At 37.8% G+C, this 144,179-nt stretch overlaps 2 protein-coding genes across 2 annotated transcripts; one reads left to right on the top strand and one right to left on the bottom strand.

Annotated features, from left to right (window-relative positions):
- Positions 1–60,662: 60,662 nt before the first annotated feature.
- Positions 60,663–125,649, bottom strand: LOC131067859 (uncharacterized). Its single transcript, XM_058003034.2, has 4 exons — positions 125,081–125,649; positions 91,624–91,802; positions 61,162–61,621; positions 60,663–61,021 (listed from the first exon to the last, which is right to left on the bottom strand). The coding sequence occupies exons 1-3, from the start codon at positions 125,483–125,485 to the stop codon at positions 61,165–61,167; spliced, it is 1,041 nt and encodes a 346-aa protein (XP_057859017.2). The 5' UTR covers positions 125,486–125,649; the 3' UTR covers positions 60,663–61,021; positions 61,162–61,164.
- LOC131857369 (uncharacterized) lies at positions 93,847–94,565 on the top strand. The gene is made up of 2 exons (XM_059209846.1): positions 93,847–93,987; positions 94,083–94,565. Exons 1-2 carry the CDS (start codon positions 93,899–93,901, stop codon positions 94,321–94,323), a joined length of 330 nt encoding a protein of 109 aa, XP_059065829.1. The 5' UTR covers positions 93,847–93,898; the 3' UTR covers positions 94,324–94,565.
- Positions 125,650–144,179: the final 18,530 nt, after the last annotated feature.

The following is a 144,179-nucleotide window of genomic DNA, read 5'->3' as shown; positions in this document are numbered from 1 at the left end:
ACTAATAAATGCATCATTTCATAACATAGTTTAGTTTCCTTTAATAAATCACTCCTTTATTCTTTTAAATCTTGCCTGCTTCGTTTTTGACTTATGCTTGACTTGACTCTTCTCTTTAATGATCTAATCGCTACATTACTAGATTTACAAGTCCTCGCTTTATCTCCTTCTTAATCTCCTTTTAATCGATGTCTTTTGCCTTTATTCAATTGCTCCAAATTATGATAATTAATATCTGTTGCTCCAATGTAATCGTTTCATTTGTGATGTCTCATTCCATCTGATATGGCAACCTGTGTAATGCTGTTTTCGTTTTCAATAAAGGAAACTCACCATTCTGAAACAACTTTCTTGGACTTGTCTCTGTCTTCTTGGGTCGCTGTTATAAGAATTTTATTTTGCTTAATGTTATGAAATTCACCAGATTTAACATATATCGTTGTTCACATTTGAGTTCCCATTTTTCATCGCTATTGTCTTTAAAATATTGTTGCTTTACCTGGCTAGTCAACATATTAATCATATTTTCTCTTTGACAAATCTGAAAATATTGGTTGGCCATCAGTTTGTTCTTCTAAGGGCCATCATTATTTTTTCATTTGTATCACCTTTGTTTGATCATTGCCATCCATCGTGCATTGCAACTCATATTACTATATAAGTTGACCTTTTTAAGATATGATGACATGTCATTCTCCTTTTCATAGATTGTTCCATATTAAGTATATGGCATTCTTCTTCTTATACATCGATGACACACAATTAAATAATTTTGTTCATTTTCTTTTACATCAATGGCAACACTTCTAATAATCTTTTACATCAATTTTGTTCATCTTCTTATACATCAATGATAATATTTTCAGCAAATATGTCTTTTATTTTTACTTTTTCTGTGTCTGATAGCACCTCATCGAGGTTTTCATTTGAGGACTTGTTTTTGTTTTTATTCTCTTTTTTGTGACTAAGAGAATCGATTTGGCTACCGAAGTATTCACTCTCATTTAGCTAGATCCTATAGAATAGTGTGGTCTTCAAGGTCATGTATTTCTAGGAGTGCTAGGACAACATTGTCATCTACACATATGGTTAAGGACAGGTGGTACTCATTGGTTCCAATTGATTAATTTGGAGTATACAAGTGGGAGGTTAGATGAGGTGGATGGAATGATGGTGCAAATATGGGTATCAGAGAAGAGATCATCAAGGTATTCAAAAGGCACTTCATAGAATTCCCCTTCATCAAATTCGTCAACATCGAACAAAGGAGCTTGAGGAACACCAACGAGGGTTAACTTAGGTTATGGGAAGTAACCCAAGCCTTTGTTATTCTTAAAAGATATAGGTGAAATAGGCTCCATACTGCCTTTTTCCTTAGGTCCTAAACCATGTCCTTGGTATCCCATTTTGTCCACTATAGGGTATAACTTAGGATATTTCTCTTTAGGGATATTGATTGGTTCATCATCTTCTTCTCTATAGAGCCAACAGGGGACATCCTCTTCAAGGTTTTCTTCATCCAATGGACCTTGTTGTTGAAATGTAGTCTTTTGACATTCTATGGTGGGCTTCTTCTGCATTTCTATCTCTTTATGCCATACCATAAGACTTAAAAGATGTAGGGAGCTAGCCCACCTAGAGTGCATTTTGAAGGCTATGCTCTCCACATCCATTATTAATGACCTTGACCTTGATCTTAGGTTGGGAAGAGTTGGAAGTCGAGGCAACATTGGAGGTATCGATGGAGGGTGTATAAGCAGGTGTATAGAGAGGGCAATGATGGATATGTTTCCCTCCCAAGAGTTTGCAATATTGAAAGGTGGGGATTCGTGGGGATAGTGATTTTCCCTACCATGTATGGAAATTTAAGGCATTGGTGATAGATGGATGGAACATCTTGAATGGATTAGATACAAGGGCGACCGAGAAGGATATTATACAAGAGATCAAGATCAAGAACTTGACAAGTTGTTTCCACTACTGCTGGTCCAAATTGAAGTGGTAGTGTAATTGTGCCTTTAGAAACTCTCTCTGCATCATCATAGGCTCTTATTGTGATCTTGTCATTGGAATCAATGATATTATCGGGATATCCCAACTGTTTTATTAGCTTCAATGTACAAAAATTGAGGCCCGATCCACCATTTATAAGGACCCTTTTTATTTTATGCTTATGAATAAGGTCTTCGATATGGGGATGTTTCTTATGTGATTCATCATTGGATGAAACATATTTCCTATTCAAATGGAGATGATGTTGTGCAACAAGGTTACCTATCAAGGCTTGGAATGTGAGGCATTGATGTTATTGGGTACGTAAGATTCAAGAAGAGCCTTCTCAAGGATTTCCTTGTGAACAAGAGAGGTCTTAAGCAAGTCAAGAATGGATATATGTGTAGGAGTTTATCCTAAGTGATCAAGGATGTTGTACTAAGATGTGAATAGGATGGAGGAAGATGGAGGAGGTGGAGAGGCTCCTTGGATAGTTACCCTTCTCCTAGATGTTATTAGGTTCCAATCGACAAGAGAAGATGGAGAAGGGGCTCCTTGAATAGTTACCTTTCCTCTTCGAGTATTTGGATCAAAATCGGCTCCTTTGATAGTGATGGTATTAACTTGGATGTCGCCCGTCTCTATTCGGCCAACAAGGGAGTTGAAGGATGAAATGGTGCTGGTGTAGTCATAGGATAAAGAGTGAAAATATGAATCTTTTTCCTTTCTGTGCTTAGGAAGAGGATCCTTATAGATCTTGAGATTATCATTGGATATATTGGATTTGGCACCTTCAACTTCAACCTCACCCATATTGATAGGGTCTTGGATGTAATTCTTAAGTTTCATGCATTTTTTACTCTCATGACCTTTGATACAGTGATATTCACAATATTTATTCTCATTATACCATGTGGCTTTCAGTCGATTTTCCTCATAAGGTCGGTTGATGGGGTATCAAATTAAACCATATTTACCTTCACTAGTTATTGAAAAACAACATCAATAGGTTGGACAAGAGGGGTATACTCATGCTTTGACTTGTTATTGGATCAGGGTGGCCCATGGAGAATGAAAATATTGGTGTTGTTTTTGGGTTCATTTTGTTGTGGGGTGGTGTTGCGGGGTTGATTGGTTTTTGTTAGGTGGATGAGATGGTATGTAAATTGTTTGAACATGCTAAGCGTCGATCACACCATCAATCACTTTATTTTTATTTTTGGCCCAAAACTTAGGCTTATCATTAGAGAAATAAACTTGGGAGTCCATTTGGTAATGATTTCAATAATACCTTATTCCAAGAGTTCCCTTTCTAAGGCTAAGCCTTTTTTAGTGACCTCTTTAAAAATCGTCAAAGCATTGGACATGTAATCAAAAGGACATTTCAGGTCCAAGGTTGAGAATGAACATTTCTACTTGGTGTGCTTCGGGAATATCCCAAAGAAATCTCCTAACAAAGGTGATGCCATCTTTGTAAAAATTTTGCAAAGGTTCCCCATTCCTTTGTTTAGTATTAAATAGATACATCATAGATACCTTTGTTGGCTTGATGATGATTTTTGTAATGGATCACCTCATGTGTTGTCATTGATGGCACATGTATACACACACATATGTTCACATTGTCATAGAAATCTTAGTTAAGACAAACCAGTATAATTTGTATAATGAAGTCCAATTGATTTGAAGGTGTCTAACCGGTATATGTAGACAACCGATACATGCAGGAATGACATTGGTCATGGTCAATTCTATTGACACCAACTTGGAGATTCAACGGAGATCAACAAGGAAGCAAATGGAGGACAATCGGTCTATGAGTTGGAAGAGGTTAACTCTTAACCAGTATTGGTGTTCCAACTAGTTTCACTGATTGTGTGATGATTTATCCCTAACCGACAAGATTTGGTGGCAATCTGTGATGTGCTATGTAAGATTGTCCAGATACATTGCACAGAGGAAATTGTGATGTGATTCCTGAGCCGACATGAAATCTAATGTCTATAAAATGACATTGTGATGAACTATTTCTATGATATGATATATAAATGATGTGTTGATGTGATTTATCAAAGGAATTGCAGAGTATGTTGGTGATGTGGTTTTAAGTGAACTGAAGAGGATCTATACAAGGAAGATGTGTTATTTTTAGATCTCACCGCCTGTTGTTTTCTAATCACTACAACAGTTAAATCCCCTAACCGGGTAAGCTCTAACAAGCTTCATTGTACAAATCCTCTAACCGGATGATCCATTAGTTTGGGTTTGAAATCCTCTATCGAGGTTACTCCTAAAAAGGTACTACCTTTAATAGGGTATAGCTCCTAACAAAGCTTTTGAGATCTTTAACAGGATTCGCTCCTAGTAGAGAACTTTATAGACCTTAATCGGTCAGTTACCTATTACTGCAAATAGTTAACTTGTGAGTCCCATCTCATCATGGCTTTTCTCAGTTTTGTTTTTCACATATAAACACTTGTGTTATGGTGGATGTTATACTTGTTGTGGATGCTTTAATATCATTTTGGATTGCATGCATAGTATTAAATAAACTAGTTAACTATCTTACCAGTCTGTATTTAAAGTGGTATTGTTTTTGTTGTCATTGATTCACCCCCCCCCCCCTCTCAGTACTTTATAAGTCTATCAATTGGTATCAGAGCCTAACTTCCTTAAGGCTTAATCACTCGGAAGGAAACCCTAAAGCCACCATGGGGGATATGAGTTATTTAGAGATTGCTAGAGTGCTTGATGCAACCAAGGAAGAACTTGAAACCCTAAGGGTCAGATTTAAAGCTTCACAAGTTAAAAGGAGAGAGTCGACTGAGAAACTATTGGAGATCTCTGACAATAGTTCTTCAGATGAGGTTAACATTGATGCATTGGTTGAAGAAGTGGAAAAACTGAATAGTGAAAAGCTAAATCTGAGGAGAGAGCTTGAAGCCCTAACAATCTGTATGAGATAAGAACTTGAAGCAAGGAGGGTAGCTGAAGACCTAATCAAAGAGAGAGATCATGAGATTGCTAAGATCAAATAGGAGAATGCAACTTTGCATGAGCATTGGCATGAGGAGAAGGAAGAGAAAGAAGCACTACAGCTAGATCTTGAGATGGCAATATCTCTAAGAGAGACTCTGACAAAACACAATGAAGATAATGGAAAGCTTGAAAAGTTCAATAAGATTTATTCTATGTTGGATGAGAAAATCCAATCTTAGAGGATGAAAGGTGACACATCTGGACTAGGTTTCAATACATTTGAGAAAGGAGAATCTTTCGGTACCAAGAGCAACATACACAAAGGTAAAAATGCTCTGAAGGCTAACAAGCCTACCAGTAAGAAAGCTTTCAAACCTGTTTGCTTTATCTATCAAAAACCTGGACATATTGCTAATGTGTGTAAAAGTAGACCTAATGAGAACACGGGTTATAATGCAAATGCAAGATATGTGTCTAGGAGATTTGAAGGTCATTGTTTTACATGCAACATGTATGGACATAGATCAATTGAATGTAGATATGGAGCAAACAATCCGACAGCTCACATGAATCCAAGACCTATCAGTGACTGGAGAAGGACCAATGACAACCGGGGAAACATGAACTCGCATAAACCCTATGTCAACTGGTTTAGTCCATATGAAATGGAAAAGGTAACAAATGTGATTTGCACCATTTGTAATAATTATGGACATGTGGCTATGAACTACAGAAGGAGAACTGGAAGAGGTAATGCAGGACCTTGGAGATCATTTGGGATGGCCTACTATCATTGTCACAAATAGGGACACATGGCAAAGTTATGCAAAAGCAAGAAGAACAAACCAGTTAACCACTCTGAAGATCAGAGAGGTAAGCAAAAGGTCAATGTCGAGGAAACTAGAGCGGAGATGAACAAAATCTGGAAGAAGAAGGGTGAGGACAAGCCAACAAAAGAATCTATCCCTTCACCTAGTATGGGAATCTTGCACCAGTGAACTGAGCCTTTTCAACAAGCCTAAGGGGAGCATAGTGTTAAATCTACTTATGGACCCCTTGAAGAGTGTGTGGTAAGAGAATTTTGCATTTTGAGTTGTTCTGACAGATAATGAGCCAATTGATGTTGAACCTATAGGAGCCAATTGATGTTGAACCTAAAATCAACCAAGAATGACAATAGTCAAAAGTTCAAGTATGGTCAACTGTTGATTGGTCTATTCTTCTATTTTCAGAATTTCCTATTAGGAATTGGTGATATTCAATGGTCGAAGGACATACCGGTTGTTGAAACTGGAGGAAATATTTTTGGCCTATACATCTAATGTTTCATTTTTTATTCTGATTTGAAGAAGAGGCAACAAGAGACAGAACAGGAACTGGAAAGGATATGTATTGTTTACATACCTTTACAGGATTCATCCTTAGCTTTTGGCAAATCAATTGATGATTTGCAACATCAGTTAGATATCTATGATTGTGAACAGGCTAAGAGACTCAGATCCTTGAAAGAATTAAAGAACCAATTGAGACCAAAAGTGAACATCTTACAACGGGCATACAAGGATGCAGAAGCGGTTTTGGTGACTCCAGAGATGAGCACAGTGGATGCAATGGAAGAATTCACTGCACAAATTATGACAACCATTGACATTACTGAAACATTATTGGAAACATGGGATAATGATTTTACTCAAATGAAGATTATTTTCAGTGACATTTTCTTAAAAAATTGCAGTGAACACTCCTTGAAAAACTCTTATATTTTTGTATATATAGTTTTTGATGCAAATTTTGATATAATATATATGTATTTTACTTTTCAATTTGGCATTGTTGTCAAAGGGGGAGCAGAAATATGTATGGGTTCTGAAAATTGTGTATGAATTGTTAAGGGGGAGTAGATATATATATGTACCATTATTTTGTATGTGTTGTCATCAATGCCAAAGGGGGAGATTGTTGGCTTGATGATGATTTTTGTAATGGATGACTTCATGTGTTGTCATTGATGGCACATGTATACACACACATATGTTCACATTGTCATAGTCATCTTAGTTAAGACAAACCGGTATCATTTGTATAATGAAGTCCAATCGGTTTGAAGGTGTCTAACCGGTATATGTAGACAACCGGTACATGTAGGAATGACATTGGTCACAATCAATTCTACTGACACCAGCTTGGAAATTCAGCGGAGATCAACAAGGAAGCAAATGGAGGACAATTGGTCTATGAGGTTGAAGAGGTTAACTCTTAACCAATATCGGTGTTCCAACCGGTTTTACTGATTGTGTGATGAATCGTTCACTAGTCGTGATGAGTTATCCCTAACCGAAAAGATTTGGCGGCAAACTGTGATGTGTTATATAAGATTGTCCAGATACACTGCACCTAGGAAATTGTGATGTGATTCCTAAGATGACATGAAATCTAATGTCTATAAAATGACATTATGATGAACTATTTTTATGATGCAAGATACAAGTGTGTTGATGCGATTTATCAAAGGAATTGCAGAGTATGTTGGTGATGCAGTTTTAAGGGAGCTGAAGAGGATCTATACAAGCAAGATGTGTTATTTTTAGATCTCACCACCTATTGTTTTCTAATCACTACAACAATTAAATCCCCTAACCGAGTAAGCTCTAACAAGCTTCATTGTACAAATCCTCTAACCAAGTGATCCATTAGTTTGGGTTTGAAATCCTCTATTGAGGTTACTCCTAACAGGGTACTATCTTTAACAGGGTATAGCTCCTAACAGAGCTTTTAAGATCTTTAACAGGATTCACTCCTACCAGAGCACTTTGTAGACCTTAACCGGTCAGTTACCTATTACTGCAGATAGTTAACTTGTGGGTCCCATCTCATCGTGGTTTTTCCCAGATGGGTTTTCCACGTATAAACACTTGTGTTATGGTGGATTTTTTACTTGTTGTGGATGCTTTAATATCATTTTGGATTTCATGCATAGTATTAAGTAAACTGGTTAACTGTCTTTACCGGTATGTATTTAAAGTGGTATTATTTTTGTTGTCACTGATTCACCCCTGCCCCCTCTCAGTGCTTTATAAGTCTATCAACCTAGCTCTCATTTTTATATCTAAAATGAGCCACAAATTTTTTGGCGAGATCTTGGAGTGAGGTAATAGGTCCATGATATAAGTTAGTAAACCATTTAATGGTAGGGCCTCCTATACTCTTTGGGAAAAGTCTTTTTAAGTAGATATCACTATAGGAGACTTCTTCACAAGCTATGAAGAACTCTTTAACATGCTCTTTAGGGTCTCCAATTCCTTTATACTTGTCAAACTTAGGAATATCAAAGTTGGGGGGATATAGAGTTATAGAGAATGATTTATTAGAAGGACAAGGACATATTTCTTCAAGGTATAATATTTCTTTTGATGTCCTTCATCTAGATTTTTAAGTAGATTATTCATGTCTTGGAGTTCTCTGGCCAAATCATTGAGTTGAGGGTTATTTCTTTGCTAGTGGTGAAGGGGACTATAATCATAATGCAAAGGATGTGTGTTAGATGTATATGGGTGATAACTACAGGTAGGGATGTCAAAATTTATGTATTGGTAGGCGGATGTGGTGGCATTATGATTATTGGTTAGTGGAATGGATGTTAGGAGGTTGTGATTCTTGTATGGTACTTGTGGGTGGAAGGCTAGTGTGAATGAAGTTAGCTGCATTATTCAAAGGTGCGGAGGAGACAATTTTATGAGAGGTTGGATGGTTGGCTAGATGTGTTGTGCTTGAAGGGACAGTACTATGTGGAGGTGCGTTGAGAACAAAATTGAGGATTTTGTGGGTGATTGGTTGGGAAGAGTTAGGAAAGTTGTCTATTGGTGGATTAGTAAATACAGAGACATCAAAGCTTGGCAAAAGTCTAGCTCCATGTTGGACAAGGTTCACTGAGAAGGTACTTGGATTAGCCTTCATTAATTTTTCTATCATCTCTTGGTTATACTCATGATTTAGAAAGGTTGTCAATCATAGGGGGATGTTATGGTTGATTAACAAGTATTTGTTCCCCTTGGTCTGGTTGGGCTTCATACATGGTATCGTGCATTCCATAAGGTAGGTATGGGTCGGAGAGCTCATTTGTATGAGAATCCACGAGTCGTTTCCTTTGAGCTCGTGTGTAGGCCTTACAAAGGAAAACACTAAAGTGTTGGGAATGTGGGTTGGTTGAATGAAAAAAATTGGAGGATGAGGAAGATGGATGGTTTGGTATTTGGACTAGGAAGAAATATCCTAGAGTTAGGACAATTGGTTTTGGACTTAGTATTGGATTAAGCTTGATTTGGATTTGATTTGGATTGGACTTGGGTTGTATAAAATTTGGATTAGGTCAATTTGCATTTATTTTTGGATTAAGATTTGATTTGGATTGATTGGATTAGGATTGAATTTCATTTGGATAGATCCTTAGTGAATGATCATGATTCGGGTTATATCTTTTCCTACTTGGGATAGGTTAAGTTCCCAAGAAACACTAGATAGGGATTATGGATTTAACCCAATTATTAGGGCCAATTAGGTGCAATACTTAAGATAGGAAACTTCTTAAGCACTACACCAATTAGGGATTACAAGGAATTAAGAATCTAGATAAATGTTTGTTAAGCTTTGACCTTAGACAAGGATTGAGGATTGGGGATAGTGGATTTGATCAAGGACTTGATGTTTGGTCGATTTACAACGTCCAAAAGGATAGTGGAATGTTGATTCTAGAGGAGGGTCGGAATGAAAGTGGATGACTAGGATGATGACGTGCAAGGTGACTATGTCAAAAAAAAAATTGGTTTATACATCTAAGAAGGTTCCCTAAGATCATGAATTGTACCAGATGTCAGGAACTGCATTTGTTAGGTAATATGTCAAACTGAGCTAGTCAACATATTATCAAGGCCTAGACAACGAAGGCAAGACAAAGACGTTGATTCTTAGGTCGAGTCATCAAAACGCGTTTATGAGGTTTGATAGGCGTGGATGTTTTTATTGGAAAAACCTTGAGGAGTGTTGGGAATTCTTGTCTTTGTGAGAGATGATAACTAAGGGGCCCTAAGATTGGAAGCATGACCCAATCACCCTCTCCAGAAAATTGTGTATCTTATGCTAAATTGGGGATTTTTGTCTCATCTCAAGGGAGCCTTATGGTAAGTAGCTTCAAGGTGTGATGCTACACCTTTGCACCAACATCAATGCAATGTTCGATCAATCTAAAAGGGTGTGCCTCTAAATACAAAGGTGTCTAGTCGTTGTTCGGGAGACTTGTGTGTCTAAACTTTCTAGTAAGCCACTTAAGGTTTTGGTCAACCCTGTGTGGTTCTAAGTCCATCTCCAAATTGACACTAATGACATACACTCCCAAGTTAGGCTCCAGTTTTCACCTTTGCCATTTATATAGTGGGCCAAAGGAAAAGCTACTTTGATTCATACCCCTTGGAGGAATGCGCCTCTCCAAAGGCAGACCCTCTACACACAAGAAAATAGTGTGATTTATCTTCATCCAAGTTCTACGAAGGTGAGGGGAGAGCATACTTTCACACTATTTTCAAGATACTATCATAGACAAAATAAGGTAGGTTTGATTTCTAATCACCCAAGTTTCCATAAGAGGAGAGCATACACCTACTACCTCTTCAAACATAGACAACAAGGTAGATTAATCCCCTACTTAGACTAGTGATATATATAAAAAATTTAATAAATGAACCTGCAAACAATAGGTTAAAATTTTGTCATAATAGTCTTCGATGGTTGTGACAAGCTACACAAGAGTCAATAGTTAGCTCAAAAATAATAAAAAATAAAACCCTAGGCACAAGCAAGGATGTCGATGTACAGGTGCAGACGATGAACAACATAGACGTTATTTCATAATCAGAGATGTCAAACTATAGAGAGCTAACAAAAAATAAAAATAAATAGTGGAAATAGAAAGCTAAAATGAGATATAAATTGTTTTTTTTTATTTTCTAGATTTTTTAGTTTTGGGGTGTTTTGGGTGAATTAGAATGAGAAAACAAAAAAAGTTTATACCCATTAAAAGTATTATTATTGAAGACAACAAATTTGTTGAGACCCATTCGATGTCTTTGGGCCATTTTAATTACCAGTGTCAAGGTTTCAATGTTTTAGCCATAAAGGTTTGTGATGATCACTCCTTAGATCCATTGCATTGCTCCTTTCTCAATCATCCAATACAACATTCTCAAGATGTTCTTGAGTCTGTTCAGGTTTTAAAAAAAAAAGGGGGGGGGGGGGGAATCTCAAGTTCACAACATGGTGATGGTTAAAAAACAGAGCAATAATAATGTTATAATTTCAAAAAATAATATATTTTCTATAGATGCGGGTTAGGAAGGAAAAAACTTCAACATTATCTTTTAGACTTTTGCAATCCGTAAGTCACCCAAAATCAGGAACCTTTAGTTATTGGAACCTCGTAAACACATGCAGTTAAAACAGATTATGAATGCATTCATACCTCTGACCTCTCATCTCAATGTGCTCCTTAATGACAAATTTTTTAACTATACCAATAAGCGATTGGAGAATAATATGAAGATATGTTCTTCAAAAAAAAAAATTAAGAATGTTTTAATTTATGCTAAAAGCTTTGATGACTTAGTTCACAATTTATTGCTTACTGTAGACACATATTTATGTCCACCTAATTAAATGAATTTTATATTTGTTTAATTATCATTCATCCAACTATTAATTAAATTCACATTTAATTAATCTATCATCCTTTTTCAACTATTAATTAAATTAATATTTAATTAATTCATCCCAACCCTCTTCTCCTATTAATTAAAGAAATTATTCAATTTATTTGATTTAATTCACTTAACCAAATTCAGAACATTAATTAAATAGATAAATCATATTTTTTTAATTAAATCTTCTCTCACATTTAAATAAATATTTATTTAAATCCCCCAAAATCTCATCTTTCATATTTAAATAAATTAACCTTTATCCTCCACCCACTTGCATTTTCCTACAAATGCAAGTTGCACCACTATTTTAAATAAATAATAAAATCCTATTTATCCTCACCCACTTGAAACCTTTAATGGCTTCCCTTAAAGTCTTCAATCCTTTAATGGCTTCCTCTAAGAGTCTTCTCAAGCCTTTAATTGTTTCCCTTAAAGTCTTCAAACTTAATGGCTTCCCTTTAAGTCTTCAAACCTTTAATGACTTATTTCTAGAGTCTTCTTAAGCCTTTAACAGTTTCCCTCAAAGTCTTCAAGCATTTAATGTTTTATCCCCCTTTTTCTCATTTAAATAAAATACAAAATTCACAATCACATTTAAATAAATTAATATTTATTTAAATATCTATCGAAATGCAAATTACACTAATTAATTGAAATAAATGATTTTATTTTAATTGAAAATACCAGAATTCCTCCCACTTGCATTCTCCTACAAAATCCACTTGCATGCCTAAACCCCTTCTAGATTCTTCTAATCGCTTCCAATTTAACCAAATCCTATCCTAATCATTGTCACATTACTAAATAAAAGGAAGTCACTTCTCAAAAACCTCCAAAGTCTTCAATAACCATTAAAGGCTTCATGTCTTCAAGTGGTTAACCTCTAAAGTCTTCCAAACCATTAAAGGCTCTTACATAACCATTTATGGTTAGCTCACCTTTGACCTTTGGTTAGAGACTTTCCTCTAGCTTAACCATCCTTTTAACTCATGGGTCTCTTCAAAGAATTTATTTCTTTGACTAAGGTAACCATTTAACCCTTGCACATTCATTTATCCCTTGGATAAAAGGAATATCCATTAACCTAACCCTAACCCAACCCCCTAGGGTAACCATCATGTCCCCTCAAGCATTTAATGTTCCTTATCTCTCCTCTCAATCATCCTCATGGTGACACTTGTCAACATGGGATTTGGTTGAAAGTGTCACATGGATTGAAGATCATTCAATCCTAACCCCCGTTAAGATTACTCAATCTTAACCATCCAACTCCCCATTTCTTCTATAAATAGATCTCATTTCCTTCATTATCATCATCCCAGGTTTTTGCATCCAAGTTATGCTATTTTCTTGTGTGCGGGTTATCAAGGAGTCTCATTTGCCTCTCTTTTCAAGCTTAAGCATTTAGGAGCACTCTAGTATTAGAATTATCATGTTAGCGTAGTATAATAGCATTATCATAGCATGTTAGTTTCTTTATCATAACTTAGTATTATCATAGCATTATCATATAAGGATAGCATATCATACTAGCATAATCTTCATTTTAATCTCATCATATTGTACCATATCATAGCTTGTCATATCCATATCATGCTAAGATCTTAGTTGCACTTGCATTTAGATCTTTTATCGTATATCCCTCATTCTTTAGGTAGTCATCATAGAGATCAAGTGCTCTTCCAAGCTAAGAGCCACCTTGATTTGAAGGATCCTTGGAGATAGAGAACAGTGAGATGTGCTTAGAGCTTTTATTTCATTTACTTATGTTTTATATTTCATTTATCTCTAACATAATGTTTCATTGGTGTGCTTGAGTTGTTTGTGTCTTGTTTTGCAGATTCCACACTTTTCAGCATACACTTACCAATCAGCATGTTGATATTATGATGGAAATATATTTTAATTCATATGTGCAGTCTCCAGCACGTCAGCTAATATCACTACATGGGTTTGAGAATAAAGAGATGAAACTAGAACAAATGACGAGGGATTTATTGAAAATGGTCAGTTCACAATTGTTCCATGAAATTGTCGATGATGTAATGAATGAGGATGAATTGGTGCCTAATCAAACTAATATGTTAATATCTTTCCACAATCATCAAGTACAGTTGGTTGGTTCCCAATTGTTTTATGAATTTGCAGATGAGGTAATGAATGAGGATGAATTGGTGCCCAATCAAATTGATATGTTAGTAGCTCCTCAAGATCAACAAGAACAAGCCGCCTCTCTATTTAGTTTGCAAGACAATCTTAATAGCACTCAGGAGATTTTTGGTAAAGAGAAATCAGTAGAATTCAACTTTTCACAACCCCTTTCAATTTCATAGTCTCCTAGTTTTCAACAGGGTACACTGAAATTGCCTAAAGCGAGAGGTAGGAAGCCAAAAATATGCAAAATCAAAGAGGAAATATATGCAGGTATTCAGACCACATTAGATGGTGTGATGCATAAAAATAGAACCAAGTAACTAAGACCTAATCCCACTCTCATGTACACATGGTGGAATACAAAAGACTCTAGGGAGATAGTTCCCTTTGACTACTTCTTACAGGGAAGAGAGAGTTAAGGAATATCTCTTAGGATTTATATTCCTTTGTTGTAAATGAGGAGTAGATGTGTAAAATGCAATGCAACAATCAACTAAACTAGGAGATGAGAAACAAAGCAAACTGAACTGAAAATGCAGATTTGACACAAACTGAAATTGAGAGATAGAAAGTAGAGCTGAGAAATAGACTCGAAGGTGCACCTACTGCTGAAATTGATGCAAAATTGGGAGATCCTAGGGCATTGGGCACCCCTGTCCCTTTGTTGATAGGAAGTTGGTCTTTTGAATCTGGGGTCCTGAGGGTCTGATATGCAAATTTGGCACCTGAAACTGCAAAACCCTAGGTACCAGGGCGCCATTCCCTAGTCCTATCCCAGGACGCCACGCCCCTATCTTTGAGATATGAGATTAGATTTTGGCCCTGAGATTGTCTCTGTGTCTTCTGTCGGTCCCAAAATTTGTGCATCCTCTGAATTCCTGTACTTGCACCTGCAACTTGAAAAAGGGTGTCTAGGTGGCTATATAGGGTTTTGCCTTAGTCAAACCCCTTGATTTGGTGATTTATACCTCCACAAATAGTTCATAGTATAATAAATATGTGTGTCCAAGAATCTTGTGTGTATGCAAGATCCTAAATGAACAAGAAAGTAGATCTAGAGTTCTACCCTACGCTTTGGAGAGCAAACCCTAAATGAGTGTAAATGTAAATGTGAATGTAAATGCTTCAAATCACAAATTCTATAATGGATCTAAAGCATGAATGTAAATCTGAAAATGAATGTTATGAAGCTCAGACAAAGACATGAAAATAACATGAAACCATACCAAACCCTAAGGGAGAGGTACAAGCCAATCATCATTCGTTGATCTCCTATTATTCTTCAGTGTCTTCAAAGCTATTAAGGTATGTTCAAAATGCTTGATGTAGACTTGATGGATGATTGATTTGCTATTGTAGACTTCATAAAACCTGCACTTTCACTGCATAAGAAGCTTCTTCAATCACTAGATCTTAGATCTTCAAATGAGGAAAGAAAGGGTTTATGTAGGAGACACTAACTTTGTTTTGAGTCATAGGCTAACTTAGATATGATTATTTTCGACAATCTCTTGGATTTAAATATTAAAATACCACCAAAACATGCTCCCGAAATTCGGGGAGAAAAAGTCGGGACCATGTTGGTACCAACATGGTCCGAACACATAGTCCAACCAACTTTTCGCCAAATTTTTGAGGAAGCAAGATATTGTGATTTTAAAGCAAATTCCAAGAGTTTGTGAAATTTGGCAATGTTTTGATATGCGAAATCAGGCCTTGAAGGTCAAAATAGGACATAATTAGGGTATTTGATGAAATGATTAATTGGGAGATAAAAAGGGGCACACTTAGGGTAAAGGGCCCAATTTTATGATGTGTAGGGTGATAAGAGAAAGACTTTAGATTTAATTAAATTAATTAATTAAATGCTTAAAGAGAATTTGAAATGCAAGATGCAAACACACTAAGGTGGGTGCTAACCTAAGCGTGGAATTGTACCACCCAATTGAGGGTGTACAATTTACGACACTACATATGGTACATTTTCTTCCACCAAGAGACCGGGGAGAGCAGGCTCTCCTCGTGTACAATGAGAATAATTTCATGGAATGTTAGAGGCATTCTGACCAAAAAAAAAGAGTCAACCAACAGCTTGACTCTTTAGCAGATGATATTATTCTGCTTCAAGAAACCAAAACTTCTCATAACACTTTTCAAGCAACAATTCAGAAATGGTCAACTTGGAAATTTGCACATGTGCCAGCATAGGGATCCTCTATGGGTATTATTTCATTATGGAACCCAAAGACATCAGTAGTAAAGATAATTAATCAAGGTAACAACTGGCAATTGATGAATGTTCATAGTTTTTATCTCTCTTTCAAATTAATTAATGTTTACGGACCTACCTCCACATGAAGAAAAGAGACTTTGGGATTCTCTAACCCCTATCATCCAGCAACATGCAGATAATAATATTATTCTAGGGGGAGACTTTCATGAACTTACATCGCTTTAAGAAAAGAAAGGAGGTATATGCCCTCCTCCAAAGGTTGTTGAAGACTTTACCTCATTCATAACTGATAATGCGTTAATAGATATATTACCCAACAATGGTTTTTTCACATGGACCAATAGAGGGAAAAAAAAAATTGCAAATCGTAGGAAGGTTGGATAGATTTCTCATCTCCCCCTATTGGAAACTTAAGAATTATAGCATCAAATCTGATTTCTTGCCATTGATATGCTCAGATCATTATGCTATTTTGCTTGAATTCACAAAGGGCGGCCTAGTACCATGACAAAAACCATCCTTTAAGTTTGAAAGAATGTGGTTTAGGCACCCTGAATTCCTCCCTCTCTTGCGCCAATGGTGGGTCAGTGCTCATGTTTGTCAAGGTACAAAAATGTTTCAATTCTTCAAGAAAATGCAGCATGTGAAATCCCAAATTAAAACGTGGAATGTGCAAGTCTTTAAGAATGTCTTCACTGAAAAAGAAGTGGTTGAAAAGGAGTTGAAAGAAACGCATGAACATATCATTCATCATGGATTAGACTCAATCACTTAAGAAAAGAAAAAACATTTACAAACAACTTGGGAAGAATTATGCAAGAGAGAAGAAATTTATTAGCGACAAAAGTCTACAAAGTTATGGTTGAAAGAAGGAGATAAGAATACCAAATTTTTCCATGCTTCTACCAAAGCTAAGAGAGTTGCAGCATCAATTTTTTCTATTAATGACATTGTTTTACGTAACAAAATTACAAATGCTAAGGAAATCTAGGAAGAAGGGGTCAATTTTAAAAATCTATTAGCTCCACCTCCTTCATCTTGTTCAGATTTGACTAGTGAGCAATAAATACTAGATGTTATTCCATTCATTATTTCTCAGCATGAAAATGAGGATCTCATGAAACCATTCACTTTAAAGGAAGCTCACAAAGTGGTATTCTCACTAGCTCTAGATAAAGCTCCGGGCTCTGATGGATTCACTGCTCTCTTCTTCCAAAAATGTTGGGATGCCATTAGTTTTGAGCTATTGGCAGGCTTGGAGGAATCAAGAAGAAGCACTTCGGTTTTGAAAAACTTTAATGTTACAAATATAGCAATCTTACCAAAAATTAAGGAGCCAAAAATGTTTGTAGATTTTTGGCCTATCTCTTTGTGCGACACTATTTATAAGATCTTTACAAAGGCTATTTACTTAAGATTGCAGCATTTGATCCCAAAAATTGTATCTCCAAAACAAGGTGGGTTTGTCCCAGGAAGAGAAATTGTAGAAGGGGCACTAGTCGCACATGAAGTTCTTCATTCAGTTCAATCATGTCAATTGCCATCATTCATAGTCAAGCTTGATATGATGAAAGCTTATGACAGGGTAGACTGGAACTTCTTATTAAAAGTACTACATAAGTTTGGTTTTTCTATTATATGGTGTAAATGGATTAAGTCATGTGTATCAAGAGCCTTTTTATCAATCATCATTAATGGGTCACTAATAGGATTTTGTGCAGCAACTCAAGGAGTACAACAAGGTGATCCACTTTCTCCTTTTCTATTCATTATCATAGCAGAAGCTTTCAGCGAGATGATTTCAGAAAACAATGAAAAGGGTACTTGGCAAGGTATCCAACTTCCAGCCACGCCTATCTCAGTCACACATACATTATTTACGGATGATACCAACCTGTATTGAAAGTCAACTGTCTTAAGGCTACTCAAATCAAGAAAACTCTCGAATTATATACTTCAATTTCCGGACAAAAGATAAATGCTCACAAATCAAAGGTATATATATTCAATACAAGGGTTGTGATTAGAAGGAAGATTATCAAAATTCTATGTTTTAAATTGGAAGAGCTTTCCTCTTCTTATTTAGGGATACCTTTCTTTATGGGAACAAACAAGACTTCTTATTGGAAGAATGTCAATGAGAGAATCAAAACCAAAGTATCAACATGGAAAGCTAGATGGCTTTCTTTGTCAAGGTGTATTCTCCTTATAAAGATTGTTCTTGCTGCTATACCCAATTACTATATATATATGCTTAGAGCTCCTAAATTTGTGGCACTTCAAATTGAAAAACTCGTTAGGAATTTCCTGTGGAAAGGAAATTTGTCAGAAGAAAAGAAGATTTTGCTGGTCTCTTTAAACAACATGTCCTTTGACAAAAAATTTGGAGGTGTCGGTCTTCAAAACTTGTCTAAGAGAAATAAAGCATTTGGAGGGAAGCTAATATGGAAAATGTACACCAAACCTAGTGCAAAATGGTGTCAAATCATGTAGTAAAAATACTTAGATTCTGCTAATCAACTTAGAATTCTTACTATTTCAAACCCTCCTAGTGGATCAGCTATGTGGAACTTCATGGTGTCTTCAAGGGAAGTTGATGCAGAGCATCGTGGAAGACTCTTCAGGAACCCCAAATCAACATGGAGTTACAATCTCAACACAACATCTTCACTTGTATTAGAGGCATAATCTGATCATAATCATCATTCTACGGTCCAAAACAATATTATTATCAAAGCATTACACATATATACAGTCAGCAACTTGCTTCATAGCACTATCTCATTCTCCTGATTCAAGGTCATGTTTGTAGATCAATGTTTAATACTAGAATTAGGCCTCAAATCTTGTTGACCTACAATAGCCATCATTTACCATGACCTTTACACACTTCAAGAGGTCACCATGTTGTCCATCAACAACTCTTTCGCAAACATCAAGAATCATTCAACAAACTATCCTTCATTAAGTTTAAACAATCAAATCTGTAACTTTTGACAGTACAGAACTCTGTTGCTAATAAATTTCATACCAAACATTATCTTTCCAATCGCTCCAATAATTTTGAAGAGAACTAGCTTTAACAAAACATATCCAAAATCTAGCCAAATCCAACGGTTCATTTGAGAGTTATGCCCCCATACTGAGACCCATTTTTACATGTCCATGAGGGTTTTATGACAGTTTTGAAAGAATCCATTCAAAATTTCTCCACAAATCATGTCAAATGCTCAAAATGGATTCAAAACAAATTTAATCCATCTTATTGTCATCGCAAATAGGTTTTAGACTTTAGTCAATTCATTTACATACAATAAAATGCCAAATAGCAACAAGAAACATACAATAAAATGCCAAATAGCAGCAAGAAACATACCTGCAACCAATAACTGTCAAATGAATTCAAAACAACAAACTCTTTATTCTTTTCCCAATAAAATACATTACAAAAATTGATCTGTTGGTGTTCTTCTATCTTCCTCAATCTCCCTTCTTAGTACTTGAGAGATCAACAATCAAAATGATATACTTGCTCTTTGTTGTCCACCAAATACCTACAGGATGGTGATAGTTAGAGGCTTATCGGTTTATCTCATTCAAACTCTTCCTCTAACTTCACACACACTTCCATTCAACCTTTTACAAGCTTTTATAATGTTTTCTTGGACATAACTGTACAACCACCTCTTAGGACCGAACACCCACTTGTTACATTGTTTTGCAACTTTTGGGTTTTGTACTCAAATGACATTAAGTCTTTGCATAGACATTCTTAACACATCACAACAGATTATTTTTGACCTTTTACAATCTTCTTACCCTTCCATGGGTTTATTTACATTATTTGACCTTATAGACCTAATCAAGACCTTATTAGGCAACTTTGACGACTTATTGCAATTGGCTCTTTTGGCCTTACATATGAACTCATAGTGACACATTATGACTTGAAACATCTTCTAATCACCTTAAAGACTCAAATCTAGATAAAATTGCTCATGATATCTCCTGGAACCTCTCGGTATGCCTTTGTGCTATGTGATCCTACACCAGAAGTAGTATCCACATATATTGCTTGGCAAGTGCACAATGGTGAGTCAACTCATTTTTGGAAAGAATTGTGGAATGGTTACCCCCCACTCAATCAAATTCAACCTTTACAAACAACAATCCCAATTTTTGTTGACATTTGGGGATCTAAACTGGTTGATTATGTTCAAGGTATTGAAATACACTCAAGGAAAGTCATCTGGAAGGACTTTATAGAGATTCCCACTGATAATAATCAAAAAATACTGCTTCAAAAAACCCTATCTCAAAGGATTGTTTTCCTATCAAACAAAGATGATAAAGTCATTTGGGCCCCCTCCAAAGATTGGAATTACTTGATCAAGAATGGATATAAGGAAATACAACATATGGACAATCAATATCAAATGTAAAGAGCATATTTTTCTATTGGAATAACACAGTGATGCCAAAAGAAGGTTGTTTCTCTTGATTGGCACTGGAAAATAAAATCTTGACAAGTGACAAGTTATTTAAGATGCAAATAACTCAACCTTTTCATTTTATTTTATGTGATCAGGAAAATGAGAATGTTGATCATTTATTTATTCAGTGCACATTTGCTCAACAATGTTAGCACTTCATTATGAACAGATTGAATCTATCTTTGCCATTGCCAAATACAATTTGGGATCTATTTCAATCATGGCCCTTGCTCTTCACTACATCATTATTTTCTTGCATTTGGAATATTATTCCAGTCACAATCCTATGGTCTATTTGGTGAGAGCGGAATAAAAGGATATTCGGGAAAATTATTTCTTCCATTCAGAATGTGCTTCTAGGACTAGAAAAATCAGTTTCTAAACTGGTAAATACACATGTGCAGAATCACTACAATGGTAACTCACACTTCACTTCTTGGGATGACAACATAATTAATAACTGGAAAAAAATTTCACTACCATCTCATGATTATCCATCAAAGCAAGGTAAAACAAAGGTCGATAGGTCTCTTATAAAATTGCAGCCTCCAATTTCAAACTTTGTAAAGATCAATTTTGACAGTTCTTCAAGGGGTAATCCAGGAGATTAAGGGATTGGTGTTTGTATAAGAGACCACTTGGGTATTTTGAAAGCCTTCAAATCATCCTCCATACCTCCAGAGACAAACACTATGGAAGAAGCTCAAGCACTATTGTCTGGTTTAATACTTGCCAAGAAATTGGGTTTTTCAAATATTCACATTGAAGGAGACTCTTCCTTTGTGATAAATGCTTGCAAAAATAGGATATCTTTTAATTGGCATGTTAATTATGTCTTAAATCAAATTTGGACCCTTTTAGATTCATTTGAAATGTACCAACTTTCTCATACATATAGAAAAGGGAATGCACTAGCAGATACACTAGCAAACATGGGATTTGACAAATCTGAGATGGACTCAATGGCAATGGGTTGTAACCTGGAAAAGTTTCCACTCCTATTCGATATTGTCAAAAAAGACATGGCATTAGAAATAGGTACAAAAAGTCTCTAAAGGATAATTATTATGGCACAATAACCATTAAAGGGCAATAAAATCTCATTAACCCACAGGCCAAGCAATTCATGTTTGGCAGGATTAGCATTATGCGAATCTAATTATGCCTTTTCATAATCTTACGGATGCATGTGTAAGAGATTAGTTGGACCCTAATCGACGACTAGGATGAAAGGTTTCCAACTAGTGTTCAGCTTCTTTCATGAGATGATAATTAATGTGTCCTTCGACATTCAAGACACGGGTGGCTAGCACGGATTTTAAATTTCAAGCATGCAACTTGACTTTCACATCATTTTAGTGTGAACAGCTTGATTAAAACTTCATACAATAGGCAGTGCTTTCTGGGTTTGTTCATTTCAAAATGTAGCAAGGTTCTTCAACGATAGAGGAAGGAGAAATATAGAGAAACCATCTTTGTCCAAATTGTCATTTGGTGAACATGGAGTATATGTCGTGTAATAACAAGGTGCTTATTTCAATTGAAGAATGGGAACAACCTTATTCTGAGCATATCACAGATGATTTCCTAGGGCAAGTCTTCAAAACTCATTGTTTTCAATTCAGGAAGAGTATCAAAAGGATCATAGGTGAAGAAATCATGTTCCCACAGGCAAGAAGGCTTATTTTCCCTTCTCAATTGGTTTCTATCTTCTTGTCTAATGCTCTAGACTTATTGCAATCGTTTACTCAGTTGGAATTAATTGCCACTAAGGTAATTAGAGAAGAATTTATGCCTGGTAATAAATTACTTCTTGCAGTCCAGCAATATGACCTTTGGAAAGGTCAAGCCCAAGTTGGGGAAATTTTCCTCACTAATTTCTACTCAATGGGCATGTGTTCATCTCAATTTACGACAATAAAAAGCATACATTGGAAATGAACAATTTTAGATTCATTCAGTAGGCATTAGGAAGGCATAACAGAGCACTAGGGCAAGAAATGGTTGAGAAAATCCAAAAGAAGGTAAATGCCTTGTTGGTTCTACTGGACCATGAGCATGTGTTACCAGTTGATGCTTTTGTTCAACCCCCAGTGGTGCAAGATAATCAAAATGAGGACAATGCTCAAGACCCACTTCTTGACCTCAAAATTCTGCTCACAATGGCAGTCATGCAAGCAATGGATGGTATATTCATCTCTTCACATGTCCCATCGGTGGTAGAAAATAGAGTCCTTCAAGAGCAACAAGACAAGAATGACATTGACTCACAAGCCATGGAGGAGCAAAATTTTGGTGTAAATTTCACATTTTTGGACGACCAATCTACGCTACATTTTGTACGCAGGTGGTCATTTTGTCAGCAGGCCATTATTTGATATTTGGCTTCATTTTTAAAAAGATGGCCAACTTATTTAGTAATTGTTTAAATCCAGTATGAGATTTAGTGGCCAATTTTGGCAATGTATGTAGCGAACAGTCAATTGATAGTTAGGTTAGGTGTTCGATATGTTTTAGGTTCTTTTGATAGAATTTGTAATTGAACTCGGGCTATAACCAGAGGTTTTCTTTTTGGTTCTTTCCTCCCGATATGCTCTTTGAACTAGATTTTGTAAATATTTATTATATTAATATATATTAGTGGCCTACCACTTCCCCCCCCCCCCCCCCCCAAAAAAATATATATATATCAAAAGAAAATAAGTTGTTTGTCAATTGGTTAACAGGAAGAATCCATAAATAAGAGGCTATTAAGAGTAATCAAAACAAACTATAAAACTACAAAATAAAATAGGTTGCAAATCTGCTAAATTGCAAAACATATTGTTTAATATACAAGAGGTAAAGATGGTGATGTAGAGGCACAGATGTCGAACCATAAACTGAGACACCAATCCACAGTCTGCAATACAAAGCTTCACAAAAAGTCAAAAAAATTGATTACTCTTAGTGTTCTGAATTGTTTACTCTTCTTAATGGTTAATGGTTGATTTCATGGGTGGTTTGATAAAAACCCCACCCTTGATCTACCTTAGGTGTAGGGCAATCCTGCATCATCCAAAAATAATGTTTATTCTTGATTAATTTAAGGTTAGGAAAATAAAATCAAATGCAAGCTACTATAGGTGTCCATGTACTTAGGAAGTGTCCAAGGGGACAATGGGAGTGGAAATTATTTAATATTTGTGGCCTATGTCTAAAGGCAAATGTAATATTCATTTATGAGTGCATATTTCTATCATTTATAATGCAAAAATCAAGAAAATCCCCATCTTGGCATGGATTTGGGAAAGGGAAGGAGTCATGCATTCACATATATTGGGTGGTTATAAAGAAAATGGGAAGAGACTCCTCTTTAAGCACCCACTTTAGAAAATTGAAAAGACACCTTTTAGGTGTCATCATGGGGAAGTTAAAGAGCCATTTATTGGATGTGTTGCATTTCTTGATTACCATGTGTTGCTCTCCAACAGGGGGAGTGGGATTTCCAATAGGCATAAGCATACTATAAAAGGGAGGCTTGGGCTAAAGGTAAATCATTCAAAGTTGAGACCTTTACAGAGCGTGAGAAGTAAAGCTTGTAGCTCCATCTTGCAGAGTTGTAAAAAATAAATGGCTAATATTTTTAATTGATGAAATTTATTTCATTTTCATAAGAAATAAAAGGCAAGTTATTTCTTCCAATTTTTTGAGTTGTTCTCTTTGTTATGCTAGGCATGAATATTAAGTGGAGTAACCTTTCATCTAGTGTAACAGAGAATGTGTTTTGGTGTGTATGGGGAGTCACCATCATCAGTAAGCAAGTGTAAGGTCTTCATCAGTCGATTGTTGAATCAATGAAGCAATTTCTTCATTTTTGTTTCATTTGCTTCTAGATTTCATCAACCTGAAGCATAAAAGAAAAAGTGATATTCTTGATTGATGAAATGTTGAAGAACAATAATTTATGTTTGTGTATATATATGAGCAAAAGCCTATTGGAGTTGAATCTAAGATTCCAAATATAGATAGAGGGAGGTGTTGAAATATGGCGACTGATCAGCAAAGTACTGTACACTTAGCACGTATCCTTGTGGCAGCCCTCGAGGAAAGCGGGGGTTCAGGGGCGGGAGCCCCCGAGAAAAAAAAAATTGTCGTCTTTTTTGTTGATGAAAATCGACATTGTAATAAAACCCTAAAAAGGCCGACTTTGTTTATTGCCCTAAAAATGCATGTTATAAGCAGCTGGGATGCTTAAGGCATTGTAAGGTTGATTTACTGTTTTTGCTGGATAATAAGAAAGATTGGACGGCTGTGTATGGTGGAAGTAACCCATTTTGGGTGAACCACATTAAATCTCTATGTTATTTGTGTCCTGTTTTATTTCTTTATCTTTTGTATTTAAATCTGCATATAATTGTTAGTTCATATTTTCTTCGGATCTGCTTGAAACCCTAACAATTGGTATCAGAGCGAGGTTTTCTGTAAATTGGCGGAACTCTCAGATTTGAGTGGGAGCAATGGAGGATTCCAAATTCAAGGTCAAAAATTTTAACGGCCAGAATTATCAGTTATGGAAAATGCAGATGGAGGATTACCTGTATCAAAAGGATTTGTGGTGGCCATTGGAAGGAAAGGCAAAGAAAGCGACCGCAATGTCAGATGAAGAGAGAGACATTTTAGATAGAAAGGCACTGGGATCCATTCGATTGTGCCTTGCACCGTCTGTAACATTCAATCTAACAGAAGCAAAAATGACTGTAGATTTGATGGCGACATTGGCTAAGTTGTATGAGAAACCCTTGGCTTCGAATAAGGTATTTCTTATGAAGCGTTTGTTTAATTTGAAAATGAGTGAGGGAGGATTTGTAGCGGAGCACTTAAATGAATTTAATACAATTATCAGTCAATTGTCTTCAATAAAAATTACCTTTGCAGAAGAGGTTAGGGCTCTCTTGATTTTATGTTATTTACCAGAAAGCTGGAATAGCTTGGTTATGGCTGTAAGTAACTCTGTCTCTGGTAAAAATACTTTGGTATTTGATGATATTGTTGGTGTTATCCTAAGCAAGGAAATGCGAAGGAAAAGCACAGGTGAGACTTCAACATCATCAAGTAGTGTTTTGAATATGGAGAACAAAGGAAGATCAAAGGAAAGAGGAAAAGGCCCTTAGAATGAGAAGTCACGAGGGAAGTCAAAGAAAGGATGCTCTCAATCTAGAGGAAAGAAAGAATGCTAGTACTATGGAAAGCATGGTCATCTAAAGAAAGACTGTTGATCTCGGAAAAACAAAGAAGGAGACAAAAATGAAAACAACAGTAACGAAGCTAATATTGCAAGTAATACTTTACAAGATGCCTTAATCTTATGTTTGGATAATGTTAATGATTCCTGGGTAATAGATTATGGGGCTGCATTTAATGCTACACCCCACAGAAAATATTTTCTAGATTATGTTCAAGGTGATTTTGGACAGGTATATTTGGGTGATGATGAGCCTTGTCAAATTATTGGAAAAGGAAAGATAAAGATCAAGTTGCAGAATGGAAATGACTGCTTTCTACAGGAGGTAAGACATGTTCCTAACTTAAGAAGAAATTTAATTTATGCAAGGCAACTAGCTAGTGAAGGTTGCATAGTTACCTTCTCAAACAATATCTAGAAGGTCACTAAAGGATCATTAGTAGTAGCTAAAGGTGTGAAAGTGGGCACATTATATCTGTGTACTGGTAACACTTACTCTACCCTAGCTGCTACAAATAAAGTTACTACAAGGACAATAACAATAGATGTTGCAAGAACAGATTCGATGATGTGGCACCATAGGCTTGGGCACATGAGTGAGAAAGGGATGAAAATCCTTCACTCCAAAAATCTATTGCCAAGACTAAAGAAGATTGATTTAGAGTTCTGTGAAAACTGTGTTTATGGTAAACAGAAAAGAGTCAGATTTCTCAAGGTTGGGAAAGAGAAGAAGAGTGAGAAGTTAGAGCTTGTGCATTCAAATGTATGGGGACCAGCTCACGTATCATCTCTTGGTGGCTCTTGTTATTATGTTATTTTTATTGATGACTCAACAAGAAAAACATGGGTATATTTCCTAAAACAAAAATCAGATGTTTTTGAAACTTTTAAGAAATGGAAAGCTTTGGTTGAGAATGAGACAGAAAAAAAGTTGAAGTGTCTCAGATCAGATAATGGAGGTGAGTATTGCAGCAAAGCATTTGAAGATTACTGCTCCTTAAATGGGATTTGAAAGCAGAAGACAGTTCCAGGAACTCCACAGGAAAATGGTGTGTCAGATAGAATGAATAGGACTATCATGGAATGCACGAGGGGCATGAGATTGCATGTTGGATTGCCCTTACATTTTTGGGCAGATGTTGTACATACTATTGTCTATTTGATAAATAGAGGACTTTCAACCCCTTTGGATGGTGGTATTCCAGAGGAGGCATGGACTGGTAAAAAAGTAAATTATTATTTTCTAAAAAAATTTGGTTGTGAAGCTTTTTTCCATGTTGATAAAGAAAACAGAACCAAGCTTGATGCTAAATCCCAAAAATGTACCTTCATTGGATACGGGATAGATGAATATGGCTATCAGTTATGGGATTTTGAAAATAAGAAAATAATTAGAAGTAGAGATGTTATATTCAATGAGAAGGTCATGTATAAAGAACAGATGCAGGAAAAGAAGCATGAACAGGACAAACAAGAATATGTTGTGTTGGATGAGATTCCTGAAAATGAATTGCCACAGGTACCCGATGCTTAGCAACAACAGAATATCCCACAAACTCCTGCAAGCGTTAGACGTTCTACAAGGTCAAGTAGACCCCCTGAAATATTTTCTCCTTCTTTTTATTCTATATTATTAACTGATTCTGGTGAACCAGAAGAATATGAAGAAGAAATGCAAGTGGATGCCAAACAATAGTGGGAGCTAGGCATGAAAGAGGAGATGGACTCCTTGATGAAAAATAAGACTTGGGACTTAGTCCCTTTACTTGCAAAAAAAAGAGCCTTGCCTAACAAATGGGTTTATCGGCTGGAGGAGGAGGAAGGAGGTCAGAAAAGATATAAGGTCAGACTTGTGGTAAAAGGTTTTGCACAGAAAAAGGGTATAGATTATGATGAAATATTTTCTCCAGTTGTAAAAATGACTTCAATTAGAACTGTACTTAGTCTTGTGGCTACAGATGATCTACATCTTGAACAATTAGATGTTAAAACAGCTTTTCTCCATGGAGATTTGGAGGAGGAAATTTACATGTTGCAACCACAGGGATATGAGATGAAAGGTAAGGAGAACTTGATGTACAAGTTGAAGAAAAGTTTGTATGGCCTAAAGCAAGCACCCCGACAATGGTATTTAAAATTTGATAGTTTCATGGCTAAACACGGTTATCATAGATGTAATTCTGATCATTGTGTATATTTTAAGAGATTGGATAATGGCAGATATATTATCCTATTGCTCTATGTTGATGACATGTTTGTTGCTGGGTCTAACATGCAACATATAAATGATCTTAAAAAGAAATTAGCCAAGTCATTTGCTATGAAGGATTTGGGTGCAGCTAAGCAAATTCTGGGTATGAGGATTTGGGTGCGGCTAACCTTGAATTTGTCCCAGAGTGAGTATATAAAGAAGGTGTTGAAAAGATTTAACATGCAGGATGCAAAAGCAGTTAGTACACCTTTGGCTAGTCATTTCAAATTGACTAAGGAGATGTGCCCAAAGGCACAGAATGAGGTAAATAAAATGTCTAACATCCCATATTCATCAACTATTGGCAGTCTGATGTATACAACAGTATGCACAAGGCCAGATATTGCACATGTAGTGGGAGTTGTGAGCAGGTTTATGAGTAATCCGGGTATGGAACATTGGAATGTTGTGAAATGGATTCTTCGGTATTTGAAAGAAACAACTACGAAGGCATTATGTTTCAAAGGATCTAATGATGCTCTGAGTGGATTTGTTGACTCTGATATGGCAGGCGATATTGATTCACGGAGGAGTACTACAGGGTATGTTTTTACTATAGGGGGAACTGCAGTTAGTTGGATTTCTAGGCTGCAAAAGGTTGTTGCACTTTCAACCACTGAAGCTAAGTATGTTGTTGCTATAGAAGCCAACAAGGAGATGATTTGGTTACAATGTTTTATGGAGGAATTGGGTCAGACACAGGAGGATAGCCCATTGTATACTAATAGCCAGAGTGCCATTCATCTTGCAAAAAACTCTATTTTTCATTCAAGGACAAAGCACATTCAGCTTAGGTACCACTTCATCCGGACTGTTTTGGAGGAGGGTCAGTTATGGCTTGAGAAGATTCACACAAGTGACAATCCTGTTGATATGTTCACAAAGGAAGTTCCATAGGAGAAGCTGATTTCTTCATCAGTTTTTGTTGGTCTTCTTGATTGATAATTGTGGAATTTATACCAGTCGAGTCCTAGTGTTTTATCCAGCGGATGTTGCATGTACAGTGGTGTCGTGTAGTATCAGTCTCCAAGTGGGAGATTGTTCGGTGTGGAGCATAATCAGTCTCCAAGTGGGAGATTGTTGAAATGTAGCGACTGATCAGCAAAGTATTGTACACTCAGCACGTATCCTTGCATAACGCCTATGCAATCTACATCTAATGTGGGCAAGGTACTCTCTCCTTTCCGTCTTTTTTGTTTATGAAAACTGACATTGTAATAAAACCCTAAAAAGGTTGACTTTGTTTATTGCCCTAAAAACGCATGTTATAAGCGGCTGGGATGCTTAAGGCATTGTAAGGTTCATGTACTATTTTTGTTGGATAATAAGAAAGATTGGACTTTTGTGTATGGTGGATGTAACCCATTCTGGGTGAACCACGTTAAATCTCTATGTTATTTGTGTCCTGTTTTATTTCTTTATCTTTTGTATTTAAATCTGCATATAATTGTTAGTTCATATTTGCTTCGGATCTGCTTGAAACCCTAGCAGGAGGAAGAGTGGGGATTGAGGCAACTATTTATATTGGTAGTGTTACTTTTAGATCCCCTTCCCAAGTTAGTCATGGTTCCTTCAATAAGAAGCCCCCTTTAAGGGAATTTGCAACCAAACTACATGTAAAACATGGATCAACATGGGGCACTAGGCTGTATAGATAGCTTTTTGTCAGCTTGAATTTGAATGAAGCATCAAAAGAGTTAATGTGCACCTCCTTCATATCTCACGCAAAGTTGTAGGAGTATGTAAATCATTGTCACTTGAAAAAAGAATTGAAATGCATACATTGTAGGGTTTAGGTGATGAATGAACATCAAAGGATCCTACTATTGTTATTAGGACTGCCGAAGATCCACAAGTTACGATTCATTCTACTTATACTTTTCCATCTAGCTTAGGGGCAATAGAGCCTAAGTGAAATGTAGAATAACAAACACTGATGCTACAAACACAATGGCAAGTTATTCAATGTTCAAAATAGGGATGAAGAAAATGATGTCATTGGAAAATTCTTCTTTACCAATGGCAATTCATTCCATGTGGTTCACACTTCTTTAAAGAAGGTTTTGGCAAAAATAATAAAATCATGACCCTCATATGTACCACTTGGGGAGAAAATTGATAACAACAATCTTGAATAAGAATTATTCCAATATCCCAATGGACAAATAAAGGGTTCCTTGGTCACTAATGGATGCAACATAATAATCGATGGGTAGATGGACATCAATTGGCCTCCACTCATCAACACCATGGTAACATGTACAAAGGGCCCTTACTTCCTTAGGGTTACTAATTATTCAAAAGACCAAAAAGATGCTAATTTTCAATTCCAAATTTTTCAAGATGTTATTGAGGAAGTTGATCCAAAGAGTGTAGTGCAAGTAATTGTTGACGTGTGTTTCATGCACTATCAAACACATAATAAAGTATTGAATATTGTATCCTCTCTTGAACAAAGACTTCTTAATTGTTGAACACACGGATCACTTGAGACGACTCCAAGGTTAATAATGCCAGGTCTTGACGTGTTGGATAGCTTAAATGGTTGATGTGTTTCTTGCTGCTCCAAATGGACTTACATAATTGTTCAAAAAGATGAAAATTCTTAATCACAAGGAATGTTATTCTTACAAATAATATTGCAATGAAGTTCTTTCCATTACTACTAATGATCTGTTGATAAAAAAATGTAAAAAAGGGAATGGAGGTTTAGAAATGCTAGACTAACACTAGGAATGCAAGAATGATGGACGACTTCAAGTGAGGCTCAACTAAACTTTGCAATAATATGATAAGAACATCTCCACAAAGTTAGTGTGATCTGCTAAGGGTAGTTGATGATATTTAAATCACCACTACGAACATAGACATCATCAAGACAATGCATATCAATGGGGAAGTAGAACTTGAAGTTAAGCTTGGCTAAAATGAGTTCAGTCGACTACACAAGATACTTCAAAATCAATGAAATACTAGTAGTGTAGTGTCGTAAATTGTACGCACTTGCTAGGGTGGTACAATTTCACACCTAGTTTAGCACCCACCTTAGTGCATTTTACATTTTGCATTGCATTTCTCCTTTAGCACTTAATTAATCAAATTAATTAGGTCTAAGGTCCTATTTCATCGTCCTCTGCATCATAAAGTTGGGCCCTTTTCGTTAAAGCGTGCCCTTTTCATTTTATTCCTCCAATACATCACTCAATCAAAAACCCTAATTAAGTCCTATTTTGAGCTTGGGGGCTTGGTTTCGGGGGTCAAAACATCTTGAAATCACCTGTAACTTCAGGATTCTCTCTAAAATCATCATATCCGACGGCCCTGAAAATTTGGTGAAAAGTTGTCCGGACCGTGGCGCCCGGAGTGCACATGGTCCCGGACATTTTTCCCGAAATTTTAGGAGCACAATCCAATCACAAAATAAAGCTTAACCCCAAGAAATTGGCAGGAAATTCAATCTCTAGGTCGGCCAAAAGACGAAATTACGATCTAGGGTTTCCTACATAAGAGCTCTCTTTCTTCATTTGAAGGGATCCGATTTTTGTTTTCAGGGAACCTCATATGCAGCGAAAGAGCAGATCTTTGAAGACTTCAACAACATTCAACATCTGTCTATCAAGCATTTATCAATTTCATTCATCCATTTGGGGCTTGGAAGACACTGAAGAACAATAGGAGATTACCGACTGAAGATTGGCTTGTACTCCTCCCTTGGGGGTTGGGTATGATTTCATGTTCTTTTCATGTCTTTGCATAAGCTTCAATATATCCTTTATTCATGCTTTAGATCACTTTGTATCTTGATTTAGAGCATTTACATCGTCATTTACAAGCAATTAGGGTTTACTTTCTAAGTTGCTCTAGTTTGCTTGCTTGCATTTTAGGACCTTGCACACACACTAGGTCTGCACACACAATACATTTTACAATACAACTTGGCTATTCGTGGAGGTGGAAATCACCGAAGTGGGGGTTTGACTAAGGCAAAACCCTATATAGCCGCCCATACCCTTTTCAGATATAAGTGCAGGTTTCGAGACTCGGACGACGCCGCAGGTGACAGATCCGGGAAAAGCAGGTCGAGACAACACTCCACACCAAATTGCAGAGTAAAAGACCTGGACAGGGGCATGGGGCACCCTGGTCCTGCCAGGACAGGGGCACTGGGTGCCCTGGTTCCTGGGACAGAGGCGTTGGGCGCCCTACTTCCTGGGACAGAGGTGTTTCTGACAGTTTCCAGAGTGCAAGATAGCAGTTTCAGGAGCAGTTTCCGGCACTGTATCAGGACAGTGGCACCTGCGCCCCCATCCCAAACATTTTCAATCTGATTTTGACTCCGGGTACGCATCTGCATTCTTATTTCATCCTTGTATTTACAGCTGTTCATTGTTTAATCTCAATTCTGCAATCTTGTTATTCGTTTGTACATGCATTTTGGGATTAGGACTTGAACTTGCATCATTTTATCTTTCAATTTCAACGAAGGAATAGAAATCCTAATAGGTAGCCCATGGCTCTTTCTTTCACAAGAAGAAGTAGCCAATTGTGTGATACCTCTAGGCTCTTTCGTATTCCGTAATGTGTGTCAAAAGGTAGGATTTGGGCATGTTAACCTAGTCTCGCTTTTTCCCCTACACATTTTGGTGAACCCGACGTGAATCTATCATTGCTTCCTCTTGCATTGCATTTGTTAGATCTAGATCTAGATTTAGTGTGTTTTCATTTTATTTTTCATTAAAAAGAAAAAAAAAAAGTGTGTTTCTTTGCATTGTGTGTTTAAATTTTATGCAACCTTTATTTCAAAATGTCAGATTTTTATTTGCAAAATGTTCATGCTTTTGATGATTATTATGAGTATAGCCAAGATGAATTAGATGAAGCTTTAGATGAGTTTTTGAACCCTAAATATGCCAAACCTTCATTTTACCAAAAACTCATAAACCTTGTTACTATGCCATTTAGATGTGATGAGAAAGATAAGTCGAATGGTTCCTCTCAAGGGTACATTCCTATCAACTCTTCCACTGAATCTAGTAACATGGTTGTGTTCAATAATCCCCTCTATGAGGAGATGTCTCCTTTTGAATCAAAAGATAAACCTTTTAATCGATATGATCATGCTTTGTCGGATGATGCTCTTGATGACTTTGTGGCTTTATCGAAATCTTTAAACAAGAACAAGACTTCTAAATTGGTTAACATGATAAACTTGAATGAGCTTAACAAGCCTCTCTTTGAAGTCCAAGGTGCTTATCCTTCTCCCACTTTTCAAGTTCCTAAATCACCTCTCCTTACTGTCCAAGGAAGGTATGATCATGATTCCTTTCGTACTCCGAATAAACCAATTATCACCGTGTAAGGAAGAAAACCTATAAGTCCTTATAGTTATGCCAAGAAAATAACTAGAGAGAGTTATCATGCGGTTGCCCATACTTATCACACCAGAAATAATAGGCAGCCTAATCCTCCTCCTGTTATTCCAGTTTCTCTTCCTAATCCTCAACCAATTCTTCCACAAGCTCCCCGTATTTCACAAGTTATGGGTAAGGAATATGATCGCATAGAACAACTTAAAGCTACCCCTGCTAAGATATCCCTTTGGGATTTGATTCAAACTTCTTCCGCTCATCATGGAATGTTACAAGATGCCTTGAAAGATTTGAATGTTCCTGCACTGAATACATCTAGTAATATAGCATCTTTAGTTAACTCTATGATGAATCCTAAGGCTCAAATTGTGTTTACCCAAGATGAGTTGCCTACTAGTGAAATTCAACAACAATATGATCCCTTGATGATTGTGGTTATCATGAAAGACACTGCTATAAGATGAACACTAGTAGATAATGGCTCTGGCCTTAATGTGTGTAGCATTAATCTATTGCATAAAATGAATGTGGATACATCTCTCATTGAGCCTAATTCTCGTCCCATTCGAGGCTTTGACAATGTGGCTAAGACTTCATTAGGTATTATCACCTTACCTCTCATAGTAGGACCTGTTACTTTGCCTACTCCTATCCATGTTATGTCGGGAAATTTAACATACAACTTGTTATTAGGGAGGCCTTGGATTCACAGTATGCAAGCTGTCCCCTCTACATTGCATAGACAAGTTAAATTTATCTATAACAATAAGACATATACCTTGATAGGTGATACTAATTTCCAAGCTTGTCTACAAACATCTACTTCCAAAGGGGGTTCTTCTAAGCCATCCTCGTCTAGTGATGACTCTTTAAACAGGATACCTATCGATGAATCTTTGCTCTCTGATGATCAAAATTCTTTGGATGAGTCTGGAGCTCCTGAAGAAGATTCTTCTCGACTTGAATCTACACATAAGAAGGATTTTGATCCTGAGAAGGTTCTCGAAGAAGACGATTGGGGATCTCTTGATTTCAATCCCACCTTTGTAGGTGAATATAAAGTTCCTTCTAAAGAGCTTAAAGTTGAAAAGAAAGAAGAAGCTAAAAATCAATCAATCTTACCTGAACCTATGAGTAATAATTTTGTGGCCGCTTCTCAAACTTCTTCTCCTCACACCTCTAGTTATGAAGAGTTTGATTCTTTGTCTTATGAAAAACCACCTTCTCTTCCTGAAATGGCTGATCGTTATGGTCGCGGTTTTCGCATTTTCGCTAAGCATGGGTATCATGGAAATGGATGTGGCGCTCATGAACAAGGGATAAAAGTTCCTCTAGAGACTAATTTTCACAATTATGCCTTCGGACTTGGCTATAATCCCTGCAAACGCACTAAAACTTCTAAAAGACCATGCATTAGTGTTAATGCTATTTCTACATCTCTATCAATGCAACACCCTGAGTATATTGATGGGGATCCTTCGGGTGACTGTGCTTTGGATGTCTTCCCTACCGACGATGCTTTAGCTGAATTCTTGGGAGCCTATGACACTCTTCCTCGTTATCATCACAATATGGGACTCCCTTATTGTTTGAACACTGAAGCCTATTTTGGAAAAGAGATCGATAATGATGAGATTGTGAAAGAATTCCCTCAGTTAAAGGATACTCCTCAACAAAGTAATCTTCTCATAAGTGACACCACTGATGTTAAGATGGATCCTTGCAATAAAGAGAAAGTTATTAAAATTGGAAAATGTTTGGATGAAGAGGAACAAAAACAATATGAAGATTTATTGCATGAATTCCCCGAGATCTTTGCTTGGACATACTCTGACATGCCTGGTATAGATCCTAAGATTGTTACTCATAACATTGTCTTAGTTCCCGATGCTAAGCCCGTGAAACAAAAGATTCGAAAAATGAATCCTAAGGTGGCTCTGCTTGTTAAGGCTGAGATTGAAAAGTTATTGGAGGCTGGATTTATCCGCCCTATTGACTATTCCCCATGGATTTCAAATATTGTCATTATGGCTAAACCAGATAACAAAATAAGAATGTGTACCAATTTTTGAGATTTAAATAAGGCTTCCTTGAAAGATGATTTCCCTCTTCCCAACATTGACATGATAGTGGATTCCACGGCAGGACATGCCTTGTTATCCTTCATGGATGGTTTTTCAAGATACAATCAAATTTTCATTAACCCTCAAGATCAATTTAAAACCGCTTTCACCACTCCTTAGGGTATGTTTTGTTGGATAATGATGCCTTTTGGACTTAAAAATGCCGGTGCAACTTATCAACGAGCGATGACCCTTATCTTCCATGATTATATGCATAAGATTTTAGAGGATTATGTTGATGATATTTTAGCCAAATCCATTCTTCACATAGATCATATTAAAATCCTTCGTCAAATCTTTGAAAGAGTTCGTAAATATCACATGCGCTTGAATCCCCGAAAATGTGTTTTCGGTGTGGATAGTGGAAAACTATTAGGATTCATATTTTCGCATCGTGGGATCGAGGTGGACACTAAGAAAATAGATGCTATTGTCAACATGCCACCTCCTAGAAATGTGTCTCAACTTAAAAGCTTACAAGGAAAGATTCAAGCTATTCGTAGGTTCGTATCTCAACTTACGGATCGTACCTTTCCTTTTACTCAACTTCTTAAAAAGGATATCACTTTTCAATGGAACGAAGATTGTCAGCACGCATTTGAAGATTTAAAAGTGTATTTGGCTAGTCCTCCTATTCTTCAACCTGCCGAACCTTCTAAACCCTTCCTTCTGTATATAGCTACTTCCTCTCATGCTCTCGTAGCATTGTTGGCACAACATGATAAAGATGGTAAGGAATGTCCGGTTTATTACATAAGTCGTACCTTAATCGATTATGAGACCCGATATTTTGCGATAGAAAGACAATGCTTGGCCTTGGTGTTTGCGACTCAGAAATTGAGACATTATCTTTTAAATTCAGAAGTCCACATCATGGTAAAGTTTGATCCTTTGAAGCATCTTTTCTCTAAAACTGATTTATCAGGACACCTAGCTAAGTGGGTTATGATGTTAACTGAATTTGACCTTAAATTTGTTTCAAAAAGAGAAATTAAAGGGCAAGCATTGACCGATCACTTAGTTGAGGCCCCTTCACCTTTCTCCTTCCCTAATTCTGAGTCTTTCCCCGATGACTTCATTCTTTCTATAGAGAAAGATGAAACTTGGGAATTATACTTTGATGGTTCTAAGTGTCGTATGGGATCGGGGGCAGGTGTTGTTCTGATTTCTCCTACAAGGAAATCTATTCCCTTATCCTATCGTCTAAATTTCTTGTGTACCAATAACATTGCTGAGTATGAGGCTCTTATAGCGGGAATAAAAGCAGCCTTAGCTCTGAATATAAAGCACATACATATTTATGGAGATTCTCAATTGATTATAAGACAAGTAACAGGACTGTATCAAGCAAAACAAGACAAATTATCACAATATAAAGACCTTGCTATCTCTTTATTACAAAAATTCGATTCTTATACCATGGAACCTATTCCTCAAAAAGATAATCGACATGCGGACGCAATGGCATGTGTGGCTTCTCTTGTATCTTTAGAGGACCCTGTGGTTGATCTTAAATTTGTTATTCACAACCTTATTTCTCTGGCTATTGTAGACGATTCTAGCTAGGTAACATGTTGTGACTTTGTAGATTCAGACGAATGGTATTCGCATATCGTAAGATATTTGACCGATGGTACCTTTCCTGATTCCGCCAATAGGAACACTAGGGCTAGAATCCGCAAGCTGTCTGCTAGATATATCATTCTTTCTAATGTCCTTTACCGAAGGGGTTATGACGGTCTTCTCCTTCGCTGTCTTAACAAATTGGAAATCCCCGTTGCTCTTGAAGAGGCACATTCGGGTGCCTATGGGGGGCATTTTGGAGGCAAATCCTTGGTTCAAAGATTGCTTCGTATGGGATACTATTGGCAAACTATGCAGAAGGATTCTTTTTCATTTGTTAAGAAATGTCATCAATGTCAACAACATAATAATCTGATTCATGCTCCTGCCCAAGAACTTCGTTCTCAAGTAGCTTCTTGGCCTTTCTCCGCATGGGGTTTGGATCTCATTGGTAAAATCTCTCCTCCTTCATCTCAAGGACACACCTTCATTATAACCGCAACAGATTATTTTACGAAGTGGGTAGAAGCTATTCCCCTTCGCTCTACTACTGCTGAAGTGATTTGTCAATTTCTTTTAGAAAACATCATTTCTCGATTCGGGATACCTTCCACTATAATCTCAGATAATGGGACATCCTTTAAGAAAAAGGACGTGAAGAAATTCCTCGAGAAGTATCATATCAAACATCGATTTTCTACACCATACTATCCTCAATCAAATGGTCAAGCCGAATCATCCAATAAGATAATTGAACAAATTCTTCACAAAACCGTGAATAAGCATGGTAAGGATTGGAGTAATCAGCTAATCTATGCTCTTTGGGCCTACCGAATGAGTGTACGAATTGCTACAAGAACTACTCCTTATAATCTTGTTTATGGTGCTGACGCTATTATGCCTTTAGAGTTAGAGATTCCATCACTTAGGGTTTCTCTCAAAGGTATAGTAGATGATGACTCTTATAGAGAACAACGACTTCAACAGCTTGAGATGCTTGATGAACAGGGTATAAACGCTCTTGAGCATATTCAAGTGTATCATAAAACTCTACAACGAAGCTATAATGATAAGGTTATTCAACGTTCCTTCTCAGTAGGTGACTTAGTCCTCTATGAGAATCAGCGCAATGTGAATGCCTTACCTGCAGAAAAGGGAAAATTTAGTCCTAATTGGCTTGGACCATACATCGTTATTGAAGATTATGGATCAGGTGCTTACAAAATAGCGGATGTAGATGGTACGCCTCTTAAAGAACCTATCAATGCTATGCACTTGCGTAGATATTATGCTTAATTCTTCATTCCTTATTTATCTTCTTTTCAGTTCTTCAACATTGGGTAATATGTTAGTATCTCCTAATTAGAGAAAAATAGAATTAAATGTTATGGTGTTTAATCTATATTCCTTCGTTCTTGACAAGCATGTCTCCTTACTTTATAGTTTGTCTTGAATTCATTTATGTAAATTGTAAAAGATTTACGTTTCCATTATGCAAGCATATTATACAATGTCTTATGCGTTAAGTAGAATCGTATCATGTTGTATTTAATTAAATCACACTAGTTATATGATTCTTAGACTTAATGCATATTTCTTCCCTATCATCAATGTAGTACTTGATTAAATATTTTAATTAAGTCACACATGTATCAATTTAATCATGGAGCATTGAGAAATCAATCACATGGCAATTAAATCCTGAACATACATGTACATCTACCAAATGTATTAGATTTAATCAAAACAAAATATACATTGTTTTAAGCATTAAAGATAACACATTTGAGACAAAAGACAAGCATGTATATATATATATATATATATATATATGTGTGTGTGTGTGTGTGTGGATCGTATACAAATATAGGTCACTGTACATCCAAAATATGACCCATCCAAAATCATCATAAAATTATCTCCTATCCCTAGGGCTGGTAGCTGGAGAGTGTCGACTAGATGCTCCCTCCTGATCCGGCCGTGCAGGTGGACCCATAGGTGTGTAGCGCAATATAGACCGCGAGTGACTCCGAGAGGAACTCCTACGATCCCTATCCATAAGGATTGCGCGATAGGAGGTAGCCTCGGCCTGAGCTGCTGCTAGATCTCGCTGTGCCCGCTGAAGGTTCTCTGATAGGACTCTCTCTCTCTCCCTCCATATGTCTACCTGTACTCAGAATGGGGAAAACAAGTCCTCATGCCGACCCGCGTTCCCCCGAGGCCTATAAGCAATCTGGGAGGAACTAGGGATCTGTGCCATCGTGGAAATGTCTGTCACTGCCTGCTGAATCAGGGAACGCCACTCCTGCACATTAGCTGTAGCAGTAGAACAGATTCTTGTATTAGTACCATTCTATATCATCAAAACATTAACCAATCAATATAAACCTACTATACCTGGATCTCCCTCACGCCAGTAGGGATCATGATATGGTAGCATCTGTGACTGGAAACTACTAGGCTCCCCTCGCTCGAATAATCTGTGCATGATGGGTGTAGGCTGGACGGTACTAGAAACAGGTCTCCGTATCACCTCGTGTTCCCCCTTTTGGGGAATAAGAGGAGGATCCAGAGCTATGGTATCATCTCGTGAATGGTGGGGAGCTGCATCTGACCCCTCCTCATCATCTCTATCCTCCTCCTCCTCCTCCTCCTCGTCATCCTCATCCTCGTCCTCGTCCGCATCCTCACCTGCATCCTCATCATCCTCATCTCTATCCGTGTCCTCCTCCTCCTCCTCCTCCTCGGCACTAGGCTGATCTCCTATGGGTGGATCAGGATCTCCTGCCTCCTCATGACCCTCTCCCTCCTCTGGCTCCTCTGACCTGGATCCCTGGTCCTCATCTCAGTCTCCATGTCTCCATGGGCCTCGATGGCCTGTCGGGTGATCTGGTGGAAAGATAGGTCCTGGGTATGATCTCATAAACCATGAGACATACCTGCGCTGTGCTCCAGGCTCTGCAAAGTAATCAGTAACTACATCCTGATCAGATCCCTCTATATCTGTAGTCTCGATGTCATCTATCGTCGGTCTCGCTACTGCTCTAAGCCTGGGAAGGACTCGTGAGTGTCGAGTATAGATGGGCACATCGGCTGGAACACACTGCTCTAGCCCAAACTGCCTCCGTACTCGGTCGAAGTAGAATGCGACTATGATATGTGAATATCGTCCCCGCAGTAGGCGGTTCCTCTGTAAGCATGCTAACTGTCTCTCCATCCCATCCCATCTATGCATCCGCAGATAGGGTCTCCACACGATCACCTCGGCTGTCAGTGTATCAAAGATCACTCTCCAATATAACAGATCTCCAAATCTCCACTCGCTGGTAAGTGGATAAGCAAACACCCTAGGTCGCTCGCTAGCCGTACTCATCGGAAAGCCGACAGGCCTGGTGCATGTGAAGTGCTCAAATATCCACACCTGCAGAAGTGTGCATGTCATCAAGCTGCAACCCTGCCCAAACACATACTCCTCAAGGTCGTGATAGAGATGTGCAAGCATACTCCGACCCCAAGCATACACTCTCCTGTGTCTCTCCATAGCTCTGATGCACCATGTGAGACCCCCATGCATATGCGTACCTCGCCCATTAGGGCAGACGGCTAGTGCTATGATGGCGATCATAAGGTGTCTCACAAGGGGCACCTCTCCTGTAGGATGTAAGAGCCAGCTGACCATGATGCGACTTCTCGTCTCGCTCGGCATGACTCTCCCTATGCAATATACCTGCTCTCTCTGATGGTCCTCCGCTGACCGATCGGTCGCGTATGTAACAATAGCTCCTCTGATAGGAAGACGAAGTATACGGTACACATCCTCAAGTGTAACCGTCAGCTCCCCTACTGGAAGATGAAAAGTGCCTGTGTCAGGATCCCATCGCTCCATCAGTGCCATCAGCATCGCAGGACGGAACCGAATGGCTGGCATGAGGATCGCATACCATAATCCCATGATCGACAATGTGTCTCTCTCTGCCTGAGTCAGCCGTGGAATCTGATCTCGCAAACAGCGAAGAATCTGTCCCGTCGTATGCTCTCTCATGTATGGGAGACCCTACAACACAAAAACATAACTGTAATCAGTACTCAATCATCAAAATCACTCATGCAAACTGTCGAACATCATATGCTAACCCTGAAATCCCTCGCCAAGTCCTGATAGGGACCATGGTGCCCTGATAGGGACCATGGTGCCCTGATTGGGACCATGGTGCCCTGATTGGGACCATGGTGCCCTGTCAGGGACCATGGCGCCCTGATTGGGACCATGGCGCCCTGTTAGGGACCATGGCGCCCTATCAGGGACCATGGTGCCCTGAAGGGACCAGGGCGCCCCATCAGGGACCATGGCGCCCTGAGGGGACCATGGCGCCCTGGGTGGGGCCCGAGTCAGACTTCAGGGCCCGCAAACGATCACAAAAAGTCAAAATGCAGAAAATCAAAAGTCAACATTCAGTCAACTCACCTAGTCCAGTGGCTCGTCGTCGATCACGGCCTGGCGCAGGATCTCAATCCTCGTGGGACGCTCCGGTCATCGTGAAGGCATGATGATGGCTATGTGGGCTCCGCTGCAATGAACAGTCTTCCGAAATCAACAAAGTGACAAATGCAAATGTCACTTTCAAAGTATATACTTTCATTCCTTTACTTTCAAAACCCTAATTTTCCTCTATCACTCATTTCATCATAACTTGAGTTTGGGAGATGCGATTTTTGAACCGTTTGTTGCGTAGGAATCGTATTTTCATTCCCTTACTCTCGGGATGTTCCAAAAAGTGCTCTGATGAAACCTATTCAGTGAACACCCCTCATCAATACTCTCTTACACAATTTGTCGTAAGTAAACATGCTACCCTGTTTCACCTCCCTAATAAGCAAGTCGAAACAGGGGGGGCATATAGCTACTCACAAATTTCATCACTTTCCTTAGTAAGCATTATGTGATTTTGTGATCTAACGTGTGTTTTGTAGGGTGCGGTTCCTAACTGTGTACTGCAGATACCGCTGGGGGCTTCGTCCGACAACTTATGGATATATCCTTTTTCAAATGATGTTTACTTTTCTGTACTTTAGCTTGCATATGCACGTAGTACTCATATGACCGCTAAAGTGGGGGCTAAATGTAGCGTCGTAAATTGTACGCACTTGCTAGGGTGGTACAATTTCACACCTAGTTTAGCACCCGCCTTAGTGTATTTTACATTTTGCATTGCATTTCTCCTTTAGCACTTAATTAATCAAATTAATTAGGTCTAAGGTCCTATTTCATCGTCCTCTGCATCATAAAGTTGGGCCCTTTTCGTTAAAGCGTGCCCTTTTCATTTTATTCCTCTAATACATCACTCAATCAAAAACCCTAATTAAGTCCTATTTTGAGCTTGGGGGCTTGGTTTCGGGGGTCAAAACATCTTGAAATCACCTGTAACTTCAGGATTCTCTCTAAAATCATCATATCCGACGGCCCTAAAAATTTGGTGAAAAGTTGTCCGGACTGTGGCGCCCGGAGTGCACATGGTCCCGGACATTTTTCCCAAAATTTTAGGAGCACAATCCAATCACAAAATAAAGCTTAACCCCAAGAAATTGGCGGGAAATTCAATCTCTAGGTCGACCAAAAGACGAAATTACGATCTAGGGTTTCCTACATAAGAGCTCTCTTTCTTCATTTGAAGGGATCCGATTTTTGTTTTCAGGGAACCTCATATGCAGTGAAAGAGAAGATCTTTGAAGACTTCAACAACATTCAACATCCTTCTATCAAGCATTTATCAATTTCATTCATCCATTTGGGGCTTGGAAGACATTGAAGAACAATAGGAGATTACCGACTGAAGATTGGCTTGTACTCCTCCCTTGGGGGTTGGGTATGATTTCATGTTCTTTTCATGTCTTTGCATAAGCTTCAATATATCCTTTATTCATGCTTTAGATCACTTTGTATCTTGATTTAGAGCATTTACATCGTCATTTACAAGCAATTAGGGTTTACTTTCTAGGTTGCTCTAGTTTGCTTGCTTGCATTTTAGGACCTTGCACACACACTAGGTCTGCACACACAATACATTTTACAATACAACTTGGCTATTCGTGGAGGTGGAAATCACCAAAGCGGGGGTTTGACTAAGGCAAAACCCTATATAGCCGCCCATACCCTTTTCAGATATAAGTGCAGGTTTCGGGACTCGGACAATGTCGCAGGTGACAGATCCGGGAAAAGCAGGTCGAGACAGTACTCCACACCAAATTGCAGAGTAAAAGACCTGGACAGGGGCGTGGGGCGCCCTGGTCCTGCCAGGACTGAGGCGTTGGGCGCCCTAGTCCCTGGGACAGAGGCGCTGGGCGCCCTGGTCCTCCTGACAGACAGCATTTCCAACAGTTTCTAGAGTGCAAGATAGCAGTTTCAGGAGCAGTTTCCGGCACTGTATCAGGACAGTGGCGCCCGCACCCCCGTCCCGAACATTTTCAATCTGATTTTGACTCCGGGTACGCATCTGCATTCTTATTTCATCCTTGTATTTACAGTTGTTCATTGTTTAATCTCAATTCTGCAATCTTGTTATTCGTTTGTACATGCATTTTGGGATTAGGACTTGAACTTGCATCATTTTATCTTTCAATTTCAACGAAGGAATAGAAATCCTAATAGGTAGCCCGTGGCTCTCTCTTTCACAAGAAGAAGTAGCCAATTGTGTGATACCTCTAGGCTCTTTCGTATTCCGTAATGTGTGTCAAAAGGTAGGATTAGGGCATGTTAACCTAGTCTCGCTTTTTCCCCTACACAAGTAGTACGAACAATAGGAGCTTCACCATCAGTCATGCAAGAGTCTTTCATTCATCTAATTACTTATGCAAATTTTACTATTTTTTTTTTTAAGTTTTAAGATCTCTCTTGAAAGGATGAAGAAACAAGCAAATGCTCCAAAACACAATAAGTCACCAACGCTTCAATGATTTTATTGTTCTTAGAAACATCAAAGAAATAATTCTTCAAAACTCTTCTAATCAATCCTTTAAAAATGAAATGAGTGAAGCTTATATAGTGCTCTCAAATACAATGAATGGTTGAGATTAAATCAAAATCAAGGGTCAAGATCTTGCCACCTAAACCCTATTTAAGGTTTGTTACAACTCAACCAGTGGGAATGTGACATCCATTTGGCACAAACTTCAAGGAAAAATCCTCCAATGAGAAAAAAGATACCACATGGGATCATAACAAACTTTCTTCTAGAAGTTTGTTCCCCTTATCCTTTTCTTTCGATGCAAATTCAATGAATCAAAACACTATACTTTCAACCTCATTCATGGGAGAAGTAGGCATGATTTTTAACTGATCTACCATGAAGCTCACCTCGTATAAGGCAGTAGAAAAGGTTTTCTCTCATCGTAACCCTAAATCCTTAGTCTTACTAGCAAGTACCATGAATAAATATATGTCTTCCAGCTGCTTCTCTGTAGGTTATTTGGCTGTCCCAAAGAATATGAATTTTACTCTCTCAACCAACTATTTAGCATCTATATGGATTCCTTCATTCATCTCTTTCTCAAGTATGACTTCATCTACTTCCATGATTTTATCATGTATTACATTTATTACATTTTCTACTTGAGTGCAACCATTGCTAATATCTTCAAACATGACCTTCCTCATTCAGAGCAAGTTATACCAATGTTGGAAATCATGGGATTGTCCTTCTTTCAACACTCCTTTGTTCACCAAAGTTTGCTTAGGAAAACTTTTCATTTCTTGCAATTTTGACAAGGTGTAATATTTGGTGAAAGTGAAAACATCATAAGTTGCCATGAGGACTTGAGTCCTATCAAGAACACTTGAAACTTTGTCAAATATCCTCACTAGCTCTTTCTTAAAAGCATTTGCCTTTTTGAAAGACTTATTTATTCAACTCTTCATCACATGAGTTGAAGTCCTCATTTCTTTTAAATTATCAACTGAATCTAGAGGAAGTAGTGGTGTAGAGGTGCGCTTCAAGGATCATGTTGCCTTATCGATTCTTTGAGCTACTCCAGGTAGTTCCTCAATGCATTCACTTCTCTCTCGAGCTTCTTGTTTTTCTCTACCTCAAGCCTCAGCATATTTCATGAACTATCTTCATTGTGTTATTCAAGTCTTTCATTGCCTACTCAGTGCTGGGAGAACCTAAGCCAATAGTCTTCAAGTCATACTCCTTTGTTGTGATCTCACCTTCGAGCTTGTCTACTCTTCGAGTGGCAATTTGTATAACTCAATATCTTGCATTATCCTTTTGTAATTTTAGACAACTTGGTGGCCTTATTTTCAGTTCTCTCTTGAGCTTTATTCAGTAAGTTGTCCAAATAATCTATAGGCTCCTCTTCTACTATTTTGACTTCCTTTGCTAATCTCTCCTTAAACCATGTTGGGATAGTGGATCTTTCTTCTCCCTTTTGCAACTCCTTAAACTATTGTTCTTCTCAAGGTGGAGAGGTTACTTCATCATCCTCTTTCTCAATTTCAACATATTCATCTTTGGTGTCCTTGTTGCTATCTTTCTCTTGTGGTGTTGAATTGTCTTGTACTTGGGATTGCTTCCCTTTATCTTCCTTCTCACATCTATTATCCTGAATTGTAGACTCCATAGATTCGTTCACACCATGATGTATGATTCCCTTAGGTGGATGACTCTCCTTGGCAGTTGTCTGATTCATTTCTACTTCATGAATGAATGAAGTACTAGTAGAAAGATGACCTGAATTTGATTTTTGCCTCTTATGTGATAGTCCTTCCTTATGACTTTATTTCCTCTTTAAGCCCCTAGAGTGAGTTGACTAGGAGGCACTTTCACTCATGCTCATACTTTCTATCTCTTCATCGGATGAATCTGAATCTCCCATCAATTCAAATGTCAATTGTGCATTTTGGCCTTTCAAATTTTAAGTTTCAAGTCTACCCATCATCGTGTGTATGCCAAGACTAGTTTCATCAAGTCTTTCAAATCAGTGATCTCAACATTAATCCAATTGACCTCTACCTTCTTGTCTTTCTCTCATACATACATGGGTTGGAGGTGTTTCCCACTATCTTGTGCTTGACATGGAATGTCCAAAACTTTACACATCCTGACGATATCAATTGGTAGCCTTCAATACATTTTCCTCCTTATCTCTAAATCATCTTGGACATTCATCCAATAATCTTCCAATTGCATCGTATGCTTGTACCTTCTTCTATTAGCTCTTCACATGTTGCCATAAGGATCAAACTTTCTCTAGAAGAATAGGGAATAAGGGAATAGGATCTCAATTCTTCTTCTGACTTCTCAACTACTTGAAGAGATGGACACACTTCTATTGATTGCCCAATTGAGAAGGGAAAAGCAATCCATGTCTTGTTTTTGTATTTCTAGACATTATCATAGGTTATCAAATGTCTCACTAACTCTAGCAGTATCATCTTATCAATAGGGTAGCGTGGTAGCATATATGGCAGACAAGAGCATCCCTGGACTCTTATATAGGTGAGCAAGGAAAATTGGATATACCAAGCATTGTATTATTTACTCTTTTGTTTGTACGGATAATCTTTGATGAATGATGCCTTGTAGTGTTCTTGTCAAGTGCATGGTAAAAGCATCATTCACCCTCCTGAAATGAGTCTTGCTAGGGTAATGCAATTGTGTGTAAGATTCACATGCTCTCGTCTCTCCAACTCCAGTTCCAATTGGACCTCTATACATCAATCCCACATATTCATGAGCTCTAGCAAGTGAATATATGATGTATGAACTCATGTAGAATGTGTTAGTACACCCAAGCCTCTTCAATTGTAGATCAAGGTTGTTGCTTATGATTCTTGCCCAATTGATCCTTTCTCCACTAGTTGACACTGCTTCCATTAAATAAAACATCCAATTCTCAAACTAAAATGCTTGGGAAATTCCCATAACTCGATTGAGCAAAGTGATCAAATCACCAAACTCTTCCTTAAAATCAATCCTATGAAGCTCGTTGGGTATCTTGGATATGTCGAGTCTACTCTTCAACAACCAATACTTGTTGGTTATGTCAAGGCATTTGTCTAGATCATCTTCATAAAATGTTTGTGCTCCTTTTCTCTTGTAGACCAAGCCTTAATGATCAGATATGTGGAAGGCTTCACTTATGGTTGTCTCATATAGGTAGGCAAGTACTTTTCCATTAGGTGCTACTATCGTTCCCGTGCTAGAATCATAGTGTTTGACGAACTCAACTATCAACTCATTGGATTGGATAGCCGGAAGGAAGTCTATTACTTGTACTATCTCTCTCTCGGCCATCTTCTTTGAAGATCTGGAAGGCTTGCTTGTGTATAGGGGGCCTTAGAACTTCTTCATATCAATTTGACCTATTTTGGTACCTCCTACATTGTTCCATAATGATGTGATCTTTGATTCGAACATCACTCCCTTCGAGTCCTCCTTGATAAGAGTTTGTCTTGTAACTATTGTTGCCTTTGGAGTTGCCATGCTCTACTTGCAAGAATTATCTTAGTTAGGGTTTTAATTATGATATCAATGCTTACAAGTTGAAATTAATCATTTAAGTTAGCAATTCCCTTCCCTAAGGGTTATAATTCATTAAAATCCTCAAATTGCTAAAACCCTAGGTCTTCATCCTCACCCTAGTTTGTAAAATCTGATTCTACTTGAACATAATCATCAAATCATCTTAAATTTTGCATTAAAACTTGTAAATAATCAATTCAAGGGTTCCAAAACATGATGCAAAAGGGATCTTATGACTGAAATTTCTTCAAAAACTTAACCCTATAGCTATGTCAGCGACAAATTTAGGTTTGATCTTAATAAAAATGATAAAAAAACAACTCAATTCAGACCTGCAAATGGATTTCTAGCTCTTTAATTATCTCAAATCAACCTTCAATTTGACAAAATTATCCTTTCTCTGTGAATTTATAAGGGTTTCTTAGTTGGATAACAAAATTTGTTGATTCTTGCTTGTATTGCTTGATCAAATCATTGTGATTCTGATTTGAATATCATTGTCTTCGAAGGTGAACTCTCTAATCTTGATCTTTGATAATGCTTGATCACCAACCTTAATGCTAAAGTATGTCATTGTCTTAGAGAGTGCAACTTGTTGTTTGTTTGATGAAGAGACGAATCGTTGCAACAATGGTAAGATGGTTGGGTGATGAATGTCAATCGATGTTGTTTGACGAAGTCACCTTATTCTTGAATAAGCTCGCTACCTAAAAAAGAATTTGTTGCTCTTCAAAAGGCACAATTGTTAAATTGGGACCAATCTTGCAAATGTTTACTGATCAAATGCAATGAACAATCTATCTTTATAGGCATTAAAGTGTGTGTCTTTCGATCCTTAGGCCGACTTGATATTTCATTAAATGATTACAATTTTCTTTTTCAAAAGGTCCACTTGTTTTATCCTTGAGGTTTGAAATGAAACGTCTATCCCTTAGGTGGGCCCCTCCACTAATATTGACGCTCAAACTCATGTTCCTTCACCTTGGTCGTGGATTCTAAGGTGAACTAGAAATGCTTCTCCTAAGTTGTGATTTTCACCCTTGATCGGAAGTTGACTAATTTTGGGAGGCATAGGAAGTGGTCGGGCTTTTGATGCCTAGGTAGAAGTTTGCATTTTTTACCCCTCACTTGAAGTTCATGGATTTAGGAGGGCACTTACTATCATCAAAAAGTAGTTGGGTTTTTTACCCTTCACTGGCAGTAACACTAGGAAGGTCGGACTTTTGAGCCTTCATTGGCAATAACACTAGGAAGCTCTGGCTTTTTGGGTAGGCGTTGGCAATGCCTTGTTCGTGGTTATAGCCCTTAGGTGGAAGTAAATGACTTCCAATCTTGCCTTATATATCATTTGATTATCACCCTTCAATCTTTCGTTCAATCAACTTTAAAAATTGCTCCCATCTTTCACCTTAGATCGAACTTATAAAAGCTAACTAGAAATGTAGTTAGCAAGGTTGAAGATTTGAGACCCTACTAGCAATGGTTGAACTTTTGAAGGTGCACTGGTAGTGCTTTGTGACAAGTCATGGACTCAAGCCCTCACTGACAGTAGTCACGGATTTGAGCCTTCACTAGAATTCATGCAATAAGGTCATGGATTTAGCATTGAATTAGAAGTCATGCAATTAGTTCGGACTTTGGATCACCCACTAACAAGATATAAGGCAAGTCGAAGATCTAGGGGTGAAGTGGAAGTGTCATCTTACTCACTTAGCATTTTAGCATGCTTCCAATTACCCTTATGCAACCTCATCTATTTCAAACATGATTAGCTTTAAAATTCTACGACATTGACTTCAAGGAACACTGATCTTACCAAATTCATGAACCTCTCAACCTGCTAAGATTTCGGTAGGCAACTAGAAATGATCTCAAGGCAGGTTGGAGATCTTACCACCAACTAGCAATGTTGGAAGAGGCGGGTCAGACTTTTTGGGGGTTATTGATAGTGACCTCACTTGCTTAGTTTCAATGATAAAGGCACTTGCTTCATCGATTCTAAGAACCCTTCATCATTAATAAAACCTCATCATGATTGCCTATACCCTAAATATCCTCTTCTCAAGCATTCCATTCTCTTTGACAGCCCTCCACACAGACACTCAATTTCTCATCTTTGGTTTTGGAGGCATATGTCGTTGATGATCAAATGAAATGATCATCCCAAATTGCTCATCTCCTAAGCCTGAGAGCTAACTGAGTCAACTCCACTCTAACTATGGGATTTGATTGCTACCAAACTAATCTAAGGCCTAAAACTCAAAGCAAAAGACGAGGTCTCCATTTGTGAAGGGGTGATGTGTGATTTGCTCACAACGGTAACAATAGATGCAATGTGTGTGAAAAGCTACAAGGAAATCGATTTGAGGTAGCCTATATGCATATTTAGTGGACTCCTTGTTCAATGCATGCCATGCATAATGCACTCAAGGACATGGATAAAATCAACTAGATTAAAAAGGTAGTTGTAATGTTGGAAAAAGGTGAATGATGGAGATATCGAGAGGAAAGCTTTTCTTCCCTCTGAGGAGAGATAAAAGTTTCACTTCAGATTTCTCTTCAAACACACTTTTCGCATTACATTGGAAGAGGGGGGAAGATACACTATATTCAACCTCTAGAGAAAGAAATTGAATTCTGAGTGATGATAAGTGAATCCCCTCTTCTGAGATTGAGATTTGAATTGATGGAATTGCGTACTTATGATCAAGTGTAAAAGTGACAAATATCTGATTATAACTCAAGATAGAACCATATGATGAAGTTGTGCACCTGGATCTGGCAATAATCTGTCGAATCGAAGTCGCCTTGTGAATTTGGGGAAAAGTTGTCCAAACCGTAGCGGGAATGTACATGGTCCTCCAAAAAATCCGCAAAACGAAAAGGGTTTTTCCACCTTTGCAAATGGAGCCCGAATCCGAAAGTACAGCTGCGCACTTGCAACCTACACAGAAAAGAGAGGGAAAGGTGTTGGGATTGGGGGTTTGCCTTCGGGTCAAACCCCAGTTTTGGAATTAACCAAATGATGAAATAAAGTACTTGCAAGTGAATGTAAATGAAAGACTAAAATATAAATCACCTCAAGGGAGGTTGTAGATAGAATCTAAATAGATTTGCTTGTGTGGAATTGAAGGTTGGAATGAATCTCCTCTTCAATGGTTGAATCCTTAACTTGAATGCAACACTTAGCCTTGAAATGAGACTTGAGAATGCTCAATGCTGGAAAAGAATGCTTGATATCATGTAAACTTCCCACTCATCTAGCTTATGCAAATGAGAGGAAAAATGTGACTTAAATACTTGTCAATTAGGACTAATTGACTGATTTTCCATCGCAGGCCGACACTGGGGGAGTCTTCCCGCTCAATGTGCACCCTCCAAAGCACATTTGAAAAGGTTCCTGCCACAAAATGGGGCAAGGGACACCACACCCCTATCTTGCCCTTTTTTGCAAGACAAGATGCAGTTCGGGCAATGCGAAGGGCAAGCAAGGTGCAGTTCTCAGGTGTCGAGTAAGTCTCCAGTCTTCAATCTAGCTTAGGGATTTGAATCGCATGCGTGAGGACCCTAATGTGGTCGCAATTGCAAGGGTCACAATTTCATGACATTACATTTAGCCCCCACTTTGGCGGGAGTATAAGTGTACGCCAATACTGTCGGTAAAGTACAAGGAAACAAGATTGAAAGACTTCTACCATGTCAAGGAGGCAAGATGCACCAAGCCCCCAGTGGACCTAGGATCTTACAACATCGATTGACAAAGTAAAAGGGAAGATCAAGAAGGGAAAACCATGACTGCAAGAAGCAAGGTTCCCCTCACTATGAGTCCTGAAAAAGATACCAAGATTATGAAGCAAAGCCAAGTTCACTAAATAATTCTAAGTATCGAAAAGGAGGATATGAGCGGAGTCTATGCCCCCACGTTAAAGCGATCGCGTGCGCCTTATCAGGAGCGATTGCTTTAAGGTAGGATACACCCAAGAGAGAGAGAAGAGGGAGCACGTTATCGCAAGGATTTAGCCCCCAAGTGAGCAATAAACCCAAGGATAATGAACACAAAACACCAAGCACGAGGTAGTTTCGCTTTCCTCGGGGTCAGTATGTTATATGATAACTCATGTATATCATATATGTATATGTGCATATAATAATCGTCATTCCCCAAAGAAAGGACACTACCTTAGAAGAAAGGGAAGAGAGGATGTCTTTCGAGTCAACATGAAAGAGACCAAAAGAGATCTCAAGGCTCTGCATCATCCTCAAGTAGACATGAAGGGAAAAATAAAAGAATAGGGATACACATAGAAGAATGGTCACAAAAGAGAGAGAGAGAGAGAGAGAGAGAGAGAGAGAGAGAGAGAGAGAGCTAATATTGTTAATCTAGCACGACATCCGCCTCCCGATCTTGCTGATCACTATGTCGACATGCTAGAGGAACAACATCAAGCACAACAGATGGAGCTATCTTAAGATCCAAAATAGGACTATGCTCATGTGGTAAGTCACTTTGTTTGATTCTAGGAGCTAGGAATAGGGTTTGTGAAAATTCAATCGATAAATGATTGTCCACATCAACATATTCATACTCACTATCAGAAGCATAAGAAGTTGTATTGCCATCATGAATAACATTTTCACCCATTTCTTCATCAAAGTTTAGAGAAAGAGGAGCAAGAACATGAATAGGAGTAAAACCATCACATATTTTATGCAAATTATGATTTGGAGATGTAGGTTGAACATCTTGCTTAGGAGAAAAGGGAATCATGTCAATTGTTGGAGTCTTGGGAGATTGAATATTTTGAGGGACAACTTCACGAGCTCAAACACGGCATCTTCGTCGGCATTCTCTCGCACAACAATTATGTCAAGTCTTAGTGGAAGCCTGAGGAGGAGGAGGAACATTTGAAAAAGTAGGGATGTTTCTCTCCTTGATAGTTGAAGGTTTAAGTTGAGGTCTTTTAGGTTGAACAAGAGGAGAAGGAGACCTCTTCTCTCGATAAGAGGAAGGAGGTGGAACTGCGCCATATAAAGGAGGAAGGTTAAGTGTAGGAAGAAGACCAGGTCCATCATGAGGAGGAGGTACAGGTCTAACCTTAGGAAAAATATTGTTGTTCTTCTTAGGAGAAGGTATAGTCACATCCATAGGAATAAGTTGAAGATCTTCCTTAGGAGGGAGATTAGTTCTATCCGTGAGGGGAAAATTTTCATCTTCAAGTATGATAGGAATGTCAATTGTTGGGGATCTATGTTGACTTAAGGATAAGATCATATCTTTCTTCCATTTTTGATAAGATTGAAAAAGAGCATCACTCCTTGATGGAAGAGATTGAAATTGTTTAGGCCAAAAAAAATCAATAGGAACACTAGGGCTTCTTTCGGATGGACAAAATAAGCTATGGTTCACGCTTATGATTTCACCATGGTGAGGAAATTTCAAACACTTATGGATTGGAGAAGCAATAGCCTTCATGGAAGATAACCAAGGATAACCCAACTTCTCACGAAATTGCTCAAAAGAGGGTATGATAACAAAGTCAACATCCATGGATTTAGTATGAACTTCAACATGAAGGGTGATAAAGCGAATGGTAGGACAAGAGAATCCATCAAATAACTTCACCACTACATTAGAGGCATCATATATTGGTTTAGACAGTCATAAAGTGAAAAGATATTCCTCAGTGATGGCATTAACCATGCAAGAAGGATCAACAAGAGCGCCACGGCAAGGGATATCCTTAACCTTTGCACACTATGTATAAAGGGCCATCGAGTGCTCTAATGGTTTCACTAGGGTCAAATATAATACAATGATCCTTAGGTGTATCTTGTTTTTCTACCATATTTACCAAGTTCAGAGCCATAGAAGTGAATTCCTCAGAGGAGAAAGAAGTATACTCGGTCTCAATCACGTTAGAGGTATGAGAAGGCAAAGGATCTGTAAAAAAATGAAGATTTTGATTAGGCGAAGCTACTGATTTATTCCCTTTATCATTCACACCTGCCACAGATATAGTATTGTTATCAATCAAATCTTGAATCTTATTTTTCAATGCAAAATATTTCTCAGTATCATGACCAGGCTGACGATGAAATTGACAAAATGAATTGTTATCAAAATAAGAGGATGCAATTTAGAAGGATAAATTTTTTTTAGAGGAAGTTTGATAACATTTCTTTGCAACAACTGAGACATAATACTATGTAAAGATTCATTCAAAGGAGTAAATTGTCTTTCTCTTTTGAAAAATTTAATAATAGAAGGCACACATGTTGTGGCATTCACATTGTTGTTGATTGTATCATTGAACTTAATGAAGTTTTTTGTTGGTTTGAACTTCGCAAACCGTTGTTGATCATTCTCCGCTTTATCACTAGGAGCCATAGGCGTAGATTGCTCCATTTGACTCACAGACAGTTGATAATTGTGGAGTGTTGCGCACAACTGCGGAAAGGAAGTAAACCCAGAGAAAAGAAGCTTTTCCCTGATATATTTTTGCAAATTAGAAATGAAAATTCGTTGAATATCATTATTAGGTACATGAAAAGAAATTTGAGCACACAAATGCTTATATCTACCAATGAAATCGGTCACTTTTTCTTTAACACCTTGTTTACAATGCATTAAATCAGTCAAAGTGATTTTATAGGGCCAATGTTGTTTTGAAATTGTTGGATGAAAGCATTTAATAGTTGTTAAAAAGTAGTGATGGAGTAAGAAGGCAAAGAGCAATACCATTGTAAAGCCTTATCTCTTAATGTTCTTGTAAACAGTTTCGCAAGCAATCTTTGATCATAAGCAAAATCAGTACACAAGGTTTGAAATGTTTTAACATGTGTAAGAGGATCACCTTTTCCATTATAGAGTTCCAATTGAGGGACCTCAACATGGTTAGGTGGTACGGCTTAAACAATATCAAGAGAAAGTGGGCTCACGACATCAAAGGTGGGCACACTAAACTTGGATTGACTCATGGAAGCAATTTGTTGTTGTAAGGAAGACAAGGTTTGAGCAAGATTGTTAATGGTTGCTTCGGTAGAAGAATTGATGTTAGACATGGTTGATTGAGAAGGTGGTGTGATGTTATTGAAGGAAGGCATGAATTGAGAATAAGGTGGTGGGACATTATGATAAGTACGCATAGGTGATGATTGCGTAGGAAACGGGACACTCAAAGGAGGAATAAAATTGGCCCCTTGTGTCACATTAATTGGTTGAGGGATAATAGGAATACTTATGGAAGACATAGGTAAAGATGGAGGATTAAATGAAGAAGAGGGATTACCCCCATGACCAATGGTTGTAGGAATGACATTTTGAGTTGATGTAGCCATGATGTTTGAAGTGAAAGTAGGAACACTAGCCATTGAAGTAGTCAAAAGAATAAAAGAATTGATTTGATTTAAAGGTTGTGAATAACCTAAGTTCTCAACACAACTCATGATAGACATGACATTAGAATCAACAATATGAGCAATATCACGCAATATATCAATTCCATTCTTATCACTTTGAATCATGTGTTTAAGGCCTTCAATTAATAGAAGAGCTTCACTATTAGGGTATTCTTGGGACATCCATTGTTGAAAGTTATCAAATTGATTGTCCAATTTTGAAAGTTGATCCATGGAAACTCTAGTCAAAGCTTCTTCGTGTTCATCATGGGTTTCATCAATTGGATAGATAGGAATATGATTAGGATGGGAAGAATCAACATTATCCTCATTAAAGAAGTCACCCAAATTATGCTCCATCTCCTCGGTAATTAAACCTTCTGAGGCCTTAATTCTAATGATTTGTCTAACGGGGATAGTGTAGGTAGGACTAATAGTGGTGAAACTCATGCACTAGAGGGAAAATTGAAATTTGAATTCTAAACAAAGTTTATAAAATTGAGTAATGCAAAATTATAGAAAATAATGATTAAACAATTTGAACTTTGTTGGAAGAAGAAAATGACACAATTTCCAAAGTAATGAATCAAAGGAAATTGGAATTTTAAAATTAGGGCCAAGGGGATACCACTTAATTTTAAAATCAAAATTTTTAAAATCGGGCCAGATTATAATTAACCTCTTAATTTTAAAAAATATCTTGAAATTGAAAATGCTGAATTTTGAAGGTATTTTTGATGTTAGAGGGATCAAAAATCGACAAAATTAGCCAATCTTCCGGATTTAGGCTATTAAATATAGTCATAACAGTCTCCCAAAATTTTGAGAAAAAATTTGAGGACTGTGGCAGGAACACACACGATCTGACCAACTTTTTTCGAAATTTTTCAGGATGTAATATTACAATGATTTTAAAGCTAACCCCAAAAATTGGCGAATTTTACAATTTCGAGATAGGCGAAATGTAGGTTCAAATGTGACAATAGGACCCTATTAGGATTTTGAAGAAAAAGAAAGATTGGACTACAAATTTGAAAAGGGTCACATCTAAAGGGGAGGGACACTTCAAAAAATGTTTAGAAATCTGAATTTGAAAGAAATTTATTGACATTTGCACAAAATTAAATGAAATTTGAAAATGAGGGTTTTATGACCTAACCACTTAATTTTTGAAATTTAAATTTTGGACAAAGGAGGGAAAGTAAAAATGTGAATTGTAGGATAGAAAATAAGTCTAAAAAACAGTTACTAATCTGAAAATTAAATGGAAATTCAACTTTTGCACAATTTCAAGATGATTTTTAAAAATTAGGGTTTTGACAATTAACCTCTTAATTTTATGAATTTGATTTGCAAATTGAACAAGGCAATGAAGAAATTGAATTTGACAAACAAAGTAATTTTTAGATCTAAGGCCATAACAAGCAATTTTTGGAAAACACAAATTCAATTTCAATTTTAAAAAACTAGGGTTTTAAATGAAATAACCACTAAGTTTGCAGAAAAATTAAACTTGCAAATGAAAAATATGCAATGATTTTCAAAATAAAGCATGTAAGATGTCGGGTTCACCAAAATGTAATGTTGGAAAAAGGTGAATGATGGAGATATTGAGCGGAAAGTTTTTCTTACCTCCGAGGAGAGATAAAAGTTTCACTTCGGATTTCTCTTCAAACACATTTTCCGCACTACATTGGAAGAGGGGGGAAGATACACTAGATTCAACCTCTAGAGAAAGAGATTGAATTATGAGTGATGATAAGTGAATGCCCTCTCCTGAGATTGAGATTTGAATTGATTGAATTGTGTACTTATGATCAAGTGTAAAAGTGACAAAGATCTGATTATAACTCAAGATAGAAGCATAGGATGAAGTTGTGCACCTGGATCTAGCAATAATTTGTCGAAACGAAGTCGCCCTGCGAATTTGGGGAAAAGTTGTCCGAACCGTGGCGGGAATGTACACAGTCCTCCAAAAAATCCGCGAAACAAAAAGGGTTTTTCCGCCTCTACAAATGGAGCCCGAATTCGAAAGTACAATTGCGCACCTACAACCTACACACAGAAAAGAGAGGGAAAGGTGTCAGGATTGGGGGTTTGCCTTCAAGTCAAACCCCAGTTTTGGAATTTAACCAAATGATGAAAGAAAGTACTAGCAAGTGAATATAAATGAAAGACTAAAATATAAATCACCTCAAGGGAGGTTGTAGATAGTTGTAGATTTGCTTGTGTGGAATTGAATGTTGGAATGAATCTTCTCTTCAATGGTTGAATCCTTGACTTGAATGCAACACCTAGCCTTGAAAGGAGACTTGAGAATGCTCAATGCTGGAAAAGTATGCTTGAATGCTCTTGAATGCTTGATCTCGTGTAAACTTCCCACTCATCCAACTTATGCAAATGAGAGGACAAATGTGACATAAATACTTGTCAATTAGGGCTAATTGATTGATTTTTTGTCGCAAGTTGACACTGGGGGAGTCTTCCTGCTCAATGTGCAACCTCCAAAGCACATTTGAAAAGGGTCCTGCCCCAAAACGGGGTAGGGGACAGGGGTGCCTGTCCTTCCCTTTTTTGCAAGACAAGATGTAGTTCGAACAGTGTGGAGGGCAAGCAAGGTGCAATTCTCAGGTGTCAAGCAAGTTTTTGGTCTTTGATCTGGCTTAGGGATTCAAATCACATGTGTGAGGACCCTAATGTGGTCGCAATTTCATGACACTACAGTAGTTAATGAAGCTAGAAACATGCATATGTTTATCTCATGCACTCTTTAAGATCACCTCTAAAGAGTTTTTGAAATTTGTAGAGACTAGACATGCATCATAATCCATTGTCTTAGAGAGGATGCTTGAGTTGTAAGAAACATTGCACCTATTGGTCATGATAGTAGGGAAAAAGAAAGAAATATTATTTTATAGTCCACAATGTTGGGCAATCTATATATGGGTCTACATATTGCTTATAGCAATATGGGACTACCTCGTACTCCTTATAAGAGGCACCTCATTGTGCTACAAACAAGGCATACACACCTTACAAATTCTCCACCATTAGGCCAACTCAAGTTTTTTTAGATATGGGGACATTAATCCACCTAGCCTTGAGGCACTTTATGAAAGAGGTGATGAAGAGTGACACTTTTAGGCTAATGTGAGATAGATTGTTGGCATCATTACTCAAATGTTCAAATTTATTAGATATGGGGGCATTAATGCACCTAGCCTTGGAGAGGTGCATGAATGCATTAACATGTTTAACCAAATGAAGGTCATTGAACAAGAGAAAGACCCCAAATTACAACTCTACATTGACATTTCAACTAATCATTCATTGTTGATAAGAGAAGTTCAACACTCCCTTGCACATGGTTGCCTATGCATTAAAGCCAAAGTGGTATATGCAAAGGCCTAGAAAAGTTATTAATATATAGAATGTTGAGGTGAAGGAAAAGTTCACAAAGGACACATAGAAGTATGATTGTTCGCATACTAACATCATTCATACTAAGTGGACACAGTTTGCCACTCTTCAAAGATATCTAAAAGAAGCAAAGGTGGATAGGGAGACCATGGCACAAGAAGATCCAATTTTGTGGTGGACCATGCAAGGGCCTAATTCTTTGACAAAAACACTAGCCATTTGTTTGTCATCTCAAATTTTTAATTCTTCCATTGTTGAGAAGAATTGATTTTCTTATAGTTTCATCCACTCTATTGAGAAGAATTGACTTACCTCTAAGAGGGCATAGAAGCTTGCATCTATACAAGAGTGGCATTCCATTGATCCAAACATACTTACATACAAAAAGGGACCAACCGTTTAATGGTATATACAACCAAGGGAGCCAACACATGATTAAGATACAACATAGAGAGGGTTGGTTGGTATTGATTTAGAGGAGCTTGACCTTGACAAGTCCAATAGTTTGAGAGATGATGTAATATCCCCTAATGGGACCCTCTTATATTATGGCCTTGAATCACAATTTTAGCGCATAGTGATTACAATAGAGGGACACTATCATCAACCAAGCTTGGTCTGGACCCTACACAACAGATTAGTCAACATTTCCATTATGCCTTTGATAGACTATATATTCAACATTCTTATATATTGCATAGTTATATGAAGGATTCAACCCTTTCTCTCCCTACACCAATTCCCATTATGGAGCTCAAGGAGAATCACCCAAGGCGCCTTGAGTCTATCCCTCTCCAACAAGCCCAAGAGCACCAAGGACTTCATAAACTTGGCCTCTTGGCCCACACTCGAGGTTCGCGTACCTACTAGAGCCTAGTGCTCTTGCTTCCTTGTATTCTCCCTCAATTGGATGGTGAGATTGAAAGGTATTACAAACTCCATATAATTTACTTAATTGTCATATGGACAGTTAGTGATAGAAAGGCATTATTAAATTATCATACATATAGTTGTCTATATTAATATTACTATAAAATTATGCAATAAGGACATTATCAGGCTTCATATGTTAAGCATACATATTCAACTCATCCCCGTACATACCACCAAGAACAAAGATGTTATTGTAACTTAATAACAGTTCTAATATGATTTGACCCATGGTGATGTCATTGGATGCTTTTGATTTCTTTCCTTTATCTCTCAATGTGAGGGAGAGATCATACCTCTTCATCATGTATGCCCTTTGGCAAGAGACATGCCCTTTCCACCATTACCACCCTTTGAAAGAGTGTAACTCTTCATTATATTTGCCCTTTGAAAGGGAGACAACCTTTCATGATCAAATCTGCACTTATTTAAATCACATCTGCACTTCTGATTTCACCATTATCCCCTTCTCAAATGAGATTCTCTTCTCCCTTTTATATCCCATGTTTGAGGGAGTCACAACTTTTCCTTCCATGTCTTTTGACAATTCATTAACTTAATTAAATTTTAATTATATTTAATTATATTATTTTATGTTGTAATTTAAATTTTATTTTTATTCTTTTGTGTTTTAATATTGTTATTAATTATTCAATTCTATTTCAAAGTGGGAACATTACAGATGAGGAGTCTTTGCAAACTTTGTGGATGAATGAAGATTAAATAGGTATTGGGCCATTGGCCAATTGTATTTGAATTGTGAAATTTGAATACTATAATGTTTTCAATATAATATAAATACGACAATATTTGACATTTTCATTGTTTATTGCAATATGATGTATTTCTCATTTGTCATTCTTTATACATTTTTTTATAACTATTCTTTTAAGTACCAAATATATTTGCACCACCATCCCCCATCCTCCCCAAATTTCGGCCTTTGGTCACCTTGTTCCCAATACCAATTTCAGCATCTCCCCATCAGCCAAGTGCATGAAACATAGGTTTATTTCAAGATTTCCCTAACTCTATTACATGTTGTATGATGTCATATGTTTAAATTAAATTTAACTTATTTCCATATTCATCGAAACCTAAGTTCAGTGAAGGAATCCTTTTCTCTTTACCATTGTAAATAGGTGTGCAGGACCAATTCAAAAGACAGCCCTTGGCTTAATGTTTCATGGGAGGCCCTTTAATGTAGGTTAAAACGAGGAAAATGTCCAAGGTAATGTAAAATGTAACCTCAACTAGGACATCTATCTGCTTGAATTCATCGTAAGATGCCTTTGCTCCTATTAAACACCTCCAAATAAAAATACATGGGGGTAATAAATTGTCGTGGTCAACAATTGATGGGTCTCTATAAGCTAAATCAGAAAATGCATAAATGCACAAGTATGATTAATATACAAAAGCCTACCCAAGGCAAACATATATATTTAGTGTCACACGATTTGGTTGAAATCTTTGTCATCTTGGAAGCATGAAGGGTGCATTAACCCAGTCAGTCTAACAAGCTTGACAGAGTCCATATCAACCGTCATACTCAAAGCTCATAGATCTTCGAATCCAGAGGTATTCCATCCCAAAAATCATAAGCATAGCTCCTTTCTGCAGGAACTGCAAAAACAACAAAAAGAGTGTAAACATGAAATATGTATTCTGGTTGTCTATCCTTTAAACATGAAATAAGTCAACATCTACTAGTTTGAAGCAAGTCACTAAAAGCCATTATTAGTGCTTGCAGAAAATAGACTAACCTTTCAAGTCTCCAAATCAAACTTTTTGACATGTCCAGAAGCAACCTTAGGTCGCTCAATGAGTTTATATTTCTTTTTACTGGGAAATTTGTCTCTCCCATTACTGCTTTTCTGCTTCCTTAGCAGCTTCAAATAAGTCTCGGTAAAAGCCTCCGAGACATTCTTTGAGTTAAGGTTGGCATCAGAAGAGCCAATTTGTATACCACTTCTATTAATCTTACTTAACTCCTTAGCTAAGTCTGTGCGAAAATTAGCATTCTTGGCAATGGAAAAATCTTTATGCGTAATAGCTTCAGTATGCTCCTGCCTGACCAAATTGTCTTTTTTTTTGTTCCTCTTTTCTTTTAGTAGTTCATCTTCAATTTCCTGGCTGCACTTCTCTTTTTCCTCATTAACTCTTTTAAGCATTTCTTCTATTTTAGCATTTGAAATTGGATTTGGTCTCATTATCCACCTCGTACTGGAAGCACACAAAATGATAAATTACAATTACCATTTAAGGCAGAAAAATGCAATACATAGTGATATCATTATCCACCTCGTACTGGAAGCACACAAAATGATCAATTACAATTACCATTTAAGGCAGAAAAATGCAATACATAGTGATATCAACTACCAGGGTGCTATACACACAAGTTGGAGTCTCATAAAGGGTAGCTAATTCTTATTATTTATCAGTTAAAGGATCTTACTGGTATATTAGATGTAACTAGAGCAAATTAGCTTCAGCTATGTTTTCCAATCTGGGATCTATAAATAAACAATAAATAGATCAATTAAAAACATTTGTTTATATTTTCAGAAGGTACTTTTGTCGAGGTAGATTAAACACAAAGCCTAACTTTTCTAAAAACAGTCTATATATGGATCATTTAAAATGTAAGAAGCATATCCAACATTTGGTAGATTGAGATAGGAGAAATTTATCATCAAGTAGAACGCACATTCTGTTTTTGATAAATACAAATGAAAGGAAAAGAATGCATGCTGCTTCTCCTATTGATAAAACCGCTCATAGAAGCTGTAACAGTAATGTGTGTAACAAAGAATATTTTGAGTACATGTGACTCTTACTAATGATTGTGCACACAAGACAATTAATTTGAAATTTGTAGTGCCTTTTTATTTTACCCACGATTATTTTAAAGTTCTTCTAGAAGTATAGCTTGTATCTAAAGTATTCAAACTGTGAAATCCATTAATGATATAGTTTGAAAGCTTTGGAGCATTCAAAAGACCAAAGGCCATTTCAAAAGTAAAATTGTATTTTCAGGTTAACGGCTCTTTCAACATAGATTTTGGACTGTCCTGAAGGCTTAAATTTGATGGCTGCACAGTGCACAGCCATATTTAGGCATTTTTCCTATAAAATACATCTAAAATTTTAGGAAAACTGTATCACATGAAAGGGGAGATTTTGGACAGACCATCAAATTTTCTTTAGGATTATTCTGATATATATATATATATATATGATTTTATATATGATTTTTTTTAAATAAGGTATCTCTTGATATTTTAAGGACAAATTTTAAGAAGTTATCATCACAAGAAAATGCTTGACATGCTGGTTCAACTGTCAAATTTAGACCCTGCCATCACACTATTGACCAATGCAAAGTTGTTTGTGTTTTATTCAGAGTTCAGTCCCTTTCTATAAAAAAAATCATCATCGTCCAACTTTACCATAATTTGCTATATCTAACATCTAGAAGATGTGAAGAGAAGCACAACATTATCCAAAACCCTGCCATCATTTCCCAATGAGAAACCAGTACTATCATCTCACACAGATTATTGCAATTCATCCTACACTGAGAGAACAAACACATTTGACATATCCCTGTATTTCATATTATGGACTCTGCCTAAGAAAAAAGCACATCCTTAATATGAGACCTAAAGATACTTGTATCATCACAGCCCAGGTCAACAAAGCATGCAAGGAAGAGGAAAAAAGAAATGACCCAAAGAGTGAAGGTTAAAAACAGGTTACTGCCAGAAGCACAACATAGCTTCTAAAGAATGTTTGACAACCTAAATTGGTGTTAAATGAAGCACATTCAAGAATATAAGGAGTAAAACATGAAGAAACTGCAGTTTCATATGCTGAACATTTTAGAGGAATATAATCAGCAAATAAGATAACTCACAGACATTAAGTGCCCAACTGCAAAAGATATACTCCAAAAATGAATGGATGCATATTGATGTGGGTATTTGCATCTTGTGTGTGACTGAGAATGAACTCAGTTGCACACTATCCACCACCCTATACTGCTCCTGCACATTAGGAGCCACCTTTAAATCATCTGCAATCATTTTTGGGCCTCTATTGGCCAAATCGAGGATGTGCATATGGATTAGACTTCAAAATATGGCTATGCATACTCCATTAAGTTCATACTTTATTATTTGCACAGCAGTGCTAATTATTTAGGGTATTTCTGAAGTTTAACAGAGTTGACATCTTTGTGAGGTTTGAAGGCACATTGGCATTGAACACTATTAATATAAAATATATTAAGTACCACAATCAACTTTTCAGTTTGTAAGCTTGGTTTGGCATCTTCAGTGCAAAAAGAATTCTTGAAGAAGGATGTTGATGTTAGGCTGAACGGAAAAACTTTGAAGAGCAGATTGGATAAGATATTTAGAAGATTTGCCTGATCTTGTGAAAGAAGCTTTCCATCTTTTCATCTTCTCAAAACTACCACAAATAGGATACAATAACTTATTTTATGCTGATTATACAACATTGCCATATCATTGTTATTGGTAGAATCATAACTTACAATTATTGAAAAATGATGTATTGTTAAGTCTCGGTAAGTAATGGAGGTACTATCTGCAAGAAAAATACGCATAAATTACTAATGTCAGACTGGGGATACCAGAAACTCAAAGAAAGATGGGCTTAAGGATTTTCTTGGGTGGTATGGTTCGGCTGATTGGCTGTACTTATTGTTGTAAGATTTGTTATCATGAGCGCTTTGTTCCTAGAATTTCTCAGCTGCCTCGTAGTTTGGGGAACTAAAAGGTAAGGATAGGATGTGGACCAAATGACAAGTTCACAAAATTGTTGGTCAACACTACTATGGTTGGAAGCTGCAAGGCCCAGTTGCATAAAACATGGGATTCACCATGCTCTAGGAGGTCAACCCTAACTGTCAATGATCATTGCAAGGAACAGAAGGAAGAAAGAAGAAAAACGCTTGACCATCCAGCTAGATCCTACCAAGAAATGGGTTGGGAAGGATGGTCTACAAGAAAGTAAGATAAATGGGAAGAGGAGCTCATGCTCAAAGTAAGGTGTATCTCCAAATTTTAATCTAAGGTGTATCTCCAAATCTAATTAAGTGCTCAAGAATAGAGTTCTAATCTAATCCAAACAATGAACAAGTCACTCAAGATCCCTCCATAAAATGATTGAGCAAGAATGCAAGAAAATATGAAAACAACAAACAATATCTCTACCTACTAGAACAAACAATAAAATGAAAAGGAAACAAAGTGTGTGGTCAAAGTTTCAAACTACCCTAGGTATGTTCATACAAAATATAAGCAAGACAACAAAAGGAGGGTGAAACAATGACAAGGAATGAATCCAATTGTTTCTGTTTTCGTTTTATATTGTATATTAATCCAAAGAAAAACTAGAGCTGCAAGTTTCCACAAAGACTCCAAACATGCAATCTAATCTCTAGATACAAAATAAAACTTGTCTGCTATTATACTAGAGACAATGCATCTAACATTAACAACTATATCTACCATGTCTACTAGTAAAAATCACAAAGGAAAGACAAGAAATGCATCTAATTGTTTCTCTTTTGATTTTACATTGTATAGTAATCCAAAGCCAAAAAGCTGCACGTTTCCACTAGACTCCGTGTACCCACAATCTAATCTCCAGATACAAAAATAAACTTGTCAACTATAATACTAGAGATAATAACATTGAAATATAGAGCAATTAAAGTAAAAGAGAGCTAGTATACTAAGGTTGACTATATATGCTATAGTATATGCAAACCAACAATGTGAAATAAAATGATGGTGCAAATGAAGCAAGTATACTAAGAATGACTATATATGCTAAAATCCTAAAACATATGCAAGCCAACAATGTCATTTTACTTCACATTGTTGACTTGCGTATCTTGTTCTGATAATGATACTCATATAGATGCAAGAATGGCAAGTAAATGATGTGAAGCAGGCAAAAAATTTATCAAAATCTGCATGAATGTAAGCTAGATGCTGCACTAGTGTAAGAACCAACTAGTACAAACCAAAATCAGCAAAAACACAGACGATGACCTAGTGTGAGGCTAGAATGAAGCTAATGGTGCATAAGCAATGCATGTTTATGATTCAAATACAATGAAGGTGCTGAAATAAATTGTGATCAATCCTCAACGGACATTAAATGCAAAATGGGCACAGCTGAAACCACAAAAAATTAGCAAGATCAAAAGTTGCAAAGGTTGTCAATATTGCAACTGTGAGTTTTTCATGTCCCAAAAGTGCCAACAGAGAACTGCAATCTGCAAGAAATACACCAATATATTTGGTAGAATGAAAATGCACAGCTCAAGGTGATAGAGGATTACAAACAGAAAAAGTTACCAAAGTTGTCAATACTGCAATTATGCAAAACTGCAAACGCTGCAAATGACATTGAAACTGTCACAGATGATGTCAAAATTGTAAGAAAAGGCTAAAACTGTTAATAAATAATTCAAAAAATGGAGAATGAATGAGAATAGCAATCCAACGAATGCAACTTGAAAAGACTTGAAATGATATGAACCAAGGAGAACGAGTATGCTCAAAAAATGTGCATGAAAAGATGAGATTAGCAGCATATATACCACTGAGATAAAACAAGTGTAGGGCAGAGCTGTTCAAAATCTTTTAGATATGACATGCACAAGTGAAAAATCAAATGAAGAGTGTTTGTGTGAGTCTGAAAATGCAAGAGAGATGTGGAAACAAGCTGGAAAGTTGTCAGAAATGCTCACAGGACCATGGAAAAGGATAAGGTGTCAGGATAGAAACTAAATTAAAGGAAGCAATATCAACGTGAAAAGAAGTTTGAAAAGACTAAAAATCCAAGAGAATGAGCAAGAAATGGTGATCCATAAAATGCTGGAGATATTCTCCCAGCAATCGCCACTAAAAAAATCCTGTCAACCCTATAAAACACCTTTACACAACTGATCTCCTAATCCTAGCGGTTGATTTATGAGGATAACATGTTCATAATAGTTGAAACAGTATAAAGAAACACATATCAGAACTCAGAAGCATACAGTGCAAAACAAACACACAACAAGACTGAGACACATGATTACACCTGGAGGAACCCTCATGAGAGCAGAAAACTCCAGAAGGGTGGAAGGGTGAGCTCTTGCTCTTCAAGCCACTGCCTTCCAATCATTCACAAGTGTTTTTACAATGCCTGTAGGGCAAATCTGAGCTTTGAAAACTTTACAATAGTTCTGAACACCTGCTACAGGTCTTTGCACCATCGAAACCCTACTTCTCCACTTACAACAGTCAAAAATTGAACAAGACTCCTCTCTATGATGTTTTACAAGTCTTTTATGCCTTTCCCATCTCCTTCCTCGGTGCCAAAAGGAAGCTCAAATGTCAAGAATGCAAATTGAGGACTCAAAACCCTTCATATTTCACTGTCTGCAACAATGCAAAACTGTAGCTTGTCACAATTTCAATTATGAAACTACTGCTTGTACCAATTGCAAAAGTGCTGCTACTCTGGCAAAACTGCCACCTGTCACAGCTGATCAACCCTCTGACATTAGACCGAACTTCAATGCAACAGATCACGATGAAACAGAACAACGCATCCTCCCATGATCTTAGACAACTCCATGAATGAAAATGGGAACTTCTGATCCATTTTTCCCAATCAAAGGGCCATATAAACAACAATCTAGCTTGCAAAGAAGGTGCAATCAATAAAAGGAACTATGACAATTTGGGGCAAACACTTGGCAAGCAACCAAAAAACATTCCAAGACAAACAAATGCAAAGTCAGCCCTATGAAACCAGATACCAAGATGTGATACATCACCATGAGATACAAACTTTTCAAATCCTCTTACGACTTGATATACCAAATGCACAAGATGCAAATACGAGTGGAAAAACTATCCAAAGCATGCTCTATATGACCTGCTAATGCAAAATATATGAATGTTTGACAAGTAAAAGGCATGTGCTATGTATTTGTGAATCCTGAACCTTGCAAGTCCTAAAACAATGATCACACAAAATGCAAAGCAGCTGGTTATGCAAGCTGATGTCAGTGCAAATAAAATTGAATCTTACTGTAAATATTACTACACTAATCTAAATCTACTCTATGAACTAAAACCAAAAGTTTCCTAACCTACCCAGCACTCCACCCGGGAGAGATAGGTAGGGGACCTTTCTGATAGTAGGGGTTAGGAGCCTTTCATATAGTAGATCCCTTTCTATAATGCGATGATAGTTCCAGGGGTGCTACTCTATAATGGTAATGGGCTGTTCAGAATAGGAATGAATAGTTTCATTTCTATACGCAAGACAACTGATGACTGAAAAATAGGATGTAAAAACTGTTGCAAAAAAGATGACAACAAAAGGGTGCTACTCTATAATGGTAATGGGCTGTTCAGAATAGGAATGAATAGTTTCATTTCTATACGCGAGACAACTGATGACTGAAAAATAGGATGTGAAAACTGTTGCAAAAAAGATGACAACAAAAGATAGATTAATTGGGGAGGTAGGAAAGGAAGTTTTAAAACCAGTGCCCCAGCAACTCCTAAGCATCTATCTATCTTATTCCACCAGCTTAATACAATCGATCGGCTCATTTAGTTACCCAATAATCACATGGAAAACCAGGATGAACACAAAGAGTTTCAAGTGCAGTGTCCTCAAAAATGTGACCTCCAAGAGGTTGCTGTGCATCCACCATGAGAGAACCATAATACCAATGATCAACACTTGAAGTGAACTTCTAATCCAAAGCAAAAACTATAATTAAGTCTCTCATGGCATGAATACAGCAGCAAATGATCATAGATTGTGAGAAAGATAAGTAAATGTTACTAATCATGGTCATTTGATACCTCATGACTTCCAGCACTTCTGTATTTGTAGACCAGGGAACAATTGTGTTTGCTGGGAAATTTTAGAAGGTTTTTTTAGGGCTCGGAACAGGATCTAGAGATAGCTATGACCTTTCACTTTCCCTTCTAGGTCCTCTATTTTACTTGGTACAAATAGTGGTAAAACATTAATTTGTAGGTCGAAACCACCAGCACTACAAATGCAAACAGCATGGTAGTTTTGTCCTACAGATTGGCAGCTTGACAGCCCTTCATTAAAAAAAAATTGTTATACCCTTAGCTCACCTAAGTAATCATTGACTTGGTCATTTGGTAGTTTCTAGATTTTTGAAATTGTAGTGGTAATCAGCCTACTTCAAATTATCGGATCATCATAGCCTGATTGAATTATGTATAGAAGGTAGCCATTAGATGTTGATTATTTATTACAAATTTTGTTCTTGTTGCAAGACTTTTGGAGGTTGCCCCCTCAAAATTGGATCCCTCTAATAATCAAGTGTTCTAATCTTATTGTGTGGATCCACTCTATTCTGCCCTTTTTTGCCATTTGATTTGTTATTCTGTCCTTGTTTGCAAAAAAAAGGAATTTCATTACAAGCTAATTGTCAGTTGAGCACCAAGTTCGGTAGGGATTCAAGGTTTGGGTTTATCAGTATGAAAAAAAAATCCAGGTTTGATACACCTAGATATAATTGTACAATATAATAATTAATATAGATATATAACTAGGTATTATACTACTTATACATTAAAGTTTTAAACTAATATATTATAATATAATATTACAAGTAAATAATTACTAATTAATTATATTAAGACTAATTGTATTATATGCAAAAATTATATAGATATTAATATACAATATTATTATATAATATAATACAATACAATACAATACAATACAACATAAGTGATGTGATGTGATGAATGATATGATGTGATGTGATATGATATATGATATGATATGATATGATATGATATGATATAATATAATAGAATATAATATAATATAATATCTATTACATTATATTATATTATATATTTTTTTGCTTGGTAAAGGGCATATAGCCGAATTAGATTAATATAAACAAGGTTTTTACATCTTACAAATGATCCATCTCAGATCTTCTTAAACAGATTAGAACTGATCTATCTCAGAAAAGACACTTGAGCTATGAGAATCCCTGTATGTCAAAATAGGGATGAAATACATTGCAAAACGACTATCTTTGCTAATAACAAAACTAGAGATACTATACTACCTTACCCCGATCACACATCATATCCCATTACATTTTTCCTTCTATGTAATTACAAAACCATGAGAGGACTATGGATCAACATAGGGATCATTACATGCCTAGTACTGGACCTTCCTCTTTGCCTTCGTTGCTGCTGCTACTCTCGCTCAAAGAGAACAGATCGTCCTCATCTCGCCTTCCCATCAAACGTTTGAACTCGCGAACCCATTGCAAATTAACATCAATATCATCCCCCATTGGGGAAACAAGCACTCCATCATCTGAGAAGCCCATAACCTTTTTGAGAAAATCTATACATCATCACTTTGTAGGTATGCCAACTTCCCAGCTTGCATGATCCCAAATGAAAAGTATTGGGAATTGTTGTGACCTATTTCACACATCGCCCCATCGTAGGTGGGAACCCCCTGTTTTTACTTTTTAGGGTTTTGTCCTAGCTCTGCAACTTCATAAATCCATTTTCTTCAGGAGTTTTGAGTTAGAGTTTTGAAGTCATACTATCATCCTGAGCCAAATAGAGAAATCATGCTCAGATTTGCGTTTCAACGTTGTTAAAGTGCTTATAAGGTCTGAAGGATGAAGATCACAATTGCTTTGAGTCATTTCTGACAACTTTCTATTTTCAGGAATTTCTGCGTTTTTTGCTTTTTGTTTTTTTCTAAAAATAGAAAGTTTTGTTTTTGACACTTTGGGCACATTCCGGGAAACAGTGTTTTTTGGCTTGCTTTTGCTTTTTTCACTTTTTGCTTTTTTCTGCTTTTTTGAAAGTAGAACCTGGGTTTTGTTACTCATGTCATTTGATCACTGCACATGTCTTCAGATTCGAAAAATTTTGCCTCTAAGTACAAAAAGCAAGGTTATGTTTTTTCTGTTTTTTTTCAAGATTAGGGCTTTGATCCTTAGGCCATATCATTACTACCCATGTTGTCAGAATTGAAAAATTTGGTCTCTAAGGGTAAAAAGCAAGATGGAAACCCTAATTAGGGCTTTGTTCCAAAAGATTAGCCATATGATCAGTGCCCATGTCCTCAGATTTGAAAAGTTATGTCTTTAAGTGCAAAAAGCAAGGTGGTAACCCTAATTACGGTTTTGTTCCAGATAGTCCAGGTATGGACATGGCAAGTTATAGCATCAACATGGAAGATCAAAATTCATGGTATAAAGGACAAATTCACCCAAGGAGAGGAATGGCGGACAAAGGTTGAAATCCGCCTTGTCTAGAAGCATGGAAGATGGCACACCAACTTGGATGTCCAAGTTCTCTTCAACTTCGCCCATGTGCAAACACAAGTTTGCAGACACGTGCTAAACTCCTACCATCAGTTAAGAAACCTATGGCAAAGGTTAGTCAAATTCCTACCTATGGTTAAGGTCAAGCAAATGAAGATGGCAAAGGGAGGATGAAGTCCACCCTATGAAGGATAGCACACAAGGGAACATGGCATGACTTCTTCAAAGTCCGCCCAAGCCAAGACAACATGTCCAAGCACCTTCAAACCCCGCCCAAGAGATAGAATGTCACAAGACCTTCCAAGTCCGCCTTAGGCAAAGCATGTCTAAAGTCCGCCCATGGCCAAGAACACTCAAAGTCTGCCTAGGTTGGGTAATAAAAGCGTGGCACAACTCCCTCAAAGTCCACCCATGTCTAACATACTTCAAAGTCTGCCCAAGGCATAGAATAACATGTCTAAGACCCTCCCAAGTTCGCCCAAGCTTGGAAAAGCACATTAAAGTTGGAATAAAACTCCTCAAGTCCGCCTTGACTAATGAAGCTCAAAGTCCGCCCTTGTCCAAGGAGCCTCCAAGTCCGCCTAGGAAGGGAAGAAGATATGCCAAAAGATGTTGAACTTTGCCCTATCAAGTGTGTGGCACAAGCAACACAAACCCTGCCATGCTAAAGAGAAGATGGCAAAAGATTGCCTAAGTCCGCCTTGGCAAATAAAGCACTTCAAGTCCGCCATGGTGAAGACAAAACAAAGTCAACAAGGATAGAAAAACATGTCCAAGAGCACATAAAGTCCGCCCAACTTAAGGAGAAAGCATGGAAAAGATGAAAGTATTGAAGCATGACAAAGATAACATGGCAAACAAACCTTGAAGTCCGCCTAGGCTAAGGAGAAGATAAAAGATGTTTGCCAAGACATGGCAAAGACCAAAGAAACTATCGAAGTTCATTGTCCAAACAACTTGGACGACATAACAAGAAGCAAGACATTGGCTAAGCACACTTCAAAGAGGAAATTAAAATTTACCAAGACAAACACACAAATTGGCAAGACTTAGACATTCCAAATTTGCCTAGGCATAAATGGAATATGTGAAGATGCTTGAGCCAGACATGAAAATTCGCCCAAGATTTGAAGTTCAACTCGCCATGGTGAAAGACAAAATTGACCAGAGGAAAAATAATTTTGACAGAGAGATTGCACATGAAATCAAGGGTCAACCAACAAACGAGTTGAAAAATAAAATTTGACACATGAATATTTTATTTTATTATTTTCCAACACTTAGAATTATTTTCAAAGGGAAAATAATTTCAACACTTAAAAATATTTTCAAAAATTCAAGAAAATTCAATTTGAAATAAAGTTTTAGAAGATTCCTTAGCTAAGGATGGAATTTTGAGAGAGAAATAAAACTTTCCCTTTTGGAAAGATTTAAAACATAAAAACATAAAAAAAATAATTAAAAATTAAAAATAAACAAAAAAACACAAGGAAGAAGCTTCTAAGTTTAAAATCCTTAAACTCTATATATTTTGAACCAGACACTTTCAGAATTCACTATTCAGGTTGGAAATTTGGAGAGCAATTGAGAAGAAGTTTTCTCCCTCAAATTTTGTGAAAATTGATTTCTTGAAGAGAAATTTTGAAGAAGTAAAATTCTTCTAAGTGTTGAAAGTCAAGAAATTAAGTGTTTTTTTCTGATTTTAAGACAGATTTTCAGAATTAAAGGCGAATTTTAGTCACAAAGATCAATTTATAAGACAAAATCTAGAATCGACTAAATTTTTCCATTATCCTATCTTATTTCTCTCAAATTTTATCAATTTCTTGACTAAATTCTTCACTTTCAGTCTGCTTTTTTGCAGAAATTTAACCTTTCAACAGGCTGAAAGTGAAAATTCCAAGAAAAAGGATAAAAAATCAGAATTAAAACCTTAGAAATAATATTGAATTTTCATGTGTTTTGTAGGTTGATGACCACCAAAGAAACACCTTCCAGAAAAGTACGAATGAAGTTCGCCAGTAAGGGAGTGCAGCCAAAATCCAAGATCAAATCTAAATGGAAGAACATCACAAACACTGACCTTGGACATGTAGATATGGAAGAATTCAAAAAGAGAATGTACGGGTATGATGAACACCTCTCGATGCCCATTGCTTGCCGGATGATGGGAAATGGCATCGTCCAAGCAACTGGGTTTCCTCCGGCTAAGGAGTGTGCTGAACTGATAGTCGAATGTGCTATTCACTACAATGCACCATCAAGAGAGATCATTGCGCCTGAAGGAAGGGTTTTAGCTAATCTTTCAGAGTTAGCCATTCAAGAGACATTTGGAATTCCAAACTACAATAAAACCTCCTACAAGACCAAAGAAGATACCCAGAGGATCTATGATAACCAGTTTGAACTATGTGCGGTAAATATTAACAAGTCATGGTTGGAAAAGAAAAGACCCCAGGGAAAAGTACTATTGTGTCCATACTTCAAAAAAGACTATGGTGATATCATCCTACTACTGAATAGGGTAATGGGCAGCCCTCAAGGAGCGCAAGCCAAAGTACTATTGTGTCCATACTTCAAAAAAGAATATGGTGATATCATCCTACTACTGAATAGGGTAATGGGCAGCCTTCAAGGAGCGCCATTTGAGACATGGATGTACGACTTCATAGATGAAATTACCTCAAGAGTTGGGATGTTCAATTCGTCCCACATAATCAGCAACAATCTTCATGAACAATTGATGAATTTGGAGAAGACAAAGTCAATCTATATGAGCTCCTACATCATCTACTCATTGGCTAGAAATTTTAAATATTTCGGACTAATCTGCAAAGGCATAGTTGGCAATGGAGAAAATGAATTTAAGTCTTATAATTGTTATCCTCAACTACAACTCAAGGAGAAAAGTCATTTCAAGCGAGTCAATGATGCATTCCTAATGTACATCGCAAGGACACTACAAGGAGGAGCTCACCAAAGGCTATCTCATGAAGCCAAAAGTTTAATCAGCAAGTATGGATCCTAGTTTATCCAGTTTCCGAAATTTACCTACATAAGAATTCAAGGTTTTGACAGCCGTCCCTACCGACTTCCAATCTATCCAACCAACAGGATGGTCTTGCGTGAAGTTCTCAAACAACTTGAAACATATCAGAGCTTCAAAAGAATAAGACTGAAGGCAGCAATTACCTTTCCATTCTTTATTGGAAATATAGAGGAGTCTTGTCCGACAGCACAATCAGCTGAAAGTGTCAGGCTAGAGATGCAGTGGTACCTGTTGTCATTTTATGACACCCTTGGTCCATCAGTAAGAACCGATCAAACATACGATCCATGGACCAGCACTGCCCTAGTTGATCAAGGAGAAGGCAAAAGAATCATGAAGTGTGAGGTGTTGCCTTGCCCAGAGGAAGTTCCTCCCTCTTCCTTTTCTTCCTTCCCCGGAACTTCGAAACCCCGAGGTTCCAAAGTTCCTTCTCTTTGCCTTCTCTCGTTTTCCTTCTTCAGAACTCCGGAACCCTGAGGTTCTGAAGTTCCCTCTTCTTTTTCTTCTTTCCCAGAACTTCGGAACCCCGAGTTTCCAAAATTCCTCCCTTTCTTTCCCCTTCTCTTTTGTTCCCCAAAACCTTGTAACCCCGAGGTTCCGAAGTTCCTTTCTCTTCTTCTTCCCTTCCCCGAAAGTTTGGAACCCCGAGGTTCCGAAGTTCCTTTTCCTTGCCTTCTCCAGAACTCCAGAACCCCGAGGTTCCAAAGTTCCCTCCTAGCCTTTCTTCCTTCCTTTCTCTGGAACTCCGAAACCCCGAGGTTCCGAAGTTCTCTTCCTTTGCTCCCATTCTTTCCCGAAACTCCAGAACCCTAAGGTTCCGAAGATCCTTCCTTAGCCCTTTTTTCAATTCCCCGAAACTCTGGAACCTTGAGGTTCTGAAGTTCCCTATTGCTCTCCTTTCTCATTCCCAAAACCCCGAGGTTCTGAAGTTCTTTCCTTGTCTTCCCCACTTCGGGAACTCGAGTTTCCGAAATCCCTAGACTTCTTTCCGACTGGCAACACTTCCGAATGGCATGATCAACACTTAAAGCTTTAAATCCTCCGACAACTTTTGTGACTTGTGCACCTTCTTTTGTGGAACCACAGGGGTGCATTTAATGTTTTTGGCAGGATTTCTATCAAGAGAGGTACGGGGCCATGCTTGTTGTGGTGACTTATGTCATGTCTACATACTCTGACTTTGGAAGGTCAGTCAATCCACCCTTCTCAGGGTATGGCTAGTTTGCTTGCATGTACAGAAGTCAAGTGCATGCACTTCCCTGCACTCCCAGACTGACATACAGGGGTCATGATCACTCTTGTAACCATTTTTCTATATAAAGGTTTTTGAGCCTCATTGTAAAAGGTTCTCTCCCTGCTGGCTTGAGCTATTCTATGCTCTCCCACTTCTCTTGTATTTATCTTGCATTTATGCAGCTGTAAATTTGGCCATTGGCCTTATAATTAATTGAAGTCACCATTCTTACCTTCTTTTAACTTATGTATGTTGTGTATGTTTCCTTACCTTCATCATATGTGTATGTTTTGTGGTTCTTCTCTCATATATGTTGTGCTAAATTTATTTCTGAGTGTGACTTGTGGGAAACCTTCTCCCCTCTTGGCATTTAGTGAATTCTAACCTTCATACATGCATTGGGGTCACTCATACAACTGAAATTTGTGCATTCCTGGGTATTTCAGTTGATTCTTTGTGTCATTTCGGGTAGGGAGAGAAACAATCTCTTCTTGGTGCATCACCTCCCTTTGTTTTAAGCATTTCTCTCTTCCCTTTACCTCTGCAATTTGTTAGGATAGGCTTAGGAGTAAGTTTTGAAGTGTTGAGTTGGTTCAACACCTACACCTGGATTAAGAAGGAAGTCGGCCTTCTCCGGAGATTCAACCCCCTTGCGCAAGGTCCCACACTTCGAGGTTGTTTCCATGTTTCACAAGGTTGCTGAGTTGATAGCTCAGCAAGGGTGCGAGTTTTTGTGATAACAGTTTTTGGCATGCCCGGTGGAACTTAGTTCGACATACATGCTAAGGATTCAGTACTAATTCTTAGTGTTTCAGCCTTTAGAGGCAATCACCTTTCAAGCACTTGGCGACTTTGCTCAAGGTCCAGTTCTTGTTCATAACGTACACCAACAGGAACCTAGGCACTGGAATCCGTTCCTGCTTTCTATTCCGTAAAAGGAAGATGGAGGGATAGTGAGATTGTGATCTATCTCACGGAGGTCTCTGTCAATATCCCCCAAAAAACCTGCCTTAAAAATCCTCACACATAATTCTTCCGCAATCACTTTGGGTTCCCCCAATTTCAAGATTGTAGCAAATAAATGTGTCGGGATGTCAGATTTGACTCTATATCTGTAGTTGGCTATAAGAAACGGAATTCCCAAAATATCACAAATTACATCCAAGAGGAGAGGATGTGATAATTTGGCCACTTGTTGAAGCCTTTAGTTTGTGATATGGCCCAAGAATTCCATTTGCCTCTTCTCCGCTACTAACCTGATATTAGAATCCATTAAAGCTCACTGATTTGCTCTGCTAAACACAAGGAGGAAATGAATGAAGAATAGTTAAAACAAATTATAATTTAAAAAAGACAGTGAAGCTTCTCTAGCAAGCTTTACTTCCCAATAATGAATGCCTGGAGAAACTCAAAACAAATCCATTGCAATCTCTGTATTTTGCACCACTCGTGTGACCACCGCAAAAACTCGGCTAGGTAGTTGGCAAGGAAGTACTTCCATCAGCTTATCTAACAAGCTTCTCTTATCGCCTAATGAATTATGTCTTTTGATGATGCTATAACCATAGGATATCCTAATCATAGTTACAAGCCTCAGAATCGGCAAACTGATTTTTGACTCGGAACTCGACGCCCAAACTCGACCAAGACTTGGCCGAGACTCGGCAAATTGAAAAACCCAATAGATTCAAAGATTTTTAACGATTTTAAACTTCTTTCATGCATTTTTTTAATTATAAACATTAAAGATACAATAATCTCATCAAATAGAACCACATACACAAGTTTACATTGATCACATAAGCATAAATGCAAATTTTAGGCTTGCGCTGAAGGAAATAAGATAAACTAAATAACACATTAGAAATATAGATAGTGTTAAATGTCTACAAAATTCATGGAATATGAATCCATGTCATCAAAAGTTCAAAACATATATCAAGTTCAACATAAAAGCTAGAGCCTAGAGGTCTAAGGCTCAGAGGAGCCATTATTAGTCAACCCCGCAACTGTCCTACGTGTGCGCCTAAGGTAGGTCTTGGAATGTTTTGTAGCCACGATCTCTGCCTGTGTCTGAGGCTCAGGCTCACGCTCAATGACATCCATATCCTCATCCACATCATCCTCGAGGTCCTCCAATGGGTCTCCTCATGCTCTAGCCTCCTCCTCTGCCATTGCCACTGCCACTGCCTCTGCCATCGCCACTAATGTCATTTTATTTTTTTTAACTTATTATTTTTTTCCTGCGCGACAGAGTCTGACCCACAGGACTCGATGGGACAAATATAATAATTAGTTAAGACGGGACAAGGCAGCCACATCGCACCACTTCCTACTTCTTTAATGAAAATCTGCCTGTTCTTGCTAGTGATGATGTGTCCAGCCAACGCATCATGATATGGGCCCATCACTTAACTTTTCAAATTTCAAATTTCGATATGCTCTCCCGCCTAAGAGTGCTATAAGTCCTTCAATACCATATACTTGCAATTTCTAACAAACTAGCATGACAAATACTTTATTTCCAAATTGATTAATCTAAATCCTCAGAGTCTAACCGAATACCATCTGCAGCTTTATTAGCTAGATCATCTGCTAAAAGATTACCTTCCCTGTAAATATGGTTGAATACCACTGCTTCAAAAGAGTTAATAATACTCATAGCCCTTTCTAATAAGGCATTCAATCTCCAATTTGGCGTAGTCTCTTTTCTCAATGCATTGATTACTATGGCGGAATCCACCTGAATCTCTAGAAGTTGTATACCCAACGCTCTGCACTTTTTAAGCCCTATCACCAAGGCTTGGAATTCTACTTGATTGCTAGTGCCCTGTTCTAATGGTTATGCAATTTTAACTATGATCCTTCCATCTCACTTGGAAATAATACAACCAACTCCTGATATGCCTGGATTTCCTCTAGCAGCTCCGTCAAAATTCAATTTATCCCACCCCTCCCTTGGCAGTTCCCATTTGCAATCCAATCCGGCCCGTTTACTAGCCATCCCCCCCTTACCACAAAATTGAGGGGATTTAAGGCCCACTCCATCTCCCTCTAGCTTCCCCATCCCAATGAGTGAATGAAGAAAGCTTATGAGATTTGTGCTCATTCCTATTGTTCACCACCTCTACAATGGCCCCTTCAATTTTGTTGGTTAAAAGTTCTATCTTCATCTTTGATTCTTTAAAAATTCTTCTATTCCTTTCTTTCCAAATTTCCCAAGTCAAAATGGATGGGCTTGCAATCCACAGGCCACTAAATAACCCTGAACTATTTATCTTTGGTCAGCTCTTGAATAGACTTAAGATGTCTTGCGGTAATGCAAAGGCCGACCCCAATTTAGCACACAGCCAGTGCCAACATTGTTGAGAGAAGGGACACTGGAGGAACAAATGATTAATGGTTTCCTCCTCCGGTTCACATAGTGCGCATCTTGAGGGTCCATTAAAACCAATTTTCCGAAACCATTCTACTATGAGAACTCTCCCTTTAAGCATAGCCCAAGAAAAAATCCCTGCTTTTGGAAGGCATCCTCTGTTCCAGCATAAATGCAAAGGGAGCTCTAATTTATTCCAATTTTGCTGAATAGTGAGATCCCTATAACCCTCCTTTGCCAAGTAGACCCCTGTCTTAGAACCATCCCACTTCAGTCTGTCTCTAGTATCCTTGAAAGCCATCCACCTGCTCTAAAGAATCTCTTGAAGCTAGAGAACCTCTATCCTAGGAACATCTAGATTGTCAAAGGATTTCCACTCCCATGTTCCATCTTTGTCTTCATTTTGAAATCTTACAAAGTCCTGCACTAGGGGGCCCCAAACTTCCCATGTCCTAATTTTTAATCTTTTTGTGTTCATTAGCGAATTGATAGCAGGGTACCCCCCCCAAGAATCATCCCAGAATAGTGTCTTCGAGCCATCCACTACATCCCAAGTCAATCTTCTCATAATCAAATCTTTGCAAGACAGAATAAAATTCAACACTCTCGAAACTTTAGGGGGATTGTTGGTTCTAAAAATAGACTCCGCTTCACTTCCAACCAAATATTTGCTTTGTAGAATCCTAGCCCATTTAAGATTTGGCTGCTCATACATTTTCCATACTAATTGCCCAAGAGCTCGATTTTGCCACCCTTGTTTCCTTAGACCCACTCCTCCAAATTCTTTAGGCTTGCAAATTGAATCCCAAGCTATTAGAGCCTTTTTTTTTTCTGCCAACCCTTGCCAAAAAAAACTTCTCATTTGCTTATTCATCTTCTCAGTAGCTCCTATAGGAAGTGCTAGGCAGGACATAAGATATATGGGCAATGCTGACAATACTACTCTGAGCATCACAACCCTGCCCAAGTTAACCATCTACCTTTCCAAGAGGTTAATTTCTTTTCAATCTTTTCCTTGAGTGGTTCCCAAAGTTTTGAAGATCTAATCCCACTTTCAAGAGGAAGTCCTAAATATTTACAGGGTAACACTCCCTTATTGAACTCCAAGATTCTCAAAATGTCTCCTTTTGTCCATGATTGAACGTAGAAAAGAAAGACTTCATATTTTTCCATATTGATCTGTTGGCCTGAGACCTTGGTATATTTCTTTAGAATGGTTTTAAAGTTTGTGGCCTCTTGTGCAGAACTTGCTCCCAGAAGCATTGTATCATCCGCAAATTGTTGATGAGTTACATTCGAGATCGCATTGGTAATGCTAATGCCTTCAATATTCCCCATCGATTGAGCCTTTTCTAAGTTTCTTCCCAATGCCTCAGACATAAATATGAATAGAAATGGAGAGATCGGTCCCCTTGTCTTAGCCCTCTGGAAGCTTCAAAGAATCCCTCTAGGGTCCCATTGATTATCACTGAATATCTTGGGGTTGCAATACAGTAGTAAATCAGATCTATCCATTGCTTACAAAATCTGAAAGGTTCTAAACACTTGTATAGGAATCTCCAATCCACTTTATCATAAGCCTTCTTTATATCAAGTTTAATTAGCATGCTGGGAAGCTTTTTTGATTGTAAGGAATGTATTGCTTCTTGAGCTATAATAATGCCATCTAAGATTGATCTTCTGAGCACAAAGCCTGATTGCTCCTCTGATATAATTTGACGCAAAACTATCTTTAACCTGTTTGTCAAGGCTTTTATCATTACCTTGTACAAGGTATTGCATAATGATATTGGTCTATAATCCTCAAAGCTTCTAGCACTCTCTTTTTTGGGGATCAATATCAAAAAGGTGTTGTTTACTTCTTGTAAAAATCTGCCTCCATTTCTACCAGCTTCTAGTGCTACTGTCATCTCCTTGCCAACATTTCTAATAAAAGCTTGTTGGGAAACCATCTGGGCCAGGAGCTTTGTCCGAATGAAGTTGAAACAAAAAGAATGGATCTCAGATTCAGAGAATTTTTCTGTCAAAATGGAGTTTTGTTTCTCAGATATTATATGTGGTAAGCAAGCTAATATCTCCAATTGATCACTTATCCCAGTTATTGAAAATTTCTCTGAAATAATTAACACCTTCCTTCACTACCTCCTCTGGAGTATCCATTGTTGATCCATCCTCTTTGACAACCCTCAGGATCCTATCAGTTCCTCTTCTAATTTTAGCACTGGCATGGAAGAATTTTGAGTTGTTGTCCCCTGCCTCCAACCAAGTTTCTTTGGATTTTTGCCTCCAAAACACCTCTTCTTTCGCTAATACTTCATGATAATCTCCTAGCAGTATTTTTTCTTGTTCATAAATTTGGGTATCCATCACCCTACTTATGACTTCTTCTGAGACTGATTTCATCTCCTTTTCCAATTCCTTTTTTCTTGTGAAAATATTTTGAAATTTCTCTTTGTTCCACTTTAATAATTTATGCTTTATAGCTTTCATCTTAGAGACAAAGCAAAACGGTTTTGACCCTACGAAGACTTCCTCCAGCCACCACTTTTCAATGATATCAAAAAATTTCTCATCCTTAAACCACATATTTTCAAATTTAAATGGACTTTCCCTGGGTTTTTGTTCCTCCCCAATATCCAGAATCACCGGGTAGTGATTTGATCCTGCCTGAGCTATTATATTCGCAGCCATCTCCCCTTTGAATGATAGCATATCTCCTTTGAAGAAGAATCAATCTAGCTTTTCTATATTGCTGAATCCTTTGCATATGTTATTCCATTTCCACACTTTATGTCTATTAGGTTATTCCTTTCAACCCAATCACTAAAGTTTGTTTGAGCTTGTAAAATCTCCCCCAATAATAGTATGTGGGAAGTCATTATTGCTACAGAATGTATCAATTTCCCTCCAGAGCTCTCTTTTTTTGTCCGTTGTTGTTGGACCATATACATTGATCACTGTTTATACTTTTTGCTAAGCCTGCCATCCAGTTTTCTTTTTCTACTACTGAATCCACTACAACCCTATTAGGATTCCATAATATTGCTAGACCTCCTGTAGCCCCAACCGCTTGAACTGTCTAGAATTCCCATACCCCAGAGACCTCTTGAATCCTTCCATTTCCTCCTTATTCAATTTTGTTTCTTGAATAAACACTACCTCAGGTTGATACATTTTGATCCCGCGCTTGATTAAGCGCCTCTTGTTAGGGGCATTTAAACCCCTAACATTCCACGTGAGGAGCTTCATGTTTCTTTGGCAAGGATCTTCCCCTTCCCTGCATTCAGCATGGTTGTTATTTTGGTCTGATCTACCGCATATCCATCTATTAGCCTAAGTTCTGCCAGTGATTTTCTACCTCTTATTTTCCCTCCTCCTTTGCCACAATCTGGTTTGTCTTTCTGGGGGCAACAATGCATAATCCCAAACATTTCCCTACTTCAAGTTCTTCCTCCATGTTATCTATATTTTCATCCTCTCCCAAATCCTCCTGTTCCATCTCGTCTAAACCCTCATTTTCCAGGACTCTTTGCATTATTTCAAAGTTGGTTTGTCTAAGAGCCCCTGAAACCATGTTTGCAGATGCAGAGAGGCCCATAAACTCACATACTGCCTCTAGCCTGGAAGACCCTGTCCCCTGATCTTTAGAGTTCATTACTGTTTTTGAAACCCTCTCTACCTCTATAGTATTCAATGTCTCCGGAACTCCTTGACCACTAAGATTCAATTGGTCAAAATCTCTTTATTTAGGACCTCACTATCATTTTTTAGATTCTCCAGTTCATTTAGAGATTTTTTTGCATAGCTAAGTGAATCTAACTCATGAGATTCTACTGCCTCCAAGCTCACACTCTTAATTGTGTTTGTCTCTTCATTTGCTTTAATTCTGCCCGAATTCCCTATAGGAGCATTTCCATTTCTCATGACTACGGTTGCTTCTATTTGGGGCTCCTTATTGTGGTCTTGCTTTGAGGCTATCTGGCCATCTAGGATTACTCCCGCAATCTTGATTTTTGAGTTCTCTCTATCCAAACCACCTAATGCTATGTTTGGGCTCATAGCCTCTAACCACAAACTTCCATCCTTATTTGGTTCTGGATGCTCTTCCAGAACCATTTCCTTGAGGTTTTATCTTTCAATATCTCTATTCTTTGTTTCCGCCTGCCAAATTCTGAGAGGATTTCCAGTTCTTTATAGATTCCAGAGTTAGAATCTACCTTTACAAGCAGATTGGCTATATCTCCTGCTTGCCCATTCAAGAAATCCTCCTCTGCGCCTAAACAAGTTCCTAAAGCGTCACCAATTCTGACCAACGCTTCTATCGGCCAAAACTTAGCTTGCAGCCCTACCAAACTAATCCACATTTGTTTCCTAAAAATAGTATGTTTGTGAGGGTCAAACCCTAAGTTCCAGTTTCTCCTATAGAAACTAGATCCTTTGAAATAAATAGGAATACCATGCAGTAAATCCATTTTCAAGTTGGCATCATTGCATACGATTAGGAAAAACATATTCTGAAGGGGTCTAATACTTAACTTACCGAGAAACAACTCTCCACCAGGTCAGAATTTCCTCAAGCGATCCCTCCGATCCATACCATTTGACAAAGAGCTCCTTCTCCTTCAAATTCTCTAAGGATGCTTTAACAAGATTGGGAGGAAGAACGATCATTTTGCTTCCATATCTCTTGATGAAGTTCGAAAAGAATTTTTTGATGATATGAATGGGCTCAGATAGGTCAAAGGAGTAAAATCGCAAATTCTCAGGGCCAATTCTGACAACTTCCTATTTTTAGGAATTTTTCTTTTCTAGGTTTTTCCTAAATTTAGAAAGTTTTGTTTTTGGCATTTTGGGGCCAATCCGGGAACCTGCTTTTTCAGCTTGCTTTTTTTCTAAAAATAGAAAGTTCTTTTTCCTAAAAGTTGTTTTTTCCTTTTTTGATCATGGATGGTTTCACATTTGGGAGAAGTGTCAAGTCAAAAGAATTCATCCAGAATGTACCAGGTGTGAAATATTTTTTGAATCAAGAAGGTGAATTCCTAAAAAGCTAAGTTGAGAATCCGGAAGAAATGGCTAAATCTAAAACCAGAATCAAGAAATTCCTTGTTCAAATTGTGGAGGTCGCCTGGAAGGAGGAAAATTTTCAATTGAAGATCATGGCATATGAAACATTGCATGGCACTATACAAAGTCCGCTCATGGAAAGTGAAATCATATGTGTGCACATAGCAAGTCCACCCTCTCTAGGTGGACAATCATACATGAACACATGCAAAGTCTGCCCTAGCATGATTAAAACCTACATGGCTATGTGCAAAGTCCACCCAAGAAGGGGTAATAAAGGTGATTAAGTATAGGCGCTTGAAAGAAGAAAGGTTGAAAATGAAAAATTCCTAATCCAACCTCAAGTCCGCCCCAGCGAGCATGGTAAAGTTCCTCATCAACACATGAACTCCGCCCTGAGGCAAGATAGAATTTTCAAACTAATTGTGAAGTCAGCCCAAGGAGCAAGCATGAAGAGTAATTGACTGTTAGGAAAGGGATAAGAATTTTTGGTTAAGTGTGACAAACATTGAATATTCCCTAGGTGCTTGCAAAGTCTACCCTCTCTAGGTTGGCCACTATACGTGCACACTTGCAAAGTTTGCCAAGCACTTGGTAAATCTTCCTTGCACACTTGCAAATTCCGCCAAGCACATAGTGAATCATACATCCACACTTGAAAAGTCCGCCCTAGGGGGAAAATGTATTAGCAATAAGAAGCAAAAAGTCAATAAAGCAAAAGGCTCAAGTCCAAGAAAGAATTCGCCCAACTTGAGAGGAATTTGAAAATTTTGAACTTGGCAAAGTCAAAGTAAAGCAAGAAAAGCAATTCGACTAGCATGAGAAGTTTGGCAAAGAGTTAAGATAACTTAAAACATAAAAGCAAGGTACATGAAGGAATTCACTTAACCCATGAGGAGTAAAGTTTTGAAAAAAAAATAAGGAAATAAAGGAAATTGCCAATAAGTTTTAGAATACAAAAACAAAAAAACAAGGGAAGGTTCGACTTGAAGAGCAAATTATGACTACATTCATTACCATTAAAGCTCATTAAAACAGAAAAACAAGGCAAGAGCATGTTCGAACTTACCTTCTATTTAAGTGGTATCAGAGAAGGTTACCTTCTATTAAAGCTTAAAAGCACAAAAGTGTGTGGCTCACAGAGTACATTTCGGACTTACAAGTCCGATTTACACTAAGAAAGATATCACATATCAAAATGGTGTAGATCAGATTTGTAAACCCGAACTACACCTAGGAGTTACATGCAAAATGTGGTGTAGTTCGGGTTTAAAAACCCGATCTACACCATAATAGGAATGATAACAATTTGGGTGTGATTTGGGTTTATACCCCCGAACCACACCATCGTCAAGAGAGTTTGGTGTTGTTCGGGGGTATAAACCCGAATCACACCAAACAAAGGAAGATTGTATAGGATGTGTTGCGTGCGATGTAAGTCGGGGTTGCAACCCCAACTTAGACTACAATGAGTAATGGTGTCGTTCGGGCTCATGAGTCCGAACAACACTATTTGAAAAATGTTGTTCAGGCACACGAACTCGGGCGACACTTAATCCGAAAAGATGAGCAATGAGAAGGAAATAAATTGAAGAATTCGGTGTTGGTCACGGTTATGAATCCGTTCAACACCGAAACAAAATAGACATTGAACGGGTTCACAACCACGATCAACATCGAAAACAAAAAGAAACAAACCCTTAAACAAAACGAAAAAGCCAAATGACTACCAAAATAAAGACAGAGAAAAGAAAACTTACCAAACAAGTTGAAAGGAGTGGCAAGCAATAAAAACTCGACTCTTAAATCTTTCCAACGAGCTCAGATGGAGGCTGGAAATTACGAGGCTAGGGCACGAAGGAGACAAGCACGGTGAGGAACGACAATGAAAACAAAAAAAGAAGAATTTAAAAACAAAGGAAACCTAAGCGGTATCAAACACTTAGCATTAAATTTGAAATCGTGCAAAATAAATAATGCATTTCAAAGTTGTAAACCCGAAATGCACTAGGATGCGTATTTCGGATTTACAACTCTAAAATGCACATCTCGTGCTAACTCCCAAACAAGTGCAATTCAGACTTGTAAGCCCAATTTGCACCTAGAACTAAAAAGAGGTGTAATTTGGGGTTATAAGTCCGAATTGCACCTAGAAACAAAAAGCAAGTTTAGAATCGGACTAAAACTCCAATTTTACACTAGTTTTGAAAAAACTCTTGAATCCTAATAAGACTAAGAAAAAATTCACCTCAAAAAACGAACTTAGGTAGATTATGAAATTGGACAAAAATTTGTAGGGGTTATCCTGTTTTTGTGACAACCAAAAACGAGGACAACAAGTGTACATAGAACAGCCTGATGGTTTTATCTTATCAGAAAACTAGGACTATGTTTGTAAGCTGAAAAATGCTCTTTATGGCCTTAAGCAAGCCCCATGTGCTTGGTATAACAGACTTGACAGCTATCTTCAGCAGCAAGGTTTCAAAAGAGGGATAGCTAACAGCAACCTATATGTTAAAAAAGAAGGTAAACACATGTTGGTTGTAGTGGTTTATGTTGATGATCTGATTTTTGGTACTGATTGTATAGATATGTGCAAAGTTTTTTCTGCTAATAGGAAGCAAAAATTTGAAATGTCCGTGTTGGGTGAGTTGTCCTTCTTTCTTGGGTTACAAATTCATCAATCGGATAAAATTTCTTGGGTTACAAAATCAACAATTGGATAAAAGTATCTTTGTCTCTCAAACCAAATATATTAGGGAGATGCAACCCTGTAAGTACGCCTATGGTAACCAGATGCAAGCTTAGCAAAGATGATGAGTCTCCAAATGAAAATCAAACATATTACAGGTCTATGGTAGGAAGTTTGTTATATGTTACAGCTACTAGACCTGACATTGTGCAATCAATTGGTTATGTTGCCAGATTTCAAGCCATGCACTCATATTTAAGCTGTAAAGAGGATCTTCAAGTATCTTAAGGGTACTATGGATTTTGATTTATGGTATTCTACAGGTAATGATTTTACACTTACCGCTTATACTGATGCAAATTGGGTAGGTTCAGTTGGTGATAAAAAAAGCACCAGTGGTGGTGCTTTCTTTCTTGGTAGCTGTCTTGTTTCATGGTTACATAAAAAACAAGCTTCTATTTCATTGTCTACAGTTGATGGAGTATATTGCATTTGTATCTTGTTGTACACAAGTGATTTGGATGAAACAAAGTTTGAAGGACATAAAGGTAAAGTATGATCATCCTATTTCTATCCTTTGTGACAATACGAGTGCCATTACTATTTCTAAGAATCCAGTCATGCACTCTAGAACTAAGCATATTCCCATTAAGTATCATTTTTTGAGAGAACAAGTTACTAATCAGCAAGTTAAGTTGGAATATGTGTCCTCTAAAGAACAGATTGCAGATGTATTTACAAAGCCTCTACCAAAGGAGACATTTGAATACTTGAGACAGTAGTTGGGAGTGATTTCACTCTATCGTTGAAGAGTTGTTCCATCTCAAGAGTATTTATTGTCACATTATACTCCCCAGTTCAATTTTACAATTAGAAATCAGTCATTGATGTCAAAGGGGGAGTAGTAAGACAAGTGGAGCATCTTGGTTCAGATTGTTTCAGAGCTGGTTTTTTGGTTCATATTTGTTCAATTTGGGTTGCCATCAATGACAAAGGGGGAGATCGTTGAGTATGTTGTCATGGATGTCAAAGGCTCATGATCAAGCTCATATAAATGTCAGAGAATTACTCGAAGTATTGGAAAATTGGATTGACGTGCTTGAGGTGCTTGAGGTGCTTGCGGTGCTTGACGTGATTGAACTGCTTGAGGTGCTTGATGTGCTTGAGTTGTTTGAGGTGCTTGACCTGCTTTAGTTGCTTGCTTGGCTGCTTGAGCTGTGTGTGTCTACTTCTATTGCCTATGTGTCTACTTGTCTACCTAAGCTGAGTGTTTGCTTACTTGTTTGCCAAATCAGATTATTGTGACACATTCTCAGTTATAATATTCAAAGGATCAACTTCTTTATTTATAAGCTGTGATAGTTTTTAAATGAGACAAATAAATTAAAGTTTAATGAGATGGGCAGCTTCAGAATTAAACATTCAGCGTATGAATGGGCAGCTGTTTGTAACATATTGCTTTTATTATGATGAGTTCGAATGGCTTGGTGATTGATTGGAATTGTGTTTTTGAGCAGATACGTGGGATTGTGTAACAAGCTTGTTATGCAGTGATGTTTTTTTTCGGAAAAGAGGATACTTTCCAAGAAGAGTAACTATTGTCTGTGTACATGCCAGGTGTTTATTTTTGTTCAAACAACTACTAAGAAAACGATTTTAATTTTACACGACTTCTAAAAGTTGAGACTTTTTTTAAACCAGTTATGTGTCATCTTCTTTTTACTTTTCACTGCGTTAATATTCCCATTGAGTCGATTACGTGGAAGGGGGAGTTAGACGTTTTTTGTTCTGTTGTTGAAAGACCTGTGGAGATGTCTAAGCCTTTACAGATAGAGAGTACAATTTTCTCTTTTAACCGTTTTTTGTGAATCAGTTCTAAAGTATTTAATAGGTGGTTTTTTTTTAAATGTTTATACATTAAAAAGGTGTTAAGAAACTACAAAGAAGATATCATTGTGAAGACGTTTTTTTTTTTTTGGTGTGTGAATTTAAAAAGAGTATCTGAAAATAGAAGATGTTGTTCATTTGGTGTTCAAAAAGAACTGGGAAGCTTACTTGTGGAACGTATGTTTTTTCTTTGTGATGCTACTCTGTTCATGATGTATTTACATAGGGATTTCTTGGGTTTTAAAAAAACCAAAAATATAACATTTTACTTATGGTAGAGCATAGTTATAGGGGATGAGGAAATCAGACAGAAATACATCATGTGTGTGTAGCATGTATGGAATTTAAGATGCTATTGTTGGGTCAAAAAGGATGCTGCTATGTGTGGTTAAAACAGTACTAAAATTATTTCTACAAAGTATTGTAGTTGGTGGCTGGGTAAACTTCTTTAGGAGGTCATCAATTTGTCTTTCCAAAAAAAGAGGAAGTGGTCTGTATTGGAGATATTTGCAATCCTCAAGACAGTAGGGAGTCAAGTAAAGAATGCTGACATAGTTGGATCAATCTGTGTGGTTGAACATATTATTTCTGTGAAACTGATTGGATTGAAGAAAGCAGTACTTGTGTTTCTTGGGTTTGTGAAATCAAAGGAGATATGTGTCACTAATATAAATTGTTAAGTGTATTCAGAAACTTTGTATTAAGTTCTTCATTTTCTTGAGTTTGTGCTTAATTTGGAGTTGGTGCTTCAGCAAAACAAAGGGTTGGTGCCCTTTGAGATTCGGTGCTCTCTATGGGTTGGTGCTCACATTTGTAATTGGGTTGGTGCCCTTTTTTGTTAATAAAAGTCTTGTATGACCGTGGTTTTTTACCCGTAAGGATTTCCACGAGAAATCTGATGTTGGTGTCTTAATGATAGTTCTCTTTAAGTTTATGTGGTTTCTTGCATTTAAAAGTGTATAAATCTGCAATACTCATTCACCCTGCCCCTCCTCTCAATATTACCTATGTGACCTTTATGATCAGGGTATATCAGATTTGAAAGGAAGACTATAACAGTTTGAAGAGGAAAGTTATAGCTCTTGTGAAGACAAATTGAATGAAGGGTTGGTGCCTCTAATGAGTGAGAGGTTGGGGCCTCTAACAGAATGAGGGGTTGGTGCCTCTAATGAGTGAGAGGTTGGTGCCTCTAGCGGGAAAGTTCTGAGTTCTCATGAATTGAATGAGGTGTTACATGATAGTTAGATCTCATGTAAATGTTTTTTATGCAATGAATATGTTTATGATTAAGTTGTGCTAATGATATTAAGTTGAAAAAGTAAAATTTTGTTGTTATACTGATTCCCCCCTTTTTTAGTATAACTGTGTGCTTAACATGATGCTTGTGTTAAGTGCCATTTTTGGAGATTGTGACAGACATTAAGATTTTGTTCACAATGCAAGAAATCTGATAATGTTGTAAGGGCCAATATCTGAAGATATTGTTTACTGATTTGATTTAATAATCTGAGATTTAGTTTATTGTTGAGATGTGCAAATATTTCTGCCTGCTGTATCTCAGTCTGTAAATCGGTATATTGCTTAGACTTGAAGTTTTTCAGTTTGGTGTATTTCAGATAATGTCAAAAAAATCAGCAATACATGTTGGAAACATGTGCTTATTATAGATGGAGAATCTATTCTTTTGATTCAAAATCATGTCTCTCTTTTCATGAGTGCACACTAACATAAACACATGCACAAACTTCAAACCAAAATCCAGTTGGCCTTTGTATACATGCACCCTTCAGAATAACAATGCAATTATTGCTTATGAAAACCTATCACTCTATAATATGGTTCACCTTCACTAGGGCATGCACCTCTTCATTAAAACACACATTTTGTTTTAAAATTTTTGTTTATCCCTTACCAGTGCGCACTTGTCTAAATAACTGCAATTTCTGTTCTTGAAAATCTCATTCGCTTTCAGAAAGCTGTGCGCATGATAGTATCATTACATTTTTCTTTTGCTTTCAGAAAACTTATTCAATTGCTATGCGGCATGTGCTCCTCTTCAAGCTAGCATTTTTTCCTTCCACAAAGGCATGCACTGTTCTATGGAGGCTGTCTTTCTACTTTGACACTCGCTACTGATATGTAGATATTTACAGTGATGTGGCGAGCACACCTTATAATTGGGTGGCATTTTTCTCTTTTGGGATTTCATGTATCCCTTTGCACAGGTGCACACCCTCTACCTAGGCAACAAAATTTCAATGCATCAGTGAATTTCACTCTCTTCATCATCCAAACTCAATCTTTGCCTTGCTAGATGCATTGGAAAGCTCATTGCATTGACTTTGCAAAGATACTGACAAGAAACAAAGAAACAACACAGATGACCACATTAAGGGCTGAAATGCAACTCACAATAAAGAATGACAAGATTTTGGTTTCAAAACCTAACACAGAATGAAAATTTTTAACTAAGTACAACAATGGAGAAACTTCTCCAAAACTAAAAGTAGAAGAACAATAAAGTCTGTGGTAGAGAAACACACAGCACAAAGACAAGGTTGCATCCCACCTGAACTGAGAGAGGAAGACAAAAGGATGGGAGAGATTTCATCTTTGATTCATAATTGAGCAGATGTTTGGACCTCCCTACAAAATGAGATGATATTTACATACAAGATTAGTAAGGCTTGACTTTTTGTGTAGGCATTCACTATATGTATGCAATTTGTTACCATAATAGGATTTTGATTTGTGAATTGCCTTACAAGTTGCAAGAAGCAATCAAGTGCATACAAAGGAACTTCTCCAGTTTTATATAGTATATTCCCTTAGTCTGGTTTTGATATTTGGTTAAATATTTAATCCAGTGCAAGGATGCTTAGTTTTTAAGTTTGTACACTAGATTATACAAACTCAATAGCAGCATATGTCAACTGTTGGAAAGTTAAAGTTGTTTTAACACAACATTTAAGATGAACTGTAAAAGATTATTCTAACTTCAAGGATATGTGTTACGCCCCACACCAAAATGCATCAAATATTAGGAAATTCTTTCCTTTTGAATGCAAAGTTAAAATTCATACTATAACAGTTCCTCTAAATATTTATCTTAACAGGAGGTGTTTTCAACAGAAGCCCCAGAGTTAATATGTTAACAGTTTTCAGCCTGACAACTTCCAAGATGAAACTCTGGGATATAAAAAACCAAATGTCAACCCAGTAGCAAGAAATTGCTGAGTATAATTCACAAGCTGCTAAAATGTCTTATACTTTTTGTAGTTTATAAATCTATTAATGAAGGGATCTGTACATTGAAGCAATTTATTATATACAATGCTGAATTACTTTCCTAAAGGAAATCTCAATATATGTCTTTAACTTTTAACAATAAAACCTACGATTATGCTGCATGCTATTTTGTAGTAATAAAATATCCAAATTCATCAGACAGAATTGGCATCTATTAAATTTGAGCAAAAATATTTCAGGTGGATTAGCACAAGAATTTATGTTTACCTATTGCCAACTTTGGTTCCAGAAAATCCACGTATGCTTGGAGAATATCTTATGAGGTCATGTATCTCCTTGTTCAAAAGGCATTTTATGAAAATGTAGCCAGGAAACAATATCTTCATACGTTTGGAATAAGATCCATCTTTCATTTCCTTTCTGAAGGGCACCTCTGGTACAAAAATCTGCAAAAAGCAACCTAGCAGTGTTGATGTGTGTTTTAGGCACAATCAAACACAGAATAAATACCAAAGTATTTTACCCTCTTGAACAAAATCACATCAGATGCTAAATTTCTGATCAACTAGAATGATTCCAAGGTTTCTACGGTCAGTTCTTGACACGTGGGTAACTCAATGGCTGATGTGATTTGCTGTTTTCACTTGGGGACTTACACAATTGTTCGGAATTGTCAAGCTTATCATGAATGAGGATAGGTTGCCAATGACTTCGAATGCTTTTGCAATTGCAACACTTGATCTAATCTAACAAAGGACTTTTTAAATAAAATGCAAAAGGAATAAGGGTTTAGGAGTTCTAATCTAAAAGCCAGAATGCAAGATGTAGTGAATGATTCAATGAAATTAAACTAGGCAAGGTTTCACCATCAAAGAACAATTCAACACATGCTTAGTGCAATCATCTAAGGTAATGTTAGAGATATTCAAATTATCACCATCAACATCAATACCATCAAGATAATGCATACCAATGGACGTGCAATAATTGAAATTAAGTTCAATTCAATTCTTGTTGACCACACAAGGTGAACTTACAATTAGCAAGAAGCTAGTGGTATGGATTAAACAAATCTCATTCAAATACATTCAACACTTCTTTCATCCAATCTAAAATACTTGAAACAAATTCTAATCTAAATTTGGAGGCAATGAGAACCACAAATGCATACAAAATCTAAACAAAACCATCAAACTCCAATGATTTGTATTCAAACTTGCAGCATATAGACGACAATTCTCAAAAATCTCTCTTACAAATGAGAGGCAAATGGGTTTATATCAGAGTTCCCAGACTCGCCGCGAGTCAGGCGAGTTCGCCGAGTTGGCAAGTCGAGCCAACCTCGGCGAGTTTTGCTGACTCGCCGCTCGGACTCGGCGAGTTTTGGGCAAAACTCGCCTAACTCGCGAGTCAGGCGAGTTTTGCCAAAACTCGCCGAGTCCAAGCTCCAGGACTCGGCCGCGCGATAGGGACAATTCGGATTTAAAAAAACAAAAAAAATAAGAGCTTTTTCATTTGTTTTTTTTTCCCTTTCTCTTTGGTATAACCCTAAAAGGTCTTCTAATTGTTAGTTGTGAGAAGAAGAGAGGAAAAGTGAGAGAGAGGAAGGAAAACAAGAGGCCATAGGTTTGCAACCAGCAAGGAAGAAGAGCATCAAGGAGACCACAAATCACATTGGGGAGGCCATAGGCTTGCATTGAGAGCATCAAGGAGTCCAAAGCAAGACTTCTCAACTCATTTGAAAGAGGTAAGGTAGATTTTGCTTGTTTTTTTAAGTATGTTAATGGATTTTTTTCATTTGTTTGTTAATTTTTTTTTAGTTTAACAGTTAACTTTCCAAATCTTGAATGTTTTTATTTTTTTAGCTTAATTACAATGAGAGAAGTAGAATAATGGCAAAGTGCAAACCCTACATTTTTTTAAAAAAAATTGTAAACATGTATTTACAATTTTATTTTTTTTTAAAGTAGGGTTTGCTGATTTTTTCTATTAGTTTATAACTTTATTAAATTTTCTTATTGCAGCAGCCTTCACGTTTAAAAAACATTCATTTTTCACAATGCCTAAAAAGGATGAGGCTTGGAAATATACTGAAGACTTTATTGGCAGACAAAAAAATCAAACAAAATGTTTTTTTTGTAAAGAAATTAATTTTGGTGGCATCAATAGATTTAAATACCATATTGCCAGCATACCTGGCCATGATATTGAGGTATGCAAATTACAAACTCCTGAGGCAAAACGTTTCTGTTATGTCCAATTAGAAACACATGAACAAGAAAAGTTAACTAAGAAGAGGCAATTGGAAGAGTTAAGTGCTATTGGCTCCCATGCACCCACATCCGCATCCACATCCGTAGGCTGTGTTGGAGAGGGTTCTTCCATGCCTCCCTTTCACCCTAGTGCTTCTACTAGTGCTAGTGCTTCTACTTCTACTCCTCCTGGTGGCACTATTACCTTTGGTCCTAGAGTTCGGAAATCCAAGTTGGATAGTTATTTTGTGCCGCGTAGTACTCCTGGGGCACAACCCTCGCTTGAGGGCATGGGTTGGAACAAGGAGGTTCATGATGCTGCAAGAAAACAAATTTGCAAGTTTTGGTACTTTTGCAACATTCCATTTATTGCAGCCAGGTAATTCTTTTTGATTTGATTGCTTTAAGTTTAGAAGTAAATTTATAGTTTGAAGTTGAACTCTACTTTGTCTAATCATAATCTATTTGTGACAGGTCTCCTTATTGGCAAGGCATGGTAGATTCCATAACCACTTGTGGTGCGGGGTTTAAAGCCCCTACCGATGCTGAGTTAAGTGGCCCCCTCTTGTTACAAATGGTTGAGGATATGAAAGTTGAGCTAGAGGACCACCAACAGTCTTGGAGCCAAAAGGGTTGCACCATCATGACAGATGGTTGGACGGATAGGAGGAATAGAACACTCCTAAATTTTCTTGTTTCCTGTGGAGGTGATTGATCATGATTCATTCTAATTTGTACTTCCCTAAATGCATTGAATAAATTAAATTTTGATTTGTTGAAAGTTTGAAACTCTATTTTCAGGATCCACCATGTTCTTGAAATCTATTGATGCTTCCTCACATGTGAAAAATGCCACATACTTATGTGAGGCTATTGAGGAAGTCATACAAGAGGTGGGGGAAGAAAATGTGGTGCAGGTGGTGACAGATAATGCAGCAAGTTATGTTGCTGCAAGTAAATTTTGAACTTTTCAAGTCTTGATGGAGAGGCATCCATGATTATTTAAAATTTTCTTACACATCAAAATTTCTATTTAACTTAAAATTGCTGCAGGTAAACTTTTGATGGAGAGGCACTCGAAAATTTTTTGGTCTCCTTGTGCGGCCCATTGCCTTGACCTCATGTTGGAGGATATTGGTAAGCTTGAATGGGTGAAATCAATAGTTGAAAGGGCCAAAAATATCAGCAAGTTTATCTACAATCATGCATTGGTCCTTAGCATTATGAGGCAATACACGGGGCAAAAGGAGTTGGCTCGTCCTGGTATCACGAGGTTTGCCTCAAACTTCCTCACACTGAAATCCTTGATAAAATCAAAGGCGGCTTTGAGGCGTATGTTTGTTGGTGAGGAGTGGACTTCCTCATCCTATGCTACGACCACTGCAGGGATAGATGTGGTAAATTGCATTTTTGATGAGCCAGGTTTTTGGACCCCCTATGGAGAAACCGTGCAAGTAAATTTATTACAATTTAACATTTAGTATCTACTATTTAGTAATTTAATTTTAATTTATTAACAATTTAACTTTGCAATTTTTCTTTTTTTTTTATTTAATTTGTGACTTAATTGTTTTTGTTTAACATTATGTGTAGGTCACTGAGCCCCTCGTAGTTCTCCTACGAGTTGTTGATGGGGAGAAGCCCTCTATGGGCTATATATATGAGGGTATGGATAGGGCCAAGGAGGCCATTAGGTCCATATATGCAAGAGATGAGGATAAGTATGGCCCCATTTGGGAGATTATTGATAGGAGATGGCAGAACCAGCTTCACAGGCCCATCCATGCAGCAGCCTATTACCTCAATCCGGCATTTCGATTCCGTGATGACTTCAAGGCAAATGAGGAGGTTCTTAGTGGCCTGTATACAGTGGTTCAAAAGTTGTGTACTGATGGCACAGCCTCAAGTACAATGCTCCAGCTGGATAAATATAATAATCGAGAAGGGGCAATCTTCTCAAGCAGCATGTGCATAGAGGCTCGAACACAATTGCAGCCAGGTAGAAATATATGTAAACTTAAGATTCTTAAGTTTATGGCTTATGCATTTTAATTTTTTATTTTATAATCTAGCTTTAAAGTTGGAAATGAGTTTGATTTTTTTTTCTTTTTCATTATTTCAGATAGATGGTGGCAAATGTTTGGGCCCTCAACCCCAAACCTTCAAAAAATTGCCATCCGTATTTTGAGCCAGCCATGCAGCGCTTCTGGATGTGAGCGCAATTGGTCCATGTTCGAGCACATCCACTCGAAGAGGCATAATAGATTGTCTGTGGAGAGGTTGAATGATCTTGTTTTTGTTCATTACAACCTCCGTCTTAGGACCAGACAGATTTTGGACACTGACTCCTCTCCGATCACTTTAGCGGAGATCGATCCAGAGTCTGAGTGGATCACTGAGTCTACCGATCCCGTCTTCACTGAGGAGGACCATGAGTGGGTTGACCAGGCAGACAGAGAGGCTGAGGCTGTGGCTATGGCAGAGGAGGAGGATAGAGCACGATCCGGCACAGGCACCTCACGGGCAGAGACTATGGCTTCTCAGTCATCCAAGACCTACCTTAGACGCATTTGTAGGAGGCAGACAGGCTACTCTGAGGCTGAGGATGAGCTAGAGCCTGAGCCATAGACTTGTTTTTGTTTACAGTTATATATATTGTTGGGAACATTTGATGTCATGGATTTTATATACATTTGACAACATTTATAACTCTATATATCTATGTTTTCTATTTCCTTCAGCTACAATTTACATTTCTACGCATGTGATGGATGTATGTTTATGTATGTGATCAAATTAGCTTCTATTTGATGATGTTATAGTGTCTTTAAGCTTTATTCAATAATGGGTGCATGAAACAAGTTTTAAATTGTTAAAAATCTCTAAATTTCAAGGGTTTTTTATTTTGCCGAGTCATAGCCGAGTCGTCGCCGAGCTATAGCCGAGTCACGAGTCGAGTCGGCCTTGCCGAGTTCAAGCCGAGTCTGAGTCTGGGAACTTTGGTTTATATAGAGTCTCAAATGAAATGAAGGGCCAAGATTCATTTAGAATTAAGGGCCAAGATCTTGCCAACACTACCCTAAAATAACCCTAATTAGGGTTTGCAACAAAAAAAAAGAGGTCCAATAGAATGATGCCTAGTCATCAAGCAAGGAGTCTTCTAGAAGATCTCATCCTGCATCCCTCTCTCTAGCTGCATACTCCACGAATCTGGCTAAGACTAAGTTGAGTTCCTCCATGGTGGCGTTGGGTAAAGCTTCCTGTTGCACATCAATCACACCCAAGGCATCTGAGAAAGTATCAAAGACACTTTCGCAATCCGACATAAGCTTTTGTAAATTGTGGATGTGAACCACGAGAGAAACCAAATCATCTATCCAACTCTTCTTCAAAGATTCTAACTGATTGAAGTAAACAAACTTCATCTTTTCTTTCAATTCTTCTGAGTGTAAACTGTTGGAAGCATGAACGCCCATTCCCAATAATTCATCAATAGATGTAAGGATCTTGGATTGAATCTCTTTTATCGATCCTTCCATCTTTGTGCAATCCTGTCTTGCATGATCATAAGCAAACTTCCTAGCCAAAGAACAATACCATCCTTGGAAATCATAAATGTCACCCACATGCACAACTCCATCCTAGATCAACATAGGCATCTGGATTCCCTTCAACACTTTGAGGTGAGGAATTGTCTTCTACTGCACTAGTTGGAAATCATCCCAAACTACCTCCAAGTACTATATCCTGAATATGAGCATTGACGTCTTGTCAAATGCTTGGACAAACTAAGCTAGGAAATCATCCACTTGCTTCAAAACATCCTCAATCCACTTTCCAACCTCTTGATGTGTATTCCATGTCGCCTCATGATCAAAGGGGAATCCATGATCAATAGCAATAGGTGAGACAAAAGTAGGATCCTCACGCCTTTGGGAGTTCATCCCTTCAATGTATTATTTGAGTCTCTTATTCTCATTTTCAAGCATCTCCTTCTTTTCAATAGTCCTATTCAATTGTGCCTCAATTGCCTTGGCAATATCATTCAACTCTTGGAACTCTTGCTTCTGTGTAGTCCATCCAAGGTCAATTGTGGTAACCTAATAATCCATAGGAGTAACAGTGTCTCTGGTCTTATCACCCATCAGGATAGCCACTTGTGCAATACGCATACCTGCCTTGTCTCTAGTATTCTTAGAGAGCACCTTAGCCTTCTTTTGTTCCTTTTCTTTGCTAGTCCTAGCTAAGAAATCATCAATATCTTCTATGGGTTGTACCTCTACCAGTTTCTTCTTCTACATACTCTACAGCAACCAATCGGGAATAGTAGAAATTTCCATCCCGTCCTCGAGGCTCATGTCCTGATCAAGTCCTCTCAAGGCTGAAATGACATCATCATTTGTATCATTGTCCTTAGTTAAATCCACCACATTGTTGCCCAAGTTGACCTCCACTTGGATTGTAGGAGATCCCAATTGTTCTCCATCATCATCATGTGATCCTGAATGTGTTGTAGCATGTAACTCCTGATTATTCTCTGGTAGGACTTCCATATCGGAATCCTATCTGGACTCATCATCCTTCTTTGTCCTATCATTTTCCATCACAAATGAGGAGCTCATCATGGATAAAGGAGTGTTAGACTTGTTCTTTTTCTGCCTTGACTCTTGGCTAATAATTTCCTTGCCTTTCGCTTGCGATTCTCCAAGCATACCTTTCCTTCTCTTAGGAGCTTGACTCTCCTCATCATCATGTGGTCTTACATCACTGATTGTCCTTTTGTCATCATAGAGGGAGGACTCCTCATTTCTCATCTTCTCATAGGTAAAGGTGACCTTCAACTTCCTTAACTCATTGGCGTACTTGTCCACCCATTCCCTAGAGTAATCATTCAATTCTCTCATTAACACATTCAAATCCACCAACTCAAGTTGCATCCAATTGGGTAACAAGATAGGCTTGTCCTTTTCATTTATATACTGCAAATTGACATGATCATCATTATCCTAAACCTAATCTAGGATAGAGAAGAGATTGCACCTCCTCATGAAGTCCACTGACATACGAGACCACATCCTCTTCCTAACTATGAGCTCATCCATAAGATTAGCCCAATAGTCCTTGATGTCGATTTTGTGTGTAAATCTTCATCCCTTGATCTTTACAATATTCTAAAATGGATCAAATCGATCCATGCTCTTGTAGATTCCAAGGCTATAGAGCTCCAATTCTCTGATAACTGAATTTGTTGCGGCCGTAGTGTGGCATACCTCCAATGTCTTCCCAAGTGCAATTGGGAGAGTTATCCCCGTTCTATGCTTTTCCTTTTGGAGGAAATCATACTCTAAAAGTTGTCTCACTACCTCAAGTAAAATCATCTTATCTGTCGGATACCTAGGAAGCTTGTATGGTTCAGAACAGAATCCTTGAATCCGTAGGTATGTGAAGGTAGGAAATTGTATATACCACGATCAATACTTCTCAATAAGCTTTGTCACCTCGGACAACCATTTGTGGATCCCGCCTTGCAGCAGTCTTGTGATGTACATGGTGAAAGCATCATTCACCCTTCTATAATGTTCAATCTTGTGCATATGGAGTTGCGGATAGCACTCATAAACTTTGTATTGTCCTGGCCCATTCTTGACTTTGCCCTTTCATATCAGTCCTTTGTACACAACAAATCTAGCTAGTGTGTGCACAAGGTAGGAGGTCATACTGAACGTCTATGTTTTCTCCAAACCTCTCCACTGGAAGTCAAGGTTATCACTTATTATTTTGGCCCAGTTGATCAATGTTCCCTTTGATATATCTTCAATAAAATAGTACATCCAGTTCTCAAATAGAGCCCCTTGAGGTGCTCCCATCACTCGATTGAGTAAAAATATCAAATCACTATATTCATCTTTGAAATCTGAACATAGGAGCCTCTTGGTTACCCTAGAGTGGTGACGCCTTGGCTCAATGACCCACTCGTTGACAATTGTCATACATGCATTTGCTCTCTTCACAAATTTTGCTAAGGCTTCATTCTTAGTCATCTCTAGCATGTCCGCACATCTAGGGATCGCAAATACTTCTCCAATTGATTCTTCAGCTAGGTATGCAAGTACTGCTCCCTCAGGTGAACTGATCATTCTCGTATGAGGATCATAATGCTTTGCACATTCAATTATCTTCACGATATTAGCCAATAGGGTTGAAGGAAGATGATTCTTCAATCCGAACATTCTCCACATCATCTGCTTCATGTCCAGGTACTCCATGTTCGTATCTGTGACCTTCTTCTGTCGAGATGATATCAAAAACTCCGGATAGAATCCCTCTGGGACAACCTTCAGTTGATGCTTCCTCGCTGCTATCCCGGCCTTAGACATGGCACCTGTACGAAGCTCGAAGTCAATATCATGACAAAATTATCTCTTAAAGTTCATTTTCAGAATTTCCTAAGTTCTGATTTCTAGTAATTTTGTTACATTTAAAGGCTAAAGATCAGAAATTTCAATGGTATAGGACATAAATTGTGAAAACAACATGTTCAATAGAAATGGGGCACAAAACCCTTCTATAAACCTAATTTTCAGACCTATATGAGGTCTGATCACAAAAGATAAGTCTGAAGACACCCTGGTACACTCAGAAAATGAAGTATTTGAAGCTCAAAAGACGTATATCAGGTCTGAAATCACTCAGAAAATGGTGTATTAAAGTCTGATTTTCCAATATTCAAGTCTGAATACACCCTCCGAAGGTCTGAAAATGTCTTCCGAAAGTCTGAAACACTCAGAGTAAACTTCACATTAATGGCTGGAAGTGAGCACAGCTCCACACTTGAGTTGTTTCGTTCTTCAATACTCCAAAATGGCCATGCCTGGGCAAAAACAAGTGGCTGGGAAAGATATATCAGTCTGAGAACAATGCTGGTAATGGTGGTCCAGTAATGGGGTCTTCACAAAAATGTCTTCAATTCCCTCAACAATGGTGCCCAAAACAAAGTCACCTCCCAAATGATGGTTGGAAATGGACTGTGAACCAACCAATGTGGTGCCAAAGGGAGCTGGAAATTATACTTCAATGTCTCAGGTATAGACCAGCAATGGCGTCCTTCAAACAATGTCAAAACTCTCTAACCATGGCACCAAACGATCAGCTGAGCAAAATCACAGTCCTCACCAGCAACAGTGCCACACACAAACACTTCAATTCACTCCAAAAGGTGGCGCAATCAGCCACAAAATGAAAGCGCTGCCCTCAGCAATGGTGGCGCCACACTCATAAATCGCCCAAATCATCAATGGCATCCCTCCATCAGCAATGCAACTCCTCCAAACATGGCGCACTTCCACACTTGGACAAAAATCGTCTTCAATCTCCTGTAGTATACCTTCAATCATCTCTTGGACTGTCACATCTAGGCAACATAATAATATTTCAATTCTGGGCTGGGTGTTTTTATTCTTGTTTTTGCCTTGAGAGCACATCACACAAACAATATGGGATAAAAAAATTGCCTTATATCAGCCTGGTGGAAAATCGATTTGTATTGGGATAATATACTTGACATTAAATGAAATTCACTTGACATTAAATGAAATTCACTTGTGTTGTGACGTAGTCACACATCGCCCCATTGCAAATGGGGACCCCACTCTTTTTTTTCCTTTTTTTTTCCTTGGTAAGTTTAGTAGCTATTAGCTCTTGCCTATGAGGAGTGAATATGTCTTGTGAAGTCAGGATTGAGGTTGTGTTGTCAACCTTGTCAAGGTGGTTAATGTTGTTGAAGGTTGTCAATTTGCAAGTTAGAAGGCAATTAGGGGTTTGAGATGGCATGAACTAGGGTTTTGATGTGAAACCTGTCAAAGGCATGAGTTTACTCAAAAGATCGATCTTGATAAATGTTGAGCTTAACAATTTCAAGTTTGTATTGTAAAGCTATCTAATTTGGTCGATCAAGTCTCAAATTGTAAAGCGAGTCAGTTTCACCACTCAAGCTTTGCACTGCAAAGGTCTTCAATTGCAAAGGTCTTCAACTGCAAAGCTCTTCGACTACAAAGGTGTCTCCAAAATCTGCCTTGATGACAAGTTGCAAAATTCACCTGATTGGTAGACTAAAGAAGTGAATTGCAAAGCTATTTAAGATGGGTTGATCAAGTGATTGACTTGTAGAGGTGCCTCTGGAATCCAACTAGATGTTCAACTTGCAATGCCCTTCTAAAAGTTGCTAAGGTGTCAGATTGCAATGGGGTCCTGAAAAGCCGCCTAGGTGAAGAGTTGCAATACTCACTTAATGGGCCGCCTAAGAACAAAACTTGCAATGCTACTCCAATTTGCCATCCAAGAGATGTAATGCAAAGGTAAATCATAAACTTGACTACGTATTGGAGTTGCAAAGGTGTTAGTAAAACATCGCTAAGGTCAACACTTGCAAAGGGGAGTCAAACTTCCAACTTGATGGCAAACTTGCAATGAACCCCTAAAATCCGATTTGATGGTCTCCCAATAAGTCGCCACAAGCATTACATGCAATGGTGGTCTAAAAGTCCGACTTGAAGATCAAGTTGCGATGACCCTCTCAAAAGTCGCCAAGACCATTGTTTGTAATGGTGCTTTGAAAAGCCACCTTAGGTAGGGAGATGGAATGCCCTTTCAAATTTCCACCAAGACCTTGGCGTGCAATGCCCCTTCAAATTGCCGCTATGATCTTAACATGCAATGCTACTCAAAATTTCCGCCATGGTGAATAACTTGCAATGCCTCCTTTATTTTCTGCCTTGACCATTGCATGTAATGATGACTTGAAATGCCACCTTAGGTAGGGAGTTGCAATGGTACCCAAAATTTCCGCCATGATCTTTGCATGTAATGACCCCTTGAAATGCCGCCTTGACCATTGCATGCAATGGTGCCTTGAAATGCCGCCTCAAGTATAAAGTTGCAATGACCATCCAGATTTCCGCCTTGAGCAAAGCATGCAATGACCCCTTGAATTTCCGACTTGGTTGCAATGATTGATTAAAAATCCGATTTGTGAATATGTTGCAATGAAATCTTAGAAAGCCACCAAAGTTGAAAGATCAAAAAAATTAAAGTTTTTAGTAATGCAAAGTTGGCCTTCAAAGAGCAATAAAAAATTTCTTTTTGACAAGATGAAAAGTCGATCTAGGAAGGTTTGAAATGAAGAGACACATAACCTTTAGCCTCTAGCACCTATATAAGAAGACATTCATCTTCATTCTAAGGCATAAATTAAAGACAGCTCCGCAAATCAAGGGGATCTTTAAGGCGAATTTTCTGATTTGTATTATCTCCAAATAGCATCAAGAAAGGCAAACTATCTTTACAGCAGTGATTGTGATAAGGAAGGAGATATCAATTTGAAAATCAACATTCAAGTTTCCATTTTTGAAGGAAAATTTATCCATAATCAGCGATTTTGATAGCAGCTTTGATCATTACATTGATCAAAACAGATTTGTAAGAGTGGCGAATTCACCTATATTGGTGATTTTGGAAGAAAGGTTTGATCATTTCATTGATCAAACACACAGTGACAAGGAGAATGGAATCAATTTGAAGATCATTATTCTGATTTTAAAGGCATTTTCAGATCAGAATCTCTGTGTAATAAACCCTACATTTGCAAATAAAAGGTGGAACGAGATCTCCAAACATGTGACCCAGACCTTGGAGCACTTCAAAATCAGATATGGAAATGAAAGATATAATCACCATCTCATCATTGTTTTGAGGGTATACCAAATTGTAGGTTTGTGAAACCTATCATGTGTGTTTAATACTATTTTTGTTTATTTTGCAGGTAACAAAGGATGAAGATATGAACTGCAAGCAACATCAAGAACAATTCAAGAGCATGGAGGAAGATTCAGGACATCGCAAAAATGAAAGACTTGGATTCAATAAGAAGACAATATCAAAACAAGGTTCGCGCTATAAAGAGGTGATTAAGGAATCAAAGACAGTTCAACATCAAGATCAAGTTCGAGACTTGCAATGCAAAGATCAGAGTCAAGGTTCTGGAGCATGAAAAGGATAACTTACATGATAAAACAATGTTTTAAAATCTTGAATTTCCTTCGGGGATCCAAGAATCAAAGCCAGTACATTGAGGAGTCTAATCCCACCAAGTGTATCATGAGCAAGGAAGATCAATTAAAGTAGAGCATGAAAAGGATAACTTACATGATGAAGCAATGTTTTACAATCTTGAATTCCCTTCGGGAATCCAAGAATCAAAGCCAGTACATTGAGGAGTCTAATCCCACCAAGTGTATCATGAGCGAGGAAGATCAATCAAAGTCAACACATTGTCTACATCAAACATCATCAAGGAAGCAGATAGTTTTAGAAGAGTTAATCAAAGTTCATTTCTCATCATCATCACATTGAACAAACCGGATAATGTTGAGTATCAAAAGATATTGCTCAGCATTCCTTCATGATGATCTACCAAGTCTACAAGTGCAAGATGAGATGGCGTCCTAGTCATCATCCCAATCACTACTCCACCAATCAGAAGAGACCTACATCAGCATATCCAGATTCAATGAACCGGGCTTATTCATGGAGGCACAAACTCTAATGTACCTACCCTCACTATTTATTGGTCAACTATTCTAAAGAGGACATGTCCAAATGTTGTAATTATTTCATTGGCCAAAATGGAGTTTGATGTAACAAACCCTAATTAGGGTTTCATTGTAAAATCTTGGCCATTGATGGAGATTCAATCCTGGTTGTTCATTGTAAAATGAGCTCTATATATAAAGCTCAAGCTCTTCATTTGTAAAGGGTTAATAAGGAATAAGAGAATAGTAATAGAAGAGTTAGTAGCTCAAGGATAGTCTAGTAGAAGTTAGAAGTTAGATTGGATTAGGAGAAGGCAAAGATTGTTGCCAAAACCCTGTTGTAAAGAACATATGATTTCATTGAAGTTGTGGTGGAATACTGTGTCATTTCAACAAGTTGCATGGTCTCTACTTCTCAATTCATTTGCCTTCATGTCGATTAGATTGAATGGAGGAATTTGTTGAATGCATTTGTGTGGAATCTGTTTAGTCCATACCACTAGCCTCTTGCTGATTGTAAGTGTGCCTTGTGTGGTCAACTGCATTATATGAGCTTAACTTCAAATCATTATACATCCATTGTTTATGCATTAACTTGAATGGTAATCAATGTTTGATGGTAATGATTGGAACATATTTGAATTATCCTTAGAAGATTGCACTGAGCTTGTGTCAAATCCTTCGATTTGATGGTGAGACCTTGCCCAGTACGATTCCATCTAATCATTCACCCATATTCTTACATTCTAGGTCTTAGAATAGACTCTCTCAACCCTTTCCTTTTGCCCTTTTTTTCAAACTCAAGCTAGTTTAAGATAAAAAGCATCACAAGATTGCAACATCAGATGATCAAGTTCCAGCGATTCAAGCATTCAACAATTCAACGTAAGTCCGCTAGTGATTCTAGCATAATCACATCAAACCATTGAGCTTGTCCACAAGTCAAGACCTAACATACCAGAACCTTAGAGTTATCTCAAGTGATCCTTAAGCTAATCTTCAGCATTAGAGTAACTTTGTTCAAGAGAGGATAAGATACTTTTGGGTATTTTATTATGTGTTCGCATGTGCCTAAAAAACACATCAACAACTTGTTCATTAAATGATTGTGACAACGCAAAAATTAAATTATTTGGAGCACACTTGTCATCTAAAATCTTTCATTGCATTAAATTCCAACCACCTAGGGGAAAATCAATCCCTATTGGGACAAGTAATTTGCATTAAATTCATTTCTTCTTGCATATTGTGGCCTTGAGGGGAAAATCGACCCTCATCTGGACAATTAAATTTCATCATTTCATGCACAGGCATCCCAAGTGGAAAATCGTCCTTCATCTAGACTCAAAACCTCATTAAAACTTGTCGAAACTCATCAAAATAGCCTCCAGGGGAAATTCAAACTCCACCTTGACAATTAAATTTCATCAAGACTCATCAATTCTTCCCAGTGAAAAAATGCACCTCATCAAAACAACGTAATCTTGTCCACACTAAACTTCGTCTTGCTCATTTTCTTCCTCTGGTGGAAATTCGAACCTCATCTAGACAAATCATAGCACTTAACTTAGTCATTTTACACCTGGTGGAAAAACATGGACCATCAAGACAAATGTAATGGAGAATCCAGATGCATCGGGATTTTCCCCAAAAACACTTGCAACTTGGTAGAAAAACGCCCTCCATTAGGACAGAGTCCAATTTACCTTCAAAACTTGCTAGAAAAACGTCTCCCTTCTAGACAACTTGATTTTACGCCTTATTTTCATGGGGTAGAAACATTTCCCATCAAAACTATGGTGTTTTTCACACTGAAAAAGTCAAAACTTAACAAATTTTATCATTCTACATCAGGACTTTAATCATTTTAACTAAATTTGAGCAGGGGAAAACAAGAGTCCATCGAGACTTTGTGCAAATTTGACCTAGCTTAACCTCCTAGGAGCGGAAAAAACGACTCCTATAGGAACACTTGACGATCTAGCACAAAATAACACCAATTTGCAACACTTAAACATGTTTACAGTCAATTGAATATTTGTTGCAATCTCAGACTTAGGCAAAATTTAGGATCACGAAAACATTTGGGCATTTAAAACATATGATCCTATTGACTTCAAAACTCAAAACCCTCTAGGCAAGATCATTTCAAAAATGAGACTCGAGCACCTGAAAGCTCAAAAATTACCACGTAACTGCCAACACCCTAAACTAACAAAGCACAGAAAGCAGGAAAGAGAGGGTCCCCATTTGAAATGGGGCGACGTGTGAAAAGGTCATGACAAGAAGTAAGTTATCTCAACGTAGATATATATCATGTGTATATAGTTTTTGACCTTAATGCTCAGATATCAAGATGGACACATCCCCATCATTGTGCAAGGTATAGTTCACCATAAAAATCAATTAACTCTAAAAAATCTTCTAGGCAAGAGGATACCGTTGATGTGTCTTTTGTGACACTTGCCAACACAGAATAAAATGCCAAGTATTCTATCCTCTCTTGAAAAAGGAAACCTCAAATGATAAAGATATGATCAAATAAGGTTTCCCAAGGTTTCTATTGTTAGGTCTTGACGATGCAAAAGATAGACTCGGTGAAATGATGTGATTTGTTGTTCTCACAAAGGGACTATGCTTTTCACTTCTACAAAGCAACTACAACTTGAATACTAAACTGACTTGAACTTCAAATAAAAGACAAAAGGGATAAGGTTAGAGAATCTAAGCTAAACACCTAAGGACAATGATTGTAAAACCCCTTCCCTATTCAGACTCTTTTGACCTAGTTGACCATGGTTGACTTTTTCAATGGCTTACGTGGATGGTTGATACATTATGATTGTGATGTGTTTATCCAGTTATTATGCTTTGGAGTGTGGTTTAGTGAATGTGATTATGCGTTATTGCTTATTAAGGGGTAGATATTGATTATGCACTATTTCTTTGAATGAGTAGATGTTAATTCTGCTTATGCATTGTATTTTATAAATGATGAAATGTTAATTTTATTCATGTGTTACTGACGATGGACTAACACATTTACTTCATGTGTGAGTTGCACTATGTTTCTGTCCTCCTGATTGTGTGGAGTTTGTATGGGGGGCGAGGAGATGATTTCCCGTCACTCACTTCAATGAGACACGGAAAGTCGTGATTCTCCTTCACCGATGTGGTTATCGTGTTTGTAGATATATATGTGTACGTGTGGTTCGGTGATGCAGGAATTGCAGGTACAAGGTACCGACTCCACCTGGCTCCACAAGTCTGAGCATACATAATTAACCCGATGGAAGTGGAGGAGATAGTCTTAAGGCCCTAATGTCATCCCTAGCCTTCCTCGATTGTGAGCGTTGCCAATCATTTGTCAACCCTGTCAGATCGCCAAGTAGGCCACTTTTCCGACATTGGTATGTGGGTCATGTCTTTATTTTGTTTAGTTGAGTTTTGCGTGTTACGCATTTTGTGACTTTATTAATTCTCTTCTAGTGTTAGTTAATGTGAAATTAATTATTAAAACCTTATGGTTAATCATTATTAATGTGTATTGCTTTTATTATTAAATTAAGAATAGAGTATTATAGGCACTTTTTTATGGTTAAATAAATAATCAATCATTCTTAGTTGTTTAGTTAAATTGATTGTTTTATTTATTTTATTAGTGGAATTTTTATTGTGCTTGGTCCATTTGAGAAAAAAATATTTTTTAACTTTTAAAAAAAAAAATATCGTAATGGCTTTTTATGTGAGAAAATTAATTTTTAAATTAAAAATTTGAATGTTTTAAATTTGAGAAAGAAAGTTAATTTGAATTTTATGAAAAGTAAAAACTTTTCATAAATAAAGTATTGTGCCCTAAAAGATATTTTTGGGTGAAAATTCCTTTATATTTTGGAAAATTTTCCAAAAAAGGGGTTCTTTTTCATTCTAGAAAATTTTTCCTCTCTGGAGAAAGGGGTTTTTTTTTTGCTAGACAATCTGGTATTTTGGGAGGATTGGGTGCTCTCCTCCAATTCTTCTTCCAGGGAAGCATTTGAAGGTTGGATTTCTAAAACCATTGTTTGTTTATTTTTGTCCTGAGCATGTGTAACTAAAGTTGTTTTCTCCTTTCCCTCTCTGTTTGAGAAGAAATAATTGATGGAGAAATCTGGTTATCAGTTTCATTTTAGTGAGCATATATGCAACTCATTCTTTCTTTTGTGAATTTGGAAATGGAGGTTTCAGTTTTCCCAATATTGGGAGTAGAGGAAATTGGGGTTTGTTGTTTATATCCTGCTTTGTGTTGTGAGTTTATTCTACGAATTGGTTTAAAATGCCCAGATAGGAAATAAGATTTTAAATATTTTATTCAATTGTTTTTGGACTGTTTCTTTTTGTGTCTCTGTTTGAATTTACAGAGAAAAGATTTTTTTTTTTTAAATTAAAAAAAAAATCGTTCGAGTTTTTTTTTTGGGGGGGGGTGGCGTGTGGAGCCAAATCCCACGCTGTGGGGAGAGGCAACCCACAGCCGTGGGCGCCTCTCTTCCCACAGCTGTGGGGAGAGGCTACCCATGCTGTGGGCACCCCTCCTCCCACGGCCGTGGGGGAGGCAACCTACATCGTGGGCTCCTCCAACCCCACGCACAGGGAGTGGAAGTTAAGCCCCAGCAGTGGGTAAAATATACACCAGCGCCTAAAATAAATTCGCTGTTTTTTTTAATATGCAGTTTCAAAATTATTTCCTCGCTCAGCCAATTCGGTTTTGGGTATATATATACATATTTTTAAATTGAATTTGTGAATTAGTGGGATTTTGATCTTTTTAAAATGATTATCAGTTTTAAACAGAAAAATAGATATATACGTATTTTTAAATTGAATTTGTGAATTAGTGGGATTTTGATCTTTTTAAAATGATTATCAGTTTTAAACAGAAAAATAGATATATAAGTATTTTTAAATTGAATTTGTGAATTAGTGGGATTTTGATCTTTTTTAAATGATTATCAGTTTTAAACAGAAAAATAGATATATACGTATTGCTATATATGTATATGTGTGTGTGTGTGTGTGTGTGTGTGTGTGTACATAAAAAGAAGAAATTTGGAATTAAGAAAAAATGAATTAAAGTGTTGAAAATTATTTCTATGAAAATAATTTTAATCTTGGAAAATAATTAAAAATTCATTTCATGTGACAAATTTATTTTCCAAAATGCTGGTCTGATTTCATGTGAATTTGTTGATCAGAATTTTGTCCTCTAGGTATGGCAAATTAATTGTCTTCACGTTTGATGGATCAAAATTTAGATCTCGAGCTAGGTATCTTCACATATTCCATTTCTGCCTGGATGAATCATTTTGTGTCAGGGGTTTGATCAATCTTGCAAGGGTTTGGACAATTTCTTCATGCCTTAGGGTTCGTGTCTTGTAATAAATTTACTTCAATATGCACCTTCTATGTCTTGGCATGCTTCATATCGATTGATGTTTGCTCTTTGTCTTGTCATCTTTGGCAATTTTCATGTTTTCCTTAGGCTTGGAACATTCTTTGACAATCATCTTTGGTGAATCTTCATGCTTTATAGGCAAATTTCAATATGTCATCCTTTTAAACCCTAGGTAGGAGTTTAGCTAACCCATGCCATCTTTATTGACTACAGATCGGAGTTTAGTAGGGTTTGGACAGTCATATGTCTTCTTGTCATAATGGGTATGTGTCTTTGGAAGTTATCTTATCATTGTGCTTACCGGTCATGGTGAATTTCAGTGATGACCAGACAGTTTGTCTTTCTTTCTGCCATGTCTTTTGTCAAAGTTTACTTCATCTTTGTGTGATGCTTTATTGCCCAACCCTAGACGAACTTGAATCATGTTATGCCATGTTCTTCGAAGGTGAAATTTGAATCATTTGAGCATGCTTGAATGCTTTTTTCTTGGCAGGGCAGAGTTTAAACTTCTTTGGACAGGTTTGTATTGGAAGATCGTTTGTAAGACTGTCAAAACATGTGTATTTCTTTATAGCAGTCTTGAATAATCTCTCTTTCAAGGCGGACTCAGAGATGACCAGGGTGAATTCAGAAAATGATAAGATAAGCATGCTATATTGCTTTATCTTTGTGCCAATCGAACCTTCAATCTGCTGTCTATGGCAAACTTGGAGGATTTTGGATATGTCAAACTTCTTAACTGCTTCTTCCAAACCCTTGAAATACTTTGCTATGCGAATTTTGGATCAGTTTGTTGACATTGCTCTCTTCAATCTGCCTTCTTCTCCTTGCTTTGATCAATTCGAACCCTGCCTGGTAAATAATGAAATCTTTGTTGAAACAACACCTTGTTTTATAGCTTCCTAAGTGGTTTGTAGAAGCTTTTAATTTTGGGAAAGTTTTATTGTTTTATTCTATCCTTAAGGAATTCGAACTTAGAAGAGTTTTTATTGGTGTTCAAAGGACATGTCAGCATGTTTTATTTGCTTTCTTTTATCTCTTTGCATTCTCATAGAGTGTGAACTTAAAGAGCTTCTAAAATGTGAGTTTTAGAAGGAAAGCTTTATTTATTTTATTGTTTTATTGCTTTCCTCTTGAAAATTCGAACTCTTTACTTTGTTCTAGAAGAGATCCATTCAATCCTTGCAAATTTAGAAAGTTTCTCAAACATGTTACTTGCTTCTAGAAGGCGAACTTGGGAAATATCTTTATTTATTTTATTGCCATATCATATTTCCACTTCAAACTTCAAGCGGACCCCATGCCATGTCATAGCTTTATTGCCAACTTGGAAGGCTTCCTTGGCTAGGCGGACTTGTCACTTAGATATTATTTCTTAGACCTTGCGGACTTTGCCAACCTTAGGACAAAGTGGATTTTGAGGCTCCTTTGACATGCCAAACTTCTTAGTTTATGCTTTCTTCTCCCTAGGCGGGCTTTATTAACCCTTTGCCACCTGATCATAGGCGGACTTGAGAGTGCATTAGCCAAGGCGGGCTTTGAGGTCCTTATGACATATATGCTTAGGGCGGAATTTGAAGTTCACTTGCCAACATCTTTCCAAACCACCAAGGGTGGACTTGGATCTTTCTATGCCAAGGCGGACTTTGGAGGTATCCTTCCATCTTTGCTCATGCCTTAGGCGGAGTTTAGCTTGCATATGCCACACACTTGGTAGGGCGGACTTTTCATTCCATGTGCCAATGTAGGGCGGACTTGGAAGACATGACGCCAACTTCATTTGCTTGACCATAACCAAAGGTAGGAGTTTGCTTGACCCTCGCCATGAGTTAGGTAACTGGAGGTAGGAGTTTAGCAAGTGTTGGACAACTTTGCTTCTTGCCTTGGGCAAACTTGAGAGTAGCTTGGACATTCTTGTTTATGTGGCATCTTCCATGCTTCCATCCTTGGCTTGAGGATGTCTGGACATTAACCATGCCTTGGATGAAATTTTTCTTGGATGCCAATTTGCTTCTAATTTGATCAGCCATGCTTCCGTCTAGACCAGCCATGTTCGTATTTGATCTTCTCAAACAAAACCCTAATTAGGGTTTCCATCTTGCTTTTTCCCCTTGGAGACCATATTTTCGAAATTTGAGAACATGGGGTAGTAATAATTTGGCATGGGGATCAAAACCCTAATCTCAAAAAAAAGCAAAAAATTTCAAACCCTTGCTTTTTACACTTAGAAGCAAAAAATTTCAAATCTCAAGACATGGGCAGGATCAATATGACTTAAAGAACAAAACCCTAATCTCAAAAAAAGGCAAAAATTTGAAGCCCGGCTTTTTGCATCTACAAGCAAGATTTTCAAATTCCAACAAAATGGGTAGAAATGAAATAACTTAGGAACAAAACCGATATGCCACTTTCAGAAAAGCAAAAAAAGCAAAAATTTCTAAAAATAGCAGGTTGTCAAAAATGACCCAAAGCAATTGTGATCCTCGTCCTTCAGACCTTCTAAGCACTTTGGCAACACTCAAATGCAATTCTGAGCAAGATTTCTCAATTTGACTCGGGATGACCTCAAAAACTTAACTCTTAAACTCTCTCAAAATGAAGATTTATGAAAATCTAGAGCTCAAGATAAAACTCTAAAAAGCAAAAACAGGGGGTCCCCATCTGCGATGGGGCGATGTGTGAATTAGGTCACAACAAGTACCCCTTGTGATTCCAGCACAATCATTGAGTCTATCCATGTATAAGGTCAAAACCTGATTATCAGAACCTTGGAGTCATCTCATTTGATCACATAGTTTAGCATCTGAAAGGTCTTTGTTCAAGAGAGGATATTATACTTAGTATTTTAAACTATGTTTGAATGTGTCATAAAAAAGCAAATCAATAGAATTGGCACTAGGAGGAGGGCATGAATGTGAACTCTTGAATAGGTGAATCCTGTGGAAGTACAGTGGAGAGTCATCCTCAACGCTCGACAAAGTAATCACAAGAGGAAGGAAAGAATGTTGGGTCATCAATTGGACTTGCAAAGAGGCAGTTCAATGCTCAAATCAATCGCAGGCTGGAACTAGTTGACCTTTGAAGTCAGATTTGAGATTTGCTAGATCTCTCTTATTCCAAAAATTCCAAAAAAGTGAAAAACCAAAAAAATCAAAAAACCAAAAAATTCAAAAGGGAAAGATTTCTCAATGGAAAGGTAGCAGCAGCAGTATCGCCAGAATGATCAACAAGTCGAGATTCCCCAGCTTTGGAGGAGACTGAATGCACAACTTCATCCACGCAATGTGTCCGAACTTGCATCGCCAAGGCAGTGTAGAATTCACGAGACAAATGAACATGATGAGTTGCATTGCTTGACATTCTTGTCAAGAATTGAGCTAGCACTACAAGGGAAAAACTTCTTTTGAGATATAGTTAGGCCAGAGGAGTTCATAGAGTCCGACAGTTCCAATGCTCCACAATGCAATGACAACTTCACAAGGTTTAGGGGGATGATTGAAAATCAGTTGAATCTTGATGAGGAATTGTGCTTGGAAAGGATATTGCTACCTTGGTGGTGTAGGATTCACGACGGACCTCATTCCGAGTTTACTTGCCCATTGTGTCAGGAGGCAGTCAATCAAGTCAGATGTCAGTATGGAATCACTAAAAAAATTTGGAGTGCATATCTTGCAACTGACGTGTATAGAAGAACACATGAACAAGGTGTTGCTACATCATCCAAAGGTCAGGGAGATGAGTTACAAGAAGATGATACAAGGGTGCTTGATGATGGATGTGTAGCAATGAATGATAGCTTTGCATACCTTGTGCCCAAGAAAGAATATAGTGAGGTAGAAAACATTCAAGTTGGTGAGATAATGACAAGGCATAATCAAGATGTTAATTTGACAATAAAGAAAATAAGGAAGTCACCCATTATGAGCAGAAGAATTCCTTGACAAATGTTCATTCTTGTTGCAAAAGGAGATCCTTGAGAATGAATTGTGGGCAATATCAAGTGTCCTTGGAGAGGAAGATAATCAAATAGATATGTTTAATGAGGAATTGCAAGTTATCACTAGCAAATCCAAATTTAAGGAGCAATTTGAGTCAGCGCTGAAAGATACCATCACCACAATCCTACTCGAGGTTCCACTGAAAGATCTCATGGGAGAAGCACAAGAGGAGTTATTGCCAACGTTGTTTCAAGATAAGCAAATTGCTGAAAGGGGCAAGATTCATCATCAACTTTGACCTCCCAAAGCATTATTGGGTGAATTGCAAGAAGATAGTACAAATGAGCCAAGTAGTTAAGACGTAACAGTTGAGGGTAACCTTGTGCTTGTGGAAGTTGAAGAAACAATTGAAAATGTTCAAGCTGTGAATAACAGATTCACTGGTAAAAATATCTTGTTCATTAAAATGAGGAAAAGTTACATTTATAGATAAGTAAAATACTTTAGCTATTAATTAAACTAACTAACTGCTACTGTAGACATTTAAGATGTCTAACAGCACTAATTTGACCATTAACAGTACATAGAATTATTATTCTAACACCCTTCCTTAATGGTCAATTTGTCAAAAACACCAAGTTGCCCCCTAAATTTTACAAATTTATCCGGGCTCAAAGACTTGGTGAGAATATCCGCAGTTTGATCCACTGTCAAAACATACTTCAACTGAACTGATCCATCTTCTACCAGCTTGTGGATGTAATGACAATGAAGCTCGACATGCTTGGTACGTTCATGAAAGACTGGATTTTTGGCCAGTTTGAGCAGCCCTTGATTATCAATATACAAGGGAGAAGAACCTGTCTGTGGCATCTGCATGTCAGAGAGCATCCTTTGGAGCCAAACTGCCTCACATGCGACCTTGACTATTCCTCGGTATTTGGCTTCAGTCGAGGAAAGAGCCACGGCCTGTTGCTTCTTGCTGCTACAAGTGACGGCATTAGTACCCAAACTGAATACGTACATAAAAGTGGATTTTCTATCATCCATTGATCCTGCCCAATCTGAGTCAATATAACCAACCAGCTTTGGATCGTTGCACCTGCCATATAGAATGCCATAGTCTGAAGTGCCTTTCACATATCGCAGCACTCGCTTCGCTGCAATCCAATGATCAACTTTTGGGGCTGTCATGAAGCAAGAGATGTAGCTGACAACAAAACAAATGTCAGGTCTAGTGGCATTGAGGTAGATGAGACTGCCTACTAGTTGCCTGAATTCAGTTTCATCTACTACAGGTGAATCAAACTTGGCTAATAATTTCAGCCCTTTCTCCATAGGTGTGTGTTGTGACCTTTTCACTCATCGCCCCATTGTAAATGGGAACCCCCTTCTTTTTAGGCCCCTTCGATCTTTTGGCTTTGTTTTTTGGGTCTTTTCGTGACAGTCTAGTTACTCTCTCGGTTGTGCGAGTGTTCGGGGGTCGCATTGATTAAGTCTATTTTTCATTTGAGTGATTCGATTAAGTCTAGGGCTCGTTTTGTCAATTTTAGGGTTTCTACCTTTAGTCCTAGATTTTAGGGGTTTATGTTAGGGTTTCGGAAAAACTGAGCATATAAATGGAATTGGGACCCCTCAAGGAACCTCCCAATAAAATTTGAGCGAAATTTAGAAAGTTCCTATTTTTTAGGGAATTTACTGAGCCCCGGAATGTCTTCATTTGGCCCAAAATCAAACTTAATATTTTTAGTAAGTTTCTATTTATAGTAAGTCATTTTGTGTCCTGTTCTAGGGATCTAACACTAACATTCTGAAAGGTTTCTATTTTTGGAAGTTTATTTCTAGCAGGACCATTCAGGCAAGGTGATGACGGCCAAGCATCCACGACTACTTCTAATTCCGGAAAGTCAGAAAGCAGACAGGATCAATCAAAATGGCAGTGTGTTCGCTTCTATTCTTGGGGTGGAAAATTCGGAAAATCATCCAAGTCCAGGAAGACACTTCAAAATCACAAGGAGATCAAAATGTTCTAAGCCCGGAAGATTGAATGATGAATTTCCATGCCAAGGAGAAATCCACACATGAACTCGGAACAAGGCGCCAAATCCAATTGAGTTCGGAATTCATAAAATAATGAAGAATCCTCCATCATATGAGTTTAGCGCCCAGGTGTGCAATTGGGCACTAAATCTAAGTGCTCTTGGAAAGTTTAAAAAATGAGTGAATCCTTCCTCAGGTAGAAATTCCGCCCATGCACAGGAAAGGGCGCCAAAACAAGGGAGACAAGGAAAAGATTGCAAAACAAGTGAATTCCTCCTTCAGAACAAAATTCCGCCCTAGGAGGTCAAATGGCGCCAAAACTCAATTGTCATGGAAGGAGGGAGGAATTGTGAATTCCTTGGCCATGGTGAAAATCCGCCCCACCACTCAAGAGGGCGCCAAATTTGAGGGGTCGGGGAAGGATGCACAACATAGTGGAATTCCTTCTCCAGGTGAAATTTCCGCCCTAGGACATGGAAGGGCGCCAAAATGTAGTATGCTTGGAAGGAAGGAAAAATAGTCAATTCCTCCACCTAAGGCAAATTCCGCCCAACACTCAAGTAGGGCGCCAAAGGGAGGTGGTGAAGGAAAAGATGAAAAATTGCAAAATTCCTCCTTCATGGATAAATAATGCTCAAGGAAGGATTAAGACGTCAAAGAAGGAGCATATAGGAAAGTCCAACATGGAAGGAATTCCATCACAAGGGAGAAATGTCGCCTAGGAATTATGGAGGGCGCCAAAGTGGAGTGGTCAGGGAAGAATTGAAAGAATCATGAATTCCTCCACCTATGTAAAAATCTGCCCATGAATGGGTCAAGGTGCCAAATGGAGGTAGAAATGGAAAATATGAAAAAAGGATGAATTCCTTGCCTTATGAGGAATTGTGCCCTAGGGAAGATTCAAACTCTAAAATTCCATTGTCACGAAGAATCAAAGAAAACCATGATATAATGAAATCCACAAAGATGAGCTTCAAAACGACTAAGGCATGGAAGAAGTGCAAAATAATGAAATTCCACCATGCAAAGTGAATTCCACACCCAAGTTCAAGATGAAGATTTTCCGAGGCAAAGGGGAATTGCAGGTCAGAAATGGAATGAAAAAGCAAAAAAATTCCACTCGGTTCAAATTTGAAAAAATCCGTTTTCAGGGCTCAAATGACGTCCAAATTTAGAAATTTTTGAAGATATGGATTCATGAGAGAATTCTCTCCCTCCTAGGACTTGAAACCCTAATTTGTGGAAAATTCCTAAAAAATAGGAGATAGTGAAAATTGATGGAAAACCTTCTCCAAGCAAGGAAAGTTGAAGAGACTTCAAAAAAATTCTTCCTGAATCAAATTTTCTCTCTCCAACAATTCTAGATGTGCAAGAGCGGATATATGACGACGGGGTCCGCTTGCATGGCGAGGATCTATTGAATGCATGGCAGTATGGTGGCGCATTCATTGCCGGAATATTTGACCAAATGGCGACCCGATCATTGCATGTTGAATTTATGGCAGATTCTTTTTGCATGCAGCCACCACATGTGGAAATGATGGAGCATTTTTGACATAATGGGGTGATTTTTGCATGGATGAATATTCAACGCATGTTGGACGAATTTGAAAGAGGTGGTGCATTTAATGCGCAATGGATGCTATTTTGGGTACTTTTGAATTAATTGTACATGGGCTTAGTAGGTATTAATTACTGATTCCCACATTGTTGCATCTTGAGTGGGGAATCTTCTAGGGTGAAACCCTAATTAGGGTTTTGCATGTAATCATGGCACGAGGCCTATATAAAGGGGCGACCCCCCTCATTTGTGGAGAGATTATTGTCTAAGATTGTTGCTAAGGATTATTGAAGTAGCCAACTTAATACATTGTTCGACTTTGATGGTGTATTCTTGTTCTATTTTAGCAATCTGCATGGTCTTGCTCTCTTCAGTTAGAATAGATCTTGCTTTATGTTATTAGACAGACTGGATTTGATAGGGTTTCTTGTTGCAAGATTCATGCTCATACTTTTGGTGTGCAATTGATTGTTGCACTGTACAAAGTTAGCCTGAGCCCCCCCATTATTCGTGTATGTTTCACTTTGATTATCAATAGAGATTGTTCGATTCGATGGTTTCTATTGATGATTTGAAAATCTTTAACACGCCCTTTGAAGATTGCACCGCCTTCGTGTAGTTGTGCATTGCTGGCGAAGCGAAGCGTGGTTGGATTTTGCATAAGTAATCCCGTCTTTGTGTTCATAGGATTAGATTATCTTTAGCTTAGTTCTCTCTACCCTATTCTCATTTACTTTCAGCATATTTTGAAAATCCAAAAATTCAAAAAATAGGGCTTTCATTGCAAATCATTCACATAGAAATCCTTGAATTTGCATGAGTTTGTTATCCCCTTCAAGTGAATACGTAAGGCCCCTTGGGTTAACAAGCAAACCCATCAATCAATTGAGTCACATCCACGCATTGAAGGAACCTTGGAGTTAGCCGTTTGAACTTTTTGTGCAATCTTAGCATACGAACTAATTTTGATCAAGAGAGAGTAAGGTGACCGTTGGTAACTTTATTCTGTGTTCGACACCATCATAAAAAACACGTCAACAGTGTGGAACCAGGTTTACAATCTTGCATTCGAAACTTGTCAAGCAAACTATGGGCATACTTGGACTGTGAAATAAAGATAGTGTCACCAGTCTGCCACACTTCGACACCTAAGCAATAATGGAGAAGCCCCAAATCTATCATGTCAAAAGCTTGGCACAAGTCCTGTTTGATGGTTGTAATCAAATGTGTTGAATTACTAGTGGTGATCAAGTCATCCACGTAGACAGCTAGAAAGAGGATATCATCACCGGAGAGTTTGACATACAGATTAGTGTCAAAGGGACTGCGTTGAAAACCATGTTCAACCAAATACTGATCAATCTTGAAATACCAAGCCCGAGGGGCTTGCTTCAGGCCATATAGGCCTTTTACCAATCTGCAAACCTGATGTTCATTACCAGGAACCTTGAAGCTAGGAGGTTGAGTCATATAAACTTCTTCTTGCAACTCACTGTTGAGAAATGCACTCTTAATGTCCATCTGGTGAAGTTTCCATCCAAACCGAGCTGCAATGGCGAGAAGAAGACAAATTGTGCTCATCTTGGCAGTAGGAGCAAAAGTCTCATCGTAGTCAATGCCCTCCCGCTGTGTAGAACCCCAAGCAACCAATTTGGCCTTGTACTTATCCAAAGTACCATCTGCATGATACTTGACTTTGTAAACCCATTTACAGCTGATAGGTTTCTTCCCAGGAGGCAAATTAGAAAGAACCCGTGTTATTCTTCAGAAATTCTTCAGAAGACTATGGTATTCTGTCTCCATAGCCTTTTCCCACTCAGGATTGCCTTTAGCCTCGGAATACGTTTGCGGCTCATGGATGCTATGGATGTTGGCCATTAGTGCAAAGTTGACTATATTTTGTTGCTTTCTCTTTCTGTGAGTGGATCTGCCCTCAATAAGCTCATCATCATGAAGATCTCCGATAGTCTTGGCCCACCATTTAGGCCGGAGGGTAGAAGTACCAACATCTGGCATTGGAGGAATAACATCCCCTGGAGTTTCCAAAACAAAGTCATCTGGATGCAAATCTTGTGAAAAATCAGGTGGTGTTGGATCGGTAGATTCCTCATCTTCAAAGTCAGAATGCTCTGAAGCCCTCCCATCATGGGAACCAAGAGGAAGACGAACACCAAAATCATGAGTGTGCATAGACGGAGTCATAGGACTAGGAGTAGTAGGAGGCATGAATGGACCAGTAGTCTCATCAACCACAACATCACGACTGAAAATGAGACGATCTGTCTCCGCATCAATCAACCTGTAGGCCTTGTGGTTGTCGATGTAACCAGCAAACATAAATGTTTGGCTCTTTGAATCCAACTTAGCACGTTTGGCATCTGGAATGGCCCACTTTAGGCTTGCGTCCTGACCAAGCTTCTTCAGGAGTCATCTTCTTGACGGCATGTGTAGGTGACCGATTCAAAAGGTAGACTACAGTGTAAACTGCTTCAACCTAGTATTTCTTAGGAACATTTCGATGCTCTATCATAGAATGAGCCATTTCAGTAATGGTGCGATTCCTACGTTCAACAACAGCATTTTGCTGAGGGGTGTATGGTGTGGTGAGTTGGCGCTTAATGCCATGTGTAGCACAGAATGTAGAGAAGTCATTGGAACAAAACTCCCCCCCATTATCTAGCCTTAGAGTGACAATCTGAGAACCAGATTCTTTCTCAACTAAGGCCTTAAACTACTAAAATGTACTGAACACATCTGATTTATTTTTCAGAAAATACACCCACATTTTACGACTGAAATCGTCAACAAATGACAAGAAGTACCTGCAACCAATAACAAATGGAGTGTTCATTGGCCCACATACATCAGCGTGAACCAACTGAAGAACCTTGGAGGCTCGCCAAGAATCACCATCCGAGAATGGTGTCCGATGTTGCTTCCCAGCTTGACAGGCTCCACAAACTCCATGATTTTGAGGTTGGATCTCAGGTAGACCAGCAACCAAACCCTCCTGATATAACTGAGAGAGATAGTGCACATTTAAGTGCCCATAATGTTGATGCCAAAGTGTTCTGATGGATGTACTCCTAGCAACCAGAGCGTGTTCCTGAGAATCACCAAAATCAGCAAGTCTATACAAACCATGATCCTCAAGTCCAATAATAATTGTAGTACGAGTCTCCCTATCAATGATGTTGCAGATGGACGAACTAAAGACAACATCTAATTGAGGAGAATGCCTCATGATCTGACTGACGAAGAGGAGATTATGTTCCATGCCTGGAACATAGTAGACATCAAGAAAAATTAAATTTCTACCTCCTGAGTGAATCTGGACAGTGCCCTTAACAGCAACTGTGTACTCTTCTCCTCCTCCGAAGATGACTGGATTTGAGAATGGTTCAAATTTCGTGAACCAATCCCAACAATGAGTAAAGTGTTGCGAAGCTCCTAAATCAATATACCAGGCAGAAGAGTGTACTGGATTTGCGGTTCTCTTGGCCATAAAAGCATAGAAAGCAGGTTCTTTCTGCTCAGAGTGTTCTGCGACATTTGCCTTCTGTTGAGACCCTCCATGCTTCTTTTGTTCAGAAGCCAATCAAATTCGACACTCAGCCTTCATGTGACCAAACTTATGACAATAATTGCACTGGACGTTTTTCTCCTTCTTGCTTTCTTGAGAAGAACCAAAGCCTTTCGACTGAGAAGATTAAGTCTTCCCTTTGTTCTTAGCAGAAGATTTGGTAGAGAACGCTTGCTCGGTGGAGGTGGAACTAGTACTGCTTCCAAACTGTTGGCGCCACCGATCTTGCTGTAAAAGCTTGTTACAAAGATCAGAAAACTCTTAAGCTGGCTGACAGCTTTAAAATATGCCTAAAAAGTCTCAGCAGCTCCAGCTCTATTTTTTAAAGGCCCCCAATATTTTACTCTATGCCTACAACACATAGCCAAGGAAGTGGTAGATGTAATCGAGTTAATAACTTAATATCTTTCAAAGAGTCATGGTTATTTAGAATATTTATTTTCATATCTGCACCTATTTCTACTGTCTTCTTTATGATTTTTAATCGTTGATTTCACCCCTCATTTTGCCCTTAAAATATTCAAATATTTTTTAATATTTAATCTTTATACCAAATGGAATTTTTAATCTGGGATAAATTTTGAAGAGGGGACGTTACATAAAGTCTAACAGAGTTAATTTAACATTGATACAGTTTTACAATTCTTGAAGATATGACCAAGCTTAGCCCATGCTAGAGTGGGATACAATCTTATTCCACACTCCATGACAAATGACCCTCAACCTCATAAATAGTTTAGAGTGCATTCAAATACTCAAATATGACCCAAGTTTAAAAGAGTATATTTGAGCTTGATTTAAGTTTACAAATCTGGGCTAAGATACAAACCAAACAGGGATCATCAAAATGCTTCAGAAGTGACATTGGGGTCAAGTAGGGCTGCCCATTATCTTCTACCCTATTTGGCCTATACATTGACAAGTTAGAGGAATGGATAGACAAGTTTGGTGGTGCGAGAGTTCATTTGACCAATTATGTAATAACGTTGCTTTTATATGATGATGATCTTATTTTAATGGCAAAAACAACACGAGATCTGAAAGAACACTTGAAGGCTCTAGAACATTTTTGTCATGAGATGGGTATGCATGTGAACACTAGCAAAACCAAGGTCATGATCTCTACTTTGAAGAGAAAGAAGGTCCATAGTGAATTTGTTTTTTAGGGCAACCTCTTACAAATGGTCAATGAATATAAGTACCTTGGCCTAGACTTCCACAACAAACTCAGCTGGGAAACATGTAGAGCAAAAAAGGATCCAAGGGGGTTGGAAAGCCTTATACTCACTTCAAAATAGATGTAAAAGAGCTGAACTATGGGATTGGAAAACTAAGAAAACTCTTTTTGGACTTCTTGTGGTTCCAGTGGTATCATATGGATCTGAAGTACAGGGCAGCAGCACTTCAACAAGAAAATGGAAACAAATAGAGAGATTACAAAAACATTTAAATACGGCTGGCCTCAAGATTATGTCATCTATCCCATACGAGATTGTCCTAGTGGAGGCAAGGGCTTTCCCTATTGAGGCATCAACTATGTTTCAGCTGCCAAGTTACTTAAGGAGGTTAGAAAACATGGAGATACATTGTTGGCCAAAATTGGCAGTGGAAGAAAAGCTAGACAGAAGGAAGAGCACATGGATGAAACAAAACATTAAGTGGATGAATAAATGGGATATTAACCTAAAAAAATGCCCAAATAACAAAGGAGAAATAAAGAAATATGTACGAGAAAAATTCAAAGAAAACATATGGGCAAGTCAAATAGGGAGGAAAAAGAAATAATATATCAAACATTTCAAACCCACACATGACCATACACAAAAGAACTACATAGGAATGGACATAAAGTGGAAGGCAAAAATGTTAATTGCTCAAATAAGGACCAACTCACATCAACTACTTAGATGCGAAACAAGGAAATGGATGATACCCAAAGAGGAATGGGAAGATAGAAGATGTAGATATTGCACTCAAGGGGTGGTGGAGACAGAATGGCATTACATTCTGGAGTGTCCAACCTACAATGGCATTCGGATCAATTATGTTGAGACACTAAATGTAAACACCTTGAGTAATCTATTTGACGAAAAAAAGATAACAAGAGTTGCAGATTTCCTAATCAAGATACACAATAGAAGATCCAAGTTGCAGAAGGAGAAAGAGGTTTAACAGTCACAGTATTTCGTTTATTTGTTTGGGCTTTGCATGCTTTTTGCTAGCTATCCGTGGGCCCCGTAGACTGTTTGGCCTCGTGGACGTTATTAAACATTCATTCAATCTTGAAATATAGCCAAGCTTGGCCCATGCCAGATCATGCTCCAAAGCTTAGCCTACACTCTGTTAAAGAGTATCTTTAAATTTACCTAGAATACGTTGATTGATAGTTTAACCCAAACTTTATCAACGCAAGTTTTATATTTATAAAACAATTTCAAATTAGGCCCGTTCATAGGCCTTGTCGGGTCAATCCAGTTGAGATCCAAAGATGTAAAGTGGAATGGGTGGCTCCTCAACAAGGATGGTACAAAGCAAACTTTGATGGAGCATCAAAAGGAAATCCAGGAGTCTCAGGGGAAGGTTTCGTAATCAGAGACTGGTTGGGGAATATCTTGGTGATGGGAGCGCAAATAATTATCGAAGGGAACGAACAATGTGGCTGAGGCTAAAGCGGCTATGTTGGCTATTAGATGGGGTATAAAATTGGGGATTCAAAATTTACACCTAGAAAGTGATTCCCAAATAATTATTAATGCAATAATTAAAGGAGAAGCCCAAGCTTGGCATCTCAATAAATTTATTTTCATTATTGCAAATGATTTAAATTTTTTAGTAATTACTGCATTTCGCATGTGCGGAGGGAGGGAAATGAAGTGGCTGATGTACTTTCCAAGTGGGCAACATCATTAAATGAAGTGGATGAAATTCATGTGGAGGATTTCAGAGATCTCACGGAGGATGATGTGGGTGGGGGTGTACATTTTGGCATTTAATTGCCATAATTACTCAACAAGGCTGAGAATGTAGGGAAGGTGATGGGAGAATTATTTAAAGGTGATCAGACCCATTTGTGGTTTGTCCAGGTGCTGTTGATGTCAAGGTGTCAGTGAGAATGGAAGCAACTTTTATGCTCCACACATCCAAGCAGCAACTGGCGTTTGTAGGCGATGTCACTACTAAACGAATCAAATGCATCTTCAAGTTTGGAGACAAGGTGTTTGTATAGATAGTGGAAACCATTCAAGGTGAGTGCTCTCTAAAGACCATGCACAAACACCGAGCGAATGTTGATGTAGTCACCATGGTGATAGCGTGGGGGTTGGAGTTAGGTGAAAAGAAGGATGTTCTGGTGCAGGTTTTGAGGGGCTGCATTGAGGATGAGTGGTTGTGTGGGTTGATGGAATTGCTTGAAATGGACATGCCCAAAGCGGGTTTTGATGCTAGGGAAGGTCTTGAAATCGATGGCATGCATGAATTGAGGGAATTGGTGCCATTTATCCATTGGCCTTTTGGGGTTGATCGTGATGAGCACCACACAGAAGCTGCAATAGGTTGGGACTCGCTGAAGCTTTAACTGAGGGAGAGGGAATTGGAATCCCATGGAAATGGCACCTATGGACCTACAATGCAGGAATTGAAGGTGAAGGGCAAGAGGAAGGTACCAGGTTTGAGGAGGGCGCAGCAGCAGAAAAATATATAGGTGCATGCAGGAGCTGGGATGAAAGGAGTCCAAGTGCGCAACACAGGCGAGGGTTCGAGCAGCTTCATGCAGAACATGCCCTAACCCTAGGTTTGGTGGAGCTTTTGTTTTCTTTTTGTCAAAATTTGATATGCAATGTTTGACCCAATTTTTAAAATGTGGCCGAAATTTAATTAGATGAATACATGTAAATTTGGTCCAGAAGAATGTAATGAACTTCTGGGTTTTGAGTTTTCGGGTAGTGGTGGTTGTCTGTACATTGTCTAGAGGTCTTAGGTTGATGAAGCTTTGTAATGGTGCTTTTTGTCCTCCCACTTGTGAAAGGGTTGGCTTTCCTTTTTGATCATGCCAACTGGTATTTGGTTTAATGTCTGGTTCAATGTCTGGGTCTGGGTGTTAGGTGTTCGGAGATTTGGTGGGTGTCCGCCTGTATGGTTCTGGTGGTTTAAAAAAAAAAATTGTTTCAGCAATGTACTTACATACTTTATATATCAATAAAATTATATATATTTGCGACCCAAAAAAACGATTTCAAATTGGTCAGACATTACATTTCCTATTTGTTTTTAGTAGTATAATCGATGGGGTGTAAGTTTGAAGGAGAAATAAAGGGGAACAAAGGGATTATTGAAGTACCTCAAGTTCGGCATCAGGATACTGTCTGCGGAATTCTATGAAGAGGTTCTTTGCGGCAGACCTTTCTGAAGTCTTGCGCACACAAAGAGTCCACCAGCTCACTCCTTCCTCTGCAAGGGTATCCAAATTCAACAGATACCGCAGATTTGGCATCTTCGGCGTCGCTAACAGCCTTTCCTCCACCACTTCTCGCCAAGGAGGCTTGGAACTTATGGCCTCTTCCCGCCGCTCATTTCGCATCTTCCTCCTATCTTTCGCCGATAACAACTTACCGTCATTAATCTCAACGTTGGACGATGCACTACTACATTTGATCTTGTGTAAAGGATAAGACGAAAATTTTGAGGATGGATGAGATGACAGAGAGGAGGAAGAAGGGAAGCGAAGAAGAGCAGTGGTTTGCATTTCTTCTTTGGAAGCTTATCCCCTCACTTTGCCTAGTCGCCCATATATCAAATCGGATTGAAACTCAACATGAAACCATAGATTTTATAGTCTTATTATTGAAGCGGCTCCTAACTTTTTTTGAAAAAAAGATTGTGGAAGATTTGAACTCAGAGATGCCTCCTACATATACTTTTGGCAGTATTTCTAACTTCTGGAACACAGTACAGCTAGTTTTTTCTCCAAACTGTAGCATAAGAATAATTTCTTTTGTTTTTATTTTTTTAATTAAAAATTAGAATAGTAAAATTAATATATTTATTTTATGTTTTAGTTTGTATGTTTATTTTGGGGGGTTTCTTAAATGAATTAGTAATTGTATAATTTTGCTGAAAGTACACAAAAAAAGTGGATGGAAAAGTCATATCTTATAGTTTATGTAACGAAAAAGTTTTAAACAACAAAATTAAAGAGAATGAAGTAGTAATTATATATTTTTGTTAAAAATATATTATAATACATAAAAAAGTGGATGGAAAAGACATATCTTATAGTCTATGAAAGGAAAAATTTTAAACAACAAAATTAAAGAGAAAAAATATAAAATTGCTTATGAGAGAAATATATAAGAATAGAGTCTTCAATATAAAAGAATTCAAAATCATAGTTGGTAATTATATATTTAATCAAGTCATGAAAGAAGGTTCTTGATAGAATCTTGAAATAAGATACTAAATACTCTTAATACTTCTATTGAAAAAAATTAAAATATGAACCCAAAGAACCTAAACAAGGGGCTTATCCCAGCAAGTGATCACATGAGATCCCTAAAAGGACTCTTGATTGATAGATAAACCTTTATAAAATTTATTTTCACTCCATATAAGTTGTGTGGTTTAAAGACTTCTAAGGCTTTCCAAATGCTTTTTCTCACAAAAGTACCATAAATTTGGGCAAGTTCCTTCATCATGAGGATTGAATGTAAACCAAGGCATTCCTAGGTTTTATGACCATGAGGAACTCTAATAGAATGTAATGTTTAAATAAGATTCTACTAGCTTTATTTCCCTATAAGACTCTAATTATCCATTTAGCATATAGAGTTGTGCCCCTCAAATTGAACATGAATAAGACCAAGACACTAGAGTCATGAGGGAGATAATAAAACTAGCAGGTGACTTTATGAAAGCCTTAATGAGTTAATATAGAGTTGCATATATACTAACAAAGTTGATTTAATGAAATATATATACGTATGTATATGTATGTATGTATGTATGTAAGTATGTATGTGTGTATGTGTGTGTATCGGTATGTATATATGGATGTGTATATACAATTATCATTATAATTCATATTAATATGTATGCATCTATATATACATATACATACATATATATATACATATACATACATATATATATATATATATATATATATATATATATATATATATATATATATATATATATATATATATATATAATTGTATTTCTGAAGCAAATCGATATCCATCATTAAATCACTTAGAAAACATCCATTATGTCATTCATAATGTAGTTCTAAATGTGACTACGTGGTGTGTGAAACAGGTATCCATCATGACCATTATTTACCAAGTGGCTAGATCAATTATCCTCAACCATGTTCCCACCTTTGACTCATACCTATACTCATTCACACACTAATAGATTATTTCTCAAAACCGTAGCCAAAAGCATATACATGTAGTTGGGAATACAAATTAATATCATAATTTAATCATTTTCTTTTTATTTACATTTAAAAATTATAACATTGATCCTAACATATGTAATCATAAATCAATAACCAAATATGATTAGCCAATATTAAATCCAAATTATTTCATTTAATTAATCAAGCCAAAAGATGAGACATGATACAAGGAGACAATATAGCAGGCATCTCCATAGGCAAAAGAAAAACCTGGAGACAATGGAGAGTTTCTTGCATATCAGAGCCCTGGTGATCACAAGTGTGCCTCCAAGTACACATACAATGGGTCCTCCCTCAATTGCTACTACAAGACCCAATGTAGCCTCGAGCAATAAAGTTATTCCATAGGATCCATACTAGCAATGTAATGACCCAGGTATGATTTATATTCAACTTTTGACATGATATGGATGATTTTCTTTTAGTTTTGTTATCACTAAGGTTTGCACCCTACCTAAGCCAAGACTCAGGTAACATATGACACATGAGACTACTTTCAGGTTGTGGGTACCCTATAACGAAAGTAGACCTCCAAATGAAGGGTTGGTTCCCTTTAATAATCACCTAAACTAATGAATTTAATGAGGAAAAGGGATAGGAGAATTCTTAAAACTAAAAACTACTGATATTGTTAGGTGATGCACTAAGATATTTTGTTTAAATCGGCTTTCAACTGATTACGGTTGATTTCAACAAAGCAACAAGTTTCATTCACAACTCATTTGTTCCTATAATGATCATAAACATTTCATATGGAGTTCTTTCATTTCAGTCTTCATGAAAGATGATATGAGTCATACAATAATACTAATTGAAGCAAAATATTGACACAACATACAACTTGATCTTATCAAAGGTTTACTTGCCAAAACATTGCATAAATGTGTAGAATAGCAAAGGATTTTGTGATCAATCATAATGAATATTCAATATAGCATACAAGAACAATGAAAAGACAAGAAATGTGAACGAGAACAACAGTATCTTTCATTGTTTTTTCAAAAGAATCTGCATACAATGCATGAAGAAATCGATAAAAACTCAAAAGGGATTCGAGGTACATTACAAGTCTTTCTGTTGTGTATACAGAAAAAGAAAATAAGAACTAACTTCAAAAGAAGGTGAAGTTGCCTTTTTATTCAAAATGAAACTTCAAAATTTTGAATTTGAAATTTTGGCTCCTTTGGATTTGATGATTGAGTTGATTTGCTTGACAAGCTGAGTGTAAACTGAAGATGTAGGTGTACTGGCTCCAAAGTCTCCTCTAAATCAGGTGTAGAATTTAAACCAACCTCTTCAAATTAGGATCCAGTCACTTTTGAATTTGAAAGTTGGTTACTTGGGCGAATAGACTTGAAAATCCCACAAAAATAGGGCTAGAACTAAAGATTTGATGTTGATTTTCCTCTCAAAACTGCCTTTAGGACTAGTGAAGTTTTCTATTAAAAAATGAACTAGGTTTGCATGAAATTTATGGGTTTTTTTTGTTTTATTGTTTTCTTATTTCTATCAAAAAATCATGAAAACCTAGTTCATATTTTTCGAGATATGACTGAAACACGACTACTCCCTTGAATCTTACTTGAAAAAAAACCTAAATTTATGAAAGGCATTTTAAAGACTTAGGTGAATACTAAACCTTTCAAATGAACTAGTCTCATATAATTAAGAGTAAACCAACATGCAAGCATAACTAAGAACATGCCCCAAAAATGAATACCCAAATCAATAAAGTATGACTTCATGTACAATTAAAGTGGACAACTTGAATTGGATAACATTCTGGTGACATCTCAAGGTGTTTGCCTACTAAACAATGAGAACCAGTAGCCTTGCAATCCATGGGCACAAAATCAACACTTGACTTAAAACAAACTCAGATAAGACCTTAACACAATTGTTAGGAGCATTGAACAACAACAACCTACCTACTAACAAACTAAACTAAAAACTTTGTGCAATAACACTTAGGGAATGAAAGCAAGACTGAAATTTGACTAAGACTCAAAACTTGCCTTAAAGACTTAGTGTTACAACACCTTATTGAATTCAAAAACACCTAAACTACTCCTAAACTACCCAACAAAACACCAACCTAAACAAAACCATTCACTGCTTGTAGGAAATAACTTCCTCTTCTTCCCAACTTGGGATGCTTTACATGCTTGTGGGTAGATGAGAAAAGATGAAGAATAATGAGGCACTTTACTAGTTGTTGCAATACTTCTTCAAGAATGAAAACAAGGTTTGCTATCTCTTTGAGTTGATTGTTCATGCAAGCCTCTTGGAGTGAAAAGGTCAGTGGAGCTTATTCCTCTTAAGTAGCAACTTCGGTGGAAGCATGATAAGTGTTGTCTTCTTGTCTTCAACTCTTGATAGATATATGATAGGACAACCTCTTGAGAAGATGAACTCTGAAGCTTCAATACTGATATTTTGTTGATAAACTAGTTCTTTAATGCCAACTAGCAGGTTGGAAACAACCTCTTCATCTAGTTCAAGTGGAATGGTGACTACTTCCTTTGCTTCAACTTGTTGAATTTGCTTGAGATATTTTCCTTCGTGATCTCTCCAATACCCCATTTTGAGACATGATATCAAGCACTTCATGTTGTTCATGGATTACCTCTTTTAAAGATGTTGATTTGATGTCCAAACTTGAACAAAAACCTTCTAAATCGTCCCAAAAAGAGTCTTCCTACAAATCTTCTTTACATCTCTACATAATAAGACTAATTTTGACTTTATTGCAGCTCTTTCCAAGGATTGATGAGGCATCAACAATATCTCACTGAAGCACAAGTTCTAATTTGGGAACTTGATCATGATTCTCTGATCTAGGGATTGGTAGCTTGGCATCTAGCTTTGAGAAAAAATTCTCTATTATGTCTAAAAATATATTATCATCGTGATCAAATTCCTTATGTCCTATTTCAATCTCCCGATTTCTTTCTTCAATATTAGAGATACCAAAGCTTTTACTTGGACAAACAGGCTCTTGTTCTTGAGAAATAAGATCTTGTCTTTCAACTTGTTCAACTTGATTGAAACATTCATTGATCTCAACCTTTTCATCTTCCAAAATCAGGCTATCCTCACTTGCATTTTGATGAACCAGCACCTTGTCAACATGATTTGCATTCTTCACTGTTGATGTTAGTATAGATATATATTCTCTTCATCATGAATAACATACAAAGGAAGCTCATTAAACAAATCAAGCACTATCACATCTTCTCATTCAATATAACCAGAAAAAATAGTTAGAAACTCATCACCAACACTTGTTTCTTGATCCCTAGCGTGTTGTTCTTGTTCATCATTCTTATCATTTACCAACAACATATCTAATTTTTTATTTCTCCATCATTTGCAAATGAATCAACAATGGATAAACCTCTTTCTACCTCAGAAACTTCTTCCTTTTGCTCAACAAACAAGCTTTTTTGATATACAATAGGGCCTCCTAGAAAAAGATGGATGATGCTAGGACAGGAAGGCTGACTTGCATAGGGATCTTGATAAGATTTGGGAGTTTCTTGAAGAGGAGACAACTCTTTGAAGGGTTTCTCTTGACTAGTAATGGACTAATTTGACTAAATTTTCTCTTGCAAAGACTACTCTTGGGGAACAATAGTCTGATTTTCTACATGTATATCCTCTTTCACAGGTTGAAAGCTTCTAAAACTTGGAGTTTCAACTTTTGAAGACCTACTTTCACCTTGCCTAAAACTTGGGATTTTATACTTACAAACCTCTTCTTTCATAAGTTGATCAATTGTGGTTGAGGGTAGTTGTTTGAAGATAGGAATTGAAGGAGTTGATTGACTCTCCAACCTCTGAACTTGGGCAAGCAAAACCTTCATCTACTCTTCTTTTTTGGTTATCGTCAGGGTATCCCCGCGACCCCAACCCAGCGCCCCGACCTTACCCTAGTTCAAGCAAAGGGCGAGTTGGGGGCGAGACCAATCCCTACGACCATGGTGCAATCATCACCACCCCTAGGTGTCTGTGGCGGAATAATTCTGGGAGAGAGTCAAACCCAAGACTCCAGGGAGAAAACCCGAGACTTAGGACTAACTACTCTAACCCGTGGGGGCTTCATCTGCTCTTCTTTTCTTATTATTCCCCTTGCAAGATATTCTTCGTACTGCCTCTTTTGTTCTTTTAACTCCTACTCGTGTAGATAGGCTTGATACGCCCTTTCATTTTGTTGTAACTTGAATTCTCATTATCTCTCAATCTCATCAAATTAGTTCTGAAAGTATGAGGTCATGTCTTTTAAGCTCATTGTGTCAGCATTTTGAAGTTGAGTACACTCATATTTAGGTTGCAAAGGGGCTTGAGCAGGGGTGGGTGGTAGGTAATCATGATGACCATGTTGGTTACTTGCTATAGCACAACTCTTTGGGACAAAACTAACAACATTTATAGTTTATTACGAATAATATGAAGGCTGAAAAGATGAATTTTGGTTAAAGGATGGAAAGGAAACATAATTTCCTTGATGATACATCATTCTAGTATATTGAAACAAGCTAGAAATTCCTTAAAAAATGTTTTGGAAAGGGATCAAAAAAGATTTTCTCCTTGAGAAATATAGCATACTAGCACTTAGACTTCTTGAAGTAGTAGATCTAAACTCGGAGTCGCATGGTGTTGAAGAAACTACCTCCAAAGGCTGAAATTGTTGATAACGCACCAAATACCAGCAAATTGATGCAAGAAATTGAACTGAATCAGTTCAATCATGTCCCATTAGGCGTGCCAAAAACTGTTATCACTAAGGTTTGCACCATAGCTAGGCCTAAACTCAGCTAACCTGTGACACATGGGACTACTTTCAAGTTGTAAGTACCCTGTAATGAAAGTAGACCTCTAGATGAAGGGCTAGTTCCCTTTAATAATCACCTAAACTAATGAATTTAACGAGGAAAATGGATAGGAGGATTCTTAAAATAAAAAAACTAGTGATATTGTTAAATGATGCACCAAGATATTTTCTTTAAACTAACTTACAACTGATTACAATTGATTTCAACAAAGCAACAAGTTTCAATCACAATTCATTTGTTCCTATAATGGTCATAAACATTTCATATGGAGGCCTTTCATTTCAGTTTGCATGAAAGATGATATGAATCAATTTGTATAATTATACTAGGTGAAACAAAATATTGACACAACATACAACCTGATCTAATCAAAAGTTTACTTGCCAAAACATTGCATAGATATGTAGAATAGCAAAGGATTTTGTGATCAATCACAATGAATATTCAACATATCATACAAGAACAATTAAAAGACAAGAAATGCGAGCAGGAACAACAATATCTTTCATTGATTTTTCAAAAGAATCTACATACAATGCATGAAGAAATTGATAAAAACTCAAAAGGGGTTTGAGTTGCATGACAAGTCTTTCTGTTGTGAATACAGATATTTAGAAAATAAGAACTAACTTCAAAAGAAGGTGAAGTTGACTTTTTATTGAAAATGAAGCTCTAGAATTTTGAATTTGAAATTTTGGCTCATTTGGATTTGATGATTGAGCCGATTCGCTTGACTAGCTGAGTGTGAATTGAATATGTAGGTGTGCTAGCTCCAAAGTCTCCTCTAAATTAGGTGTAGAATGTAAACCAACCTCTTCAAATCAAGATCAAGTCACTAAGTTGAATTTGAAAGTTGGTTACTTGGGCGAATAGACTTGAAAATCCCATAAAAATAGGACTGGAACTAAAGATTTGATGTTGATTTTTCTCTCAAAATTACCCTTAGGACTGGTGAAATTTTCTCAAAAAATATGAATTGGGTTTGCACAAAATTTATTGGGTTTTTTTGTTTTATTGTTTTCTTATTTTAATAAAAAATTCACGAAAACCCAAATATTTTTCGAGATATGACTGAAACACGACTACTCCCTTGAATCTTACTTGAAAACAAACCTTTTCAAATGATAAAAAATTATGAAAGGCATTTTAAAGACTTAAGTGTATAGTAAACCTTTCAAATGAACCTAGCCTCATATAATTAAGACTAACTGACATGCAAGCATAACTAAGGACATGCCCCAAAAATGAAAACCAAAATCAATAAAGTATAACTCTATGTACAATTAAAGTGGACAACTTGAATTGTATAACAAGCTTATGCACGTATTTTATGATGATTATGATGGAGTACTGATGCGTGTTGTTTTATGTGTTTGTAGTATTCACATGAGAGCGGCTTGACTTCCTTAGTCGATTCATAGTAGAGATGGTACCATCTATCCAACCCTAGGGTCCATGTATGAGCCACAAAAGATAACCAAATGTCAAATCCAAATATTTGAGTCTATAACAAGGCTGAGGATGGGTTATAAGGAGGGCCAGATTGAGCAAGTCTAGAGAGTGATAAAGATGAGCATGGTGATAGGATAGTGAGATCAAAGGGTTACATAGCTATAATTTGTGCTTTCTAAGTAAGACTAGGTGGTGATGAGAATAGAGAATGCCAAGAGGGCACTATTGGAAACTTGAGTTATTGTGCTATGTTGTCATTGATTTCAACCTATATTGTGTTGTTATTGATGTTACCATATGTGTTAGATGGGATGTTGGGTTACATTATCATTAATGTCAACCTATCTTGTGTAGTCATTAATGTCACTATGAGTTGCAGATTGTATGAAAAATATAGTTTGATGTTGTTCAGTGGTTTGTTAATGACGTTCAGTAAATATAAGGTGTTTACAAAAGGTTGGTGTAGTAGAAGGTTCAATATGCAGGAAAGAATATTTATGTACAAAAGAGTTTTCAATGTCTCAGTGGAAGAATTCTTTGCATTCCTCTAGTATGTGAAGATTATGGAATGCGGTTTTGGATATAATATTTGTGATCTATGTATATTATACTATCAAGTTTATAGGTCTTTTGTTGCTCAGATGGTGGAGTTAGTTGTTGTTTTTTAATGTGGTTGTCTGTTAGAACTGGTCCGAAGGGTTCTTGGCCCAGTTCTGTAATATTTGGATTCAAGTGTTGCAACTTTGAGGACATATTTATTTGGTTTTTATAGTGTTTTAGTTCAATTTTCTATTGTTGGTTTGACTGGAAAGTAAAGTTATAGTGTTCTAAGTTCTATGTCGACAGTTGGACTGGTTTTCGGTTGATTGTGGTGATGTATCCTATCTAGATCATGCTTTGGTTCGGATATGCTTTGGTGGTTGAGGTTTGATGTTGATATGGGTCTCACCATGGTGTGTGTAGTTGTGTGCATTGGAGAAATTTTTTGGGCCAAGTGGTTGGTGTGCTACATTGTTTATCTAATGTTTCACTTGGTACCAACCTTAGAGGATGTGTTAGCATGCACATTTTGTTGTAATCATTTGCAAATGATGTGTGGTGATGTGTTTGGGTCCCCTTTATCTCTTGGAGTGGACCTGATTTTATAGGTCTAGGTGGCCCAATTTGTGTAATATTGTATATTTTGTTTGTGGTCGACCTAGTTTAGGGTTCAATAAATTACCTTATATATATAGGAGTGTAGATGTATGAGTTGAGTACAGGATGCATTTGAATTGATATGAAGTGTATATCACCGGTGTGCAAAGTAGATTTGATATTGCAAAAGTGTGAAAGACAGTTGAGAAGAGACTTGATATAATGTTTGTGGTCAGATGTGTTTGCCATGATATTGGTTGCTTGATATAGTGGTTCAAGGACAATTTCATGATCAGGATATCTTATTCATCTCAATCTATTGATCCTCTACACTTTCTAGAAGAAGGTGCGTGCCTTTTGGCAGTTTTTAAAACCATTTATATCTTTCCCTAAGGTTGTTCACCTTAGTCTTGCAAGTCCTTTCAGGGCAAATGAGCTCCTTGGCCTTGAGCCTAAACATTGTAATCATTTATTCATATTGTGAGTGTAATTCTCACTGTGGTTTTTCCCTATTTAGGATTTTCTATGTAAATTTTATGTTTATGTGTTTGTTATGTTCTGTGCTTTCATGTTTCATAATTGTAGTGATAAGCTAATTGTGTCTTAAAGTTTAATAGATCAAAAGTAAAGTATTTTGAGCTCCAGACTAATTCACCCCCTACTCAGTCTCGTGGTGTGTTCAACAATTGGTATCAAAGATTGGTTCCTCTTAGAAGATCTTGACCACTTGAGGAAGATCCGTAATGGCATAGGAAGTTAATTTCAAAGCACCAAGATTTAATGGCACAAGTTACTCTTATTGGAAAGAAAGATTGGAATACCATTTGGAATATCTACTAGATGGAATATGGGAAATCATTAAGAATGGGTGTAGTACTCTGGAATTTATGGTCCTCATACTCTAGATGAGCTTAAGGCACATGAGAACAATGCAAAGTCTAAAGTTGCTATCATTAGTTGTCTAAGTGATGTAGTTTTTTCCAAAGTTGTTGGATTGAAGTCTAGGAAAAATTGAGCAATGTATATGAAGGTGATGAGAAGACAAAGCAAGCCAAGTCAACAAATCTGAAGCACAAGTTTGAGAACCTAAGAATTTATGATGATGAGAATATTGAAAGCTATATACACAGGATAAATGAGATTGTGAGCTCTATTAAGGGTATTGAGGGTAAATTAGAAGAAAGTGAAGTTGTGAGAAAAGTGATGCTAACATTGCCTAAATGCTACAAACCTAAGAATGAAACTCAATAGAACTTGCTACTCTATATAGGGGATTTGCAAATAAGGGGCCTATGTTAATCCATTCAAAATAAAATAAACAAAGGTGAACAAATGCAAAGATATAAGACAATGGAGAAATCTAAATCATTCACCCTCAAGCCTAAATAAGAAAAAAACCATACCAAATATTAAACACATGGTTCACAATTATAGGCTGACCTGATATGCAAGAATGCATAATGGTAATCATATTGTTCACTCACATCAAATTTGGATAATTGGTACAATCTATTGGAAGAGATATCCTTGTATACCTTGGAGAATGATGACATGAACTTATAGATGGGACAAAGAGGAAGGATTTACACTCATTATGCAATTATCATGCAACCATCCAAAGAGTGTGAAGGTAAATGTAGCTAGTTAGAGAGCACAATATAATATTGCCACCTCTCATGTTTCTTTTTTAAAAAAAGGGGTAAAAATTTTAATCAATCAAAGCCAGAGTACAAAGCAACGGCCAGAGGCCAACCAGAAAAGACCACCACTAGACCACCCAATAACCACACTACCTATTCATGTCCTCCACTAATAACCTCTCAAGGGTCCCAAGATAATTAGAAGGAAGCTCGTCCTTTCCACTAATATCCCAACCATCCGCATTCTAGGAGGCCCACTTCGCCAAACAATCGGCCACTTTGTTCCACTCTCTAGGGATATGACAAAAGGAGACAAAATCCAAGGCACTGCAAAGACTCAAAATTTGTCTGCCCACAGAAGCCAATTGCCAACTAACATCATCCAACCTTTGGTTGTTCAACAAATCCACAACAATTTGAGAATCCGACTCGCAGATGATCCTTCTCCAACCTAAGGAGCATCCACGCTCAACAACAATCTTAATAGCAAGGGCCTCCATCAGATTATTAGAATGCTACCCCTTGTAACTAGAGAAGACAAACGCCACACCACCATCATTACCTCTACCAATACCCCCCACACCAGCATGACCAGGGTTCCCACGAGAAGAACCATCAGTATTAATCTTAAGGACCCCCACCGGGGGAGGCATCCACCTCCCATCACGACAAACCCGTTGCCGAACCAGACGGGGTCTTTTGCCAGCAAAGCATCTCCTACTACTATCCCCCAAGCTCAAATTCCGCACAATATCAAGATCACCTGGGTCAAGATTTTTAGGCATGTCACACTTAGCCGAAATAGTCTCCTGAAGCCTGCTGAGAATCTTCTTCCACAATTGAAGATTTTCCAAATTGGAACCACAAAAAACTCTACGGTTCCTCTCCAACCAAAGGTTCCAAAGAATGAAAATAGGCCCAATAGCCTAGGCCACCTGCAGGAAAGGAGTCTTCACTGGAGGTCTGCCCAAACTTTCCCAAAAGTCAATCAAGGAGGTAGCGTGAATACAACCATGATGCCAAGCCTCCCACCATCTGTGCCATAACTCTCTAGAGTAAGGGCAAAGAAAGAACAGGTGGGAGGTACACTCCTCATTGTGAGAACAAAGAAGGCAAATAGAGGGTCCCTGAAAGCCCCGCTTGTGCAGATTTTCCCAAGTGAGGCACTTCCTCTGAGCAACCAACCATAAGAAAAAATTGCATTTGGGCCAAGAGAAATTGTCCCAAACCTTCTTCCACTAGTGCACCTCAGCCGAACCATGTAAGTTCCTGTCCAGCATAGCATAGCCTTGGGCAACCGTAAATTTACCTTTTGGACTAGGATTCCAAGCCAGAACATCCGTCCCATTAAGGGAGCTGCAGAGCCTAGTCTCCAAAACTCTAGAGAGAACAACATGATCCTCATCAGAACCACCCAAGGGCCACTCCTGTGGGTCCTTCTAGCAAGCCACCACTGCCTGCCCAATATGCCTGACAGTTTTAAAATGCTCCACCTTAGTCCAACTGGCCTCAGAAAAAATATGGCAAAGAGGCTGAAGCTGAGGAAAACTAGAAAGAATGGGAGGGTGGCCATCCCAAGAGTCCTGCCAAAACAAAGCATCAGAGCCTCCATAACAGATCCAGAAGAGACCCTCCTTAATCAGCTGAGCACCCTTCTTAAGGGTATCCCAAATACAAGAACCTTTACCCTGCAAAGGAAGACGCGACACATCGAGGCAATCAGCACCAGGAAGATACTTGTGGGTCAGAATCTTAGCCCAATCTTGATCTTGATTGTTACACCACCTCGAGTACAACATGGTAGCCAAGGCCGTGATAGCAAGAGCCATAGACCTAAGACCGAGGCCCCCAGCATGCTTCGGCCTGCAAATAGACTCCCACTTGACTAAGCTCCACTTCGAGGAAAGAAGGTTGCCAGACCAAAGAAATTGCCGAGACAAAGCATCAAATTCTCGCACAAAGGTGGACGGGGGAACTTGCACACAACACCTATAAATGGGGAGAGACTGCACTACAGTCTTACGAAGAATCACTCTCCCAGCAGAAGATAGCCATCTGTAAGTCCAATGGCTAACCTTACTCCGAAATTTATCCAAAATTCCCTGCCAATACTCTCTCCGCTGGGCTCCCAAAGCCAAAGGGATCCCAAGGTACATCAAGGGAAGAGAACCGATCTGAAACCTAAGGATCCTAGCAATCCTACTCTGAATAAGCTGAGGTGTATTAAAGAAGTAAATGGAAGATTTATCATCGTTAATACACTGGCCAGAAGCCTTCAGATAGATGTCTACAGCACGCCTGAAGTTCACCGCCTCACTAATTCTAGCCAAGCCCATTAGCCCAGTATCATCCACAAACTGAAGATGAGAGTAGGAAGGAAGAAGGTTGTTCCAGCTCCAACCACGGATAAGACCCTGTCTCGCCTGAGATTTAATAAATCTTCCAAGACCCTCTGCCATGATGATGAATAAGTAAGGAGATAAAGGATCCCCTTGCCGGAGTCCCCGAGAAGCACTAAACAAATCTGAAGGTTCCCCATTAATGAGAACTGAGAAAGAGGCAGAGGTCACACAACTAAGAACATAGTTCACCCATTCCTCAGCAAAGCCAAAAGCCAAGAGAATTTTCTGTAAGAACTCCCAGCTCACCCGATCATAAGCTTTAGACATGTCAAGTTTAATAAACATAGCCTTCTCCTTAGAGTTAGCCATAGAATGAATAGCTTCCATGGCTATCACAACACCATCCAAAATTTGTCTCCCTTCAACAAAACCACCCTGCTCAGTCGAGATCAAAGTACCAAGGAGTGGTTTGAGTCTCTTAGCAATCAATTTGGTGATGATCTTGTAAACAACATTACATAGCGCAATAGGCCTGAATTGAGCTAACCAGTTAGCTCCTTCCAACTTAGGTATGAGAGCCAAGAAGGTAGAATTCATAGACTTGAGCATCTGTTTGTTCCTAAGAGATTCCTGAACCACCTCAAGGAGATCAAACTTTATAATTTCCCAAAACTCCTGAAAAAACTCAATCGGAAACCCATCTGGACCAGGGGCCTTACCTTTTTTCATATTAAAAACCACTTTCTCCAACTCAGCTAACAAGATAGGACATAAGAGAACCCCATTCATCTCAGCAGAGACCAGGTGGGGAATACAATCCATGATGGCCTGCTCCTCAGCCCAAGCAGCAAGATTCTCCCTAGAAAAGAGGTTTGAAAAATAATTGACTGCCTCCCTGGAAATATCAGCATAGGACAAGAGTTGAGCCCCATCCTGCGAGACAAGAGAGGAGATAGAATTCCCATGTCTTCGAGCCTTAACTGAATTATGAAAGAATGCAGTGTTCCTATCTCCCTCTTGAAGCCAATCAATACGAGATTTTTGCTTCCAGAAGATCTCTTCTCGGAGTTCCCACTCTTCTAAACTCTTCAGAGCCAAGGACTCAGCCATACTAAGGGTCGAGGTCAACCCTAATCCCGAATCTGACGAGTGATAGAATCCAATTTGGACTGGGCATCCAACTTCTGAGCTTGAAGGTTCCCAAACTGCTGTTTATTCCATCTCTTGAGCCTGAACTTCACATGTTGGAGCCTCTTGCTAAAAGTAAACATGGCTGTCCCATGGGAAGGCATCCCCTCCTGCCACCAATCCCACATAAGATCATGCAGCGACTGATCTCTTAACCACATCAACTGAAATTTGAAAGAGGGATTCTTGGTGACACCATAAATGGTGGCTGAGAGCTTGAGAGGCCAGTGATCCGAGCCCCTCCAATCAAGAATTTCAGAACTGGTAATCAACCTACTATTCAACCAATAGCAAGAGACAAGAAATCTATCAAGCCTCTCTGAGATAGCCTCAACACCACATCTCCTATTATTCCATGTAAAGACACCATTGGTTGGCTTCACATCAATGAGGTTCAAGGACCCAATCATATCCCTAAGTAAATTTGCAGAAGGGTCCAGCCTAGCTAAACCACCCCTTTTTTCATCCAAGCACGTAACAACATTAAAATCCCCAGCCATAATCCATGGAAGAAATGGGTCCAAGGCACGGATGAATTGAATGTGAGCCCAGAGATTTGACTTACCTGATAGATCAGTTGGAGCATAAATATTGGATAAAAGACATCTTTTTCCAGTCGCAAAGCAAGAGGCAACCAAAGAAATGGAAGACTGGCTAGACATCCACCATAAGGGGGAAACTTTCCTCGGGTTCCAGAAGCAAGCCACCCCCCCTGCATTATTCAGAGCACCCACCCCCTGCCAATTGCCTTGGGGCCAGATACGCGAAGCACAACTCGCCAAACCATCAACAGTAAGCTTGGTTTCCTGAATGAAAACCACATCAGGTGACTGCAATTCAATTAATCTGCAAACAGCGTTTTGTCTAGGGATGTTGTTCAACCCCCTTACATTCCATGATAAAATAATCATTTATGAGGGTGGGAAAAATGGGAATCAATGGGTTTCACAGACCCAGACTCGACCAAAGTATCACCCATAATCTTAACCTTCTCTTGATCAGTCTTCCTTCCACTCTTTGACGGTTTATCAAGAGGCCCCTTCTTAAAGGATTTCTGATGTAAACCTAAAACCGGAGGAGCTTTGTTACCCTTTACAGAATCTGAGGCCCCCTTAGGAATAGGGGGATCATGGGCCACTACTATCGGGCCCTTCGGAATCTGTGGCCCCTGGAGAACCCTGAAATCTTGAGCTTGAGAAGGCAAATCCATAGCCATCTGATCTACCTGGAGGACCTCTGGAGATAAAATCTGATCCTCTTTCGTTGCATTCTCATCCGGAACTTCATGCAACCCCTTGGCCCCAGAAGAGAGTTCAACGGGAATACCTTCCTCCTGGACCAGATCATCAAGGATATCAAACTTGTTAAAAGTACCTTCATTCTGTCTATCTAGCAAAGTTCGCTTCTTGCCCTTGCCTCTGTTACGGGACTTAACTGGAATAAAACCCTCATTATCCCCAGATTCATTAGACATCAGATCCTTTCCCTTGTCCCCCCTAGGAGGCCCAGAGGCAGCCAAGGGGGGGGATTTAAATCTAGGGCATTTGCGGTGTAAATGACCATATTCATGACAAATTCTGCATCTAAAAGGTAGGGTCTCATAATCCAGCTGTTGGATCCAAGAAGAGGAACCCAAGTGAATTTCCATAGAGTCTAGTAACGAATTATTCAAATCGACTTCAACGCAAATGCGAGCAAAAGAAATTACCTTACGATCTTGAGTTTGTGAAGCAGATCCCACAGGTATTCCAAGAAGAAGAGAGATCGAGTGGAGAATATCCTCTCTCTAGAATTCCAACGGAAGCCTTGGCAAACGGACCCACACAGGAACTCGCGAGGGGATCTCTTCAGCGGAATTGAAGCCCATGGGCCAGGGCTTGATGAATAACCCTACCCGGTTAAAGAAATAAGGGCCACCTTCAAAAGCCCTATTCCTATCCGACATGCTTGAGAAGATAACCATAAAGTAGTTATTAGCTGCCAAAATAATCTCCATGTCACCTTTAGGGTTCCAAACTCGACGTGCCCAGGAATCCAACACGGGTAGAGATAGACGAAGGCCCAAAAATTTGCAAATTAATGCATGATTACACCAATAATCAACATCTTCTGAAACTTGCTCAGGTTGAATGACCAAAACTGGACGATCCTTGGATCGCTCCAGACATCCATTTACTTTTTTAATTCGTAACCTCCCTTTTGAAGAAGAAACCCCATCCCCAGATTGGGGTTTACCCAGCTGATCCGTAACACCAACATGCAACGAAAAAGATGGCTCCACCATCTCCAAACCCCCATGAGAACCCTGAGACAGAGCAAAACCCCTATTCTCCATGGACCAAAAGGCACGATCCACACCAAAAAAGAGAGAGAGAGAGGCGAGACAAGAGACCCACAACCTCAGATCCGAACACCCCACCCCAAGAAAAACGCAGAGCAGAAAACAGGAATCAGAGACCAACAAAGAGAAAGACAAAGGTCGCACCCCAGCCGACCTGCGCACCCTGAATGTATAAATGGTAACTTAAGTCTGAGTTGTCTAAGATCTATTTGACAATGTTTTGTTTGTGGAAGGTTATGAATTAAATTTACATTATTGTTTCGTTCAGGACATTACAGTGGTATCTGAGCTGATGACTTGCCTACCTATGTGCGCAAAGCCCAAACTTTGCATGTTTTAGTTTATGCAGTGTAGTCACAAAGCAACCACCGCCGAGCCCACGCAGTGTAGAGCAGGAATAAGCTAGGGCACGCGGGCCCTAGCTCGCACGCAGCCGCTGCACAACGCCATCTTCTCCATTAATACTTTCGCCACCTCTCATGTTTCATTAACCTATATAATGAAGTCTTATTCCACACTGGTGGGAAAGTGTATCATATGATGAAGAGGCAAATGCATCTAGGTGGAACATAATAGTGCATTTGAAGGGATTCTATTGGACTCTACAATCACAACACAATGACATTAATACCCCAAAGGACTTTAGAGAAATGCCATTGATGCATGATCAATTTCCTACTCTTGATTGAGGACAAGTATGACATTAAGTTGTGGGGAAATGGTAGGTCTCTTTAATGTCTTTTTAGTAGCTTGTTTAAATGTGAATCCTCCAAAAACTTGTAAAATTCTCAATGTTTTCTAAGTTTATTGCCACTATTAAGAACTATATTATGATTATTATAAAATGATTAGTAATTTCATTCATATGAATTTACTGGTAGAAATGTACTAAATATTATGATTTATCCTGATATTGAACAAAGAAGAGAGACTAACATGACTTGCAACAAAAATACATAGCGCAAACCTCTTGTTTTTCAGCAATGCACAAAGTTATAAATGATCTTGTAATTGCATAACACACGGGTTTACAATGAGAAGGTTAATAAGAAATAAGATGTCCACATCAACAATGACATTAGAACCCCACTTCTAGTATAATACTTTGGCATTTAGAATTCTCTTGTATTTATGTTGTTCTGTTATGCATTCATTTTCATCATTGAATCATATTTATGGTTAATGCATAGTTCTACTAAGACTCTATATCTATTGCATAGTCATGTCTCTTCAACTAACAATCCCCTTCCTAATCATTAGGAATAAGTAAGATCAATTCTAGGAAGTTAGAATAGTTAAGCTTATATATGTGATGAAAGAAATAATGGATCAAATCGACATCATTTGTGTGTACCTATTTTTCATTATCAATAGTTAAATTCCCGCAGTTGATTATTCCCATGAATGAAGAAATACATGCATGAAGTATCCATAAAGAAGTAATTGTTATTTATCATTTAAATTACTGAGTGCATTTATCCAAGTTAAGACCCAACTTGAGGTAATGTGTCACTCATAGTTATTTTATAGGATTATTATGATTTTAAGTTTTTTTAATTAATTCAGTAGTATAAATTTTTTGTTCCTGTAGCAATTAGTTAACCATACACGATGTAAATGCTTTTAGTTGGAAATTTTTATGTATCTTTTTGTCATCTACTCTTAGTTGCAATTGCCATTACGAGTAATTATGAATTGTAGTTCAACAACATTATTTTACTTTTTAGATGTTTATCAACTTAGCAAAATTTGAATGAATTTAATTTGAGAGTAGAACATAAAATTTGAATGTCTTTTATTGTGCATACAACACAAGTACCATCTTAAGTATGTGACCTTGCTTGACAATTAAATGTATCTTGTAGCAATGAATTGTTTCTTAGTTTAGGATAATCTTATCACTAGTTGCAAATCAATTTAATTTTTGTATTAAACATATTAGAATCATTGTTAAAAAATACAATATAACAAATCACTCATCAAGTCAACTACCTAGTTCTAGGCCATCCAATTCTATTATACATTCAATATTAGCCCTATCCC

This window comes from Cryptomeria japonica, chromosome 8, assembly GCF_030272615.1.
Source record: "Cryptomeria japonica chromosome 8, Sugi_1.0, whole genome shotgun sequence".
In the NCBI taxonomy this organism is placed as follows: domain Eukaryota; kingdom Viridiplantae; phylum Streptophyta; class Pinopsida; order Cupressales; family Cupressaceae; genus Cryptomeria; species Cryptomeria japonica.
Note: the sequence above shows the minus strand (reverse complement) of the source record. Positions and strands in the feature narration are given on the sequence as shown.

What these genes read in the sequence shown, in the direction of transcription:
- LOC131857369 (XM_059209846.1), top strand. Translation starts at nt 93,899, where the DNA reads ATGGGTTGGAACAAGGAGGTTCATGATGCTGCAAGAAAACAAATTTGC. An exon ending in ATTCCATTTATTGCAGCCAG is followed by an intron (nt 93,988 to 94,082) that starts GTAATTCTTTTT and finishes TATTTGTGACAG; the next exon opens with GTCTCCTTATTGGCAAGGCA.
- LOC131067859 (XM_058003034.2), bottom strand. Translation starts at nt 125,485, where the DNA reads ATGCAAACCACTGCTCTTCTTCGCTTCCCTTCTTCCTCCTCTCTGTCA. An exon ending in ATCCTGATGCCGAACTTGAG is followed by an intron (nt 91,803 to 125,080) that starts GTACTTCAATAA and finishes TGCTTTTTGCAG; the next exon opens with ATTTTTGTACCAGAGGTGCC. An exon ending in GGAACCAAAGTTGGCAATAG is followed by an intron (nt 61,622 to 91,623) that starts GTAAACATAAAT and finishes GTGTGCTTCCAG; the next exon opens with TACGAGGTGGATAATGAGAC.